The 144,179-nt window shown below is 41.5% G+C and overlaps 2 protein-coding genes across 3 annotated transcripts; one reads left to right on the forward strand and one right to left on the reverse strand.

Moving 5' to 3' along the window:
• The first annotated feature begins 8,929 nt into the window (after positions 1-8,929).
• PTPN14 (protein tyrosine phosphatase non-receptor type 14) lies at positions 8,930-79,991 on the forward strand. The gene is made up of 18 exons (XM_058801108.1): positions 8,930-9,195; positions 15,774-15,943; positions 39,157-39,254; positions 41,388-41,455; positions 44,437-44,507; positions 46,142-46,229; positions 48,622-48,710; positions 50,291-50,378; positions 51,033-51,115; positions 53,425-53,482; positions 56,726-56,804; positions 58,449-59,938; positions 62,358-62,501; positions 63,521-63,739; positions 66,826-66,954; positions 67,887-68,121; positions 70,077-70,240; positions 74,123-79,991. Exons 1-18 carry the CDS (start codon positions 9,022-9,024, stop codon positions 74,249-74,251), a joined length of 3,576 nt encoding a protein of 1,191 aa, XP_058657091.1. The 5' UTR covers positions 8,930-9,021; the 3' UTR covers positions 74,252-79,991.
• Positions 79,992-80,321: 330 nt separating this feature from the next.
• On the reverse strand, positions 80,322-110,552 carry SMYD2 (SET and MYND domain containing 2). 2 transcript variants are annotated; one of them, XM_058802122.1, is made up of 12 exons: positions 110,340-110,552; positions 107,644-107,707; positions 100,741-100,851; positions 99,083-99,143; positions 96,516-96,640; positions 92,735-92,802; positions 90,931-91,033; positions 88,440-88,550; positions 86,561-86,681; positions 86,188-86,362; positions 83,636-83,744; positions 80,322-81,649 (listed from the first exon to the last, which is right to left on the reverse strand). In XM_058802122.1, exons 1-12 carry the CDS (start codon positions 110,519-110,521, stop codon positions 81,569-81,571), a joined length of 1,311 nt encoding a protein of 436 aa, XP_058658105.1. In that variant the 5' UTR covers positions 110,522-110,552; the 3' UTR covers positions 80,322-81,568. The 2 variants fall into 2 exon arrangements, with proteins under 2 accessions (XP_058658105.1, XP_058658106.1); XM_058802123.1 differs by lacking the exon at positions 88,440-88,550.
• Between the last annotated feature and the right edge of the window lie 33,627 nt (positions 110,553-144,179).

The raw sequence follows: 144,179 nt of genomic DNA on the forward strand, positions 1-144,179 counted from the left end.
ATTTTCTTTGCTGGTGGGCCAAGGAATTCATGTATGTTGCAACCTCTTTATATGAAACAAATACCTTTTTGACTTTTGCAAGAGTTGGAGGTAATGTGATACATTTTGGAAATCCATAGTTATAACCCAGGTTTTCCCAGTTTCTGTTTATTTGAAAGACATTACTATATTTCATAGATAGACAGATATTAAAAAAAATAAGAATGGAAAGTATGCAAGAATATCACTAAGCAGAAATTGTAAAAATTCATTGTATACACCATTTCAAAACCAGAAGAAAGGCAGAAGCTGAAATACAACACCTTAATTAAATGCATGGGACCATATTTTGCTGCAGTTGCACACCTTTTCAGCAGGATCTCAGCTGAGAGCAGCATCGTGTGAGTCCAGGTAAGCAGCTTCCAGTCTCCATCTGACACCAGAGCCATGTAATGAGCTGCAGGCACGTCTTTCAGTCTCATGAGCAGTGTGGCTATTTGCTTCCTAATCTCCAAGTGCTCTCTTGTTACTGCTCCATTGCAAAAACTTGCTGCAGAAGTGAAACTGCAGGCCACCTCTTGAGGACAGATATATTTTTATTAAAGCAAGATAGGTGATGTTTGAACATTTGTGTCCTTATTTTTAAAAAAGATTTTATTGCATTATTTAAAATTATACACCAACTGGCACCAGTTTGTACTAGTGGATGTTTAACTAGTGAGAATGCTCTGGGGTATATAATTTTACCTCCTATCTGATACTTGGATCTGTTGGAGCTATTGATTCCGCTCTAAATGTTATCCTGTGTTTAGAACGTCTTAGTTTTACTCATGTCTTTCTTTGTAACATGAGAGAATAATGAAACATGCTGTAAGAAGTTTTTCTGTGGTTTTTACTAAGCATATCATTCATTGTTTTTGTAATGTTTTTGCATGCCCATCAATCACATTTAGCAGGAAATTTAACCTCTTAAAAATCACTGTAGCTCCAGCAAGTCTGAAGAAGTTGAAAACCTTTAGAAAGTTAACTAACTATGTGGAAAAGTAAATGGCACCAATACTATGTTGCTACTGATTGTAGCCAGTAGGGGTAAAATAGGGACAAAAGGTAAAGAATCCTGTCAAATATACTCAGACATTTTTAAGTCACTTAAATAATGGGTTTTATAATGTTTTTTTTAAAATGGGATTATAATGGGTTTTAAATGGTTGACCCTTACAATAATGGTTAGGCTTTCCTGATCTTTCATTACTATGAAGTGTTCAGTGAAAATTTAGGCTGCAGGAACTTGTGCCTTTCCTGAAGGCTGGCACTTAAAGACCAGTTATTGTACAAGGTCTAAAAGAAAGATGTGCCAGAATACCAGAAAGCTGGTCTTGGTCTTGCCTTTCCTCTTCTGAATGGCTTGTCCCATGCAGAAAACATAACACATAGAGATGTTGCAATATTAACTCCTCTTAAAGACATTAATTACAGAATACTCTATTTTGGAGGGAGGGAACAAAAAAATTAGTGCAATTTGAATCAACTGGTTATTTCAGTTTTATTTTCAGTTTATTTTCAGATAATGCAATTTTGGTTCCAACATAGCTTTGCAATACAGGAATAATGGGGATATGTTCTGGGGAGCTCCTCTGCTTGCTGAGACCAGGAGCTTTCCTTGGGCTGTGATTTCACAAACTGCTCTCCAGACCTGACCAGCTGCTTCCATTAAGGCAGAATTGCTCTTATTTATCCTTCTCTGAGCTCTGTGGTTCTGTTCTTCTCTCTGCCAGATGAACTACTCACTCTGGGCTCTGCTGTGAGCTATCTAAACTCACTAACCAAGCTGAAAAGGATCACATTCTCTTACTGAGTTAGAGGAATGAAGTGGCTAAACCGGGAGGAGGTTCCAGCAGATTTTCAGAGCTGGCACAAGACAAGTTGTAATGTGCTCTGGCATTGAGGGAGGGAGAAGAGATCAGGACCTCTCTGTTCCTGGCAGCAGTGAGCTCTTAAATGAGATTGCCTCAGGTACCAAACTGCATCCTTGGACAGGTGCCATCCAGGCTCTTGGCTGTGTCTAATTTGAGGTCTTGCAATGACATAGCCAAGGTGTGAGAGGGTTGTAAATGGTTAACTGCTGTACCCTGCAGACCTAAACCCTGCCATGACAGGGAGGTGGAGCTGCTGCAGACACTTGGCATGGACAGGCAGCATTTCCTATTTGGAAGGGAAAAGTACTGGAGTCTGGCATTTTGGGTTTGGTAGGTTGTTTTTGTTTTATTTTTTAAACTTTAGAACACAACGTTCTACAAGGAGAGTGGTAATTCTGCATTCATTACTGATGTGGATTAAAACTGATCATGATGGCAATGCAAGTGTCATGTAGGTATGCCACTTCATGCAGATGTTACTCCTAACTTGAATGCTTAGACTACCTCAAAAAGAGCCCTCCATCAGTAGTTGCCTTAGAAAGACCTGTTGAATTGCTGTGGGTATTCTGGAGTGATAAGTAAGGAAGTAATGGACAAAGTGCTAATTCGCAGTTTGGTAAGTTCACATCTTGTCTGCAATGGAAACTTTGTTGGACACAGACCTGCTAGAACCCATAGAAATACTTGGTCCCTGTGGACCTTGTCACAGAAGAGGACTTAGGTGCTGCCTGACAGATTTGTACCCACAAAACTGCATAGTTCTGTGGTGCACAAAAAAGTATCTTTACACTAAAAGTGTGGTATTTTCGCATGGGAGACAAGGAGGGAATAACAAGTGGTGGAATAACTAATCTTTATGTGCTTCAGAATTATTGAGTATGTACTCTCTTGGGTACTGCCACAAAGTAGAGGAAAGGGCAGAATTCTAACTTTGAATTGAAATTGTTATTTTGATGTTATTTAAACCTCTCTAGAGTGAAATGAGATACTGACCCAAGCTGGATACAATGAAAACACACAACAACTTAGATCAAAAACCATCTGTTACAGCAGAGGTGGATCTGATGGAGAAAATAAGTTTTCCTGGAAAGGGAAAGCTGTGATTGGACTGGGAAAGTAGAAATGCTAACTGAGATGGTTTTTTAATCTCTGTTGTCTGATGACTCACAGTAGTGGTAACAGTAACAGTTGTCCTCTGAGTTCAGTGTCCCAGGGAAGCCTTGGCATCTGTCCATGCACACAGGTATGGCATCTCTGGATGCTTACAAACTCTAAAAGTTCTGCACAGAATATTAGTTATAAAAATTAAATTAAATTGTAATTTGACTCCTCTTCCAGAATGTAGAGGTGAGAGTGTTAATAATTTTATTACTGTTTGGATTAGGGAAATATTTAAATTCCTGTCTGCAAGAATTTTAAGGAGATTTAAATGCTTGAGGATGAGGCCTGTGTCTGACCAGGGACTGTATAAACAAGTAGTTGAAGACAGTGACCTTGTGGCAGAAGACTTATTATTATGTAAGGGTTAAATACCCCTTTCATCTGTCCAGAGATGATTTAGACTCCTGAGAGGCTATATGGGACTCCCACCCATAACTGGGTGGGATACAAACACCTTGTTAGGCACAGAAATGCTCCTTGCTGTGCTCTACCTGCATGAGACTCTGCCATGAGAGCACTCAAGGGAGAGAAAGCTGTTTCACGGGAGAGAGATCTCCTGCTCTAGACACAGCTCAGCTGGATGGAGATGGGTTGTGTCAGACCTCATCTCCCATGCCCTGTTATTTTTACTCTTCCCTACAACTGCAGGCCAGCGCACCGTGCGCAGCTGCCCTGCCGTGCTGCGGTCTCTGCCCAGCCCAGGGTTACATACTTCCCTGAGGTGTGCTGCTGCTCCTGCAGTGCCAGGAATGCTGGAGGGCTGCCAGGTGCTGTTGGTAAATACAGGCTGCAGTTTGACATAATTGCTTTCTTCCTGGAGTCTCAGAAATTACGTACAAAAGCAAACGAAGTGCAGGAAAGCGTTCTGCACTCAGTGCGTTTTGTATCAGATGATATTTATTCTTTTTTTTATGCTCCTTTGAATGTAGTACAGTTTGTACTTGTTGTCTGTAAGAGAGGAGAGAGTCACGTACTTGGAAATGTCCTGAGAGTTACATTGCCCCTAATTATTTATAAGCTTTTCTTCACTTCTGGCCTTCAAATAAATCTAACTAAGTGGGAGAATGCCCAGCGACTGGAGCAGTGCCCTTCACCTCGCAAAGCAGCTTCTGCCTGATGGCCTCTTCCTCTGCTTGAACCACCAAGCAACCTGGCTTCCCTTGATACCTTCAGTCTGTCTTTTGAAATTACTAGCAAACAAAAATCTTGCCAGCCCCAGCTGACTTTGGGAGAACTGAGGAAGAATTTTTTGTATTTCTGGCTTCTTTTCATTTTAGGTTTGGAAAACCTGTAAAATATTACTTCATTTGCTTTTTGAGTAGTAGTGGTTTGATCTGGTTTCACTGTAATGTCTCATTAAAAATAAAAGACAACAAGAAAACTACTGGTTTGGAAAAGCACAAATTTTTATCTGTATCAGATAATTTAAATTCATAAGGAGAATTTCTATTCTATGCAGAAATGAACAAAGTTTTCTTAAAAATCAGAAGCCATTCTGTGCTGTATATCACAGTGTGAAGCTGACCTAGTTCTTCATGTAGGAGTGTCCAGTGAAGAAGAGTAGTTGCTAAGGTCACTAACAGCACTAATGGATTAGCCTTTTCCTGCCTAAACCATTACAGCTGTGTCATCCTGAAGATGTTTCTTCGGTCCCCAGCATTGTGCTCGCAAGATATGCTTGGTTGTATGAGTTATGCCTTTTCCCCCTACCTTTTGGTACTTGAACAGCAGTATTCTATGATTGAACAGTGGGGAAATGATACCTCTTGAAACCTCTTCTACACTGAGAAGGATTTTTGCAAGAATGATCAAGGAGACCTTCTTTCTCCCCTTGCAAGATGCAGTGGTGCTGTGGAGGAATCAAATACTGTTGGAGAGATCCATACCTCTGTGTCTGCTGCCTTTGCAGTGTGCTGGCAAGGCTTCCAGACCAAGAGAGATGTTTCCCTTCAGTCACACACAGAGAAAGAGATAGGTAAGAGTGTCTTGAGCTGAGACTTATGTGGTTTTCTTTAAGCTGTTTGCTAGTGAAGGCTCTTAGGAGAACTTGTGTTGTGCTTGGCATGAGACAGTGAATTGAAGGTTTAGTTTTATTCTGTGTCAAATTTGAAATTTGTTTTCATTCTTTATTGTGTTTTCCCATTTTTGTCTTCCCCATTCCACAGCCACTGATTTTATCCACATGGCTTTTTCAAGTAAATACCATAAAAAGTCTGATTCCGATGTATGTGATAGCAAAGGAACTGTCTTGTTCAGTTTTCTCTTGGTCCATTGAAGTAGGGGACTACAAATTTTTACCAAGAATCTACAAAGATATTGAATCTATAAAGATATTGTATCTGTCTTCAAACTGTATTTAGGATACCTTTTTTCCCCGTAGCTGTTTTCTGAGAAATGGTTGAAGGACTTTAAGGTTTTGTGTGTGTTTTGTAGGCCTACAGAGTATGTACTTTAAACATAAGGAATTTCCACTTAGCAGAATGTTTAAATTCCAAAGCTTATGCTCTAACTAAGAACCTTGTTTAATTCAGCATACTTCTTAGAATGAGCTTAATTTGCAAAGAGCACTTGATACACAAAAAAGAAAAAAAGTACCCAAAGGAGCTCGGTGTAATTTCTCTTCAGAAAAATAAATTCTTAATAGAAAATGTTAGTTTAAGATGTTATGTCTCCCTTTCACACCTGAAATACTCTTAATAGAAATCCTTTGTTAGCATCAGAACAAGGTCATGGTTATCTGATTAGCTGTTTATAGGCTTGCATTAGTTTCACTGGTTTGGTTTTGTTTTAAGTGGAAGAGTGAGTTTGAGGAGGGGAGTGTTGTGAATGCCTGCACAGTTGGGATGACTTTGTTAGGGACATTGCTTCTCCCAGGCAACCTGTAAATGGGGAAAGGAGATCCAGTAATGGAATAATCCTTCATTTGGAATACCAAAACATTCCTGTCTCTCAATGACATTTTTTTTCAGTCATCTACAGAATAGCTATGAATAAAAATGAATGTTCCCAATGGTTTTAAGATGATGCAAACACTGAAGAACCTAGTTTACCTTTAGGTGCCTGTAAATGACTCATCTTTGAGATCTTACTTAGTAACCTTAACAGAAAACCCAGTGAGAAATTGGTCAGACATTCAGAATATGTGTAAACAAAAAACTCAGACACGTGCATTGATTTGAGAATTAACAGCTTTTACAAGCTGGGGCAATCTGAGTGGTTTTTAAGCATTTCCAGCCTTGCCATTCCATTTAATTCTTTAACTGGAAGCTAGGTTAAGTGTGACCTTTTACATGAGTGAGATGTCATTAGGCATTCATATATATATTTAAGCTAAATGGAAAAGTAACCCAGTGTGTATTACACAGAGTGCATCCATTAAACCATTTGTACATCTGCACCTTGAGAAAATGGTGCCAGCTGATTGCCCTCAGCAGAATTAAGGGAAAACTCCTGTTCCTTTACTGCTTTTGAAAAGCAGGGGAGATATTGGCCTTGTTTTCCTGAGTGTATGATACAACTTAGAGCAGTTAATGTCCAATCCATGTTGACATTTCTGGCATACAGGAGCTGATGGGTTTGTTCCAGAATAGGGTGTTTGCACACACCCTTCTGGGATGGCTTGTCCAGCTGTAGCTCTACCTGGACAGCAAGGCCAGACACTTGGGATTTTTTAATTACCATTGATTTCATTCTTAGGCTACTGCTAACTGTACAATTACTATACAGGGAATGGCTCATGCTCTGCAAGGAAATGTGTGCAACTAACAGTAATTAAAGAGAAAAGTGTTTTTTGAAATTGAATTATTTAGCTAAAACTCTCATTGCGTCCCACTTAAAATAGTCTGTGAAGCCAGAGACTGAACAAAAATGCTGTCCTTGATAAGATGTAGTCCTCCCCACCCTTTCCTCTCTGTAATTTCCTTTCATTCTTCCCACTTTTCAGATTCAGGCAGTAGTTTCAGATAGGTTGGTCAGCAGGGCAGTTGGTGAGTAGTTGGCCAGGGGTTGAAGCAGTAGCCTGTCCTGCATGGTGATGGTGAGATCTGCAGCCACTGTTCTGAGCAGTGCTGAACAAGCTGGTGAATGTTTGTTTCAATTCCTTTTGTGTGAGTCTTGGGTAACATGTCCCTGCCTCGTCAGATTGTTGTGAGGATGTATTTATGTCCTTGATGGCTTCTGATGTTAGAGCAATGCAAGGTATAACAGCCCTCTCATGCAATTACCTGAAAATAATACATTATGTCAGTACCCATGAAAGCTAAAAATGGGAGATTAAACCACAGCAGCTAATTTGATAGGTTTGTTTGCACTTCAGTCAAATAGCAGTGCTCCCTCTCAGTCTCTAGGCTTTTGTCTGGTGATGCTGGTAGACTACCATGCTAGTCACGCACCTAACCAGTGGTTTTCTGTTTGTGTGTTTATTTTTTTTTCCTGTTCTGTTTGTGTTTTTCTAACTCCCTAATAAATGTCAAGTTATACTGGCTTTGGAAAATACACTTCATGTAAAATTGTGATAGTTACTTTTCTAGTGTAATGATAACCACTGTAGTCCATTGGGCAGCTTTTAATTATCTCTATAGCAACTAAATTCAGTAAAAACTGAAAATAACTGATTCATGCAGTTCTGTGCCAAGAGATACGTGTGGGCAATGTACTATCTGTTTGAAATGTCACACTCAGCTGGCGCATTCAAATGATGCATACTCTGCTGGCACTGCCTTCCCTCGCTTCTCTTAAGAAATGAGGAAATGGGATCTAATTTTTCATTTGCAGTACTATTGGTTAAGAGAAATGGACTCTTAAATGTCACCATTAGTGTTCCTCTACTTTTTGCTCCAGAATATTCAAACAAAACCAGGAAGACCGGGTAGCAAGTAATTTTCTGTTTGCTTCATTCCTTTCGGCACGTGGAAAATGGCATTTTAGAGCTGGTTATGTCAGTGCAAATGCTTTGTTTTAGTTCAGCTTGAACCTGTTTTAGCTAAACTCTTTTGGTTTGTTTCACTTTAAAGGAAGTGGTTCTTGCAAGTGAGGATCATACATCTTAAATGTCATTACTTCTGTATCTCTAGTTCTTCTGTCTACTTTGTGTTTTGGCTCAGCACTTGCATGTGTCCCTGATAAATTTTAGGAGTGCTAGTTAGAATGAGTATCTAGAATATGTGTTGTCTTCCTCCCACTCGGTGTTGCCCCGGTCTCTGGCAGCCGCGTTCCTGCCATTACTCATTGCACCTAGGAGGGTTTGGAGCTGGAAGCCAGCCAAACGCGAGGGATCGCCTCGGAGGAGGCTCCTCTGAAATGGCTCGGATGCTTCTTGCTTTTCACATGCATGTTTTAGGTTTGATTTTTTCGGAGGTGCTGAGTGCCTGCATTTCCTGCGGACCCGCAGCCAGCCTTTCTTCTTTCAAGATCGCGCCTCTTTTCAAAGCCTCTATTCCTTCGCTTTTTAAACTAGTTTTCAAAGCTGGCCCGAGGGCATGAAAACCCGAAGATTATGTTATAGACCCCTGTGGTGGGGGTAATGGTGGGAGAGTTAGCACCTCTGGATGAGTGCCCTGTAGAGTTGCTGTTTGTACTGAGCCTCTCAAAGAACGGCTTTGCAATTAAATCCGTGCTTTAAATTCAGCGCCAACACAGTATTGTGGAAGATTTGTTGTATAAGGTATTCATTTGGGATATGTAGCGAGTACCTGGCAATCCTGTGTGTGGAGGTGTTTATTTCATGGCTTTACAATGTGAAGTTCTTTCCCGCTGAACTTCAGGAACGTCTTGTTTCACACGTGGGTCTCCTTACTTGTGCGTGTGTGTTTTGCAGGAGTCCCGTGGAGCTCGCCCCAGGAATGGACAGCTCCCTCCGCGTGTGGAGGAGAGCGGTGCCAGCTGCAGCGGCCTCGGCGGCGGGCGGGCAGCGGCGCTGGTAGCTCGGGGGGAGCCGGGGCAGGGCCGATCCCGCGGGCCCGCAGCCATGCCGTTCGGGCTCAAGCTGCGGCGCACCCGGCGCTACAACGTGCTCAGCAAGAACTGCTTCGTGACCAGGATCCGTCTGCTGGACAGCAACGTGATCGAGTGCACCCTGTCCGTGGAGAGCACGGGCCAGGAGTGCCTGGAGGCCGTCGCCCAGAGGCTGGAATTGCGCGAGGTAAGGGCGGCTCGGGAAGCGCCATCTGTCGCTGGGTAATTGGACGCGATTTTAGCTCGGGCAGTCTGTGCGTTTGAGTCATGTTGTTCTCAGGGCTGGCCAGATACGATCAGCAGCTGGAGCTTGGACAAACACGCTCTGATTGCACGGAACGGCGCTCGGGGCTTTGGGCCGCTGCTCATCCGTCCTGGCTTTGGGAGCTCTCTGTAACACCGAGTTTCTTTTCTTAGAAAGCCGCGAGTGTTACTTGTTGAGCTGGGATGCCAAAGGACAAGTTACAGTAACTTTTTTTCTGAATGTAGCCCTGGTTTCACTGCACTGCTGGCTGAATTATGCAAATAGGAAGGTGACTACTGGCTTTAAAACCTCTGCCTTTATGTAAATACTCTTGTTACTATAAAACTGAAGAGGGCAATAGTAACACTAACACTTGTGTTTTACTTGTGGGGTTTTTCTTCCTTTTGGTTTTGTTTAATATTTCACATCTGAAATCCTAAAAGTCTTCTTTCACATTCCCAATGCTTCTGGAAATGTCGAAGAAACCAGCCTTTATTCAAGACTGAAATCCTTACTTTTCTACTTCTTGCTGTGTTGAAGTGTTTAGTATTTAAGTGTTGAATCCTTTATAGAAATACCTCTCCAATGTGCATGGCACAAGTGGACTGACTGACTTTCCTTACCTTCTGTGGGCTCCCTGTGTGTATCCTACATGCTTCTACACTTCTGCAAATCATAAGTGAAAAACCATTGCCTGGAAGTTGCTGTGTTATCATCTGGCTGTCCTGGCTGATACTTTCTGTAAGCACAGCTGGGGAAATTAAAAATCTTGCAGTGTTTTATTCAGTTTGCCCATCTAGTGGGGGCAGCGGGAAGGTAGCATACAATAACTCCAATATCTGAAAACTAAACAAAAATTCTTTTTCCCCCCTTTTTTTTTATAATGATAAAGAATGGGAGAACTCTGTGTGTGTCTCCAGAATAGGCTGGAAAATGTGCAGGCAGGAACAGGGCAGAGGGAATACTGCATAGTGTTTTTCATGCTTGGGTGGTTGATTGGTTTGTTTGTTTGGTTTTAAATATGAATTTTAGTAGAATCATCTCCCCCTCCTCCCTTTACTTACAGAGATGAAGATTTATCAATACATCATTTTTCCATTTTTTTCCCTTTCTGTTGTGATGCCCTAGGGTGTCCTTAGGGAAGAACCAAGGTTCTCTCTTTCCTTCCAATGCAGAAAGCATTGAAATGAATGAAGTGATTCTCCTCATGTTCCCTGTGAGCTTATCTAGTTGGTGCAGGAGAAGTCTGGGGCCTCCTGATTCTCTCTGGAGGTCCACCTGCATTTGCAAACAATAGCTCTGTCAGCGGGTCAGTGTTCTTTTCCACAAAGCATTTTGTGATCTCAGAACGTGTTTTGTTCCACTTTGGAAGTTCCAAAATTTTCCAGAGAAATGAAATTACAGACAGTAGAGTAGCAAAGGAAGCTGTTTAGGTCCATGTTCAGTTCCATGTGGGTTTTCTATTGCTTTGGGTTTTTTTAATTTTCAAAATTATTTCTGTCATGCAAAAAGAAATATGTCAGCACAAAAAGTTTGTGTTTCAAGATAAAAAAATATTTTAACAACATAGAAGAGAATGCTTTGATGTTGTTGGAACGCATTCCCCTTCTTTCATCACCCTCCCTGCTTTTTTTTCTAAACAAGGCTTTGGCAACGTTGAACTGGTTTTGTAAAGTTCAGATTTCAACAGTGCAGCGTTTTTTGACAGAAGTGGGTGTTTTGGGTGTTGTTTTTTTTTTTTTAAGGAGAGAATTACCTAGCTCTTTCAACTCTGAGAGGGTCTCCCTGTGTCTTCTTTTGCTGCTTGGATGAGGAATAATTGGAGCTGGCAAGCTTGGAGGTGCCTGGTGCTGTTCTTTCTTTCAGACCCCAAATTCAATTCTTCTTCTGCCCCGTAGTCTTCCTGCCACTGTTTGTAAGGATGATGAGGTAATTTGATGACTGTCCCCTTTCCTCTCTAGGTTTACCATCATTTTTGACCTCACTGTCCACCCAAATTCTGTTGAAGGGTCAAAAATATTTTCACAAAGCTCAAATTTCTACAAGATTTGTGCAACTGGATAGCTGAGTAGAGAAGCCTGTTAAGTGTACCTGAGGCAAAAATCCTTGCAAGCATTCATATCACAGAGAGAGTTTTAAAATTTCCTGAATGCAGCAAAACCTGCAGCTGGCATATGCCTTTTCTTAGAAATCCTGATTTGCAAGTTGTGATAAGGATAAGCCAACCCTCATTAAGTCCCATGCTAACAAAACAGTGCTAAAATCCTGTTTGTCTCCTCCTTGCAGTCTCAGGTAATACCTCAGTTTGGTTTTATGTTAAAGTAAATCCCAGGTGTACCACAGCTTTTACCTTCAAGTTAGGAATGCATCCATGTCTCACTCAATCCAATTCTTAGAAATGAACAAAAAACTGCCCAAACTCTTCCTGCTGAAAAGCAAAACTCTTTGAGATTATGCCTTGTTGTGAGGGACTGTCAATCATACCACACATGACTGAAAAACAGTATCTGGTGGATTATGCATATTTCTGTTTGATCTCTGGGGAATGCAACTCCCTGCCTGACTGACTCAGGGTTCAGGAGTAGGTCAGCAGAAAGTGGAGCCATGTAACTACTGTAAAATCTGGTTTTATCCTTTTCAGCAAAGCTCTTGACAAAGCATCAGGTCTTCTACTTGAACAGTTACTGGTTCCAATAAAATGTGATCTTATTCCAGCATTAGGTAAAAGGTAAAGACAAAAAGAGGGGAGGAAGGGAGAGGAAAGACAAGGCCAAAAATGTAATTTTATAATCATGTATGTATGTGCACAGTTTATGAAAAGGATTTTTCCCCAATATAATGTCATTTTTCCATTCCACTTCCAGACTAAGTGAACCTACTTGAAGTAGCATAGTAATCTACAAATCTGTTGGGAGTCTTCACGTTTCCTTATCCTTTTTGTTCTTTTTAATTCACTTTCTAAAATGCTAAAATGTTTAAAGGTTGTATGCTCTGATGTATTGTAGGTGGGAGAGAGGGCAAGAAGGTTCTTTCCAACAAAAATTGTTCTTGTGAGCCAAATTTCACAATGGTATATCCATCACTGTCACCCTATAAGCCCCAAAGCAGGAGGTTGGTGAGCTGAGCACCACAGGCAAGTGCTGTGCACTGTGCAGAGCTGGCCTTTTGCTGCTGCTCTGACCTTTAGTGGCCCAGAAGGTGCTCCTTTCTTTCAGGGCACAGCTGAAACCTGGGGTTTTGCAGCCAGATTGCCACCAAATGTGGCTTGGTTTGACTCGTCTTGCCAGCAAAGCCGAGATGGGGTTCAGGCAGTGCTTGGACAAAAGACCTTCTGTGAATAAAACATTGGCCTTCTATGAATAAAACAATAAATGGCTGCTGTAAATGGCACCTTCCCCTCTGTTCAAGTGCCCTGGGATAGCAAGGCTTAAGGTTTTTTGCCTGGAGAAGCTGGAACTCCATCTCTTTCTCAAGGATAAATATTTAGTTGGCTGACTAACCAGATTCTTTAACAAACACTGAGCTGGGCTTGATGAATCTTTTAGAATGACATTTGCTGCTTTAGTGATTTTCTGTCATCTCCTAAGGGTAACCATTCTACTCGTTTGGCCCAGCGTAAATGCTGGGGTGGTTCTGGACTTGGGAGGAAAGCTAAGGCCAAGTCCAAAACAAATGATGTTGCCTTCTGAACTGGCAGCTATAATGTCACCTATTTTAAGACTTCCCAGTGCAGTTTTTATAAGTCTGGTGTTGGGACGCACTGTATTTTGAGAATCACCTTTTCATTCTGGCACCCAAGTGCTCTGGTTCTTGTTTGCTGCTTCAGCAGAGGACTGCAGCTCCTGGAGGAGTGTGAACCAATTTCCTGGTACCACATATGAAGTCATGTGTGGTAGGTGAGACAAATTTTAAAACCTCAAGGGTAATTTGTGTTGCTTCAGAACCTGACAGCTGTAGGTATAGATATTGATTCCCTGGAAATCTGAGTGAAGTCAGTGGTTCCTTTTGTGCAGATGGACAAACAGACCAGCTTTTGGAATCAACCTAGTTTTTAATCAGCTGCTTATAGATAGAAGATCCCATTTTTTTATAACCTCATCTAATTTTTGGGTTGCTTTGTGGACTGGACAGCATGGCATGACTCACCTTCTGGAGAGCCAAATGCCTTCTCATAGCATGCTGAACTTGGTGGTCCATCCCTTTCCAGTCCCACGTTCTTCTGTTCCTTTTTGGGGATCACTGATACTCATAGTGGGGAGGGTCTCTTCAGGTGTGTACTGCAGTGGCTACAGGAATCCTCCACTGTAGGTTCTTAAAAAACACACGACATTTTCAAGAAGTGAAGTTGCTGGTAACAGGGACCTGATTTTCAAATAACTGTGTCTCTCCAAAGTGCGTGAATTTGAGACATGGGCTCTGCTCTGCTATCAGTTCCTGTGCTTCAGCTGCAGTAGCTTGATCCTCTCCAGGCTGCTTTCCAGAAAAACAGTTGTCTTCTAGTTGTGCAAAATGCATGCTGCCCTGTTTGCTCCACAGTACCTGCTGTAATCCAGAAGCTTCAACAGCACTGTGTTTCATTTACTTCTTGTTCCTTGGGATTGCTTCTAGATTTGGTACTTGAAGAGCCTTTCTACTGCAGCAAATCTAAACTGGCGTGTCTCCCAGCCCCCACTCAGAGGGGAGGGACTGTACACATTCGAGCTGTTTAATTGCAATCCCTGAATTCCTTGAATAACTCTTCTAGGCTTCAGAGTCCAAATCTTCTTCTTTGGTAGATGTTTTAGAAGTACTTCACACTTCAAATTTGGGGTTCTAGCTGTTGTGAATGTTTACTTTTTCAAGTAATATGGAAGCTCTGTTTTTGCATCTCTGCACTGTTTCTTGCTGAGGATGAGCTGCCCTGCAGTGATTTTCAAGTGTGTTAAAGGGTTTCCCTTTAGAGGTGGTAAAATCACTGCCTTTTTCTGCCTTCACATTAATTCCTTTTCTTTGCTGCCTCCACTGTCCCTCCCTCCTTCATTTTAATCTAATTACTACCATGGTGAACTCATCAGAAAGAACTTTTTATCCACTGGTGACTACAAAGGGAGAGTAGAAATATATCAGGGAACATTTGTGAGGTTAGTTTTGTTTGAAGTTTATCCTGTGGGAGATGCTGATTTCTTGATTTATTTGCGCCCTAGGTAGATTGATTGATTGACTGATTTATTGAAGATACCTTTAATTTCTAGGAGGAAATACTACAAAAGAACAAGTTTGCTTCACTGTACCAGACTGAGCAGTGCTCAAGCTGTTTGTCAGGCTTAAATGAGGAATCAAGTTGAATTAGTTATCACCTTAGTTAAATGCTAGTCTGGATGTTGTCCAAAGTTGAAAATATGCATGTAATGAGACCCTAAAGTAAGTACACCTGTGCTCCCATTCAGAGTCTTGCATGTTTGTCTCTTGCATGCCTTCAGCTATAAAGTAGTTGCAGCAGTGCTTCCCTACTGGTTTGTTGCCATTTGTAAGCATTTAAAATTTTTGGTACTGTATTACTTGTCCTTGTGTTGTGTGCTAAGTCATGGTGTGTGCAATGGTTTTTATAGAAACATCCATACCAGCATGAAATAGGCTGTTCATGGTGGATTTTGCACAGTTTAACATCTGCAATTTGTCTGCTACAATGTTTTTCACTTTTTCTTCAGATCTGCAGCCATAGTACTTGATGTTTAAGTGCTTTTCAATAAAATCCTTCACGATGGATTGGCTATTCCTTCAGCAGCTTTATTGCCACTTTGTAGCTGTAGTTCTGAGTGCTGTTCTGTGTTAATTCCTCTTCACCAGCAGCAGTCCCACGTGGCTCATACAGGAGCTGCCACAGCCATTGAGATTTGCACTGGGCAGGAAACAGCTGAGGTTTCCAGCCTGGTGTTTCTGTGGAGCCTAGAGCAAACAACTTGTGAGATGTGCACGTTCTAACTGTATACTTGTCCATCATAAAACCTTGTGAGTGAGTTTAAAAAAAAAAGAGTGAACAATTCTGTGTTGGGTAAATGGTTCTGGTATTGGTAGATATATTTGACATATGCATGTGGGTTTGCATTCTTTTTTTTTCTAGTTGGAGGAGTCCTTGTCCTTTGTGTGAAGTGGGCCTGATTCAAAGCTTCATGAAGCCTTTGCACTTTAATTCAGGCTTGGCGTTTGCTGTCTGTTCACAAAGCACAGGTGTCCCTTGAGAAAACACTCAGGCACTTTCTGTAAATCATTTATGTCACCTATGCCACAATGTCATGTAGAGCTCTTCAATATGCATTTGGGAGAGATGGTAGAAGGCAGATAGTGCACTGTGAAGTATATTGCAATATTAATTTGTCATTGTTTTCAAAATGTCCCACTAAAATGGGCAGTAAAAAAGAAATTACTCTGACTTTGCATATGGAAAAATGTACACAGTGCCATCTGTTCTTATTTGCATTTGTGACATCGTGTGAGTGATCTAGCTGGCAAAGGTAAACTGACACTCGTGTTTCTCTGTCTAGACTCACTACTTTGGCCTTTGGTTTCTCAGCAAGAACCAGCAGGACCGCTGGGTTGAACTGGAAAAGCCTCTGAAGAAGCAGCTGGACAAATTTGCCAATGAGCCTTTGCTTTTCTTTGGGGTGATGTTCTATGTGCCCAGTGTTTCCCGACTGCAGCAGGAGGTGACAAGGTATGTGCTTCCCTCTGTTCACAGTGTTGGGATAGAGCTGGGAGAGAATGGGCCTGTGACAGAGCATCTGAGAGGAACACTTGCTCTGTTTGTGGCATTCAGTATTTGCTCAGGTATCATCTGCTTATTTCCTTTCCTGATGATTGCCCAAATGGGAAAATATGGGAGAAGTCACCATTTGATTATTTCTACTTGGGAAGAAGAAAAAAAAAACAAAACTGTCTCACTGGATGATTGTGCATGACTAACTGCAGGGGAAAAAATGGGAGTCATACTTATATGACTATACATCTGACATAAATTTTAGAAAGGACCATGGTGACCATGGATTTTCTTCTGTGACTTTCTCCTGGTGAAAAGGAAGCCACAAAGGAACTCTATGTAGAGTTTTAGTTTATTATTCTTAAGCCTACATGTGCTTTGGTGAAAGTGAACTTTGGCATTTTTTTCCCCAGGTTTTGCTCATCCCACTCATGATTTTCCCTTATGCTTCACAAAAAGATTAAAACTGTTAAGAGGGCATTAGTCCTTTAATTATGATCAGGGCGTACCTTTGCAAACAACTTCAGTGGGAATTACTCTTTTATTCAGAGCCCTGTGCTGCAGTTGTAACAATACAACTGTTTTGAGGGGCTATTTTTGTAAACCACATCACTGGGTGGTTTTTGCACATCTAATAATTTAATAATACAAAAAAGAGAGTGAGGAGAAAAAAGCCCACCTCACCTAAAAAGGGGTGGAATTGTTTTCTTTTTGACCAAAATTATTTCATTTATCTTCTCTTAGCAAAGTTGTATCAGCCCAACTGAAGGTAAAGCCTGGAATAAGTGGATGAAGGCTTCAGGGTGGCAGAGGCCTTGCCACTGAAAAAAACCTGCTGTTGCTGAAACCCTGGAATTCACCTCATGGTCATGGTAGCTAGGAAAAGATATATAAATAGTGAGGAAAGAATGGCCTTAATTCTAGAAGGCATCCAAGACATGAAGCATTTTTTTTATATTGCAGATTGCATATTTTAAAGGATCTTTATTTGCCACTGAACTGGGAAGTTGGTATTGTTAGGATGTGAAAAAGTTGTATCTTGGAATGGCAGCTGTCAAGCCATTCCTTGACAACTGTGTGTGCTGAATTCTTGCCAAAGAGTGGGATAAAAGCATCATAAAACTTCAATTTCTGTGAGAACAGACCAAACACTGATGCTTGTCTGTATCTGTGTGTTCCTGCTTTGTAGGCACTGGGAGAGGGAAGCCTCAGTACCTTTTCCTTCAGAATTATTTTAATGTGCAGACGGAATGTCTGAAATGTTGTGTTGCTCAATTTGTCAGCCCCATCCTGGCCTGGTTGTGTGCGAGGAAGCATTGTGGCTGCTTGGATGCTATTATCTCTTCAAGCTGCAGCCTGCAGTGCTGATTGCTCATTCATAGCTCACCTGCAGAGGTATATTTGCTCATTCTGCCCAGGCTGGTAATAACAAAGCATTTCAGTGACAATTGAACTTCACAGCACTCTCAATTGGAGTGGCTGCTGCTGAATTGTTTTTCTTTCTGAAGTGATTGATAGCATAAGCTGTAGAGTCTTATAAGTGCCTTTTATGTTTTTTTAAAGGTGTGTAGCAGTTTACTAGAGGATTTCAGATATAGAATAGCCTGTTAAGATTTGTTTGTTTGTTTCATGGAGTGGAATTGCTGCACTGGAGATGGTGTGATGGCAGCAAACCTTCAGCAATAGGTAGATTCATGTTGGAGGCAATGGTGGGGACCTGGAGGATTCTTCTGAAACAACTGGCAGAGAAAGGCTTAGTTTAAAACCTGATTAGATGCACAGATGGATGTGGGCTTATAGGGGTTTTTTGGCTCTTGGTAAATTAATTCAACATTTGCTTTTATTTTGTTGGTGTCTGCTTCTAGGATTAGACTTGATCATGATATGATTACATGTGATGTTGAGGTAGGCACTGGACTCGCCCACTCAGTGCCTGTGTATTTGATTTATATTTAGGTACAAATGACAAATCTGTCTGAAATGCAGAACTTGTGATGAGACACTTCATCCCCTTCTGGGAGGCTGCAGATCCACCACAAACAAACCCAACCCCAAAACACAACCACCACCAAAGGCCAAAGGTGCAGAGGTGGTGACCATACTGACAGCAGTGGACCTGTCACCTTTGTAACCCTCTCCAAGTGGAAACACCTCCAGCCCTGAGCTTGTCTGGCTGTGTTTGGAGTTGAAGGTGAATCCCATCTCTCAGCAGCAAGCTTTCAGTTAATTGTAGACTCCAGGGTTTCCAAGGTTGATTAATATTCTCTGAAGATGATGAAGTCTTCTGAGAATGCTTCAGCAAACACTGACATAATGCACAAGTATTCAAACACTAGGGAGTTGGTTTCCTGAGCTGGTTTGCTCTGCCTGTGATCTGTAGGATTATAGACTTGATAGCTGGTTTTGAGAAATTTGTCACCAAATTGAATATTCCTTCCTGTTTCCAGTGGCTGCGACCTCCTGTGTCTCATACACTGTCATTGTAAAAAAGGAAAATGATGCAAGTCTTTTAGGCTCTGTTGGTTGAGAGGAGCGTTACGTAGGGTGTTGGTCACTGGCTCTGAGGTAGTGTTCCTTAATAATTTTATGTGAAATATCACCTGAAAGATCTTTTGAAGACAATATGTGAACCATTTTGTGTTTGGCTGTTGTTCAGTGGTTGGGACCAATGGTAAGAATCCTGGTACCATCACTACGGTATTTATAAAATTAGAACTCTTTTTCATCTTATCATGACTGCCAGAAGTAGAAAATGCTAATTATGCCTCCTGGCCCATGGATTTTAACTGCCTGCAGGTGTTGGTAGTGGTCAGGAGCTCTTCATGGTTTCTCTGGTACCTTCCTGTATTGACAAGCCAAGTGTGGAAGCGCAAGTAAGGGTGAGTAACATTGCTCCAAGAACTGTGTCCCAGTGCTGGACAGACTTGATGGAAACCTGTCCACGTGTGCCATGCTGGGAGAGGAGTGGAACAGCAGTGTCGTGAGGAGTCAGCGCTGTCCCTCACAGGGAGTCACAGCGTGGGAAGGACAGGTGATTTACTGAAGTCAAATGCAAGCAGCAGTTGCAGAATGGTTGAGGTTGGAAGGTATCTCTGGAGATAAGAGATTGTCTGCTCAGAGCAAGGTCAGCTAGAGGAGATTGCTCTAGGACCATTTCCCATTGGGTATGGAATATAGTCATGGAAGGAGAGATTCCACACTTACTCTGGGAAATCTTTTCAGTCACCCTTGAAATAAAGAAGGAGGTTTATGGCTAGAAGGTGTGCCATGTATTTCAGTTTGTGCCCAAATGACCCCATAATTGTGGATTGATGCTGGGTGGGTGAGTGGGCTACCTGGGCCGGCCATGTATCTGGTTATTTAGGGCCTGCAGAGCTGCAGGCGCCTGCCATATAAACACAAGTACTGCCATGTCTTCATGTGGGATGGATGCCTGTAGTTAATTTGTCAGAGGTGTTTCTGATAATATGAGAGACTGTGGTAAAGAAAATGAAAAGACAAGAGTACCAGAGCAGTTTATTTAGGTTTTTAGCTCTTAGAAGCCAACCTCTGAGACCTGCAAGAAGGGATGAAGCGAAGAGTACTCTGGGGAGCACATTGATTGTTTTAGTAGGTCACATCTGATTCTGGCTTGCAGTTCTTTCCTTCTTTGATACAAGACTGATGCTTGAAGATGAAAATGTTGGTGGTGTAGAGGTTTTTTCTCTTTGGATGAAGTTAATCACTGGGGCAGGATAAGAAGCACCTGCAGGACATTGTCAGCCTTGTTCAATTTGTGGTTTTGAATGCAAATGCTGGGGCTACTCAGGGCTGTCATGTTTCCTGACCTGTGATGGATGCTTCCCAAGGATGTCCCAGGGAAACATACAGAAAGCAGACACCAGTAGAGTACCTGGTTTTTGTTTCTGGTAGTGGCCATGACATAAATATTGCTATGCCTTGATTTCAGAGCATTGTACTCTTGGCATCAAGCCTTCTGCTGCCTCCTAGGAAAGCTATTTCCCACCTTCTAGGCCTTTTATTTCTCTACCCTTTCTACTCTTTTTCTTTTCTCTTGAATTGAGGCTCCCATCTGTATATATTCCTTGTTCTTAATCCTGTCTCTTCCAACATCTCAGTGACTCCAGCATCTCCCTGCCCACTGGTCATGGCATTCTACTGGTCCCCAGTCCCACAGATGTTTTCCATTTTTACAGATTAATTAAAACTCCATGCTAATTCCTTAAGTTGTCAGTAGAAGTTTTCACCATGTTATTATTTCTACAATTTGAAAATTTCTAGAAAAATTTGTGATAAACAGAATAAAAAAACCCAAAACAAGCAAACAACAACAAAAAAAACAACTCTTCAGACTCGATGGCAGTTATAGCAGGAGTAATTTGGGTGGGAGTATGGGGATTGGCACATTAGCAAAAAGCATTTTTCATGGAAGGCTACTTAGACAACCTCTTTTTAGTCATCCAGCTGTTCTCAGTGAGCAGCCATCGCAGATGGAGATGCCTGTGCTTTTGGCATGTTTAAAGCACCTGGGATCTGCATACTGTCTGATATAAAGCAGTCTTTGTGATGCCCTGTAGAGTAGATATTTGCATAGATTAGACATATAAATCTGCCTTTTATTTTCTGCTAACTCCTCAGAGAGGAGGCATCCTTTCAAGCATTTATTTTAAAAAAAAAAGTCTTTGTACAGTGTCTAAAGTAAACAAGCTTGCTTTCACTGTGCTCTTGTTCCAAAAACAAGAGAACCCACACACTCTTGTGGCTTTCTGAAAATGTGGGTGCGATGCTGCTTTCTGCACAATTATCAGACAATCCAGGGCCTTTTTCTTTTCTCCCCTTCCCACAGTTCTAAGGAAATACTGAAGTCACATTTTACTCCCCACAGCATCTCTTTCTTGGCGTGTGATACTGCTGTGCCTCCTGTGAAGGAATAAAGGTGTGCTTTGCTCTGCTTTGCTTTTTTCTTTCCTGGAAGAAGTTTTCAGTATCTTACTAGGTGCTCTGTACTCAGTAGTATCCAGTGGCTTGTGTGCTGTTGCAGAGTGGGACACAGTTCTGGAAGTGAGAGCAGTTCCCATGTGGGTGCCCCATGGAGCTGGGCCCTGTGGAGCTCTGCACGGTGGGTCTGGCATGCACGGCTCTGCAGGGAGGGACGTGTTCCAGCCCCTGCACCGTGCTGCGCTGGGCTCCTGCCCCAGGTTCAGCTGCCGGCGCTGCGTTTCCCCAGAAGAACGTGCTGTACAGCTTTCCTGTGAAAGGAAACAGTGTTTGGAATGGGATGGCTGCACCTGTGAAGTGTGGGAATGAATGTGTTTGCAGGTGGAAAATTAGAGCCTGTGGCTCCCTCCCAGGCCTCTTTTCTGGATGGTCTGGAAAAATTCAGCCTCAAACTTAGCCTCTTTTAACTAAGTGAAAATTTATTTTCCCTGATATTTTGCTGCCATACCCTTTCTTCACCATTTCTTGTAGCTGTTTTTTTGTTTGTCTTTTAAGGAAATATTTCTCCTTCACTGTTCCTGGCCTTTCCCTCTTTTTGTATTTCTGTCAGTGTTAGGCGAAGACATTTTAAGCAGAAGTTCTTTTAAAACATAAAGAGGTACAGACTCCTAGGACTGTATGAATTTTTAAATTATATGAGTATAAAGTAGAGGGGGAAAATTAGTGTTTGAGTGCTTCATATTTACAGGGAAAAATGATTTTGCAGATCTGTTTTAACAAATGCTGGAGTTTTTGCCTTCCTTCAAAAAAGTCCTTATTAGATGTCTTGCCTACTTGAGCTTATCTTTGCTTTTAGTCTGCTGTGCTTTTCTTTTTTTTTTTTTCAAAAAGCTAAAGTTTCACATCCTCCTGTGTAGCTAGCTTTTAAGACAAGCTGCAGATTTCTACCAGTCACTGCAGTCTTTTCTGCTAGTTACTGCTCCTTACACTGTGCTTTTAATTTCTGTGTTAAGGCTGGATGTCACATACTGTCCTGTGCCAGCCTGGTTTTGTGGCAAGCTCAGTGAAGTGGAACTCTTTTGGCTGTTAAGTACGTAACATTTACATGTGACAAGTCCACGAGGCTGCTTTGCTTTTCATGGTTGGTCACACCTGCAGCTTGTGGCTGCAGAAGTCTCTGTGTGTACTTTTGAGCTCGTGGTTGTTGGTTTGGCTTCACTGTCCAAAATAATTATTTTGAATATCACACTGTGCTGGAAAAAACAGCACAATGTGTACAATCAGATTTGTTCCAGACATCCTGGACTGTGCTTGCCTGAAGCGAGGATTGTGACTGATTGTGTGGCCGTGCTTGTTGCTACACCACAGATAGACCTACAGGATTTTTTTAAATGCCAATGGACCTCAAAAATGTACTGACATTTAACAAATTTTCTATGAAAGTACAGAAAAACAGCATGGAGGATGGGAGGAGAAGAGAGATGCATGTTTTGGATTGCATGAGTGGATTGGTAAATGAGAGAGAACTGAGTGATACATGGCAAATGGGAAGGTGGAATGATTAAAAAAAAGTCCAGAGTTTGGTCCCTTACACCTGGAGATTTAAGTCAGAATTTAACCCTTCAGTGCTACTGGTGTGTAACAGAGTGGAAAAAAGTTTCGTTTTCAGGCTGCAGAAGTCTCACTGCTTTGTCTTGCTTTGTCTCCTCCTAGGAGCCTTTGTCAGTTCATGTTTATGGTGTACGTACCAGCCCATGTTTTAGGAGCATGCCTGCTGTCTTGGAAAGATCTTATCTGAAGGCAGGCTATGCAGTTTCCAGAAAAATGATTGCACTCATTGCTGCTTTTCTGGGAAGTGTCGTGGCCACGGTGCTCGTGCTGATGAGCTCTACTCACACCACACAGGAAAGGCCCTGACACACAGCCCTCCCCTTGGCACCACAAACAGCCCTGTGCCTTGTGCCTTGCCCAGCTGGAAGGATGATGCACCTCCTCTTCACTGTGGTGTTGTCTCCAACATAAATATGACATTAATGGTCAGAAGAGTCCTGTGTTTTTAGCTATTTCCATTTATAAAGTTTGTCAGTTCCCTTTGTTTCTTAGCTTGAGCTACCCTTGTGTAGCATAGACCAGTGTAGCTTCTTTCTTCTAGAATATTTCCAACTTTATAATTATATATATATATATATATATATACATATACATATATATATACATATGTATATATATATACATATATATATACACATATTTTATAGAAGGCTTTGGATCCATGGACTTCAATGTTAAATGATTTACATGAATTAAAACAGTTGCTGCTATACATGGAAGCTGTATCAAATGAACAGAAAAGGACAGGGTAAGAGTGTATAAGAATGGCAGACCTTAGAAGTGGAGGATAATTTAATCCTGTGAATCTCGTCAAAGCTTGTGTTCTCAGCTAAATGATTTGGGGAGTCAAATTACTGGGTAAGTTTTTGCAGAGGAATGCTGTGAAACAACAGTGAAAGGGCATGGGGTGTCAGCTGCCCCATATGTGATGGTACTGTTTCTTTCCTGTTTAACTAGAAGAACTAATAGAGGGTGCTGTGAATATGTGATGAGTATTGAAACACAGCAAAAGAGTTGGGACTAGTACTAATCTAAGTGTCTTATTCATTAGAGTATTTCTGGGATATCGTGGTGAGATCTCCCAGAGGAAGCAGTAGGAGCTCTAGAGCTGAAATTTTATAAATTGACATGAGGCACATAAATTTTTGCTGGAACAGAATTCCTTTGGTTTTAGATGGCTCTTGAGAGCCTGCATGACCATACAGGCCCCAGTCCTGTTCAGGGCCCTTAAGTCGTTCGTCTTACACCTGGAACTGCGCCCCATCTCCCAAAGCTGGGAGAAAGGCAAGCTCTGGGATCCACTGCTGAGTGCAGCCAGGGAGTCCTGAGTCCTCAGGGATCCCGGCTCTCTTCTGTTGAACAAGATTGGGCGTGGGTCGTGAAGTAACTTGGAAATGTCGGTGGCCTTTTTTTTTTCTTTTTTTTTCTTTTGCCTTTTTTTTTTTTTTCTTTCTTACTTTTTCTTTTCTTTTCTCTTCCTCCTAGCTGCTGGAATTTGGGCTCATGTTGTCCAGGCAAGGGAGCAGTTCTGGAACTGCGTGCAAGCTGGATGAGTCCTCAAAGCCCTGGGTGGCCACCCAGGCTTAGACAGTCTGGGATATTTGTATTTTGGTGCTCCTTTGATGGTTTTATTGTTTTGTTTTAATTATTAGACTTTTTTAATATTAGTGGCTACTGCAGCATGAAACGCACACATTAGGGTTGTACTTGCCTTGTTGTAAACACCCTGATACTTAATTAGCTTTCATGTTGTATTTAGAGAACAGCAACAACAAATAATGTGCAGTATTTACCTGAGTCTTGTTGTGTTCATATTATTGCAGTGTATGTGTTGTTTCTCTTTTCAGTAATATTTTTCAGTCGGTTCTTTTTGAATGTGTATTTTAGTGGATGTTTAAACTTTGACTTAAAAGTAAGAACTCCTTCAAGGCAGACATAAGATTCAACATTAATTCCCTGTTTATAAAATATTTGCTGAGGAGGGCAAACCCTTCTCCCAGCTGACTTTCTTCAGTGAATGGGGAGCTTGTTCTCTGTGTGTTGGTTATTGAAAGCTGAGCTCTTTGTGCCAGATATTTTAAGAAACTGTTGACGCTTAGATCTAATCTGTTACATTATACTGTGCTTTTAGACCAGAAAGTGAATGTGTTTTCATGTGTGTGGTTGGGCAGTACATATGTAGCAACTCTGAAAAATAGTGTTGCATAACTATAAATACAGTGTAGGATACTTTCAGCCTGCATTCTTGCTTTACTGTGTTTTGAAGGCAATGGCTGTGGTGGTTAGAAATGTTGCAACAGGAATGTCTTGGCATTGGGCAGATTCACATTTATATCTGGTCATAAGGAAATAATACTAATTCTATGCTCTAGGGCTTAGTCACGTGTTCTAACATATTGCTTTCCTGATGGGAGCTGTTTCTACATTCAATTCTGGTAGAACAAATACTTTTGGAGTAATCTAGCACTTCTTATTGGACACTTTTAAAAGGAAGCAAAGATTACATTCTGAGGTTCTGCTCTTCTTGTAGACTAGTGATACATCATTTACAGAAGTTGTGAGAGCTTCCTCTCTGGTCTTAGATAGCCCGGGTTGAACCCTTCCATGCAGTTATGGTAGTGGAGACATTTGCAATTGGGAAAAAGTGCTTTGGATCTCCTTTTCTTGTCCACCTGGGCACGTGTGCCGTTGGAGACACTGGCTGAGCCTGGATAAGCAATATGGATGGCTTTTACCATGGCTGACAGCCATAAATGATTGAGATTTTTAAAAAACAATTCCACAGCTGGGTACAATGTAGCAATTTTATTGTCCATGCTTGTGATTTTTATTATGTTAGGGTTTTCCCCAGACTTTGAAGATCTTGGAATGAGGTAGTGATATGAATTTCAGTCTGTGATTTTTTTACATGTTCAGAACAGAACTCGGACTAGATTAGTAAAGGGCCAGTGAAGAAGGGCATGAAAGGTATGAGTCAAAATATTTTATAGCTCTCAAAAAACAGAAGGAAAAAGAATACCTAGCTTTACCAAAGAAAGAAATACCATTCTTCAGTAATGGTATGGCTTTGAGGGGGTTGATGTGTGGCCTGTGAAACTTCAAAGATGACAGTACATTAATCATGCATCCTTTTCAAAAGTATATAAGGAACCAGATGAATAGAAAATGTGGATATGTGCAGCAGAACAGAAGAAGGTTCACTGAGTCACAGAACCTCTCAAGTTGCAAGGCGCCCATAACAATCACTGAGCCCAACTCCCTGCTCCTGGCAGGACTACCTAAAACTAGATCATGTGATTTAAAGCATCATTCAGATCCTCCTTGAACACCATCAGGCTGGTACTGTAGTAATTTCCCTGGAGAGCCTGTTCTAGTGACTGACCACCCTACAGGTGAAAAACCTTTTCCTCATATCCAGTCTGAACTTGGAATTACAGAAGACTCATAGAATAGTTTGGGTTAGAAGGACCTTTGGAAGTCATAGCTAGTCCAACCCACCTACAATGAGTAGGGACTAGGTAAGGGTGCCTAGAGCTCCATCCAACCTGATCTTCAGTGTTTTCAGGGATGGGGCAGCCATCACCTCTCTGGGCAACCTCTTCCAGGGCTTCACCACTCTCACTGTAAATAATTTCTTCATTATGTGTAGACTAAATCTACTCTTGTTTAGTTTAAAGTCATTGCCTCTTGTCTTATCGTAACAGGCCCTGCTTTGTCCCTGTTTTACAATCCCAGTGTAAGTACTTCCCTTAAAGCAGCTTCATCCCATTTCCTTGTGTCCTATTCCTGGTCATTAGAGGAAGTGGCTGTTTATAATTAGGACTCAGCTGCAAACCACTGTCCTAAAAATGTGTCTCGATTATATAGACTGCCAGGATTGAACCTTAATTCCAGAAAGAAGAGCTGAGGGTCCATGAGACTGAACCTAGTACTTGAGACATTTTATAATCCTTAAAGAGAAGGAAATACATTAAGCATTTTGAAACTTGCTTTGAAGGTCTGACCAGCTTCTGTTGTTCTGTTTTCTTTTTCTGAAAAAAAAGTTCTTCTGGCTTCCTGCATGGAAACAAAAACCAGCTTGAGTGGCCTATATATTTATTTTGTGATATCTGACAGGTGAAATGGTGCTGAGGCTAGAAATCTGGGCTTCTGCTTTCATCAGTGAAGAGCTTGCTTTGTGTATGGAGCTGTGTTTGGATGAGTCACACTGACTGCTTTTTGTTTCTCAGCCTCTGAGGAAACTCTCCTCACCGCTGCTTAGTGATAAGCACTTGTGTTAGGAGGATCACAAGGATAACCTGGAGTTGTCTTCCATTTAAATCTAGCTTTTCTTGCTCCTTGGTTTTCTCCTGTTAGATTTCCCAGTGCCACACAGACACATGATTGCATATCTGTAGCTGTACTGCTAGCAGTACCCATTCCATGTGTATGTGCGTATTTATGGAAAACCTGTTGGAGGTCTACTTGTATGATCTGGACATGTCCCTTTTTCTTGGTTTGTATTAGTAGCCAGTTATCTTAAATAGTGCTGAAAGGAGATTTTTAGTCTTGCTGTAATTGGCTCCAGAACCTCATGAAAACTGTGACTTAACCTACTGTTTGGAATGAAGTGGGGAATTGTGTCCTGCTTTCTCCGAACTGCAGTGTCATAAGGCGTGACCATGAGTGCATGGATAGTCAGCTTCTGCTTACGCAGCTGGAGGATGTGTTAAAAATGGTACTTAACAGCATGGCCTTGCTACATCTGCTTACACTTGTAAACTCTACAGGAAACCTTCACCTAGGTATTTACTCTTGAGGACTGTGTCAGGCCTAAGGCAGGATGCAGAGATACAAAGTGCAGAGAAACAAAAAATGGGATTTGTTTCATAATAGTTTTATTTCTAAGTAGGAATAATATTCTGTAGACTGGAAAATCGAGTCTAATGTTTCCTGACTGGTGAGAGCATGCTGCCATCACCATGATGGACAGGGAGTTCCCTCCCATAAATTGGGAGGTTTCTGTAAACTTAATGAAAAGTCCCTGCTGCTGGAATGACTCTCAGTAGAATCAGTTATGATAGAGTTTGCTCCCTGAAGGTTCTTACTGTATGGTTGTCTCCTTAAACCCAGACAGATGCAACTAAAAGCAAATAGAGAGTTTTAGAAAAAAAGATGATAGCTTCAGTGTTTTGGTTTAAAGGAGAAAGAATAAAAAAAGTGGAAAAAGGAAAAACACTTGTCATCCCTAGCTACTTGAGTCATGGAAGTGCCCATCAGCATTTTTGCATGCCCTCAAATGAAGACGAAAAGGATATTTCCTCCTCTAGTTTAGGAATTGAGCTGCTCACTGCCTTTGTCATTTGGACTGTTGCAAACTGCTTGGCTGCCCTTTTTTCCCCTCCAGGTGTAGCAGCAATGTGTGTCACTGCAGAGGGAGGTTTCCCACTCATTGGGGAGCGCTGTGCACGGGTTGGGTGTTCTGGTGCACCTCACACACTGCCATGTGCTTCGGACTTGTCTGCCAGGGTAGTTTAAGGCACTGGTTTGGACAGATGACTGCATTACCTGGGGCTGGTACTCTCCTGTGTGTCCTCCACATGATGCAGTAACAGGGACTTGGCATTTTCTCCTCAGGGAAGTGAAGACCGCTGGGGGATGTACTCCTTACACTCTTTGTGACACACGCCACTCCTGCCTCAGTCGTGTTGCTACTCCTGATAAAGCCTTACAGAGTGAGGGTTGCTCTTGACTTCCTGTGTAATCAGTGAGAAGAAATGGGCATTTCCACAGTGTGATTCAGGATTCCTCTGTTGTGCATCACTTTCTGCAGGTGATTCATTTTCTCTTTCCTACTGTGTGTTTTGAAAAGGGAACTGTGGATCATTGGTCTTCTAAATAGAAGTCCCAGATAGATGTCTGAAATTTTTCTACAGGATCAGGTAGAGGGTCAAGCCACTATTAGCAGCAGCATGAGAGCAAACAGATGTGTGGGTTTTGATTGGAATTTCTATCAGCTTTTTAAATTTTGAGAATTCAACAGGCAATGGAAATCTTGGTTAGGGTAACACTGCCAATCTTAATTAAGTTTATTCACTGTTGAAGTTTGTACTGCAGCCTGGATCAAACTTTTTACCTTCTCCTGTAGCTGAGACACAGATCATGAAAACTTAGTTCTAAACTTACCTTTTTCAGTGATCTGAATAATTTTAATTTTTTTTTGCCTTACTGGTGGGGTATAGCACTCAAGGACCTGCAATTGGATGTCAGTAGAACCCTCAAGTCTCCAAATGTGTTTAAAAGAAGCATTTGTGTGGAGGCCCTTATACAGCTGAGAATCTCAACAAGAATTTGGCAGAAATCTCAGTGTCGGAAGATGGCAGATTCCTGTGCAGTGAGATGTTTACTGGTTCACTGTTTTATCTTTGGCAGCTGCTTTTGCACTTGATATCTTCAGCTGTTTTTGAAGCTTTTACAAAGAATAATTATTCATCTCATGAAATGGATCTATTTTACCCACCCAACAGGGCACCGATTCACATATTTCCCTGGCAACATCCCGTCGTTATCAGAGCTGCGTTCACTTTTGCAGGATTGCGTTCGCTGGGATGTTACAACTTCCTGGGCCGTGGTTTGGTTGCACGATTTACTGAGGTGTGGGGTGACTGTTTTCAATTATTCCTTTGGAAACACTAGGGTCACTGGGGTGTCTGGGAGGTGGAAACAACCTGAGTTTTCCTGTTTTCTGCTGGCAGTGATGCTAATGTAGGTGTTCCAACAATCTTTTCGCAGGAATATAAGGTGTTGTACTGACGACCTATAGATAGGCAGCAACTTCATTGTGTCACATTTCAAGCAGTGTTTTCTTTTTGCCAGGACAGATTACTGTAAAAGGCAGTAGCCAATGGATTGGATTTTAACCCCACACCAGGTAAAATTCCACTAAATCAGTAGAGCTTTCTCAGACATTGATTATGTGAGTTTGGGTGCTACATAAAGGTTTCATTGACAGGGTTTTGTAAATGAGCTCTATAAATTCATGAGCAAGGTTTCACTGCAGGCTCACCAGAGCCTTTTTTTGGGTTTGTTTTGTTAAGTTCAGGCTAAGCACACATTCTTCTGTAAGTCTGAACGTGTTCGCTTGCTCTTTGAATAAAGTAACACCTGAATACACTTGCATGCTGCTCTGCACCCACAAAGCAATTATTTTGTGATGTGCTTCTGGATACTTACATAGGCATGCCAGTTGTTCACTGGTATATGTGTGTTCACTCAGTTCAGCTTCTGCATCAGTGCACAGCAGAACACACTACATTTAGCCAGACAAACATGGTGGACTTGAGTAATTCCAGAGTTTAGAGCAGTATGGATGGAGAATCTTTAAAATATATATTGAAAAATAAAATGGGGTTTATGGGGTATATACATTATATTTTATTGTTACAACTGACACAATGTGGGGAAGAGAATGGAGCAATGAGAACTCTTCGTGTTTGTTTTGGGCCCAAAGAATAGTTATGTCTGTACTTAAGCACCACTTAAAAAAATGTTATCTATTTATTTTCAGTATTGCATAGAATGAGCTTGAGTATATACATTTGTTCTAGTTAACTCACCACATTTTTTTAGCATGATATTCTAACCTGCTTGGCCATTAACCTGGCTGGCTACCAGGAGAATTTTCAAACTGTTGACTCATATTGCTTCCATATGTAGCTTAAAGCACCTTTTCCCACAGTAGATACAGCTTGAGGGTTAGCTGCCTTGTTTTTCAGGGCAGGGAGAAGCATATTTTGAACTGAGTCAACACATATGAATAAAGGAAGTAAATATGAGCTATTATTAACTTTTTGGGGTCTAATCTCTTTTCTGCCAAAATCTCGTTCCAATTCAGGGAAGACCAACGGGGATTTTTTGTGCTCCTCTTCCCCAGGAGGTTAAGCACTCTTCAGCCTATGTAGCCATGGCTTATCTTTGCACTTTTGCATCTTTGTGAGGATGAATCTTTGCAGCTGCCATTTCAGGATTTTTTTTTGTTTTATTCCATCTGGAGATCTGGGGGCATGAGTTGCTGTGTGTGTGTGGGCCCTGCTGTTGTGAGGATGTGACTAACCAAGAGGGCAGTGGCACACAGGCTGCATGCCACGGCACCTTAGTGAGCACCTGTGTGTAGGTGGGGGTCTCTATGTGTGCTTGTGGCTCCTGTTCTCAGCTGGAGCCCATGCTGTGTGTCAGGCACCAAAGGACAGGTGCCTGACACCTGGGAGAATTGGTCTATTATCCAAAATCCTGCATCAAAGCAGTAGCTGCCTCTGGGACACACAGCTTCCTGAGGAGGAAGAGCCCTGGGACCCTGTATGGGAACGGGGAAGATTGTGTTGGGAGGAAGGTGAAGGTGGAGGCAGCAGCTGTGGGAGGTGTTGTGGGTTTGCACTCAAAAAACCCAACCATGCTGCGAAAAGTGATATGTGGCATTGCTGTCATTCACCAACCAGACTCCTACCTTTTTTTTTCTTTTTGTGATCAAAAAAGAATGTGAAGCTAAAAAGAAAAAACAGTTTCCTGAGCTGTAACCTTTGGATCTGTAGCCAAATGCAAGTGTTCTACTCAGTTCAGGAGATATGAGCACATAGCTGAGCATGTTTTCAAGCCTAGGCTGAGCAATAAGACTTTTAGCATGTGTTTAAAGCCCAAACCAAATGGATACATGGCTTTTTTCAAAGATATAGATAACAAACTCTTTGCTCTCAATTTTTTTATTCTAGTGTCTTTATGTAATATTCATACTTGCATTGAACATTTTGGGGTTTTTTTTTCCAGTTAGAAATGCTAAAATACATATTTCTTTGCATTATATGATTTTGGTTTGCTTTACTTTTTCAATCTCACTCCTGCTTTTATAAAGATGAATTCTGGGGTCACCAGGGTTTGCTGGACTCCAATTTGCAGTGACCAAATGTAGCCTTTTCTAAATGAAAAGGTTCAGAAGACAAGAGAATATGGCTTCCCTGGTGGTTTTTTTTTTACTCTAAAAGGCATGTCGAAGTTTTGTGCTGTATAATTCTTTAGGTATTTGGATTAACTCTGATAAAATTATAGGTGGTTGTAAGGGAGTTTATTGTGCTTATAAATTGTAGTGGGGCTCCCTGTAATTTGTTATAATTAATTCAATAGTTCAAGAGCAGAAAATCAAGATCAGGTTGTGGCATGCCTTCCTTTCTTGCAAAAGCATGCCATTACTGGCCTTTTTATTTAAAGTTTCACTTTGTGCTTGTGGGTTTATTTGAACTTGGAGAATGAAAAATGCATAATACGTTCTTTAAAAAAAAAAGTACAAATACAGAGGATGGACCTGCTGTGGTTGGGGGGGATTCTGTTTAAATGCAGAGAAATTGGTGGGTACTGTGGAGCTGCATCTGGTGGCTAAGCCTCTCATGGAGGGAGTGCGTGTTTTGGAAGGCTTGTGTCATGTCTGCAGGCTGCGCAGGGCTGCTGCATGTCTGTGCTTGTGGCCCATCAGAAATGGCAGGAAGAGAAAAGCACGGGCAGAGCTCTTCTTTGCTGTGTGTGCTCTGTTTCTTGCTGCTGTGAGAATGCACAGCGTGACTCTGTTGTGCCCTGGCTCATTGCTGGGGGCTTTGCTGGGGTCCCTTGAACTCTGGGCAACAGAGCCCACAGCAGTTTGATATCAGTGGGATATGTACTGCTGGGAGCATGTACTGCTTGTGTGGGACAGGTTACACGTCTGTGTTACTTTCCTAAACAGTCAATGTCCATTTGTAATATAAACATAAACTTTTCTTTAAGCTATTTTTCTGCAGAAATTTGGTGTTATTGCCTAATTCATGCCAAAATACAAACCTTATTGCTCTTAAAACACTTTGCATTTACTTCTGAAATCATGTGCCAGCTGTGTAAAGAACTGGAGGAGGTGAAGACTTGGAATTTTAATTGTCTTTTGTGGAATGCATGCCAATTAACAACCTTTCAGTAGTCAGCTGTTGAAATGGAGGTGATAAACAACAACTAAGCAATGCACAATTCTCATCATGCTGTCTTCAGCTGTGCAAAGGTTTTCCTGTTCTAGTATCCTTAGCCAAGAGCTGACTGTGGAGCTGGCCCTCAACCTTTGGAAGGCAGGAGCCCTTGGTAGGAACCTCGCTGGTCACCTGTGGTAGCTGGCTTTTCACTGTGTGCCTCAGTGCAGCTCACCATCAAGCCAGGCATCCAGGCTCTGCATCATTTGTCCTTATCTCACAACCTGCACATCATAATAAATGGAAAGTGACCATCACTGTGAAGTTAGTCTGTTGTAGCCAAGTCCCCTCTTTTCCCCTTCAATTATAATGTGTTGCTTTTAAAGAGAGAGATGGAGTGATCTGGAAGTAGGTGATAGGAACTGTGTTTTGATCTGTTCTCCTTTTTTTCATTTAAATGTGTGAATATGATGCTATCCCAGCATTGTTCTGTTTCATTAGGAAGGGGAATGACACAAATCTTTCCGTGTATTTATTTTGGTTTTAGTGTCAGTCATATTTTCCATCCAGCTGCTGGAGGAAGCCAAGATGTCGGCAGTTGGATGCTGCTTTTGGAGAGTCATTTCTCAGTTACCTGAAGCTAGCCTTGACCTACCCTCTAAGGTTGCTATGATCAAAGAGCTCTTACCCTGCAAGATGTTATGACTCTGTTTTTACTGTTGGCATTGACAGTTTGAGCTTCTGAAGGAATTTCCTCCTGCATGTGTGACAAAAGCTCTTTCGTCTCCTTTGCTCTCTTTTTCTGGCGAGTCTGCTGATCTTCCCGAAGGTCTGTGACAGGCTGTGGTAGACTCATTCTCAACAATACCCTTCCAAAAATATTACCCTTCTATTAGTGGATACACTGTCATTGCTTTTTATATTCTAACACAAATTCCAGGTAAATGGCTGTTGTCTAGGGCTGTGAAACACCAGGCTTTTGCTGGGAGAGAAGTTGATGAAATTCCAAAGGAATGAACTAGAGATGGTGTTTATCAACACCATCTAAGTTTTTAAAGTGGCAAAGACGAGGCATTAGCTCTGTGTTACTGAAAATGACATCATGGTTCTATGTATCTCTCTTTTTTTTTTTTTAAGTGCCTTTAGATTAAGATGTGCTGATTGAATCCTTGCCTCCAAAATGTGTTTCAGCATGCTCAGGCTCAGAAACCATAACACCGTCTTTGCCAATATCCTGATGTTGCATTTGAAAAGACCAGTCTTGTCTGCCTGTCTGCCTTCCTTACCATATAAAATCCAGTCCAAGTTTGCAAGTCAGATTTGTTGCAGAATGGTCCATGTGAAATAAGCAGCATCCAGCAAGTAGTGCTCTGGATTGACACTTAGGAACAAAACCTTAGATCTCCCAAATCTGCCTTGGGTTCCTGCCCAAGTTTACATGAGTAGCTTCAGCAACCTCAGGTAGTTTATGAAATTAGGCTAATGATCATTAATACATTAAAGCATGTTTTTCTCAGAAAAGCTACCAGTAAGAGTTAAATAGTAATACGATTCTCTTAAATATGTAATAAATAAATAGAAATCACTTCTTGGTCATTATTAGGGAGTTCCTTTAGTTGCCCTGAATAGCCAAGTCATTGGCTCTTCTACCTCAAAGGCTGAGAAAATATATCCTCAAAATAAAAAATGGGCTTCTATTTCAAATGTAGCATATAGGTATCTATGGAATCCTGTTGCTAAATAGTAAAAAAGCCAAAATCATGGCAGGTTTTAAGGTGTCAGGTGAACAATAGACACATCCATATCAAAGCTGGTGCTTAAAATAATTTTAGTTAATGATAAAAGACTTCTGTTCTGGAGAAACCGCTTCCCCTGTGGGCACATTATTGCATAAGTGTACATTGCAGCGTCTGTCCTCAGAAATATATTACCATACTAAGATAATCTCAAATGAGCTGAATTGGACTGTTGTGACTCAATGAGACTTTTATTGTGTTCCTAATTTTAGAAGATCATGTTGTACTCTAATTGCAGTTTTTTTTGAAGTTGGAAAAGAGCTGAAGTTCTTGAGCTAAACCACTGGTGGACCAATCTGTTTCTCCGTTGGGTCTTAAAGCTTTCTTCTTTTGGAGGTATGAAATGGTAGAGCAGTTCTCTTTTCCTCCAGAGAAGTTAAATTACATAGCTGTGTAGTTATCCAATAGATAGGCTTGGTGCCAAAATGGTACCTAATGAGTTATAAAAAAGTTAGTCATGCCAGTAATAGCATCATTAGTAACGATTGTAAAGGAGTTGTACCTCTTGGGTAACTAATACATGTTTTGTAGTGCTTTGTTTATTTTCAGATACACTCAAGGTAAATATTTATTGGTATTGAAACTGTGTTGTATTTATACTGGCTTGAAATTTCCAAATAAAACAAACTGATTAAAAAAAAAAAAAAAAGGAAAGGTTTCTAAGTGTTTCCTGCTGCATTGGAGGTGCAAACCCTCCCTGATGTACAGAGAGGGAAAGTAAAACCTGTGAAAAATAACAAAAATCCAGACAGGTCACATTGCAATATTCAAACCGTATTAAACCTTATTAACACAATACTGTCACCTTTTTGTATAAAATATACATTTAGATTGTAAATCCCTGGGACAAAAAGAATTTTTTGTTCTGTTTCTTTATATTTCCTAGCAGAGTTTGATGCTGCTTGATTACTAAGGCTAGTGGGTCTGATAATACTTAGTAATGATTAAGGTAAGGAAGTATTTGCCTTGTGGTTCTTTGTGGAAGTCACTAGTAAGAAAATCCAGAAGATGCAGTGCAATTACTCTGCTAACCTAACCCATATTCTTACTTTTGTAAACCATCCTTTAATTTCTCTACAAAAACCTCACTTCTTGTGTTGGTCAGGCCAGGTTCTGTGTGGCTTGTGATATATGAAATGTTGGTTGTTGAGGAGAATAGAAATCAGTGAAATTGAGTTATTTTCTGTGTGTATCAAATAGCAACAGGGATTTTACATCATGTAAACAGTGGTGATGGAAGGGTGCAATGACTTCAGTGACATTATGCAAACACCCACATTCTTTTTTGAAGTGACCTGAGAGCAAATGTTGACCCTGGTCCTAGGGGAGGTCCATGCAGAATTGTTTGTGCAAATGGAATTTCCCTACATTTATGCACCTCTAGCAGAGTTTGAATCTGGGTGTTGCAATTAAATTTTAAAATAGTACCCTTATCTCCTGCTCACTGATACTATTGGGTTTTGGTGGGCTTTTTTTCCTTTAATGGTATGGATTGCCAAAATACAGATTCTGGAGTTGAGATGTTGTCTCATAGTCATGCAGTTGCAGCTTCTTTACTCTATAAAAATGCGCTTTTTGATGCCATGCATGCAAATATGCTTCCAATGTTTTGTGTGTTGGCTAAATAGAGTTGTGGGAAATGATATCCTTATAATGATGGCTTTGTTCAGACTTGTTGTCCACTCCCATTCCCCTTGGAATTAGCTACAGGCTGGCAAACTGCAGTAGCCTTTATTATATTAAATGCACAATGGCTCTGGTAGTAAAGTTTAACCCAGAGAGAGCAATGAAGGTGAGAGATTTCAGCCCTAGGCTGACTCAGCTGTGGTGGTGTGTGCTGCCCTGCACTCCTCTGGTATGCCAGAATGGCTTTGTGATTAAACCTTCAGAAATCTTAACTTTGAATTTTTTGTCTTTTATTATTTGGGGGTGCAGATTGCAAACTTCTCTTTTTGTTCACTTTTCATAGGCTTTCCCAACTAAACCACCTAATAGAAGGCTTCTGAAATGCATGTTTTTATCTGCTGTCCTGGAACAACTTTCCTCAGTGAATCTATAGCTGAAACATTTTTAAAATGTTCAATTTCCCTCAAATTATAGATCTACTTTTGCAATCCAAGTGAACAAAGAGCAGTCTCAGTTGGCATAGTGGTATAATAACAGCATTTAATTTAATTTCAGAGGGAGGAGCCTCAAATCCCTGACAGAACTTGGGCCAGTTGCTCCTCTCTGTTGGCTGGGCAGGGAGCCTGACCACAGTTTTGCAGCGTGGCTGAGCCATGAATCTGTGGCTGGTGGAGTTATTAGAGCCTTCTAGTGGAGCTTCCTCCAGGGTAGCCTCCTCCTCTGCCCTGACACTGGAATTAGCCACCCCAGTCCATGCCTGGGGACAGATGTCCCAGTTCATGCTGTATTTGGACACCATGAAAAGACATGTCAGGGGATGGTGGATGTCACTTGTCACTATCAGTCCAGGGTTAAAGGGGAAGCAGGCACCAACCACAGGTTTCTGCCTCAGTCTTCTTCAGATTATCTTGGCAATTCCACTGAAACAGGTGCCAGAACCACAGCAAGTGATTGCATTTCAGTGAGTTTGCCTGTGAGAAGTGGCAACTTTCTCCATGAGATTTTTTCCTGACAGATACACCAGTTAATGTCAGAGCACTAATTGTGTACGTCCCTTAAACTCTTACTGCATGCTAATCTATAATATATAATAAGTCCTAAACTCACTAGATGATATTTAAGGTCCATTCCAGCCCAACACATTCTATGATTGAATAAAGTTATAGAATATTCCTATATTCTATCTATATAATATCTTCCTAATAAGATTTTTAAATGTGACCCCTTCCTGATGATCAAGTGAAACACCTGTAAATGGACATCTTTCTCAGATTGCAGGTGCTGTCAGCTGTCTGTGAATGTGTAACTGTGTGAATGAATGTGAAACTCTGTGTGTAACGGTGTATGTGCTCTTTAATTGCCCTATCATTTCTGACATCAGTGTTGGGGGAAGTTTGTGAAGACAGCTCTTGAGAATTCCACATTGTCCAAGGCAGACATTACGCAATGTTTCCTCCTTGCTTTCATCACATTTCTATGGCAAGTCAAAAGGCAACTCAAACCCCACAGCAATGTTTCTTTTGAAAGCCTAGGTCATAATATTTGATGCTACAGTAACTGCATACAGGCACTGTATTTTGTTGATGCTTGCCTAAGCAATCCTTCCTGTGATTTGTCTGTAGTTGTGTGGACACTGGTTGAAATCATGGTTCCTCTGCAGCTGGTGACATTATTCACTTCTGTACTGCTAGGATGTCACTATAAGATTTGACATTGATTTGAGTCTCACATAGCCTCTTACCACTCTGTTTTAACAATAGCCTTATTTTTATGGCAGATCCAGATTTTACTCTCCTTGTCAGACTAGAATACATAACTCGTGTGTAGATGTAGTGTGGACCCAATAGCTGCTTTTGGGATTGCAAGTGTTAAAGACCAAATTCATCCAACACTTGCTCACCTGTGTGGTTGATAAAGCAGCTTATGTCAAGCTTCTATGAAAGCATGCATGTTTTCAGACTTAGGATTTGGTCACTGCAAAGGAGTGGAAAGAAGCTGATTTGTCTCTTGGACTGAGCAAGTGAAACCTGGGGCTGAGGCACCAGGCCCAGGCTGAGAAGCCACGTGCTTTTCAGCCTGCTTCTCTCAATCAAATTTCAAAATCCTCATCAGTTTTAATCTTTATTAGGCTGTGTGAAAGCCAAATTTGAGCATTTTAAATGAGATTATATTTTTCTTGTACCTCCACACAAACAGTAGCACTTGCAAGCATAGTTAAAGGCAGCACAGTTCATGTTCTGTGGGTGATGTTGCAGTGGTTCTCCCTTCTGCTGGGGCTGGGAAGGTCACTTACACTCTAAAGCAAGGCCAGAACAGCTTCCCTGTGGAGAGGTTCGGAGGGAAGGTCGGATGTGGTTGTAGCTGAGCACAGGTAGGAGTTTGCTGCCCACAGACTTTGACTGCTCTTCACTGTCTGCCTTGCAGAGCTTGCAGTCTCTGGAACTGGCTGGCGTGCTTGTGTGCCAATTCTTTCTATCCCAGTTTATCTCAAGCAATTATTTCTTAAATCCATGGCATTTTAAGTGGATGCCCTCCACTTTCAGTTTCGGAGGGAGAGCAGGCATGCAGCTTGTAGGGTGCAGTAACCTCTGTGCTGCTGTGTCTGCTCACAGCCTGAAAAAGCCCATTTGTTGGGTTGTCAGGTTCTTGATTTGGATCACCCAAGTGTACCCAGGTGGTGGAAGCATGAGGCTGAGTGCACACATGGACTGTGCTAGAAGCTGTGTTTGCTTGGTTTCTGTGTCTTAGTCATCCTTACACATGAAAAATGCCAATTAAAAAACTTTTTGTTTTGCGCCATAGTTTAAGGTAAATCGGCAGACCAAAGTGTATAGCTAAAATTATATTTCTTCAATCCAAATGGTGACAATGGATCAAAAACAAGAGAAGAAACATGGAAAAGCCACTTTTTGCATTGGGGATTGCATGGTCCCTATAAAATTTACAAAAGAGGTAACCTTCACAGATGTCCCTTTTCTATGTGATCTGGGGAACCCAAACTAGAACCTTTTATTTTCTGTTTCACCCATATGGAAGCATTGCACAGGTAGGGATCATATTGGTTTGTTATGGTAACGAGGAGCTTCTGAAGCTGGGTACAGACCTGCTGTTCAACAGGTGACCTGACCTGTTTGGGATGATTTTTTCCTTCCTTTACACAGTCTTTTTTTCCCTGTAAGAAATGTGCAAGCGTATAGATACTATAATTTGTGCTCATTTGTGCTCCTTTTTTCTTTTTTTGTAGATATCAGTATTACCTACAGGTGAAAAAGGATGTTCTTGATGGGCGATTGATATCCTCCTTCGAGCAGGGGATTCGACTGGCTGGTCTGGCCGTGCAAGGTAGGATGGTGTGACCCCATGGCCTCTGTCCAGGAATGGCTCTTGTGGTTTGTCCTTCATCTTGACTGGGCACTGAGGCCCTGTGTGACTCCTGCTCACAGCTGGGTTTCCAATTGTTTCCAAAGTGCAGGGGTGGACTGCTGTGGATGAAACACTCACAGCCTCAGGGTGGGCATGAGGGACCACATCACAGTGCTCAACTTTCCTATTTCTAAAATTCATGCAAGCAGATCTCAACAAAACACCAGTTCTTCCAGCCCTGACCACGGAGTACTTTGCAGTAATGAATTTGCTTCACGTTCTCTGGTTTCAAATGCAAATTACATCAAAAAGCACGGCAGCAGCTTTAATTTTGCCTTTAATTAAAATCTCATTTTGCTGTATAGTGCTATATGAAGTATGAAAGAACACATGACCATAATTGTTATGTGAGTTATAAGTTAATAATAAACTACTTCTTACAATAAGATTTTTATTCTGAGACTCCCAAGGACATCAATAAAAGTAGGATCATAAAATGTGTATGTGCAGAGGAAGAAGCCCTGTATTTGGATAAAGTATGTTCCAGTCTATCCACAGCTGACTATGAGAACTTGAGGCAGAGTTTCAGCAGTGATGTTCTCTGCATGCTCTCTGATGAGTGGGAAGGGGGAAGTATGTACAAAAAAAGCAAACGTGAGGATCTGATTCTTAACAATTAAAGGTTCAATGGAGAGAAATGCTTTTATGGTCTTTTTTTAAAGCAGTAGAAATGCTGTGTTTGTATCTTAAATCTTTGCTAAAAATTGAAGGGAAAATGTTTCTTGTCAAATCTTGAAATGTTTGTCTAATAAAGGGAAATATGTGTATAATATTATTCCATAATGAATCATTTAATTTAGGTAAATGAAGATTTTCTAGCGTGTAAGTTAGGCCTCAATAGATACTGAATATGTTTTTGGAGCTTTTTCCTAATTTTGAGAGTGAGTCAATCCTACTGTTCCTGACCTTGTATTACTTCCTTTGTCCTTTGCATGTGATGCAACCAAAGGTATTTGAAATACTTATTTCTTTTAAACTTGCAGACTCTGTTTTATGCCCATTTTGATTTCTTTCTGTTTATGTTAAAACATAACTCTGAGGTAGAAACAAAATGAAACTGCATTTTTGGCATCCTGCAATATGTGAAATTGTCTAGTAGCTTTGAAAGAATGTTTAGATAAAATGATTTATGGTGGGGATTTCCAGCTCCTATAATATGAGAATCTTGTAGATGGCTTTTGATCCTGTTCAATTATTATAAAATAAAAACCTCCTGGCAAGATACTCTTTTGATATAAGCTGTTGTATATTTAACAGATAGATAAATGTAGGCATTGTTTGGGGTTTTAAATTGTAGTTTAACCTTTAGTAAGCATTTCCAAAACTCCAGTCTCAAGGATATTTGGACAAGCATTCGCAGCCTGACAGATGAGTGAATGTGAGCATAGAGATGAGTATCTTTTGGAGATATGTAGAAGAAGCAGAGAAGTGAGGAGAAAGGTGTGGGCCAGTCAGTTAGACCAACACAGTGCCTGCACTGCTAGGTTGGCTGCAGAAGAATAAGCCTTCCCCTATGCTGGCTATTGACAATTTTTAATAAAACTGACCTTTAACCTTTTAGACCTTTATAGGTTTTTAACCTTTATAGGCTGTAAAATTAAGCTTTTGTTCAACTGGTAGAATTGTAGCAGAGTTAGGTTAAATTTTCTATTTTTTTGCCTGGTCAGGATTGGAAATGGTGGAGAAGCAAAAGTGTGCATGATTTTTAAGGAGGCTGAGTAATCCCATCATTTTTTTAGTGGGGGTATGATTTTAAGAAGGCTACAGAAAAACAAGCTCTTGAACTCCTGATGGTTAAGCATTGCAAATAGTCATTATATTAGGGATGAAAGAAAGAAATTACTTGTTGGCTGTCACTTGATCTCTGGTAATAACACTGTTATTTTCAGACCTCCATGTTAAAAGCTAAAGTACAAGCAAAAGTCTTTGTGCTGGGCTGTGGCTTCAGAGAGAACTTGCCCACTTGAAATTAAGCGTCTGTGCAAAGGTTGAGTGTGGTCTTGACATGTGTGGAAAGTGCCAAAATGAGTAAGTGTGTTGTTTTTTTTCCAGCGGATTTTGGAGACTATAATCAGTTTGAATCTCATGACTTCCTCCGAGAATATGTCTTGTTTCCTATGGTGAGTTCCTTATCCCTCTCTTTTGTGGTCTTTTGTGAAGAATTTCTCCATGATTCAGAGATGGCTTTGTTGATAACAGAGTACAAGCACCAGCACTGGACTAGTGAAAGCAAAATTTTCTCACCCAAAACTTGATTGCAGCTGAATTATTCTATGCTGTGGAATGTCAGCCTATTTTCCCTTCCTGTTGAGCCTCCACTACGAACTGGTGCCCACAAAAGAAACAGACATCTTTGAATCAAAAAAGAATTTGCAGCTGTTTTAGAAGGTGTATAATAGCAGTACTGTGATATTAGCAACTGGCAACTCAATGGGATGTAGGGGCTGCTGCTGTTGTAAATGTTGTGTCACAGGAGAAGCCGTGCAGCCACTCCTGAAGAGAGTGTGGATTTACATCAGCTGACTGTTGCACTCAAGTGAAGCCTGAATCAGGTCTTCTCAAAATGTTCTCCAGGGAACATTTGCTGTAAATTCAGTTTACATTTGGAAACTAGCAAATAACTTGAATGTTTAGGGAAGGAGCTTAGGTCACTAATGATGTTGGAAATTTGGTGGCAAATGCCAAGCACTTGCAGTCTGTGACATTGAGATTCTCTGGGAGGATGAATTAGAGAAGAAAAAACCCAAACCAAATGCCTTTTGAAGCTAAGAATGGCTTTGTCTTAGATTAACAAGTCCATCAGCGTGAGTATTTAGTGTAATCTTCATAAATATAAAAGATTATGGAATTCTTTCTAACTGGAAAAAATATCTGGAAGCAGGGTGGGGTTCCCATGCCCTGAGTGTAGCTGCCTGGAAGTTAAGGCATCTGGTTTCCCTCTGCAATTAGTGGAGCAGTAGAGGGAGAATGATTCATCTCACTGTAATTTGAAGGCTTGAGAAGTATTTCATCCCACTTACCCATGCTCTTTGCACAGGAACTGCAGTGGACAGTTCATCTTAAGTCCAAAAAGGTGACATCTGCCTGGTGTCTTGAAGTGAAAGTGTGATTTTGAGCCACTAGATAGTTCAGCACAACCTGAAAAAAGCATAAGGAAGATGGGAATGCACAGAGATCTGAATATGCTTTATGTAGATTATACCTGTAAAATGTGGCTTCAGTATTAACCTTTCACTAATAAACTTCTGTTATCTTCTCTGTGGAGCAGAATTTCTTTGGTTAGCCATCTTATCTGTTGATAAATAATTGATGATCTTGTGTATAGTTGATGGCTTATGAAGTCATGTATGGTAGCCTAAATGGGATAGAAGATGGCTGAAAATATATATGGAGAAAAGTGTTGTTGTCAGGGAGTAATTTAGTAAATTAACTTCTGCAAAGTTCTTTCAATACAAAATGAATCACAGAGTGGTTTGAGTTGGAAGACACCCTAAGGATCAGAGTTTCAAGCGCCCTGCTGTGAGGAGGGACACCTCCTCTAGTGACCAGGCTGCTCAATGCCCCATCCAGCCTGGTCTTGAACACTGCCAGGGATATGCTGGTGCTATTTTTCTGTTCAGAAAAAAAATAGGGAAGGTTTTAGGTCTCTAGATAAGTTTTCAGGTGGTTAATTTCTCTGTGGTTCAGCAATTCACTCTTCGGGCCCATCTCAGACCGTCTATTTTTGTGTCAGCTGCCTCCACAGTAGTGTGGTCAGCTCTCTTCTGCTTTGCATGTTTACCATTGCTTTGTGGTATTTTGCCTTTCATCCATGCAACTATTGCTAAATTTAAGAAGGTCAGCAGAGTGTCTGCTTCCTACACCTTCAGAAGCCTACTCTTAAATCAACTATTTCTCTAGACATTTCTTTAACTACTTCTCTTTGCTCTTTGGGGAGGATGGATAACCTAAAAGTAAATATTTCACTGCAAGTTCAGTAACAGTGGCTAAGTGCTGCAGATACAAATGAGTCCCTAAGCAAGTTGGGGGATTTGAGTGAATTTGGGGCATAGAAAAAGCCTCCACTGAGAACATTGCTGTAAATTCATTAGTGAAGTGAGCTTGTGGATGAGGGAGGGGCAGCTGCGTTCGTGCTGTTTGATCTTGTGAGGCTACAATGTGTGTCAAATGGCATTTCTTCAGCAGTGAAAAGAACAAAGTTATGTACACAGTACACCCCACAGGTGTGTGGCTGTGCATAGGCATGTACCATGCCATTTTTCATTAGCACGCTACCACTTTCACATTTTTTTGTGGCAGAAGCAAATATCAGAGGGGAGGGCCCCGTTGAGCAAGAAGCAGTGTATTTAAGTACATTACATGCAGCCTTAAGGCTTTCTTCAATAAAAGTAAGAACTTTGAGGTTTCGCAAGAAAGTTTTTCAGCTTCCTTTTTTTGGCCTTGAATTTATGAGTAGACTTCCTTTATTAACTTGCTCCCAATTATTTCAGAATTGTTTCTACCACACATTATTAAATTTGGAGAGTATAAAAATTTCTGCTCAGAAATGTGTTGCAAGCATAAAGTAGGTTTTAATGCATCTTGGAAGAAGCAGCAAAACTCAATCCCGTTAACAGGAAGAGAGTGTCTGTATGTTGCAGGACAAAAAATACTTATTAATTCATGTTCCATTTTTTTCATTTTCAAAAAATACTCATGAATTCTTTTTCCATTTTTCCATGCTCCGTGTATTATATTGTTTTTAAAAGGTATATATTATTTTGTAGAATTCCAAATTTTTTAAGGATTTGTTCAGTACTTATCCAGGACAATGTCTGTACTTTGTATTCTGTTCTCTATTTTGGAATAATAAGGACTTTACCTCTATTTTTAACAGTATCTCTTTACTCTCTCAAAAGAAGGTAAAAAAAAAAAATCAGAGTTTTATGTTCTTCTCACATATTTGCAGCATCTCATGCTTTGAATTTTCAGTGCGGTCAGTGAAAGGTCCTCTCTCTGTAACTACAAGTCTTGAACTGCCTGCTGTCATAATTTCTGTCTGCCATATTATCCTCTCTCTCTTTGGCTGACTAGTTTTTGATGCTGCTTCATGTTCTTACAGGATTGGACCCAGGATGAAGCTGTCCTGGAGGACCTGACTCAGAAGGTTGCCCAGGAGCACCGAACTCACAGGTGAGCTTGACATGATCAAGTTTATGCTATTTTTTAAAAAAAAATTTATCATCGTTCTAGTACTTCCCTGCCTCCCCATGCATTCCTGGCAGTGTTTAACTAGCTTATCTTCATGTTGCTATTATGCTTTGTGTCACTGGATTTTTAATTAGTCTATCACAGAAGATTATCTGCCTCTTGTAAACACAAAATGGCTGAGGAGCTTAAATAAACGAGCATTTACACCCTTGAGTTTAATGAGCATGTGTAACCCTATGGTGCTATGCAGTAGACTCCTCTCTCTGATTTCATTTAAATCCTGATGTGAAAGACCCTGTGACTTGATCAGTGGTGATCCGAGAGCCTCTTACAAGAGGAGGTGGATACAAATGCTCTCAGTGTAATGGAAATGAAAATAACAGGAATTGGGTTTGAAGTCTCAAGAAGAGGACACAGTATAGTGTAACTAGTTAATGAGCCAGGAGTGTGTGCATTAGTGCTTCTGTAAAAAAAACCTTCTTTGTGAGCAAGTGTCTTTCACGTTGTCTGGGTGTTTCAGTGGTGGAAGTGTTCAAACCTCCAGAGTGCTGTTATGGGAAAAAATGGCAGTGCCCACATGTCATATGCAATAGGAATATTATGTGAAGGATGCTGCATTCCCCATTACATGTGAGAAAGTGGTTGTAAAAGGACAAATATCAATCTCTGAGTCTAGGGCCATTCTCAGTTTTGAGTTTCAATGCAAGCCTGGGCCTTTGATGCAACCAAAGGAATAGCTTCCAAGCTGGCCATGAACAGGCCTGGTTCTGTTCTCTCCCTGCCATGGGCTGCTTGTGTGATCTTGGTTAACTCACAGGCTTGAAAGATTTCCCACCTGCTGTGCTCTATAGTGCTATTTCTGCAACACAAAGAGCAAATGCTTCCTCTCACTTCAGCAGGTAGATCGTATTCCACCTCCCTTCTCTCAGGTATTTGGTTCCTATATTTCTGTTTGTAAGCTGTGGTAAGGAGGAGTAAAGAGGAGAAAAATTAATAGTGGCTTTTTTTGGAGCAACCTGCAATCTATTCTGACCTGCTTTTGAGAATTGAAATCTGTTTGAATTCCTGAGCTGTGACAGGAGCGTGTGTAGACACGTGTGTAAAAGTTTTCGGCTGGTTTGTTCTCTTTTATGAAAGAGAATCTGTTCAACTTTTGGATTTAGTGCCTGTGTTTTTGAACAGCCAACTTGAAAATGTACGTCTTTCCTTTTAAGTCATTTTAGGAAGCTCCAGTGGCCTTGTATAATAACATTCAGGCAGATTAGCACCCCTATGGTTCAAGTTGTCTATCCAAAACTATCCACAACCTGGTGGTTTAATAAAGCCTGGAGAAGATTTATGTGTGGAAGAAGCTGAATAACGTGATCAGTTTCTGTTTGTTCCTCCTGTCATTTGGACTGCGCTTTGTACCTTAGCTTACTGACATTTACTAAAATTTCCCCCCTTGCTGAAAGTGATCCTAATGTTGAAAGTTATCTTTGTGTTGTGCATTTCTAGCCAGCATTTCCAAAGTGTCTTCTCAAGTGGTTTGTGAAACTCACATTTTTTTTGCTAGTATTTTGTGTGTGTGTGTGTAATATTGAACTATTCACTGCCTTTTGTTAATGTAATTGCAGTGGCATTACAGCAGCAGAGGCTGAGTTAATGTACATCAATGAAGTGGAACGTCTGGATGGGTTTGGACAGGAAATTTTCCCTGTGAAGGTATGTCAGTGTATATTATAAAGGAACCTCTGAATCAAGCGATGCAGAACTCTGCAGCAACCTTTGGTCTGCATGCAAGTCATGTTTGTCCAAAAGAGACAGGACTTAAGTCTGCTTCAGAGGGTGAAATGACTGCTGGTATTTTGAATGGACATTGCAGCATGAGGGTTACTTAGTCCTACAGTGCTGCTTCTCTTCAATGAAAATCCTTGTTACAGAATAAGAGATGCTCCTTGCCTTTCTTTCACATGCTGTCTATGGGAGAGTGGCCAGGGCAAATGAATCTCAGCTCTGGTAATCTTTAACAGGATAGGAAAAGGAGACATCTTCATGTCTTTCTAAGTTGCTACTGAGAAAGCATTAACTTCGCTTTTCCTTAGTTTCCTGTGTGTGCACACAGGTCCTCCATGCATTTTTAATAAGGGAGAACTTCAGGGATTATTTTGCATTTGCAGTCATTTTCCCTTCACTGGAAGTCCTATCCTGCCATGGATTGTCTGGATGTGTGACCTTATGGAGCACATGCTGCCATAGTAAAGTTGTGCTGAGAAACTGAACACCACTGTTCCCAACATGACCCATTTCTTTCTGCTAACCTGCCCAGACACCATAAGTGGTGAATTGTGAGTGGTTTTCCTGCTAGTTAAAGATAACTTGGAATTTAAAACCAAACCCGAATGCACACCAAACAAAACAAGCTTCCTGCTTGTTTTGAAGTCAAAATTGATCCTTTGGCACCAATCTTAGAATTGGCCTGGAGAGGGGGAGCTGAATGGCAAAAAACTTTCAACCCACCAAAAAAATTTTGGACTGTTTATTGGACTGTAATTGAAAGCTCTCCTCAAATTCATTTGGAATTTGCTGCACACTACTGCAACAGATTTCTGTGTTGGAAGTGTCATTAGATATTATTGCATGTGTCTGTAAGGTAAGTATGAACAGTGGACTGGGTGCTCTTCAAAATAGCAGGAAGGTGTTAGCCTTGCATTCAGGAGCAGCATGCTGGCCATGGACACAAACAGAACTGCATTCAAAGGGGAAAACAAAAGATTTCTCTTTCTTCCCAGGTAGAAAATGTTATTACAATTATGTGTCTTTCTTTCCATGCAGTTATTTGTGTGTATACACACTCACACGGTAGATATATTACTTGAATGTTAACAAATACATACATTTTCCCCCACTATACCCAATCTTTTTGCCTTGTTAAACTCCCTGTGGCACAAGGCAGAAGAATGTGTTCTCCTCTAATCAGACTAAAGTGCTGACTCCCAGCTTGTGGATGAATTGCCAGCCATGGTTAGTTAGCAAAAGGCCCAGCACTCAGTAGTTAAACAGGTGCAGAGACTCCCTCGTTGCCTTCTGGGGATCAAGCACAGCAAGGCCAGGAGAACAGCTCTGGTTCTAGACCAGGAGAATAGCCTGGTCTATTAAAATGCAGGGGCCTCTGATGGTTTGTACAGTGTGTGCAGGCATAGTTCATTAACTTCTCTCATATCCTTTCTTCTAGCCATGCTTTCTAACCACACTCAGGGTGTTAGAGTGATTTCTGTTTACCACTTTAAAGTGTGACTCAATTACAATATATGCAGCTGAGGGGGAACTGTTCTTGCTTGTTGATAAATGTAGAAAAACCTCTTTGTCAACAGTATTAAGCTTTTGTAGCAAAAAAAAAAACCAAAAAAGGAAAAGGCTTTTTTAAGAAAACAGATTGCAAAATGGATTGGGAGCATGTGGTTTTTCAAACAGGAGCCTGCAAGAAGACATGGGTAGGTGCAAAAGCAGTAGGACTTCTTAGAGTCCACTGGTTTTGCATTGTTTTTATGTAGCATTTGCAGTTGAATATTTAACCCAACTATTGAAAATCGATCGAAGATGTAGCTGCATAGAGATGAAAGTACTTTTTGGGGTGACATGCTGTGAATTTCTACATGGAGGACTTAAAGGAGGAAGTGTGAAGGGTAGAGCTTTTGAGAGGGATTCCATCTCCAGGTGTGGTGTTCTGAAATCTGTACGTGTTTTAACAGATGTCTGGAGAAACACCATGACTGTGAAAGAGAGCTATTGCTTTTGGTATTCCTACAGGCTCTAGATAGTTGCAATCACAAAGACAGGGCATGTGGGGTATTATACAGTGAATGCCAGTTTGTGGTGTGCATGCTCTTTGGGAGAGGAGAACTTGGAGGTCATTTATCCTTCTGCTCTCACTAATCAGCACAATGAATCCACTTAAGTGCTAACTGCTCTTAAATAATGAAAATCAGAGTCCTGTCAAGCTGCAAAATATATGTTCGTCCTGCATCCACAATGAAGGGCTTCTCTTTGGTACTTCAGCATGCATTCCTGTAAACCTATTGACCAGAGCATTTATTAAATTTTCCTTTCTCTGCAGGATAACCATGGAAATGACATACACCTTGGTATTTTCTTCATGGGCATCTTCATAAAAAACAGAATTGGAAGGACAACTGTGATCTATAGGTAAAAATGAGGGTCTTTTATGTAATTATCCAGAGCTGTATGTGTGGGATTTTTTCCTTGCTTGCATATGTGACTGTAACAGTGCCAATCCTCTAAGGAGTAGTAACATTGCTGTTTTCAGGATTGGTCTCGTGGCCCAAAGAGAGATAAAGAATAATTTCTGATGTCTGTGAATGGGTTGGATGGCAAGAAAGTTGTAGTAGCCTGTCATGTATCTTGTTCTAGTTTACAAGGCTTTGATCCCTTTTCTTCTCTTGTCTTTATGTCTTCTTCTTTGATGCTTCTGAATGCAAATCTGTTAAACCTCACAGCTGGCAGCCTGGGAGCTCAACACTTCTGAAAATCTGGTTGCCACATTTAGGTGCCCCACTAAAAAAATTTTCAACTTTCTTATTCTGTGATTTTGAAAATCATGGCTGTGTCACGCTATTGTTTCTTCTGCAGTTTATTTTGGTTAATAAGAATGACTTATCCATTAACTTTCTTTTGTGGCTTTGTTTTGTATGAAAATGTTGCTAGAAATCTCCATGGTTCCGGGGAGGATAGTTTTGCTCTTCTTTGCTACTCTTCTAGTGGGTATATTTATTAATGTTGCTGTTTACTTGAAGTGGATTTTTACTAAGCCCTGTGATTAGAGTAGGAATTTTGTGCAGCCTAAAAGTTGTGGGTTTTGAGGTGCACTGATTTTCAGTCAGTAGCTAAGGCTTATATCAGTCTTCAGCTGGAATTCTGGGGGGAGGGTTGCCTTAAAACAGCTTTCATTAGTCAGCTTAAAAAATGTTAGTGCTCCCTTTTCCCCTAGCTCTGGTTTTGCATATGTAATTTTGAGAAGGAATTAGATAATCCTTTAATTGGGCCAGGTGACAAAAGCAACAAGTTTCTTTACATGTAGAAATGAGAGTTGGTGCTGGGATTCTAACTCTCTGGAAATATGCACTGCAAGCATCCTGCCATGACATGAAGAGGAATGCATGCTGCAAACAGAACAAACAAGTCCCTTCCATACCCGTAGATTGCATGCAATGTACGCAAATGTCTGTCAGCTATTTGTAAGGAGATTATAACTCAGATCTTGGGCAACCTGACAATTACTTGGGGAAAAAAAAATAAAAATATTGCAAACATAAGGCCAGAGTATTAACATGGTATGCATAGCCTACATAACTATGTTGTCAACTCAACCTTCTTTAGCAAGAATTAGCACTGAATGAAAGGTGGAAACAGCATTTGGGGAGGAATGACACTTAAAATAATTCTGTTACATGTCACTAAAATCAATCAGTTCCAAAATGCCACAGTTCAGTAAAATGGTTATCATTACTGTGTTTTCAGTGTGTCTTCTATTGTGGGTCTTCAAATTTGTGTTTTTAAAGAGAGCTTTTAACTCTCCTGCTTTGGGTTAAGAGCTGTTTAATCAGAACCTGATTTCCTTGTTTTCCTGACCAGGTTTCTTCACCAAAAAGTTTCTGAAAACCTTTCCCATAAAATGAGACTGATGTTGACTAAAGGATTCTTACTGTGTTTGTGAAATGTTTGAATGTATGTGTTGGCAAACTCCAATGCATTTTTTTACTCTGCAGGTGGAATGACATTGGGAATATTGCTCATAACAAGTCTTCAATTGTTCTAGAGTTGATCAACAAAGAAGAGAATGTACTCTTTCACACAGTAAGAAAAAGATCTGATCAGTGTCATCATGAAAGCTACTTATGTAAAAATAAACCTTTAAAATTCTTTTTTCCCAGAGAAGCTCACTTGCATAACACCACCCCCCTCACATTCCTGTCGTACTTCATGCAGAAAGAGAAATTAACTTCATTTGGCTGCTAATTTCTGTGTTTTCTTCCCAGCATCCTGAAATGTCCTATGCTGGGAAGTCTGCAAAAAAACTGAAGTGCCTTTAGGATGGCATAAATACAGCAGCATAAATAGAAACTGGGCATGAGCTACCCTGTGGGCACATACTGGAACTCAGAGGGCCACGGTGCTGTTCTGTGCTGTTTAAAATCACTCCACATCTCCCTGAACCAAGACCTGTACAGAAACTGGACCAGCAAGCTTGAGCCATTTTATTGCTGCAGTCCCCCCCTACTTAGCAGTGAAGTGGCAATGCACACCACTGGGTTTCAGTAATCCTATGCCTTCAGTGCTCTTGAGACCACTAGATGTGCTCTTGGGAGCCAAATTCATTGGTAGACCATGGAATAGCCCATGGGAGACCTTACCCAGCATTCCTGCAACTGGATTTTTAAAAAACTTTTGTCACTTCTTGGTAAAAATAACAAAATAATTATTTTTCCTATTTTTTTCTCATTTGTAAAGGATGATCTTGAAAATGCTAAATATATTTCACGTCTCTTTGCATCAAGACACAAGTTCTACAAACAGAACAAAATCTGCACAGAGTGAGTACTTTTGATTCACATTTGCTTTCTGACGCCTTGCTTTGGAATTGATCTGAGTTTTGCCATGACTGGTTTGGTTTGGTTTTTGGGATTTATTTTTTTTTTTGGGTGGGGGGAGTTGGTCTGGTGGTTTGTTTTTTTTTTCTAGTCACGTTTGTCAGTTATTCTTCTCCTCTTTCCCTTTTTTCTGGTTTTGTTTTAACCGTCAGCAAGAACAGACAGTTGGGAATGAAATTTCATTCTGAGCCTTCTGAGCTTTGGTGCTCCCCATGATGCCAGATCCTACAGGGAGTCTTGAATTGAAGGTCTTGGTGTCTGCTGCTGATAGCCCAGAGTATTATCCTAAACTGGAGTGAAAGGTGACATAGGTCAGCATGTCAAAATATGAGCTGTAGCAGCAGATGCACTGCCCATGCAGCAGCTAAAGGTGCTGGAGAGTGGAGGCTGTCATCTTCTAGTTTGGGCAGGATAATTTATCTGCCTCTTATGCATTCTGAACGAGGGAGGACACCTGGGTGTGTTAATCTGCGTCGCTGTGCTGCCACAACACAGCAGAGATTGTAAATCTAAACCTGAAGTCTCCTTTAGGCCCTGGTTTGAGCACTTTCTTAGAAACTGGCCTTGAGCTAGTCCTCTCACACAGGTGGATTCCTTCTAACTGAAGGAGGAATTCATTAGGCTTTAGCTTTAATTCAAAAGTCTGTTTCCTAGCTGAGGTGTTTGATTTACACCAGCACACATTTTCAGATTGAGATAAATTTGCCTTTCAAAAGGTTAGAGTTTTGAGACATTTTCGTGGTGTGCTGGGCGTGTATAACAGAGAATATTAAATTCTTGCAAAACTTACCATGAAGAAGTATCATCTCTATCAACAACTCTAGTTAGAGCTGGACATCCCATCTGTTCAGCTGGGTAATGCCATCTGTTGGAAAATAAAGCCAAAATGGTGAGGGGAAGATTGGAAGGTCTTTCACGTGTGCCCACATTATATTGACATATGGTGAGTTAGAGCACAGGAGAGTCCAGAGAGGTGAACTGCTTTGAGTGATCTTTTCACTTACAGAAGAGAGATGTTCGTTAGATTTTACATTTGCTTACAGTTCCTGGGAAGTGAATGAAAGACTGGAAAAGACATTTCTTAGCAGCATGTAATGGATTTCAATAGTCCAATACTAAATTCAATTTTAAAGGTTCCAGAGGGATTGAATTCAAAGGGAGCTCCTGATTGTTTTCCCTGTGACAGTCTAGAAAGAAAACAAAATACCATATTGGGATATTTCCCCTTTGAAGCTGTGTTGGGGTCAACAGAAAGAACTTTCTGTTACCATTCACAACCCAGACAGCAGAAGCCATAGCTTTTGATCATGTTTCTTCCTAAACACTGAACCATAAGTATGTGGGTCCTATGAAAGTGTTGTATGTAGCAGATTCACAGGCCACTTGCAGATATTTGGACTAATAAAGGTAGGGGATGTCATGAAGTCAAAGAGTGAAATAACAAGTTTCAATGTATTTTGGTCATTAGAACTGCTCTCCTGACCATGGTCTCATGTGGTACAAGCTTGTGTGCTAGAGCTTCAGATATTGATGACAGCATATGCCAGTGTGTGTTTTCTAGCCAAATAATTTTCCTGCCCTCTGTGTTAAAGTGATAATTGTTTGTTTTCCTGTGTGCCTTTCCTCTAATTGCACATAACATCATTCACCAGATCAGAAACTGTAAGAGGACAAATTCCACTTTTCCTCTCTTCACGTAAGCACTATATTTCTACCTCCTTTCAACTCGTTTCTTTCCCTTTCTCGTATTTTTTTTATCTGCTCCACTCCTTGTTCCTTCCACTGCACCTGGCTACTCTAACATTGTATGTGGCTCTGCTAGTATTGTCCAACCAGATGGTTTTTTTCCTTTTCTTCCTGATCTGTGTGCATTGCTTTGGAGTGATTGCTATCAGATTCATAACATTGTCCTTGTGTTTATGTTCACATTAAGTCACCTGAGACTGTACCTGTCTGCCATGTTCAGTTTTTTTTTACTTAAGAGACATGTTGAATTCATTTTGAACCAGAATTTTTCTTTCTTGTGTTTCCAAGTGAGCCAAATAGGATAATGATCAAAAGGCATGTATAGTTTGGAATGGGAACATTTCCTGTATTTAAAGGAGAACCTGAATTATTTTCATTTATTCATATATCTGAAAATCTCAGTAATGAGCAATATGAACAGATTCTTCACATCTTGTTTTTCCCATTCATTCTTGACTCAGAATTGAGATACTGTGGTTTCTATCATTTCTCTTTTTCCTCCACAGACAATCAAATTCTCCTCCCCCTATCCGACGGCGGCCAACCTGGAGTAGGTCATCTTTGGTACGTGCCACTGTGAGGTCTTTATGAGTATCTATACCATTTCTGATGGGATGAGGCATTGTGTAAGATGAACGACCCTCTAAATTTCAACTAAGCCCATTAACTCATTTCTTGTTGGCAATATGATTGGAATGAGTTTCAAGGGTGTGACTGCCCGGATTGATTAACTGGATAATATCACCACTGAGTAGTAAAAATTACAGTCTTCAAGGCATTATATTTTTATTTGCTCTGCAGAAATTGAGCATCTTTTCTGCTGCATTGAGGTTATTTCAATATGTAGAGAAAATAATCCTCCAGAAAGGATTTGAAGTGTCTTGTTCTCTGTGCATCAAATCTAGTCATTACAATATGTTACATTTTGCAGTTCTTCAATCCTCATGGTTTTGTATAAAGACTACTTACAATTTAGCAGCTTCTTGGGTTAGGACCCTATTTTATGTCTGAAGTTACCATTAATTGAAGTTAAACTATTAGAATCAGTCAGGATTGTGATTCAGAGTTTTTCTTAAATTGTTTTTATTTCTATTTAACTAATCCCAAGAAACACTCAATGTGACAAAACTGGGTGTTTTTTCCTGAAATATTTACCAAAAAAATATCATTTGTTAGTCTTTTTTTTTATTTTCTCCTGTCTGTTCTAAAGAAACTCTTTTTGGAATAAATTTTAACATCTAGCATGTCAGTACTTTTTAATCTTATTTAACAGATTCTGAATTTCTGTAACAGTTGCACTGCTGGTTCCTTGGACAGAGGGCAAGGTTTATCTCTCTGCAGGTTGCCAGTTTTCATGTGTGGTATAGGTTATACCTACTTTGTAGACCTTTCCAGAGTGAAAAGTCCATTACCCTGTTGCTGCCTGACAGAAAGGTGATGTGGGCAAGGGTTTTCTTGACATTTCCCCACAGTGTGGTTACAGATTGTGAAAATGTTCCAAAACTAGGCTTAAGCAGGTACTGATTTTAAGATAGCTTTATCCTTGCAGATTTCAACACAGGTTATTTTCCTGTGTGGCTGTATAGAATCCATTAGATCTAAAAGTTGCACTCTTTGTGTCCCAGACACTGGCAGGAAAGCTGCTGTAGCTGCCTCCATGTTTCTTTGTCTTTCCTCTGTGAAGGTGTTTCTAAGATGTCATGATGCAATACACAGACTGTGAATTGCATTCTCTGTAGCATATTTACAATATTTTTGGTATTTATGAGTTAGAACCCTGGAAATGACTATGAAAAACTGAAGGTGAAAAAATGAATGGTGCTTTGCATTTTTATGCTACAGCCTCTGTAATATCATGAGGGGGAAAAGTGAGCTGCTTTCTAAATTATATATGAAAAATGGAAATCTGCTCTTTCAAAAGAAAAAACAAATGTGCTCACACTTTTTTTTTAAGCATAAGCATACAACAAGCTTTAAATCCCCAGAATCTCAGGAAGATCAAGAGGAAGAATGTGGGCTCATCAACTGAAAAAAGTGCACTGGGCTGCTGACTGCTCACAGTGAACTTTCAGCTGCCTTTTTCATAATTGTTCTGCTAACTTGTTGGAACAGTTCTCTTTGGGAGGAAAAAAAAGCCCTCCTGACTGTTGTCTGAACTGCACATACCTTCATACACCTACCTATTCATTTGTCTTGTGTAGCAATAAATCAGTAGGCAGAAATGGGAAGTGAAGTGGAATCTTTGGGGTGAGGCTCTGCCACTTCACTAGGGATCATGTTCTTTGCTTTCAGATCAAGACCCTTTATATGGTTTTGGCATGGTTTCTGCTGTCTCTTTTTCCTGTCAGACCACCCAGCAATGTTGGTTTTCCAGAAAAAAAAATCCTCAGTGTAGATCTTAATATAATGGTATGTTTAATTACCTGATTTTTAAAAAAATCCAAGTCTTCATGAATTTGGCTATTGTTGTTCTACAGACCCCAGGGTTCTCTTTTTTTCCGAAGATGCAGATGGACCTTAGAAATAAAAATTCCAGATTTCTTGCAGATAGCTTTCATAACATCTATCACAAAGAAAACTGTCTGCTGCAGATGTATGCATTCTTAGCAAAAGTCACTTCTCTTTCCTCCGCCCTCCATTTGTTAGGCTTTCCAGCATCAGCTCCAGCCTCAGTTCCTCTACTAAAATTGTCAACAGCAGTCTCCTTGGCCCAGGTTGTTCAGTGAAACTAGGGTTTTATACCTTTGGAAGTAGTTCTTGTGGCAAAAATACTTCTTGCTGTTTTCCAGCTCTGGCTTAACACAGCTATTTTGTATGCAAGAATTCATACCGAGCTCCGTATCTTTGATTCTTATTCCTTCTCACCATTTACATGGAAAATGTAAATCTTACCCCTTCCCCACCCCCTCTTTGCTAGCAAACTTGCAGGGTGCTTATTTGGTGCATGTGCACACAAAGGCAGATTATGTGGGGTTTTTTGCCTTGGGCATCCACAGTATTCCTTAATAGTTTGAGCTATGTGAATCAGCCTGGATGAAAAGCCCTTATTCTGCTGCTGAGGAGGACACATTCATGATACAGGAGTGTCTTCCTTGTCCTTCTGCTTACTTCATATATTGAAATATGTTTTCATAAACTTTGCTCAGTGACACCAGACAGGACATTGCAGTGCAGGTGGCAAAGTAGAATTGTAAAACACGTTGGTTTACCAAGGGACAAACCTGGGGAATACGGCGTCAGTTCTGATTTATTTTCTGTAAATGATCCTGCTGATTTTATGCTGAATTGCCCCCTCTGAGATTTGCATTTAAAAAATTCTTTCAGTGCAGGTTACTGGAGTAAACTTGAATTCATTATCTAAGGAATTCAATGTTTGTGTAATTTACAGAGTTATTTTAAGTCCATATGTGGTCTAATTGCATGTATAACATTGTCCTAAGTCCTTGAATTTGTTCCATGTCTGCTTTTGTCCTGATTAGGTGTCTGTTTTGTTTGGGTTTAATTCTTCAAGGGCAAGGGCTTTTAATAAAAATATGAAGAATTTTAAAAGAGCTGAAATTGGGGATATTGTTTTCTGAAGTTGTTGAGCTTAAAAGAATATAAACTGGTCAGTTTTGGACTCTGTAACAAAATTTTGTAAGCAATTTACAAAAAGTTATTCTCTGTTCTATAAGGAGCTGCCAAGATGTGCTTTTGGCTGGGTAAGAAGGAGCAATATTCAGTGGAAAGGGCACAGAACCATTTTTCCTGTTTCAGTTGCAAAAATTGTGGCTAATGCTTTTTTATTTCCTTGTGCTTTTATTTCAGCCAAGACAACATCCTTTTATACTGCCTCCTATGCATGTCCAGTGTGGAGAACACTACACTGAAACACATAATTCACAAGGTACTCAGAGCATATATTTTCCCTTTAATGTACTTCAATTTTATGTGTATGCAAAGAAGCTCCTAAGCCTTATATCCAGATTTATAATGCCATCATGGTCAGATGGGAGCTGCTGCTGCAGGAGAACTAGCAGTTGTATAGTTAATGTTGCAGTAAGTCTTCTGTTTGAAGTCCAATTCCAGTTTTCAAATTTCCCTAAAATATCTGCGTGTGATTGTATGGACCTTAAACTTGGTATTCCAGTTCAGTGAACTGAAAAAATAATTTCTAAAGGGAGTATGATGGCTGTACTCAAAGGCAGTGCCAGCTGGGGCCAGGGAGAGAAACCGAGTGAGGGAAAAGGCGACAGCAAAAAGCTTTTGCTGTAGGAGAAATAATGCTGTCCTGTCCATGAAACTGTATCTGTGCACAACCTTTTCTGCTGATTTTTCACCACCATCTGCCTGCATTGTTAGCCTTACAGACACCAGGAGGGTTAACTGTTTTCACGCCCATATTTGGCAAATAAATTCTTTAAGAGGTTGTGCCAGGTTACTTTGATCAAGTCTGGGAATGGAGCCCAGCCCCTAACCAGCTTGAGTCTCACACCCTTAACCACCCCGCCTTTTGGAATACACGTAGCCAGGTCTGTTAGGCTGCTGTTCTTTGCAATTCATGAGAGGTACAGCTGAAGTACTCTCAGCAGCAGAGGAACTCTAATCATACCTGTTAGTGTTTTGGATTGTGGGGTCTGACTATTTTTAAGGCAGAATTTGGTAAGTTTTGAAAAGAGCCATTTAGTAGAGTTCCTTGCATACAGTATATTTGACTTAGTGGCCACTGCTGTTCTGCTGTGGAGGTGAGGCTGTGAAGAGTAATCTCAATTTTAGAAAAATTGTAAAATTCTTTTAATTTTACTACAGGCTTTTCTACATTTTCAAAGATCTAGCTGATTTCAGAGTTTGGGAGTTCTACCCTTCTCTTACAAGATTTTCAACAGGGACAGACAGGCAGTAAAGTTGTGATATGGTCTTTATTGTCTTGATTTCCTCTCAGGGCTTTGCTGAAGCATTTATCATTCTATAGTGCATCTGCAGGGTGGTTTGTTGTTTGGGGGTTTTTTTCCTATTTTTTTGTTCATTGAGCTTTGATCACCCAAATGTGTCTTTCTTCAGATCCTCAAAACTGTTGATTGGTCTAAAGTAGGATTTCCAATTTCACAGTCCTCTGCTACTCTAAATCTCAGACAGCCATGTATCAACAGAAGAGACAAGAGAATTTTTCAGGTTAACCATATGCCTGCAGTGCTGGAGTTTTAAGGTGCCAGCATCAGTGAACCCTTTCACAATGCTAAGGGAGGAGATGCCCCTTTATTCCTCCTTGCCACCTCAGGCAAAAACACTTCCTCTCTTTCCCCTTTCATGTTTCCCACAAGGATCTGAACTACTACCATGTTTTGCTAAGTGTTGGGAATGTTTGCATTGGTAGCTTTGCTTTAGTTCTGTTTTGATGGTTCAAGGATGCTCCCAAGACCAAACATTCCCTGCATTTGTGCACTAAGCTGTCTCTGTACTCACTGGTGCAGACTGCATTTGAAGCTTTTCTAGCAGTGAATAAATCCTCGTGGGTTAAAATTATGAACATTTCTCTCTCTGCTCTACACAGATAGCATTTTCCATGGAAATGAAGAAACTTTCTACTGTAGGTCTCAGACCAGTTTGGATAGGTGTCCAATGGACTTCAGCTACTTGAATGGTAATGGACCCAATGGGAGTGTATGCAGTGCCCACAGCATGAACTCCCTCAATCGCTCACAGAACTTCATCCAGGCATCTCCAATGTCCTCAAATCTGAGCATCCCGGGCAGTGACATCATGAGAGCAGACTATATTCCCAGCCACAGACACAGTGCAATCATCGTCCCATCTTACAGGCCAACTCCCGATTACGAAACCGTCATGAGGCAAATGAAGAGAGGGGTGATCCAGATGGACAGCCAAAGTCAGTCTTTGAGGAATCTCAATATTGGAAACACACATGCTTACAACCAGCCAGAGGACCTAGTTTACAGCCAACCTGAGATTCGAGAGAGGCACCCTTACACGATCACCTACGGGCCCCAGGGGGGTGCCTATAACAAGCCCGTGGCCCCCTCTGACCAAATGAACCCCAACAACACTGCCCAGAACAAGACGGCAGCCAGTGCCATATCCCACACAGTCAGCACCCCAGAGCTGGCCAACGTGCAGCTGCAGAGCGGCCAGAGCTACAACACCACGCACATGCTCAAGAACTATCTCTTCAGGCCCCCGCCTCCGTACCCGCGCCCGCGCCCCGCCACTAGCACGCCCGACCTGGCCAGCCACCGGCACAAGTACGTCAGCGGCAGCAGCCCCGACCTGGTCACCCGCAAGGTGCAGCTCTCGGTGAAGACCTTCCAGGAGGACAGCTCGCCCGTGGTGCGCCAGTCGCTGCAGGAGGTCAGCGAGCCCCTCATGGCCGTGAAGCACCACGCGGCCGTCAACAAGCGCCACAGCCTGGAGGTCATCAGCAATATGGTGCGTGGCATAGAAGCCATGGCCCTGAAGACTTTGAACGCCCCTCTGCCGCGCAGGAACACACTGCGGGAGCAGGTGCAGCCGGAAGAGCCGGTTCAGATGGGCCATGAAGTTCAGCAGGTCCCTCACTACCACCACAAAAAGACGTTTTCTGATGCCACGATGCTGATACACAGCAGTGAAAGCGAAGAAGAAGAGGAAACGCAGGAATCTGTGTCCCGGATAGCAGCCCTGCACGAGAACATGGAGTACAGTGCTCAGCTGCAAGCTGCCTTGGCTAGAATACCAAATAAACCTCCTCCAGAGTACCCTGGGCCTCGTAAAAGTGTCAGCAACGGAGCGCTGAGGCAGGACCACGTTAGCATTTCTGTGGCCGTGGCCAGGGCCAAGGCCATGAGGCCTGGGCCTTCCAAAGCCATCAGTGTCTCTCGAACTGATCAAGTGGCAATAAATGGGTCTTCACTGGGGCCCTCTATCTCGGAGCCTGACCTTACCAGTGTGAAGGAGCGGGTCAAGAAAGAGCCGGTCAAGGAAAGGCCTGTGTCTGAAATGTTTTCTATCGAGGACAGCATTATAGAAAGAGAGATCATGATGAGGGTAAGTGCCTTCCTCTGTTGCAGTGGCTTCTTGGAAATTAGTAATCACACAGGTCAACTTCCATCCCAGAAATCTGTTGGGTCAGTAAACTGTAGGGAATGTGTGGGTGGGAAGCTGTGGATTTGCTTAAAGTTGGGAAATGTGATATTAAGTGCCACATACAATTTGGTTTTGTGGGCTGTCAAGGGAGTTGATCCCATGCCCTGCTTGGGCTTGTGTGTTGTCTCAGCTGTGGCTCTTTGGCTGGTGGCCAGACCTGTGTCTGACCCAGCTGAGGATGCCACTGCCCTGGCAGCAGTGCTGGCTGGAGATGGGTGGATGGCAGGGCAGGCGTCTGGGGATGAGGAGACTGATGGCAAATCCCCCTTGATGCCTGCTTCCCTTTAGGATTTGAGGGCAGGGCGAGTCTGGAATGTGTTTGCTGAGATGGGTGGGAGGTTGTGTTTTTGGCGCTGGTGTTTTATTCCTCCTTTGCAAGCGTGTCAGGTGAAGAATCACATAACATAATGGCAACTCAGGATTTTTTTCAAATGATCTCTAATGCCCTTCCTGCCACTTTATGTAACATAGTTCTCTGAAAAAAACCCTGGTAGCCCTAGAATATGGATTGTTGGTTTTGCCCGTAACTGAGGAACCAGATATCTAAATAGAGAGGCAGCAGATGTAGAGGCTGTGTGGTTGAGCATCTGGATTGTTTATTTTGTTAAAAGTGCACTCAAGTATGAGAAGTAGGGCTCTGTTAAACTTGCACCAAATTTAAAATAAGAACTATTTCAAGGCAATGACAGCAATATGAGGGGTGCTTTTCCCTTAGTGACCTACACATATACCTGGTGTAGTGCTATAAGCAGTGCAACTGCAGTCACTGAAACCCAAGTATATGCTGTAGCTCTCATTTTCAGCACCAAAGTCTGAAACAAAACAATTTCTGAAACAAATTAGTAAGGCACCTAAATGGTCCAAAGCAGAAAAGAGTTTGTAGTTTACTAGATCAATAACTCGCTATATTTAAATACTACTGTGTATTCAAAGACATTTTCTAAACATATCCATTGCTGTTCTTGTCCATTGGGAATCCTTATGCTGATGTAACTGTTAGCAATACAACCTGAGCAACTAAATTGCAATATGGAGACTGAATTTAGCCCTTGACAACTCCTAAATGTAAAACAGAAAGTAAAAGGGAAAAAAGGGAAGTAAAGGGGCAGCCTCGGCATTAAGCTTTTAAGGTGGTTTCAGCCTAGATCAGGAATCTTGACAAGTGTGGACATTCCTTCTGTCACAGGAATCAGGTGTGATATTAATGGTAATTTGGTGACCTTGATCTGTTCAGCACAGACTTTCTTCCGTTTCACCTTTGAAGTAGTAAAAATTAAATAAAGTTCCCAAGCAAAGGGAAAATACTTGCATTTCCCTGCTTTCACAAAGCATAAAAAGAAGCTAGAGTGGGTTTGGGTGTTTGTTTTTTTGCTTAGTGCTCTGGAGGAACCCAGTGGTGAGGAAAAAGCTCACAAGCTTTTGAAAAGTCAAGGAGAGCATGCAGGTTTCATTGTGTGTTTCTAGGAGCTGAGCTTGGCTCATCTGGTGACCACAGCTTCCACATGTGTGCTGAGAACCAGGCACCCCTTCTGCTTATTCCTCCTTCCAAATCCAGCAGAAAGAGCTGTTAAGGAAATGGAATAAAATATTCCTAATTTGGGCACTTCTGGGGATGCTCTGTCTTTTTTGATGCTTCAACTCCCAGTGGCATAAGGAGGAGGCAGCAGGATGAATTTAAAATTCATGCTCTGGTACTCCATGTCATACCATAATATGATTCATGAATATGATAAATAATATCCCTCCCTGGCTGCTATTATGTTCAGTTTCTGGGACATGCAAGCTCAGTTTTTAGTGCAGAATTTATCATGGGTGCTGTTTGAATCACCATAAAAGCTAAGTGCATCAGAAGACTTCTCATTTTAGGCATTATCATCACAGAAGAGCAACAATGGGCCTGTGCTTTAGTGTTTGTTGTTATAGATTGAAATTATTGCTTTTCAAAAGATGCCCCAGGTATCTTGGCTTTGGTAGTGCTACTTTAACGTAACAGGGTGATGCTTTGTATGTCCTGCATCCAGCAAAATGTCTGCAGGAAAATGCTTGAGATTGCATTTGTGTGTCTTTTGATGGCATGTAAACTGTATTACATGCTGGGATTGCTTCTTTGAAATTAAAATTCGGTGCTCGTGTAGGAGCAGGCCTTTGAGGAATAACAGGAAGAATAGAGGTTGTATTTGAATTTACGATGCTAATGGTGATCATCTGCATTCCTTGGCCAGAGAGTTGCAGATTTTGGAGATTAAAAAAACATTCCAGCATTTTACTGGCATTATAAATAATCACACAGAGATGAAAACGTGCCTTTTCTTGCCAAAAGAATCTAGAAAAGCAGAAGATGGCAGGCCTGGAGGCCCAGAAGAGGCCCTTGATGTTGGCAGCACTGAACGGACTCTCAGTTGCTAGGGTTCCAGTGCCGGAGGACAGCCAGGATGAAGTCACCAAGGTGCCAATGGATGAGAGGGTAAGATGGAGCCTCACAAAATGTTGCTTGTTCTTTGTTCCCAGCAGCATGAAGTATATAAAATACTAAAATCTGATTTAAAATGTGAAAAACAAATTTCTCTTTTAAGTTTTCAGAGCCATTAATGCAAAAGGTCTGTGGCTAATACTGTATGTCTTTGAATGCAGGCAAAGAATCAAATGTCTTGAGCATTTAGTGAAGTCAGTGAAAATGGAGTCTGTTGTGTTTCACCTGACTGTACAATGTCATACAAGATCAATCTGTAAATCTAACACTGCACATTTTTCACTTGATTGGGCAAAGTTCTGCAGTGCTCACCCATAGAAACTGTCTTTCATGTTCTGATACTGATAAAGATTTTGGTTAATATCTCTAATGGGATTAAATTTTAAAAAATGAAGTTGTTTGCCTCCTGAAGTTTGCACACACGGGTGTGTGTGTGTATGGAATTTCAGATATTAAAAATAGTTGCTGCTGTTAAGATTTGAGAAGCAAATTTGCAAAGAACCTTTCTGGTTTTCTGGATGGAAATTTGCAGCCTTGTGTTTTCTGGCACCCAGGGAGCAGAACTTCACCTCCACCTTGTCTGTATGTGGGATTGTGTTCAACCACAGGCATTGCATCCTTGTGAGTTAGGCAGTATTTTGAAAATGTGGGCCACATCACACTTCTTGTAGTATGATATTCTTCATGGAAAAAAATTAAAATATCTATTATGTTGAAATCGTATATTCATACCGAAATTCTTACTGAACCAAGATTATTTAGCACAGGTTTGCCTTTTATGCTATCAGTCTTCAAAAATGTGGAGGTGGAACGTAAAACTGTAAAATTTGCCAGTGGTTTCACTTGGTAGAAATAAGTGTGCCATATTTCCTCAAATAACTGCAGGAGGAGTGAGTGAGTGAGAGGATGCTATGGCTGTGTATTGGAATTCAAAGAATGGATGGATGGGTCTAGCAGTGAATGTTGCTCCCAGAAGCATTAATGGGTCGGTGCTCCTTTCTGTTAAATCCTAGTGCAAAATCCTGAGGAGGAAGCTGGAGGAGGGGATGGTGTTTACAGAATACGAGCAGATTCCAAAGAAGAAGGCAGATGGGATCTTCACTACAGCTGCCCTGCCGGAGAACACGGAGCGCAACCGCATCAGGGAGGTCGTTCCTTACGAGGAGAACCGCGTGGAGCTGGTGCCGACCAAAGAAAACAACACAGGCTACATCAATGCTTCACACATAAAGGTGAAGGCTTGCTTGAGTCTTGATTGCCAAATGAAGGTGTGCTAAAGCTTTGTTTGCATTTCTGGCTGCACAGCAGCATCTTCTGTACCTCAGGAGTTTCTAAAAAGGTTTAGGGTGCATTGTTATGCCTTTTTGTGTCACCGTGGGCATCTCTAATGTCTGCTATCAACTGACATGCATAAGTTGATTTAACTGCTGGAGACTGGGAAGTTATTTTAGAGAGGCATCCTGGCTTTTTTGTGCCCACCTCTGCCAGTTTGTTGTGGAATGACTCTACTGGTTAGTGTAGAAAGAGGTGCCATGTTTCTCAACCATCATGAGAATGCATTAGATCAGCCCCAGTACCTGCAGTGTGATAAAGCAATGTTTTAAAGTATGGTGACCATACTGACCTTACCAACAAGGTCCCTACATCTCTGACTGGTAACTGCATTGAACTTCATGTTTCAGATTATGTTTTGACAAGAAACTTCAGATTTCTTGTTAATTCAGTGTAGAAATAATTAAAGATACAACCTGACTGTTTTTACAAGCATGGTCAGTTTTAACAGTGAACTATGCTCCAGTGACTGCAGATGCTAGTTTTTCTTTAAGCTTCCAGCAGTATTTGCAAAGCCCTCTGTTGGCTTTTACTGTACCCTGAGAGAAGTAACAGAAATCCTTTGCATCAGATGACAGATATTGTTGTTAGAGAGGATTTTCTTTGTTTTCTCATTGTCAAAATCCAAATTAAAAAGAAATAATTCAAAAAGAATGAATAAAATATCCCATTAAATTAATATTTTCCTGGAGTAAAAGCATTTTAAAAGTTTAAAGAGACTTGCTGGCCTTGGCTGTGATTTACTGTGTTAAATCCTTGTGATTCAAATCTGAATTTTTTATCTGAATAATTTCTGAACCAGGATCCTGGCAGTTTGTCACTTCTCTGCATAGCCTGGTAGGAACCAAATACTGAGTTTTTGCATAATCAGACATTGCCATGTTGATGAATTTCTGAACCCCAAATTTTCTACCTACAAAGTAGGTGGAGAAAAAGAAGAAATTCCTAAAGGATGCTATTTTCCCTGGCTAGCTTTGAGCCCACATTTCCTCTTGTGTGTCGCTGTTGGACACAGACACATCTTGGAGCACCCAGGACCAGGCAGCAGTGCTTTGGTGCCTGACAGACACAGGGCCTTGGCAGGGTTTCCCTCCTGCACTTGGAGCAGCGCTTTCAGAAGCCAAGCAGATGTGCTTTTGCTTCGAAGGTGAAATTGCATCTGTGAAATTTACCTCAGCAGCACAGTGTGTGCCTGTGTTTTCAGCCCAATATTTAATTTTTAATTTCCTGCAGTTAGGACATTAGAATGCAGTAAACATTCCAGGCATCCCATTCCCTTCAGACTATTTATGGGCCTTTCATGTCATGTGCCAGGAGGCTTGGACCAAGAGTCAATAGACAAAGAAAACTCCTCTGTCATCCTGATAAGATCCATGCCTGGAGGATTCCAGCTCCCACTGCTTGGTCTGCAAGCCCCACAGTTTAACAATAATTCTCTGCAGATTTACCATGCATCATTGCTGTTAAGATATAAAGATCATCATCTGTACCAAAGAGAAAAATTGTAATTAAATTTATGAAGATTAAGCACAAAGGTTCTTCAGAGCACTTCATCAGACTGACTGTGTCAGGTCAGTATTGACTTAAAGAGCTCAGTAGGGCTGTACCAGCACTCATGGCTGCAGACCATCAGTCCAAGTGCAGGATGCTCCTTGGGGCTGTGCAGTCTGTTTTAATTCTGCTCTAGTACAAGAACTTAAAAAGTCTACCAGCTTTGGTCTTGGTGTTTTTAACCATCGTTCAAAAAAGAAAATGCTGCAGAGTATGAAATAAAGAAAAGGAGCTGTTGTACAGGGTCAAACAGTTTTCAGTGAATTGAGAAACTTGTTATCATACAAAACCAATGTTATTTACAGGTGTAAACCCCCAAGCATCTCAGATTAATAAACAGTTGTTTGACTAATAAATAAATTGATTTTATTTCTGAGAATGTATTCAAAGGCTTGTACCTCAAACACAGTATGTGGTTGAACCTGTCAGAGTTATTGATTGTTCCTCGTAGCGTTGTCTGCCAGTACATTGATATTTATGGATGTGTCAGCATTTTTGTTGTAAATCTTCTTCTCTGGGATGTATAACTTTGGGAGAAGTGGCTCTGGGCTAATAAGCAGAATTAGGAGACCTTAGCCTGAGAAGGAAAAATATTTCAACTTTCCAAATAATGAGTTTGGCGGGTTCTTCTGGTAAGCATATTTTTGAAATTATATGTAGTAGTTCTAAAAACACTTTGTTTTTTTTACCTAAAATGTTTGAAAAAAGATTCCCTAAGCTTTTTCTGATGTATAGCAAATTATGTGTCATAAAATTACGATTTTTTAATACACAAGTGATTTTTTTTTAACTGCCTCTGTCAGTTAAATGAAGCAGTGTTTTATACTGGTTAACTGCAAGTAATGCTGGCTCTGTTCAGGGCAATTCAGAATTTACAGTCTAAATCTGTATGTTAATGCTTTGAAAAGAATTTCATTACCTGTCATGCAAATACACAAATACTTCTGTAAGATGTGGTTGGTAAACCCGTTGTGTATTGGGAAATAGATTTACATGGCTACAGCTTTGGGTAATTTTAAATTTCTCATGGTGTTTGAAAGCCATTTGATGTGCTGCATTTACTCTATGATAGTTTTCAGGTTCTGAACTGAAAAACCCAAGGTGAGTAAAAATCCATGGATTTTTTATTTGGTTGATTATTGAGGGTTTTTTTGCCTGTATGATCCAGATGCAATAGCAAGAAAGAGGGCATTTAGACCAAAGCTTTATGGTTATGATTATCAAGACAGGACATGGAAGCACTGAAGGTTAGCACTGAAGGTTATGTTTTGTCAGAATTGCTCTTATCAAAAGGATGGTTTTTGTTCACAATTTTAACCAAAAGTAGAAGAACAAAGATTTCAGTGTAGTTCCTTTTGTTTAAAAGGCAGTTCTGGCACAGACACTGCTGAGAACTCAGGCACTGACTGGTTGTTTCTTTTTGCCTTTCTCCCAGGTGACTGTAGGTGGAGAGGAGTGGCACTACATTGCTACCCAAGGGCCCCTGCCACACACATGCCATGACTTCTGGCAGATGGTGTGGGAACAGGGGGTGAATGTTATAGCCATGGTCACAGCTGAAGAGGTATGTGAAATCACAGAATAGTTATTTCTGATGTGAGCCAATCTCCTGTTATCATCACTTCCCACTCCAGTAACCTGTTTTTCCTATCAACATCCCCTTTTCCTCTGGCTCTGTTTGAACATATGCCTGCACTGCCCTCATACTATACTTCCCAACTTCCTGACACTCGGTTTGGCAAATGCTGAAGCGAAACAAGCAGGAGCCCTCCTTCCCTCTGCTTGGGCCAAGCCAAACAAAGATGTTTCCATTGGAATGTGAGAGCTCTGAACTTGCTCCTGGTTAAAATGACAGAGATTTCCACACCATCCAAAGCCAATTCTGTATACCATCACTCTTATCAACTGAAAAGAGACCAGAATCTGTTGTTTCCATAGAAGTGTCCATAAAAAAAAGGCAAAAACCCCCAAATAAAAGCACCCCCCAAGTTTTTATTCTTATGCCAAGCAAAGCAGTTATTCCTATTGTAATCCAAGAACTATGTGCTATGTTGTAAAAACTGGCACATGTTGTTAACTAACACCGAATTCGGCTCAGTGCCTGGCTGCTTTCAACAAATACAGGGAGTAGCAGAGCACATCAAGTCACTGTCCAGTTCCCAAGGCTCATCAAGAACAGACACTTACAAGCTGCTGGAGAGATTCTCCTTCTAATTAAAGGAGAGTCTTCCCCAGGAGGAGAATATTTACCAAGGTGTTTTAGGCAGTAGCTGTCTTTTGTTACGAGACAAGAGTCTTCAAGTAGTTTTACACTTAAAAACACTACATGGCTGAGAGGTTTAAGTTTTAATGGGTATTTTCTTAACTTTGTGGGATGCTCCTTACTCTTCCAATGCTTTAAAATAAGAATACTTGGCTTATCCAGAGAGATTTGCACCCTTTGTTTGTAGAGAATTGCAGAAACTAACGGCTTTTTTGTCTTGTTTTGTTGTCAAGGAGGGAGGAAGAAGCAAGAGCCATCGTTACTGGCCTAAGCTGGGCTCTAAGCACAGCTCAGCCACCTACGGGAAGTTCAAGGTGACAACCAAGTTCCGCACGGACTCTGGCTGCTTTGCAACTACTGGTCTGAAGGTCAAGCATCTTCTCTCTGGGCAGGAGAGGACAGTGTGGCATTTGCAGTACACTGACTGGCCAGACCATGGGTGTCCAGAAGAAGTCCAAGGCTTTTTATGTAAGATTCCTTTATTTTGCATGATAAATCAAGAAAAAGATTGCTCACACTGGATTCAGTTCACTGTACCTAGTTACAGCTGGGACTGATATCAGGTGGTTGCTGTGGTGTACACAGGCCTCAACTAGGTTATACTTTGCTGCAATTTGGAGGAAAAAAAAAAGGTGGCATTCCAGAGGTAGGAGCTAAAGTGATTAGCAGGAGGAAAAATCCAAGGCAGCAGCAGTGCCAAAAACTCAGGAAATTTTAATTAATAGGGTACTTCAGTTGGCTGATCTGTTGGTGTAACTGACTGACATTTCCCAACTGTTTAATGATTCAGGAGATAATAGCCTGTACACAAATGTGATTATAAAGGTCTGGGTGAGAGGATCAGTTGCTATTGAAATAAGGTGCATCTCCTTCAGTTTTACTTTTTGCAAAAGAGCAGAGGGCTCTATCCCACATGCAGTGCCACCCTTGTAACCACAGGTACCCAGGCAATGCTCAAGGGCCTCCCCAATTACATATGGTCCTGGCTTGTGCTTTTCTGAAAATACAGCAATTATATTCATCTGTAATGTGTCAATAACACTTCCTGATTCTTACCAAGTAATAAGCACTCCCATATTAAGTAATAGGAATTCAACCGTTATTTAACTTAAGACACATCTCTGGCAGTGCAGTGGGGAATGATGAAGAAATCTTTAAATTACCACTAAAGGACATCTGTACACGGTGTACTGATGTGTTGGAGATGCCTGTCACCTTAGCTCCTGAAAGCTTTGCAGCTGCAGTGTCGCTCTGTGGCAGCTAAGTCCTCTCTCAGGAAGATCCATTATTTCTTCTTCAGTCTTGCCACAGCTCCAGTCCTTTAGTGATGCATTCTCCTTTGCATGGTACACACTGCATGTAAATAGTGCATCCTCCTTTCCCCAGATCTGTCACCAAGGCAAAAAATAAAAAATGACATTTCAGCTTCAGCAAAGGAGTACCAGGGAATCTGTCTTCAAGAAAAAGCTATTGCCCAATTCCTCGTTTGTATCATACTTTGTTTTTCACTTTGTTTCTCATACCCTGTAGCTGTGTTTGGGCATGGCAGTAATTGGAACCTGATGGTACCCATTTCCTCTCTCCCATTGTTTGCTACCACTTAGAGTCCCATTTCCCTGTGTGCACTGAAATGCAGCTTTTCTGATGTTGGTAGCCCCATCCTGCCTGTGGGGAGAGGACAGCTGGGGCTGCAGTGCCCTGACCCCAAGGGCCAGAGCAGGAGAGCTCAGCTCAGGTCTCACTTCCCACTTGGGGTGCTGGGAAGCCAAGTGAGCTTTCAGCATGGGAGGTTCTCAGCATGGTGTGACAGCAGGATGTGCTGAATGATGCTAGGACAGCCACAAAAGGCAGCTGTTCCTGAGCCCTAGCTTTCTACAAATGGCTTCAGGGAAAACAAAGCAGTGATCTCCCAGAAGGGCTTGTAGCTATTGAGGAACAAACCCTGAGCAGAGAGGGAGGGGGGGAGATTCTGTCAGAGTCTAGAAGGGAGAAGGAAGACAGGAAACAGGGCAGATGGATGCTTGCTTCCCATGTGATACTGGCTTTGACAGGCAGTACTTTCAATGGGACTTAGCTGTTGTTTTGATCCCAGCCTGTTAATAGCAGGAATTGCTGTAAGTAATGTCTAGAATCATCTGCTTAGGGGACCTGGAGATTTGCAAGGAAAACAGAATTTAATTTTTTAAAAGAACTATTTAATTTAAAGGAGCAGACTCCCAAGTAATAATTGACACCCAGCTGGTACTTGCTGGATGCAGTGCTGCTCACCGCACTCTGGCCAAGATAATTATTATGTTGTAAAAAATGTAAGTTATTGCCACTTTGACAGAGAATGACGTTTCCACACTCTTTCCCCCTCCCCTCCTAATTTTGCCATGTAGAGATGTAGATGTTTGCAGCCTTGCCTGCTTTTCCCCTTGCAGCTTACCTGGAGGAGATCCAGTCGGTGCGTCGGCACACCAACAGCGTGCTGGACAGCAGCAACACCTGCAACCCTCCCATCGTGGTGCACTGCAGTGCAGGCGTGGGCAGGACTGGCGTGGTCATCCTCACAGAGCTCATGATTGGCTGCTTGGAGCATAATGAGGTAAATCAGCTTCCTTTGCAAACCCCCAGCTTATCCCTTGGCTAACTGGCTGCATTCCTCAGGTTGAAATTAAAAGGCATTGAAGTGATTTCTTTCTATTACCTCTGTGAGCAAGCCAAGGACTTTAAATGTGATGGGCAAAGATCCCCATGGCAGATTACTTGCTGTAGTTTTCTGTATAGTTGCTATTATTTTTTTATTATTTTAATATGTTCAAAGTTAGGGCCTTCTTCCCTCTTTTGAGAATTTAGTCTAATCCATACCTGTATTTAATTAAATACAGTGTGTTTATGAGCACTACCTGAGAGAGGCTAGAGAATAATGTCCTTGCTCTTTTAACTGAAGTTTTCTGCTCTCTAAATTCTCTCCTTGGGCTCCTTCCTCTCTCTTGTAATCTCACCTGGAATGAAATTTAGCTGTGTTTTAAGAATAAGTGTATTTATGTATTCCTGTGGGGAATAGGGCTTTAGGGTTGCGGCCAGCATTATGAGTAACACAGTCTGGAGTTAGGAACAAGTGCCCCAGTAGAGCAGCCATGAGTAACAACGTAATTTTCATCTGTCACTGGGAAACTGTCTAGGAGGAACGTCACATCTTTACTAGCAATGTGCCACACAGTTTGCATGACAACTGTGGAATCCAGGGGTTTCTCTTGCCAAAGAAAATGCTCAAAGACCAAAGCTGCTTGTAGAGATAAGAATGCAGCAAGAGTGACAAACAGACATGTATCATCTGCCCCTTCCAATAATCAGCCACTGGTGAGTTCAGGAAAGACTGAGGACTACAGCAGCTCATCATTCTGGAGTTACAAGACCCCCACAGATCCTGGGCTCAGATCAGCTGGGACAAATCTCCAACTCTGCTTGGGCCCCACTGAAGGTGAAGCTGTCCTGTAGATATGTGTCACAGGTGACACTTTGTTCTTTTGCTTTTTATTTGTGGAAGAAAGGGAAAAGAGGAGGTATCCTGGCCAAGAAAGGGCCCATGGGGATGTGCTTTGGGAATCCAGCAGCCTCCCAGTGCTGACTGCTGCTCAGTAGCTGCTCCAGAGTGGGGCAATGGCTCCAGCTCTTGATCCTGCTTGACTTTTCCTTATGCACTGACACATGGAAGTGACTGCCTCTGTTGTTCACATGGCAGCCACGAAATTTCTGCTTTCTTCTCCAGAGGAAAGCTGGAGAGTTAAAAGAGCCATGCTGGATTATTTGTGAGCATCAGTGTAGCTTTACAGCACCCTCTGCATGTGCACAGAAGCAAACTCTAAGGGCTGTGCAACAGGGTCTGGCCACCTCTGTTTACAGAAGTGAATCTCTGGTTTGCAGAAGTCACCCCTTAGGCAAAGAGTAGCTCTGGCACCTCAGCATCTAAGCTTGGGGGTGAGCATCATTCATATGAGCTTTCATCAACTTCACTAGGACCTGATGGTAGTGCTCAATAATAAGGCATTTCTCTGATGTCCCTTAATTAAAGCGTTCTTTTGTCTTGATTAAAAATGAAAATCATCATTAACAATAAATACAATTTTTATTAAGGGCCTTCTTTCTCTAGATTGTACCAAGTTAATGCTTTTGGTTTGTTAAAACCTAATTTTAAAAAGGTTAAAATTTTGACAGTATGTTTTCAGTTTTTGACAGATTTTGCACAGAGGACTTCCTTTTCATTTGTTTATTTTTTTACTAGAATTTGTTGGGGTTTTTTCTGAAATAAAATTACTTATCACTTATAATGTTTTAGTCTTAGGAACTGGTTTTCACAGAAGAGTCCTAGCAAGTAAATTCATTAACATTTTAGTGAAGTGAAGAAAAACCATGAGGGAGTTTGAAAATTTTGAAGAAGAGCATTTTGGAAAGCCTGCAGCAGTGCTGGAACAGAAACCAGAACTCTTGAGCCTGAGGTTTCAGGTTCAGGTAAAAAGCCATGTTTAATCAAATTCTGTCCAGCTTCAGTCACTGTGGCTTCTGGGCAATGGCTGGTTGAGTCTAAAGCTGTATCTCATTGCAGGGATAGAGTTTCAGTAACTGCTGCATGGCAAGTAAATGTCACATCATTACATCCTTACTGCTGTAGACACATAGGACGAGAAAGTAATTGAGAACCTGCTCTATCAACTTTTAGTCCAGACTTGGCACTGGGACATTAACTCATGAGTGCATCTGCAGCATGCTTTCACATGGGAGAGCTTTGGTTTGGGAGGCAGAAATAAGGAGCATTTTAGTTCTGTTTGCAAGTCCCAGCTTAGCAAAGAATTAGGTGTATTTTTTTTCTAATTTTTTTTTTTTTTGACATGTACCTGGTAATGAAGGTGAATTTAGGGGTTCTCCTTACCTGGAATCAGCAAATACTAAGCTGGCTATAAATAGTGACACTAAATAGGCAGGATGGGGTTTTCTTCCATTTCTGAGGTAAGGCAAAGCCATCTCCATTTTGAGGAGGTGCAGGAACACTGTGTGCCCACTAAAAGCTAATGAAAACCTGAGAGAAGAACATTATGTGCAGGTCAAGGCTGGCCTGCATTTTTGTTATAGTTGTTCAGGTGAGATCAGGTTCCACATGACTCTGATCAGCAAAGACCATTTCATAAGCATCAGAGTTCACAGGGAGGCCTTCTCCAAGTTAGCCAAGTTAACTGGAAAGGCTTCCATTTTTCTTTGCACCTGTTTGATAATAATATGATATTACTCATCTCAAATATTTACACTTGTTAACTCTCTAGAGATGTCCTTTTATAACAGCTTGTTGGGGTATGTGGCAGAATATTTGGCCTTGTTTTCAGAAAGTGATAGCCTATGAGTTAATACTTGTTTACATGGAATGGAGATTCTGAGTTTTGTATACATGGACAGAAATGGATATGCAGCGTGACTTTTATTTTAAACTTTCCAGGAAACTTCAGATGTGCCTGGAAGCAGATTCCATGCTCATTTGGGCCTCCAAGGCTTAGCAGCAATCTCAATCAAAAGACTTGCTAAGCTCCTCTTGGTGTTTCTGCAAGCAGGCATTACAAAGTGCAGTTTATGTTGCCTGATAGGCTTGCTGCTCTTCAGTTTTGTGTCTTGAACTGCTTAAGAACTTCCCCAAAACCAGTTGTGTGTCTCAGTGCTCACGTTTACTGCTGCCATAGAAGGTTTGTGTTCCTCAGCTTGGCTCACATTACACGCTGCTTGAATTTGAGCTTGCCAGGCTGAGCTTCATGGCTCAACAACTTCTCAATAGCTCCTTGTGTACCTGTTGTAACAGATAAAACACAGCAGCATCATAGGTTTTTGGCTTCCTAAATGCCAGAAATCTGATGATAGCATCCTAATAGCATCAGCTCATGGGCCTCTGTTTCACATTTGGTTTTGAGTTCAGACCATTATAGGCTGCCTGTGCCTGCTTAATGGGGTTAGTGCTGTGCCTTCCCAGTGGATTTCCTTATCTGTGCCTACTTACTGGACTTTACTTCCTGCTGCAGAGCATTTTCAGGGCACACACATGAGTTTCTTTTGGGTGAAACGAAGCTGGACTATACCTTAATATGTCTCAGTGGATATTCAGTAGATGGCAGCAAACTGATGCTGGCCTGGAGTGTGCAAAACACACATTGTGGATATTGGGTCCTTGTTTCACTTCACAGACCTATTTCTCCTTGAGAATTATTTGCTAACATACACTTGGCTGTGGCAAACCAGACGTTGGAGTTTCTGGATCTCTTGGTGGCAATGAGTTCCCTTGCCCTTCAGTGAAAGGATCTGTATCTTTGCCTGCACATTTAATTTTGTCCACAGAAACTTTGTCTTCTATAATTATAGTATATTTCCCTGTGTCAGATAACTGATATTTGTGATTGTTTGATTTAATGAATACACATTCTTCTGCTTTTTTTTCCCCTTTGCTTTACAGAAAATGGACGTTCCTGTGATGCTGAGACGCCTGCGGGAGCAGAGGGTGTTTATGATCCAGACCATAGCCCAGTACAAATTTGTCTACCAAGTGCTCATACAATTCCTGCAAAACTCAAGACTTATTTAATCTTTTCAAACATCCCAGACCCAGCATTGTGGATCTGACTGAACCTTACTGATGAACAAGGGGAACTGCCTTGACAACACTGTGTGCATATATTGCACTTTTAAAAGTTGTCTTGAAAGTAAGGAATGATGGTTCTTTACTAGTCTCCCATGGATTATTTTATACAAGATATAATTTATTTTTCTTGGAATAACTTTTGAATTACTTTCATAACTCATAAAACTTATAGTGACCTTCAAAGTGAACCACATTTGACATGACTGGTCTGCATTGTAACATGTCTGTAAGGAAAGCAATCCTTTGTAAAGGTAGTTTGCTGGCTTTTGTTTTCCTACATGGCTTCTGAAACCCACAGTTATTTGGCAGTGGGCTTTTTTCATGTAAGGACCTTCTGGACCCAGTGTGTGGCTTCTCTGGTGAAAGCAAGACCTGCTAGATGTCAGCTACAGCTGTGTGTGAGTGGAAGCTGAAGGTGCACAGCACGGAGACCTGAGCTCTGCACATGCAGCCGGGCATGTTACAGAGGGCTCGAGCACAGGACATTGTGAGGACACAGACTTTTGGGTGCTGAACTCTTCAAATTCCACAAGAATTATGGTTTTAGATTAGTCCTTGAAAAAAAATCAATATTGTATCTTTTTAAGGAAGCTTTTTGCTGGCTGTGTGCAACCCTTGAAGGGAATCATAAGAAGCAATGTAGGGTGAAGTGCAGTGACCTCCAGCAGGCTGAAGTCAGTGAATGACTCTTTCCAATAACTCTGGTGATCTGAGAGTTTAACAGCAGAGCATTTTCAACCAAACACATCTGGAAAAAAAGCCAAATCAAGCACCTTCTCACAAATTACACTGAAAGTATTATTTCTTTGAGGCTCACCCTCTGCAGACAAGGAATCTCATTTACATTAGGCATCCCCAGTTGCCTTAGTCTTCACATGCGAACTATTGTTGGGTGGTTAGAGAAGGAGTCAGACTAGAGAGGTGCCTTGGAGGTCTCTGGACCCAGCCACACTCACCCCACTGCTGACTTGAAACTTGGATAGGCTTGTGCAGGGTCACATCCAGTTTCAGAATTCTCAAGGGTGACGATTTCACAGCCTCTCAGGGCATGTGATGCAATGCAGTTACTTTGTTGTGGTGAAATCACCTTTCTTGGTATCCCTTCCCCAGATGCTTCTAATATTTTAATCCTACTGTTGCTTTTCTGTTGCATCCCCACCTCCAAACCCTGGTCAATGTACAAGGGCCTGAGCCTGCAAGCACTCTTAATTTCAGCACTAAAGGAACTAAAATTAATGGGGAGCTTAAGCCAAGGTTCTGTACCAGAATGTTTCTTGAATGTATTTAAAACTGCACTGTGTTGAATTGGTGCTGTGCAATACAGGCCTAACATGATGACAAAGTCTCTGGTGAAGACTTGTAACCATCAACAAATGGAGAGGAATTATTTTGCTGTAATAGCTTGACCATGTTCTTTTTAGGGATCAGTTGAGCTTTCAGTCAACTTCAGTTTTCCTCTAATTTTTTTTCTGCCAGTGCCAACATATCTCTTGTTAAATTAGCAGCAACCATTTAAAGTCTTTTCAGCAGCATCTGCATGATAATTGCAGAGAGATGCTTTATATCTGGGAAAAAAGCCAAGGAATAAACCTTGAAGCAAAGTGTATTAAATTAGTTATCTCGTTATAACTTTTTGAATAATTTCCTAATGATGAATTAAGTTTGAACTCAGAGCTGTCAAGTCCCATTGCACCACTTGGATGTGAGAAGTAGAAAATCAGGAGGGAAAAGAATCTGTTCCTGTGTCTTATTATTCAGCTGCTCTTGGCTGCAATGTGTGTTTCTGCTGCTACAGTGAGCACAGGAAAGTTATTGCATAAGAGAGTGTGAAGAGCTGTGTTTGAAGGGAAGAAAATTAAGCAAATTTTTTTTTATGCAAAGATGCATCATAGGTGTCTTAGAAAAACATTAATTAGAAAAAGGCACTAAAAATCCTTTCCAAATTAAGTCAGTGGCTATTAATGAGCCAAATAAGTGGCCATGTGGTAAGCAGTCATTTCCAATTAACTCCTAATGTGGCTGGGATGGTAGATAGAGGCCAATGTGAGTCACTTTTTCCTTTTCATTGTCAAAGAATGGTAATTTTAAACTTTTCCTTTCATCTGACTTCAATGTATTTTTCCCTGCTAGATTTTATCTTGACTAGATCTGTTAATATCCTAAGTGAATTGGGCTGGTGCATGTCTTCAGAGGTTCTTTTCCACCCCAGCTTACAAGCAGCCCTCAGCATGCTGATGTTTTATGGTTGAAACGTGGTACAGTTTTGTAAGGGAAAAAATGAACCTTCTCACTTTGAACCTGTTGTAGTTTTATCAGGCCAAAATTGCTTGGGCAGTATTTCCTAACCTTTAGGGAGTGACAGGAAAATGCATTTTGCATCCAATTTTCTTAGTCATAGCAGGAATGAACACATGGGCCTTAAAGCAACAGTGCTCTAAGTTTCTGTCCTGCAGACTTTTAAACAGCAGAACCCTTGAGTTTGAGAAAAGGACAGTTTGGAGTTGCTGTTTGTTGTGTTGCATGTTTTTTAACATCAAAGCCTGACAGTGGCTTGAGACCAGTTTCATCCATTTGGAGTAAAGTCTGGATTGAAAATCTCACTATGATTCATCAATGAACAGAAGTTTGACACAGGCAGTCTTCTCCCAGAGCACCCACCTTGCAGTCTGGCATGTTCAGCCTACATTCCCTGATGCTTTCCAAGAGAGAACTTGCAGCGGATGAGTAAGTCTGACTTGGGCATCCATTGTGTCTGTCTTTCTTTCAATACACTCTTCATCTGTATTTAACAACCTTTGCCTTTTTAATTTAAATTCTTATCAACTATAGTATTGAGGTGCTGGCATCAGTTTTTTGGTTACAGTTGGTCTGAGCATTTCATGCTTCCCATTGTTAGAGCAGGGATGGGAGAGAAGACAGCTGAGCTGTGGTGCTGCTCAGTGCTCTGGGGATCTTGTTTTTGTCCCCCATCAGTCACACTGGAGGATGGTGGACATCAGCTGCTCAGGTCCTACTTGTTTCAGGTCCTGCAAAGGCTTGTTTAGGCACCTCTTGTCCTTGACTACCTGAGGAAAGATGAAGCTTGTGCCCACAAACATTTTCCTGTGTAGGCATACAGGGATCCTAAATGCTCAGTCTTATCAGAAGTCCCTGAAACTAATTTTAGCTGGCAAAAGACACATCTCTGAGAGCTTACTCAACCTATTGCCAGCACAGTCCTTGAAGTATATTGAAGTGCATTTCTGTACTACTTATTTAAATCACCTGCCTCAGCTACAAATATTATTAAATATTTGCATGATTTCAAAAGCTGGGGGTTTTAAAATTACTTTCTTGTAAACAAACAGAAATGCAAATGGCAAAACATGGACTTACTCATTCTTTTCCAACCTAAGTGCTTCAATAGTGCTTGTCATGTCAGCCGGGATGTTATTTTTTGATCCAATACCTGCTATGTCTGTGTAGTCCACAAGCAACTCTAAAAGAAATGTTGCTGGGCAATCTTGTACTTGGATATAGCACAGAAATCTGTAGAGAAAATTCAGCAGAGCTAACTCTGACAATGCTGCATTTCCAACAGCCGACTTCCCACTGGTCTCCTGGGAGGAGATGATGACTGAATTAGCTGTTGTGAGCCTTGCTAACAGTTTGTGCTCTGTGTGCTCAGAAAGTGGAATCATCAGGCTGATCTCTGCTGTAGCAGCTCTTGTGCATCACTGGGGAGGTCTGAGTTAAATTTTGCTGCTTGTCTTAGTGGGTAAAAAAATGCTACGGTGGCAGCCACTGCAGGTAATAAAGGCCTGCATCACATTGCAGGAGCAAATTCCTGAGCTGACCATGAGAGGAAGGACTGCATGAAAACAGCCTTTGACCACCCTTCTGCAAAATGAATATAAAGCTGCTGATGTGTACTTCAAGGCACATTGAGTTTGGGCTAGGTTTTGCTGGCAGTAAGAGAAAGGCTGCAAGTCCAAACCCCAAAAGCAGTTGCCCCCAGCTCACTCTTAGCCTTCTAGAGTGGTTTTCTTGTAGGATCTGGTGCTAAGGGAGCTTTAGATGCTGTCCACATCTTTAGAGAGAAGGACATTATACATGCAGCTGCTTCCAGGGATTGGGGATTTGAGGAAGGGAACAGATGGCTGTGGGGCAAAACAAGACAGAGGTATTAACCATAAATAAACTATTGTTAGATTGTGAAACAAAACAGTGCACAGGTCAAAAAATAGCAGTGTTTATATAAATATTTAAAGTAAATAAATTTAGTGTTTTTGGAGTATCTCAGATTACAGTTCCATTGGCTTCTCTGAGCTGTTTTTTGGCTGGCATTTCTTTGAAGTTTTGTTGCCTGTGCTTTCTGTGCACTCTCACGGAGAGTTTCCCACATGCTTTAACAACAGGACTTTGCCTGCAGAGAGTGAACTGGAAATCACTGAAAATAGGAGCTTCCTCTGGAGAATTCCAGCACTATATAGCAGCAAGGGAAGGACTGCCACTGATTCTCAGTGGCTGGGCAGTCAGTTCCAGGTATTTCAGGGGTAGTGCTCCTTGATTAGGCAGGCAGAAAAGGAATGCTTCTCACAAACTGTTTCCATGTCAGGCTGTGGGGCACTCCCGACTTAGACAGTGGCTGGTAGTTGAGGAAGAAGTAGGGATGTGTCTAGAAAAGGGTGCTCAGCCCCTCTGGTGCACCTGGCAGCAAACTTTATGGGTTTCCTGAGGCCAAAGCTGTATCCTGCTCCCTGTGTAGTACCTCCTGGTGGATCCATCTTCCTTGAATCACATTACCTTCTCTTTAGAAGCCATCTCTGGCCTTCACAATGTCCTGTGCTGGTGAGTTCCGTAACTTACAGACGGATTGCATGAGAAGTTCCTTTTTGTGTATGTTAAATAAAAGTATTTTCTTGCTTCTGCTTGGTCTTTAAAAGAAAGCAAATCTGTAGTACCAGAAACACTAGTAACAGGATGTTTATCGTGTTGAGGTTGCTGCATACAAATAACATTTTTTCCTCACTAGTAAAGTACCTTTCTTTCGTTATTTTACAAAGGAAAAAGTTTACACATGCAGATGACTGTAATATTCCCATATGTTATTGTGTGGAATGTGGTAAATGAGTTGACATGTTTAAGTTTTATGTCACTGGATTTTACTGTCCTGTTTTACTGCAGTATTGTGATGCCTCCGGTTCTATTTGTTCTGTAATTCTGTACCTGACAGTTTAGTACAAAACAGTGATCTGATCTCACCACCTCATTGTATGTACACATTTTGTAGAAAAATGAGACATCAGTTATGTGCCCTTCCTGCCCCCAACCCCTCTGTTAGGGCTGAATGGCAGAATTATTCTATGCTATTGAAAGCCTTTAAAAAAATAAAAATCTATGCATGCTATTTTATATTCTAATGTATTATTCATATCAGTACATAAGCTTATGCTTGTCAGTTTTATCTTGTGTATAGAACTGATTACTTTTGACAGTATTTTTGCACTGTTTCTTTTCTTTCTCTTTTTATTATAAAAAGTTCTATCAGCATTAATTGATTGCAATAATTTTTTTACCCCTTTCACTGCCTTTGTGTAAATAGTTTCTTATATGCTTTTGCAAATGTGAGAATGTCTTCAGTCACTAAGGTTTTTTTGGTAAGGCTGTCCTTCATATTCACAGTATACAATAAACCATTTTTTTCAAGGAAAACAATGTTTGTGTTCTTTTCTGTATCAGCTTAAGGATTTTGTATTTGCACCTACACTGCTTGAGTTGGTTTCCCATGTTAAACTGATAGGCACAGCCAGGGCCACAGTGAGCTTTGAATAACCTCTGCAAATAGTAATCCAAGTTTCACAGGGGCAAGGCTCCCACTGGTGCCTCATGTTCAGCTAATCCAATTCTTTGGTGTTGAAGTGTGGTATGGGCTCTGGACAGACTTGCTGAAATAAAGGTATTATTTCCCAGGATAAAAGTTTATTTTACAAGACAAAGGATAAAAATAGTCAGCTAGTGCCCTCTTCCTAGGCTTGGCTGTAGTTAATAGGCTTTGGCTTTCTGGTATTGTAGATGTGGTGCAGTTTTATATACTCCAGCAACAACTGCTGGCTAGAGAGCAATGAAAGATTTCAGCAAAATGAGCTGACAACCCCTTGTTCTAGCAGTTTTATTTTCAGAGCAGTGCTTACAAGAAAGAAAATACAATGAAGTTCTTAAGGGTGATGTGTTCTTTCTCATCATACTTTATAAACTGTGAAAAGACGCAGGTAATTTTTTTGTGCACCATATTTCAATTTTGATGCTATAAGTTTATAGCTACACTCTTTTTCCCCCCATCCTTAAAAGCACACTCTTGCCATTGATCTAAATGGAGGAGTAAAAAATCCTTTTGTTTAGTATATGTGTAGAGAAAGTTAAGTCCTGGAGTTTTTCCTCAGAAAGTGTTCCTGTCCCTCTCTTAAAAATAATTGCCAACATGTTATTTACAATAGTTGTAATCCACTGGAGGTGAAGGTATGGCTGTAAGGAAATATGAGCTGTCCTCTGCAATAACTCACTTTAACTTGTAAAGGAGTGTAAAAAGCCAGAAGTTGCATAGTTCATGTCTTGTGCAAGCCTTCAAGCTCCAACACAGGTGTCAGTATTTTCTGTGCAACACAAATTGAGCTCTGTCTAGGTCTTTGGTGTGATGAATCCTCACCTGCCAGAAGCAGTGATGGACCTGCAGATTAACTGGCTGAGGGAATATTGGTGGCATTGCTGTAAAATGTACATAATTTATCACCCCATTTCCCCTTTCTTTCAGTTAAGCCACTGCAAATAAAAATGATGCAAGAAAAAAAGGAAATGTGTACCAAACCACAACAGAAAAAGCAGGGCTTTTGCTAATTTGTTGGATTAAGCGAAAGTATTTGGGCAAAAGTACATATCACAAAACCATTCTACCCATTTAAGTGTACAACAGGAATCAAGAGGGGCCAAGACCACTTTATTTACTTTACTCAAATAAGATCCACACCAATACCCCTAAAGAAAAAAAATGGCCATTTCTGCACATGAGCCGTCAAAAGGCATAACCTTCAAGAAACCATGGCTGCTTCCTTTAAAAAAAAAAGGCAATTGTAGATGTGTGGAAGCTAGGCTTACGTGTGTTTGTCATTCCAATTACAGGACAGAACTGTGTTCATACTTCTACCGCTTTTCAAAGCGCTCCTGAAGGTTTCCATAACAAGGCTTTTTAAATAAAGGTTTGAAGGATTGCATAGATTCAAAGGCTCAGTGGTCCTCTAATTCCTTTTTGATCTCTGAAATGTATGGATGATCCTTCCCATGTGCTACTTCCATGATAGCAATTGCCTATGAAAAGAAAAAAAAAATATTCACACAATTGATTCATATATAACACCAGGCTATAAATACTCTCTTTAGAGGTTTGAAGCAGTTTGACACCTCTAGCTACTTTTTGTCCCCTTGTAGTCATAAACCCAGTAGGAAATAAAATGAAATTCAAAACTAAGTAATAAAGGTTTTATATTCAAAGAATACATCTTTGATCTTAAAGGAGCCCAAAGCACCTTTCAAAATTATATTCCTGACAAAACTACTTTGAATGCCACCAGCTCCAGGACAGAAAACTGCAAGTATGGTGGGTAATATTCCAGCAGAGGACTTAGCCAGTATCAGAGCCAGCTCTGCTCCTACCAATTTATCCTTGAGCTGTCCCAGACATACAGGCCTAGTGCAGGAGTAATGCTGAGGCATTTCAAACTTGAGTCTGTAAACCCTCTGCTCCTTCCAGGGGCTGCCAGTGCTTTAGGAAGGAAGCAACAACTGAGGCAGAAGTGATTTCCCATAAGATTCGGACAGACACTGCTGTGCCCAACAACTCCCTGGTGTTTCACCTGCTCCAGGCCCGAGGGGGAATGCTGCAGGCAGCCAAACCCCTGACTGGCACCTTTCCTGCCCTGGAGTGTGTGCCAGGGCAAGATTTCCACTTGAGAAAAGAAGTGATAAAAGGCTGCACTAGACAGAACTGAGAAGAAAGTTCACTGTAAGTCTGAGAATGGTTAAAAAGCAAGGGAGCTAAGACAGAGGAAGGAATTGCAGTGTCCTGGCCCTCTGAGCATTTGGTCATTTCATCCTTTGGAAACTTTTATGCTCTTGTATTTGCTAAGCCAGTACAGCAAGGGCTTTTGGTTCCACCTCAGCAGTGAGAAATGACCCCACCCCTCCTCCTGCCTGAAAAAGAAAGGAGGACCTTCTGGATGAGCTGCTCACAAACTGACAGGGAACAATGGGCTTGCTTTTCCACTAAATCCCAAACATCAGAGGCTGGGATAACTTTGGGCAGTTCCTGTAGACAGCTTTTGGAAGTGAGTCACTAGAAAATGTTTGTGTAAGGAAACTAACTATGCCAACAAATTTATCTCACAGTTCCCTACCCCCCATCCCATGCTCCTACTGGCACAATTCCCATTTCTACTCAAGGGTTTAACATGACAGTGAAGGAAAACCTATGCCAACTTCAAACTAGGTAACAGTTAAATTTTAGAGCATATATTCTTCTAGCATCTTTCACCATGGTTGGCTGGTGCTGTTATTTGCTGGCTAAAACTTGCCAGCATCTAAAAAGCAAGAAGAAATAAATACATCGTGACATTCCACACTGAGTCACTATATGCTACAATAGTCACTGATGCTTAAGAAACTAAAATAAATTTTTGTCCAACAAGAATAGGGGAAAATAGTCAAGAAACATAGTATAGACTAATAAAAAATAGCAGAATAAAATACTAAAGACTAAAAAAAAGGGGTGAAGAAAAACATAAAACCAAAATGCTGTATTTGCCAATTTCAGCATTACCAGATGCATTGAATTCCCTTCAGCTATGTAAAAATTGATTGGTTCCAGAACAAATAACCATCAAAAGTGTGCCTAGTTTAAGTTGGATATAGAAATCACAGACTTCAATGAAACACTATGTGCCTTTTATAAGAGCCAAACATTTTTCCTGTCCTTACCCAACAAATGAGGGGAAGATAGGGTTCTGCTTCATTTACACTAGTGCAGCTCTAGCTCAGTGAAGAACTCAGAGCAAATGTTTAAGCATAATTCTCACTCCAGCTGCTGCAGTATGAGCCCACTGTGAAAAGGCACCCAAGAGCAGACCTATCCTCCATCTCTAGAAAAACCAAATCTGAGCCAAAATTCCCGTGACCAAATATATTAACACATGGTGCATTTCCTACCACGCCAGCTCACTGACAGAGAGGCACACAGTGTTTCAATGGAGAATGGTGTTATTAATGGTGTTATTAATGGAGAAACCAGGCAGTAAATACCCTCTTCAGGGCTTTAACTCCAGCCGTCCTGTTCTTCAGCGTCATGTACAGTCTCCCTAACTTCAGCCACATGGAGGCAACATTCAGCGAGTAGGAGGGATAATGTTTACTGCAAAAGAGAAAGAAATTCAGCTTCATCAACTCTGGCAGTTTCACAGCATTTTCCCAGTTCTGTCCCCCTCTCATGGGGCAGGAAGCTGCCTCTCGGTGCCCCTGCCCATTCAGCGCTCATCCTCTGTGCCGTGACTGCCAAGAGCCCGTGCCAATTGTGTCTGGGATGGGGACGCCTGTCAGCTGGGAATTGGACTGAAACTACCATATGCCTCTGAACAGCTGTCAGATGGCAATGACTTTCTGCCACTAGTTTTAATCTAGCCAGCTACAGAGAGAGCCTGCATTGTGATGAGTTTTTGGAGCCACCCTGCACCGGCAGCAGCGGCTCTGTGTGTTCCACAATGGTTGGTGGGCTGGAAAGCGAGGGGCCCTGTGCAGTGTGCAGGGCACACATGGCAGCCTGTGCTCACACACACTGAGTGGCACAGCCCGCCTCGGCAGAGCTGGCCTGGAATGCCAGGCTCAGAGCCAGAGGAGCTGGGCAAGTCCCAGGGAAGATAAATAGTACTGAGCCCCCAGGGGGGGAATGTTGGCTCCTTCTTTGTATCACTGCTCTCTGCCAAGTGATCTGTGACTTTATGTTGGCATCTGTTCCAAAGGGAGAGCTTTTCTTGCGCTCCCCCCAGCTGGCAAGAGAGTCACGTCTCAAGACGAGACTCTGGGAGATTCACGGCAGGACCAGACACAGCCAGTGTAACTGCCTGGCTCTCACCAACGGGCTTCCACTGCAAAAACAGGGAATGTGATCAGAAACAGTGTTCATGGCTCCTGCAGGGGCTATGTGCTGCCTTGCCCCACGCAGGGCTTCAGCCTGGGCATTCTCCCACGCCTCCGGCGCTAGGGCAGCGGGATCAGGGACATGGGGCACCCGGAGCTCTGAGCGGGATCAGGGACATGGGGCACCCGGAGCTCTGAGCGGGATCAGGGACATGGGGCACCCGGAGCTCAGGAGCGGGATCAGGGACATGGGGCACCCGGAGCTCTGAGCGGGATCAGGGACATGGAGCACCCAGAGCTCAGGAGTGGGATCAGGGACATGGGGCACCCAGAGCTCAGGAGTGGGATCAGGGACATGGGGCACTGGGAGCTCCTCGGAGCGGGATCAGGGACATGGGGCACCCGGAGCTCAGGAGCGGGATCAGGGACATGGGGCACCCGGAGCTCTGAGCGGGATCAGGGACATGGGGCACCCAGAGCTCAGGAGTGGGATCAGGGACATGGGGCACTGGGAGCTCCTCGGAGCGGGATCAGGGACATGGGGCACCCGGAGCTCAGGAGCGGGATCAGGGACATGGGGCACCCGGAGTTCTGAGCGGGATCAGGGACATGGGGCACCCAGAGCTCAGGAGTGGGATCAGGGACATGGGGCACTGGGAGCTCCTCGGAGCGGGATCAGGGACATGGGGCACCCGAAGCTCAGGAGCGGGATCAGGGACATGGGGCACCCGGAGCTCTGAGCGGGATCAGGGACATGGGGCACCCGAAGCTCAGGAGCGGGATCAGGGACATGGGGCACCCGAAGCTCAGGAGCGGGATCAGGGACATGGGGCACCCGGAGCTCTGAGCGGGATCAGGGACATGGGGCACCCGGAGCTCAGGAGTGGGATCAGGGACATGGGGCACCCGGAGCTCAGGAGTGGGATCAGGGACATGGGGCACCCAGAGGTCAGGAGTGGCATCAGGGACATGGGACACCCGGAGCTCAGGAGTGGCATCAGGGACATGGGGCACCCGGAGCTCAGGAGTGGGATCAGGGACATGGGACACCCGGAGCTCTGAGCGGGATCAGGGACATGGGGCACCCAAAGCTCTGAGCGGGATCAGGGACATGGGGTACCCGGAGCTCAGGAGTGGCATCAGGGACATGGGGCACCCGGAGCTCAGGAGTGGCATCAGGGACATGGGGCACCCGGAGCTCTGAGCTTGGCTCCAGAGCTTGGCTCCAGCTCCCTCTGGTGCTCGGCCCCAGCGCTGGGACTCGGCTCTGCTCTCCTGCAGCCGTGCCTACCGGGCTGCTGCAGACAGAGAGCACTGGGAGAGACTGCAGGGAGCTGACAGCAACACAGGCTGTGCCTCCATTGCCTTGTACAAAACACTGGCTGCAGATGAAGTTTGAAGCCTTTCATTAGAAAAAAATGATGCTATTTTAGAAACCAGCATTTATCCAGCTAAGCAGAATTATCACGGAACCCAAGGTGGCACAAAATTATTTTGAGAACCCAAAGCAAGATTTCAAAGTCAGTCCTGCTGTATATTGCAGACCACATTCTGACAGTAACAGACACTGTCCTGGCATTTAAATATTCCTTTCTGAGTAGTGGTATCATGGGTAGAATGTTTATACAATATATACCGAGAGAAGTGATCTCTGCACAAACTTGCCTTAATTGTTCAGATTATTAATTAGAGCATTAAAAAAAATAGTCTGTCATATTTACCTGTAGGGTCTGATAATTTTTTGCCCGTAACACAGCGCACCTTCCCAGTCCTGCACATAAAGACAGACACCCATGGCCTGGTACATCATATGTAACATATAAACATTACTGTCCTCAAACACTGCACCCATCTTGTCCAGGCTGAGCTCACAGATCTCCAGTAATTCACTGGGGGGTAGGAAGAAGTCAAGGAATGCAATAACTCGATGGCCTCTCATTATACAATTAGCTGATAATGCCTTCAGCCACAGAGAACACAGAGACAAGTTTAATTTCTACCGGTCACAGTATTTCTCCTGCATGCACTTCTGAAGCCCAGCAGGCAAGATTTTTAGGTCACACACCAGTGGAGTCAGGGTAAGACAAAGGATATATTTGTAGTGTTTGGCTCGCCTGAATTCCTCAATCACGTTCCTGGCATATTTGATCATGTCCTTTACTGTCTCTGCTGACGGAGGATCATTCAGCTTGCAGATTTCCAGTTTCTCTTTATCCTGAAGGAAACACAATGGACCTTACAAAGGCAGGTTCCAAGCCCTACAAATAAAAGTGCACCTGCTATACAAAATTTCTCTAATAAAAAGACGCAGATGTGAACTTAAGCTCTTCAAAGAATGAAAAAACAAAGGTAGAATGTGCACCTGCAATTTTTCTCCAAAGCCTTGGCTAGAAATCCTAGGATCCCCTGGCCTTCCAGTTCATCTGCCATTCTCTACTTCCATGAAGTGTCTTTTGAAAGACTGAAGAGCTTTTTGATTTTGTGTTGCAAGTGGTCTAACATAAGAAATGTCACTGCTTCCAAAAGATTAGGATTTAAAATAAATTTAGGCTTAGTTTTAAGGCTGTATCAGCTCAAGTAACATAGGCTGACTACCAAATTATACCTCTGTGGAAAACAACATGATCTTAAACACAGAAAAGGATCCTTCAGATCTAAAACCCCATTTCCATATATTTTGTTATTTCTGCTGGACAGCTCCACTTTCTATTATCTCTCTATCTAATATATATTTCATGAGGAGCCAGCTACAATCTAGAGACAATTTTTTGCTGTTTGCAAAGATTGTTGCAAGATTTTTTTATTTCATTATTTAATCTGCCAGCTGAGAGAGGTACAGGGACTCCTTCCAAAATTGAAGGAGGCTGAGTGACAGGGGACTCCCAGAGTAGCACATTGCTGAAAATCACAGATGAAATCCTGGCTTCATTAAATTCAGTGGCAAAATTATCAAGGTAACTGAGGGGAAAACCAGAAATGATATGGTATCAACAGAAGGGCCTCAAGCAACAATACTGGGTACTATCTGAAAAAAAAAAAAATCACAAAATATTACACCATTTAGGGGAAGGAAATGGTTGTCTGGTCACTTTGGGAAACCTGGTGAAAATGGGAGGAAAAATTATCTGGAACTTAAGGATTAGATTATGCCAGACACACTGATCTTGTCTGGAATGACAATAAACTACACAGAGCTCAATTCTTGTAGGATCTTCAGTGAAAGAGGTCCAAATGGCTGCACAGGCACAGCTGTCTCAGTATCTGTTGGGTTTGGGTACCTCTTCCCTCCAAGAAGTGCTTTTCTTTAAAACACCTAACACCTTGTTGTCAGGAACACTGGACCTTCCTTTGTCCTTTGAGGGGCACCGGCTCATGTTTAATGACCACAGCTCTGGCCTGCACATCACAAGGGTCTGTGACCCAGGACCACGCTGTCCCTGAGCAGAACAGTATGAGGCTGTTGTAGAAAAGATCATTCCTCAGATCCTGCTGTGTCCCCAAATCATCCAGACATGCCATACAATGTCCCCTAGAATTGACTGAAATGTCCCACCCAAGAATTGCAGCAGCACTCTATCCCAGAAATGCCCCAAGCAAGATTTGCTTGCTAGGAGTTGGTAGAAAGCATGAAATTAAAAAAAAAAAAAAAAGAAAAAAGTTTTGAGCTAAATTTGTTTGGCCAAATAGCTTAGACACAGTATAATCATCTACTTTTAACAATGTTTTCATCTTTGCTTTGTAGCTCAGCTTTAAATAGGCCTCTACCTGGAAATTTCCTGGTGTGTCATGATTACAGTGGAAAGAATGAGTATCAGAAAGCATTCTGGACAGAAAGACAGAAAAACACACCCACCTTCCCCCATTCCCATTATCCTATTTTCCAAAATGTAATTAAGCCACACAGGATATTACATCTCAGGACATGGGTAGGTGCCTTGATAGTCAGCAGTACATTTCCCAACAATTCCATTACCTTTTCTTTTGTAGTGCACTCCCTGCAATCACAGCTAAAGAAATAGGAGTCTCTTAACCGGTCATTTCTGTCTTCTGTGGGATACAGCAGGTCAATATAGCTGCTAAAAATCTAAAAATGGTAAAAAAACCCAAACAAACAACAGTCAGCGAGAAGCAGCATCACTAAACATATTTATTACACTTGTTCTGATATGTGCAGCATGACAACTGCATATTCCTGCAGCTTGTGGACCCCTGCAGCCACATCACCTGCCTGCTGCCTCACATTCCAAGCCCCTTGGCAGCACCAGGAGCTGTCACTTGTGAAAGCAACCTGACAGAGAAATGTTCCTTTCCTATTCGTTATGGAATTTCCCTCAAATATTACCCTGGCCTGCACCCAGGACAGCAAGATTCAGGTGTGGATAAGGAAACTATTACAGCATAAATCTCAGGCTCCTGTCAGACTACAAAGAGAAGCTTCCTTTTCAGAAGTAAAATAATGATTTCAGGTATCCAGCCTAAGATAAATTACAGTGGCCTGGTTTTTTTGGAGGCTGGAATCTCAAATTTTTCTTTCTGAAAACCTACAAAAATTGGGGCAACAGCAGTCACTAGTAGCTTTAGAAACTTAGGACAAGACCTTTAGATCTCTGAAAAGAAGAGAGGCCCAGTGCTCCAGTTCAAGGAGAATGAATATCAGATTTACTTCAGCAGCAATATTTTAAAGCAAAGAAAACCTGCTTTTGAACATTTTCAAGGCCCTTCATATACACTATTCTTAAGTTTTCCTCTATTTCAATGGTCTTCAGAAAAGAACCCCTGCAAGTAGCTTTAATGCTGTGTTCTAAAACGAGATCTCCCCCAAGAAACACGTCCTATGCTCAGTGCAGTTGATCATTCTGCAGACCAAGGAACAGCTTTAGCTCCATTTCCTCATTTACAGTTATTTGAAATGCTTTGCTCAGTCTTTATACCTAAAGTTTCTCTTTTCTTCAAATGTAAAATTACATGTAATTTCATACAGTGCACCTTCTTCTTAAGTTGAGTGTGTCATCTCACACTTTCCCTCACAATCCTCTCCTCCCTTCGATATTTTCAAAGCATGTGCAATGCAGGAACCACATTCACAGCAAAAAAAAAAAAACTTTAAAACGTTGCCCTGCAATGGCTACACGGAGCCTGAAGATGGAGACACAGGCTGGGAGACTGCACAGCGACCACACACAGGCACAGCTCACGTTTGGAAAATTCTGAAGGGTCAGAGAAGCAAATGTGCAAAACCTGTGAGGTCCTGGAGAGCTGATGAAATTCTAAGGCAGAATTCAACCTGAAGATGATGTTGAGCAACATCATCTAGCTCTAATGATACATCTTCCCCCAAAATGCTGAAAATGTCTGGGATTCCACACCAAAATTCTGAAGCCAGAATCAGTCCTGTTGGTTACCACAATGCATTTGCAGTGAGTGCCAAAATCACAGACAGAAATCATTGCTGCCAAATGGTACCAAAACAAGTTGCTCACCTGAATCATTCATCCTTGGCTACAGCAATTAAACTCATCTTGTTCACAAGGCGGATCAGGTATAATCCACAAAAATAACCTATCTTTCTTCCAGGCTGCTATTACACACCTCAGAAAACAGCAGATGTTATCAAAAATCAAATCTGAGCTTATCAGTATGAACTTTGCCGATTAAATAAACATTTACAAACGAGCCATTGAAATTCTGTGCAAACTCCATCCCCAGAGAGGATGCTCAGTATCTTCATTCCCTACAAGTATCTGAACATCCTCCCCAGCTCTATTTAACTTTTTTTTGGGTTGGCTTTTTTTTTTTTTTTGTTTTTAAGTAAAGTGCAGCTCTACTGTTTAAAACTCCCTGCCAAATACATTATTTGACTGAGAAAGTTTCAAAGTAAACCTAGAGCCTTACTCAATTTCACAGATTTTTATTCCTCTCTGTTCAGTTTCACTCCACCTAAAACCACACATTTGTTCTTCTGTGATTTCCCAGCAAATGCCACTGAGGTGATATGACCAAGTCCCATGTTTTGTGGATCTCTGTCCAAACAGAAGTCAGAGGATTTATCTGTACCCATTTACTTTGTTTATTCTGGCTTCAATTTCAACACATTACTATTATACTGGGAACTATTATAGCAGTAATAATTTGCTTTGATCTTGGAATTTCAAAGCACCAGCCAAACATCAGTAAACTCAGCCTCATTTTACAGATGGGTAAACTGAGAGAGAAGCTGGCAGATACACAGTGACTGCTGCAGGTGCCCTTCCCATTAGCAAAAAATAGGGTACTGCCTCCAAAAATCCCTTCAGTCCTCCAGAGCCACCCTAATTTTTCCAAAGCATCATCTTGCATTTGTCTGAGAAACAAGAGATCCTTCCTTCCTGTTGTTATATTGTCACCTAACTGAAATGATCCCTGAGAAGCAGAATGAATCCTGTTGGGCTGCAGGGGAACAGAGCACATTCAAACACCACATTTACCTCCTCTCCAGGCTCAATCTCTCTGACAGCTCTGACTTCAGCCAAGGTTCCCTTGTAAGTCACAATCACATTTGGGCAACAGCTATGGTTCATCAATGCAACACTGTAAAAGTAGAAAAGTAAATGTTTTCCCCAACCACCACCACAAGCAGCACGTAAAAAGTTAAGCACCACTTCACAAAATAAATAAGTCTGAAAGATTGAGTCAGTCTGTCTCTCTAAGCTGTTTTTATTCTGAGGCTTAACATGAAGGTAACCTTGGGAAAATGAAAATCTCTTGTACTGTTATTTATTCTAATGATATGGAGAATGGCTCTGCTAATGAATCATTACATTTTTAAAATCCTATTATTGCAGAACTAGGCAAGTTATTATTTTCCCCTTCTTACAGTGCTACAGGACAGCTGACAGGTATGTTCATTCAGCTTCACTATCAACATGATAGACAGACTATTTTCCTCAGAGGAGAAAGAAAAACATGTTAAACCTAAAAGGAAACAAGTAAATACAGGAAAATAAAAGTCTTCACTTCACTGCAAGTTGACATAGGTGTTAAAATTTGAGCTGGCTTCTATTCAAATGTAAACTGCCTCCATGTTTGAAGTGGGAGGGAGGACATCTCTGTCTGTTATACAAGCACATGACTTGGACAAAAACCTGGATGGATAGAGAAAAGTAAACCCTTTATTACCAAGTCTGGAAAAAGTGCAGTTCCCTGTTTATCTGAGATAATTTTTTTAAAATTTTAATTATTTGTCTTCCAATCCAGCAAAATAACAACTGTCTCTTCAGTATTTTTAGCTCAGGCATAACTGTTAAGTAGGAAAGATCTGACTGAGCATTTACAAAGTGACGGTGCTGGACATTTTTCCAGAACATCCTGGTTTAATGCTCTCCTCTCCCCACAATGACTCTGATCCTGGGCATTTCAAAGCATTAATTTCCAATCTGCAGATCAGGGATATGAACATCAGACAGACCTGCCTGAAGAAGAAGAATAATCTGTGCAGCAAGGACTAGCTACTCCTGCTTGTCTGCAGCACTTGGCAAAATCACATCCAGCTTTGAGTGGGCATCTGTGAGTTTCAGGTTACTTTGACACAGATAAGCTACGAGTAATCCAAGCCTCACCAGGAAGTCAAACTAAGCCTCAGTGCTAATACCTTCATACAGGCTGTGCAAAGATCAGGGGCAGAAAATACCCTCCTCTGCCACAATATTAAATGGGAAGGACAGATTTAAAAATGCAAGAAATGTTTTTTGGCCCTGAAGAAAGCTGTAGTTCCCCATTCACAAACTGCAGTTAACACTTAACATGTGCAGTTTATTTGTAAAGCTAAGAAGGTTGTACATATTTTTTTCCCCACTGTCACAGCAAGGAGGCTCAAAGAAGCTGTGTAAGGGATTTACTATTTGCCAAGGAACAAAGGTAGAAAGGATATTGTTCAGAGAGCACCAGGAGAAGGATTGTACCCAGCCAAAACAGAGCAAGTCACCTGCAATCCTTTTCATTTGGCTTGGATTATTACTTAATGTCTCTGTTCAGAACCTGCTACCCAAATAAATGTTTTTTACCAACCTGAATATAGTTCACAATCTATGTTTCAAAAGAAATTATATGTGCAATTTTACCAAAATTACTGGATTTTAAAGAAAAACTGCTGCAAATAATTTGCCACATTTTATTTGCCAAAAAAAAAGATCTTAAAAACAAGATAAATTAATTATTTTGGTAGATATCTACTTCCTCTATTTGTTTTTAAATAAATTGATTTTATATTTTTAAATATTAAAATCAACCTACTCAGGAAATATGGCTGATCCCAGATGAGAGAGTTCTTCATCTTCAATTGTGAAGCCATTACAGTTAACCTAAGAAAAAAGAGAAAGGTGATGGATCAGCTTCTGGTCAGCTGAGTACTCCCTATGTACTTACATATCACATTCTCACACATCAAACACAATTGCAGAAATTTGGTGACAATTTTCATCCACCTCCCCAGGACTCACAGGGAGCTCCATGACATCCCAACAAGTGAAGTGAGGACAAAGTCTCACTCCAAAGGAGTGCACACGACACTAAAGAACTTTTTGCATTCAACAATTACATTTTGGTTTTGGTTCTGAAGTCCAACACTTGCACCTGCTCAGGACACACTAACTGAATTGCTCTTTGGAGGGCCAACCAAGAGAAGTGGGGCTCAAAAAGAGCACACAAAACCTCACCCCAGCACAAGGAGACTTCATTGGGCCATGACAAGGAAAGGGCCAAAGCAGAGCTACATGTGCAAGGAGCAGTGTGGGAGAAAGGGCAGCCAACTCAGCCAGACTGGGGCAGTGCAGAGCTTTGATGGAGCTCATGTCACAGGGACCTGCCTCAATGGCCCTGTCATCAAAGCCTGCACATATCAGCTACAGCTGAAGCACATGTGAAAACAACAAAAGCGCTGAGAAAGACCTGAACCTCATAAAGACATAGAATAGGAGCGGACAGAAGAAGGACAGAGTATGAGAGGAAGTGTATTCCTAATTTAAGCAGACACAGGATCAAAAGAACTTGTTCACAAAACTCTCTTATAGAATAGATTCAAGCAGGTTTTAAAACCTTCTCACTTTTGTTCTCATCCAAGTCAAAGGAATCTTACAGAAGTTTCAGCTTTTTCATGTGGTTTGTATTACTTTAAGTGGCCAAAATGCACCTCAGTCAAGTACTTTATTCCACTTCCACTTCAAATCCCACACATACTGACACAAAGAGAACCCTCTCCACATTCACCATTATCTCCCCACAAACATGAAAAGAGCACCAGTAACACACTGAAACAACTACTCACTAAAACAACATGGCCAAGTCCAGTTAAAGCTAGAAAGGGCACAAGAACAGTCAATCAAGTGCAGTACAGTATTTGTTTTGGAAAGGGTAAGAGCTGACAAAAAATACTACCAGCAATAATCACAGAACCATTGAATGGTTTGGGTTGGAAGGGACTGTAAAGATCAAGTTCCAATCTCTTGTTTTTTCTCCAATCCTCAGAGGCAGGGACACCTTCCAGTAGACCACGTTGCTCACCTGGCAAAGTGATATGCCCCACAAGCTGGAATGCAGCCTGGACTGGCTTTTAGAAACACACAAATACCAAATACCAAAAGAATTCTATTCCACTCCTCAGGTAAGAACTGTTCAGGGTGAGTTCACAATTAAGGCAAGTATCCTGATGCACTCATCAGTATCTTTGCTATCTTTGCTTGATCTTTATCCTGTTATTTTTAGCAATACAGCACCCAAAGCTTCCCAGTCTCTCAAGATGGGCAGGCTGCTGCACTTGCCAATGTAAGAGCATACCAGAACCAAAACCAAAATGTAATTGCTGAATGCTAAAACAATAGAAGGGAAAGATAATATCAACAGCAAGTAAGAACATAAGGATACAAAGGCTGACAAAGAACAGCTTGATGGTTCTGAATCACAGGGAAATATTTAAAAATACATAGTGAGTTATCATCAACTCACCTCCACTAAGCCAGAGACAACACACTTCATGGAAGTATATCAGAAATGACACAAGAGGAATGATTAGAAGGGATGAGATAACACTGGTTTCACCAGATGAATGCATGACTAAAAACAGGCAAAGTGGAGGGAGTGAAGAGACAACAGCAATAAAAGTGGAGTTCAAGGTCGTTCCCAATGGTGGAAAAGAGAATGTTCAAAAGGAGGCACAAAATGCAACGTCTTCAAGAAAAGGCTGAGATGCTGGAACTCGAGGCAAGACAGAAACTGTTCAAAGAGTATGAAAGGTGAGACTGAGGAAGAAAAGCTGCAGCCTCAAGAACTATATTCCACAGGGATAAAAGAGAACAGAATGATGCCAACAGCTGGTGAACACAGCAAGGACTTTGGACAAAAGAATTCTATTCCACTCAAAAGGAGCACTTACACTTTAGCTGTGTAGGGAACAGCATCAGGCAAAGTTCACTAAAAGCAATGAGGAGTCAGAGGTGTTTGAGTCCCAATGACTGGCCTGAACCACAGGAGAAACAATGGGGAATGGAGAAGGAAAACAGACCACGTGAGGCCAAAGTAAGTGTTGAAGGAAACAAAGGAGCAACAGGAATATCCATATTACTGGTTTTAGGTCAAGTGAACTAATTATTAGGAAATATGTTTGCACAGCTCAGGTACAAGAATACTTCCCATTCTTCTGGAAAGATTTATCCTGGGACTAACACGTCAGGAGGCTGCATCCTGTAAGACATTTCTGAGAAGCATCCAGATGAATTCTGGAGATTTTAGTTCAAAAAATTCAAATGTTCACAGTGGCAGAGAGTTACCTGATGATCAGGATGAGCTCAAGATAACACCTACAGATGACATCCATAGAGAAGACTGGATGGAATATGAGATCTGGGAGCCACCAGCTCTCAGAAGTCAGGTAAAGTACCACAATCCGGTGGAGCTGCTCTTGGACAGGACATGAAACAAAAGACATTATAGCCAAAATACTGAAATCTTTGAAGAATTCTGGCTACATTCTAACAAAAAATATTCTGAAATACCACAAGAAACTGGTTGTACTAACATCTTCAAAGTATCTCTCTGACAAATATAAATTTTAAAGTCTTCAAAAGAGAAAAAACTCATCATTGAAAGGAAATGTGTAATTAGAAACAACACAAGGTATGATAAGCAGATGCTAAACATCCTAAGGAATCATTCCCCTACAGAATAAGAGTACCACTGTAGTAAGGAAATAGTAACTGTGCCTCCTTGTTGGTAGATGCTCAGCTCTAAAAAACAGGATATTTTCAACTCAGTTTTCATCACAGAAGTCAACATTTGCCCCCATCTCAAGATATTATTTTACTCAGAAATCTAAGTACAAAAGTAGTTCATATTGAAGCAAAAGAGGGAAAAGAAGAAAACGGATCTTTCAGTATTCCACTGGTGTATTATTCCATCCACTACAATACATCCAATTCAGATGCATATGAAAAGTAGGTGAGAAAAAAGAAGTGACATATCAGAAGTTATCTAACAAGACGTCCTGTCTTTCCTTCATCTCTCCAGATGGCCAAACCACCTGACTACATTTAAAAGCCACACAGCAGATAAAAGTTTTAGGCTGCGCTTTCTGCAGCTCTTTCTACGTCTCTGAAGTTTACTCCCTGTGAAGGTCAAACACAATGATGACCTGACCAGCAAGGATTTCCACAAGTTTGAAGCCTGAATGAAGGATTTGCCTCTGCAGGGTCTCAGGCCAGCAGCCTTCCATGTTAGTTCAACAACAGCCTCACTATGTTTGGCCCACAAGAAGCTTCACTTTGGCAGCGTTTATTAAAGGCTGTTTCCCCTTTTCTTCAGCGTTTGAGAAGCAGCTCATGGAAAGTCTGCAGGCAAGAGCCTCTCCCCTCAGGATGGAAGTGGGGCACATCCAGCCACTACTGCTCAATGAAGCAGATCTCCATCTGTCCCTAAGATAAGCAAAGAGCTACTATTTCCATTGCCATTTACATCCTCCCCCTTTCAGGAAGGCTAAACTCCTAAGCACCATCCACCTAAGCAGGCTGTGTTCTAGCCAACTTACTTGTGCAAAGAGAACTACAAGGGCAGCATTGTCAGGGTAGTCCAAGTGCTTTGAGTAAAAGTGATGCAGAGCAGCAATGTCGTTCTGAATCAGCTCTCTCTTTTCATTGTCTAGTTTGTCAAGGTCTGTGGATAAAAAATACATTTCATTTCAGTAACAGGAACACCCCTCCAGGTAGCCTTAGGTTAGAAGAGGCCCAGACTTTAACAGAAACCCCTGAGGGACAAGCTGCTTGGAAGTACTGCAAGAAGTGCCTGCTCTTCCACAAACATAATGTTGCCTCTGCTAAAGCCACACGTGCGCTACAAGAACACAAAATCACAGAATCCCCAGGTTGCAAGAGACCTACAAGATCACCAAGTCCAGCACATGCCCAATATGAAGGATTAAAAAGCATTTTCTGACATCTTTAGGTTAGCAGATAATTGGACACAGACCACCTCCTTGGGAGAAGGGCTGTAGTCTTTAGAGCACATTTGTTAACTCCTGCAGTCAGCTCAGCAGTCCTGGCCCTCTGGAAGCCTCTCAGCTGGGGACAGCTGTCCTCAGCTGTGTGACACCACCTCACCAGCTACACATGGTCCCACCCACTGTGGCATGAGCTCACACTGAACATCACCCACCTGGAAGCATGCTTTATGTAAGGAAACTTTCTCATCCAGACCTATTCCTTACCAGCACAACCAGCCCAAGCTGCTGCTAAGGCTGTTTATCCCTGCTGCTTTTGGAAGATGTGGTCTTTCCTAGCACAGAAGCCCCAAATCTCTGTGGCCAAACGTGGTAGGGATCTAGCAACAGCACTGGGGCTGGCTACAGGGGCTCCTTTGCAGCAAGAGCAGGATAACATGAGGGTGATTGCTCAGGAATGCAATCCACCTGACCTGCTCAGGAGGCAGCAAACAGTGCCTCAGAGTGCCCACATCCCCCTGGGCTGGGGGTGACCACCAACAGAGATGTGTTTAGACATCTACTGACAGGAGACAGCAGGAACATCAGTGGAAATGCCCTGACACACCTGCCAACTGTATTCCATTATGGGTTTCTCCAGAGATTAACCCTCAGGCCCACGACAAGCTCTAGCCGAAGCCATGGCCACTGAACCTTTCCCTACCTGGTCCATGCAGAGTAAGCTAGATGATCAGCCATAGGCTCCTGGTCCCCTCTCTCTCCTCTCAAGAGCAGAATGTTTGGAAGTTTTTTCCTAATCCACTCTCTCACAGTGGCATTTTTACTAATTCTCTCCTGCTCTCTCCAACTCAAAATAATAATGGAGAGAAAAGGCTGCACACAACAGTCAAAGAAGGAGGAAATTATTTGTAAGAGCAGATGTGAATGATAGGGGAGTCACAAAAACACTAAAGAAAATGAAATAATGAAATGGGACATTTGATGAGAATGAAGACAAATCAGAAATAAGAAATTCTGAGCTTCCAACTGAGAGCCAGGTGCCTTTTCCTGTCCTGTGTATGGTGTTGCAAAGCATAAGACAACTGATAAAGGTGTGCTAAGCAGTGATGTGAGTCAAAAAGCAGCAGGAACAGAGGTGCTTGCTAACAAAACAAAGGCTTCTAGAGGACAAATAGGACACCGCAACAGAAAAAAACATTTCAGCCTTTTATCTCTCAAATTAATAAATTACTGAATACAAGCTGCAATGCAGAAGAATACACAGAAACTTGCCCATTCTCCTCAACCCCAATCCTGCCAACTTACCTGTAGAACTATCCTTGCCATAGGCAAAGTTAAATGTTGGCATTTTTCCCCCTTGTTCCCCCACTTGTCCCAAGAGCAACGACAGGAGCTTTTGTTCAGGAAGCAAAGAAGACAACTGTGCTTGGTTACCCTGCTACCTCAAGTCCTAGCAACGAGTACATTCATTCAACATTTTGCAAATGGTTTTGGAAGCCACCAGAGTGAGAAATGTGAACACACAACCCATTGCCCCTGTGTATATTATGCTCAGCACCAAGACAGAAAACAACAGGCTGGTGAAAACTGTGCCAGGATGGGCTCTAATGGTCAGTTTCTAACTCGGCCTTACTGGATGTAAACAGCAGCTTTCCAGTTAAAACAAGCCATTGCCTTATCTCCTTCTTTGGATTATTTTAGAGCATTTAGGACATGGAATCATATATAACATGTCAGATTTGACTGGCAGTGACAGATACTGAAGCACAGTCCAGAGGGTTCTGCAATTAGCCCCTTAGTCACTGTCACCATCAAGCAACTGTGCTGTCTCTGATTTTGTGCCTCCTGGTAACAAATACCAGCTATTTTAATTTTGCAACGTTACAATTCTCAAAAGACACTAGAATACCAGAGAAGCAAGAGATGGATGTATACTACATAATTCTGTCTAGGTTTTCATCCTTGTTTCACAGCTCCCACAAACAGCCAAGAAAAAAAAAAAGAAAGAAGAAAACAAAGAACCTCCATTCTCTTTGTTTACTCCTTTCCTCAGGAGCACCATGTTCTGAAAGGTGCTGATGGAGGGGAGCCATGGGGAAACAATTCATTAATATAGTTAAGTCAAAACCTCTGTTTACCTGCAAGCCTTTTTTACTTACGTGATTCAAACTCTCTTACAGCAAGCAGCTTCTCTGACTGTGTTCTTTCAGGGTGAGTTTTCTAAGAACAAGGGGAAAAAAAAAGAAAATACTTTAATGTTTCACTTCAGCACTTTTGTGTACTCATTCAGAATTTGGAAACTCCTACCTACCCACAGTCTGTGGAATTTGTAAGAGTTGATGAACAGCAATGAGTTAAACTGACTGCCCTAACTAAAGGCATAGAAATATTCTCTCCACATGAAATTAGGCAGCCAAAGATGAACTCCTCTCAAATTTATATACATAAACTGAACAGTATTTTAAATATGTCATTTGCTTTGTTCTAGACACCCAGAAAGCTGCTAACAATAGCAAGCAGGCAGAAGACAGGCTTTGCTTTGAGGAAAGTGAATAAACTGACTGTTGACAGAGTTCAAAAGCAATGCTCCACTGCTGGCCTAAGGCCACTTCTTTGTAATCTTGGCCATTAAATATGGCTTTGCAGGTGGCCCAGCAGCTGAGGTTCAGGGACTATGGTTTGCATATTTAGCTTTTATATGACATGTAGGGTTCTCCCCCCTCCCTGTAAGCGATGAAAGCAAAAATTTACTCCAATGACTTTTTGTCATTAAACATTGGATTTTGTTTGTGGATCACCCCCAAATGGCTTTAATTAAGTCACACACGTGTACATTCATGCACACACATCTACACACACAGCAGGGATGCAGCTACCTTCCCAGCAGGCCACCAAAATCCTCCCTACATACAATATCCAGGTTGCCCTTGTCACATAAGCAGACCTCAATCATAAAAATATGCTTCAAAGAGGATTTGTTTTTGCAGAGAGAGTTTAGAGCTATACAAAGATACACAGCACAATAACCTTGAAACTCGTGAATTCCATCCCATCCCTGTAAGCATGTGTGTTATCCATAGAGTTAAGGAACACTCAAATAGAGACTGACATTGCAATCTTCTTTCCTTACTAACAATATTTTTTTTCCAAACACAAAGGGTCTGAGATTTCTCTCTCAAACTCTGGTTTTCACCAGCTAACTCAGAATCATAAATGTTTATGCCTGAATACCTCAGAGGTGTTTTGACTAATAAATGTACTGAGAGTTATATGCTACACAATGCTGTGCAACTGTAGCTCAAAAATACCACAACAGACAACTGCTGCATAAAGGTATCAGTGCCTGCAGCCAGATAACTCCAGAAGCATTCCTTGGAATTAAACTCAAATAGCAAATCTTATTCTTTCTTTTTATCAGTGTGGTCTTGGTGCTTGCCCACGTGTGTAAGCAAGACCTCAAATCTACCAGAACAGAGGCTGAAACACCAATGTGAAACCATCAGTAAAGATTCCCAGGCTCTGTTCAGCAGCACCTTGGCCTCAGGTTACAGCTGAAGACCTCACTAGCCTTTCTCTAGCTCCCCACAAAAGTCTCCACCTGGACCATGCTGGCCCTGACCCTGCTGCAGTGGTGTGCTGGTCAGTTCATTCAGCTGCTCGAGCTCTGTGTCACACCTGCCTGTACACAGGAAACTTGTCTGTTTGTCCATATGTGCTCTGCAGGGACAGTTACTGTCAGTCAATTTGCATTTTCCTGCCTCCCCTGGCACCCAGAGCAGGAGCAAACCTCCCAAGCCAAGCCTTGCCTTCTGCTCACCTGTTTGGCAAGGATCCTTGCTGTTAGCCTCACAGTCTCTGAGGGTTGCCAGTTCTGCCCAAAAGTGCACATGGAGGCACATTCCAGCTTGTGCATTGGCCAGTCTTCCTTCTGAAAACAGAGGAAAAAATAATTAAAAAAAAAAGAGCCATGGAGATAAACTTATGAAAAAGGGGATGAAGCAAGTCCTGCCAGATCCTAGAGGTCAAGTGAAATGTGTTTCCTTTAAAAAAGAAGGTGATGCTCAGTAAATGGGAACAAAAGCTTGAGTCACATTTAAGGGGCAGAGCTATCCTGCTTTTTCCCAAACAAATCCACAGGGGATGAGCTGAGGTCAGAACATCTTCATTTACTCAACGGAAAAAAAGTATTAAATGACAGAGGAGCAAACAGACAACATGATTTATAAATCACCAGTTCTTATTGTTCAGATCAAGCATGTGAGGACGCAGTAGGTCTGAGCTTGATGACTTTATTGGGTTCATTTCCATTTAATACCTTGGCCCCTCACTATGAGGTGACCCTGCTGTAATCAGGAGTAATGTGTCTGAAGTCAATGGATTCACAATCACTAACAATCCTTTGACTGTACGGTCAAACACAAACATTCTGATGGAATTATCAGACTTTTTTCCTTAAATGTAGAAGAATAAAAATACAGCTAGACAATGAAAAACACTAGTACAGACAAACATTTTAGTTAAATGTATAGAATATAATTTAGGTAATGCATAGCATATTCCTAGCTCAACAGACAGTAACAACACACAGGAGTGATGGCAAAAGGCACTCCCTGGCTTTTGTCACTCAACAAATTTCACCCAAGGCCACAGAATCTTCCAAACAACAGCACAGAATCACATATAAACAATCTGCACTAGCCCAGGCTGTCCTCAGACTGCATCAAATTTCATTTTATTCATTCATTTAAACATGGAAATATTCAAGCAATGCAGTTATTTACTGCTATGTCTCCTCCCAAACACACATTTATATCACTATATTAGAACAGACCTAGAGTTTTCTGTCTGCTTAGGAAGCATCAAAATTTGCTTTCATACCAGATTCAAACTGGTGGAAAACATGAGAAGAGAAAAATACTCACAATAAACCCTACAAATCTGTAAGTGAAAACTTGAAAAACTTTAGCACCTTCCAGAATGTTCTGAAATCCCATTACTGTGATTCACTCAGTACGGCAGACCCTGAGTTGGCCCACTCAGACCCAGTTTTTAAAAAAACCCAACAATAATTAAATAATTTATTAAATAATAAATAAATAATTACTATTTTAGATAATTAATAGTCATTTAAAAATTCCAACAATACGGCTCATCACAGTGACTGAGTTGCACAGAAGAAACAATTTCCCTCATCTGCCTAACCACAGGTCTGCTGGGAGATGGATTCCTTGTGGGAACTACACACAGCATCCCAAAGCAGGGAATACTCAGGGGAATCAGGACCCTCAGCGCCTCCTGCCTCAGCTGCTCAGCTTATTTACAGGTTTTGCAGATCAAAACAAAAGCCAAAATTACTTATTTCAGAGTTACTACACCAAAATTTCTTCCACTGAAAACAGTTATTTTAAGTGTGCTGGGCACAGGCAGCTTTAGGAGGTTATTTTATTAGGAAAAGAAAGGTCAGCACCTGCCCTGGCCTTGGGTAGGGTTTGAAGCAGTGCAACACTGCAAGGGTATTCAAGCCCTCACAATGTCAACTTTGCTGTCCTCAATATCCCTGTATGGTACTTCCAAAAAAACCTACATACAGCCTGCTTGAAATAAGCTCCAGTGTAAATATTCTAAGAGGATGTGGCAATACAGACCAGAACCAAAATAGTATATTACACTGTAATCATGTCATGTGAAATTACACTCTCAACTCTCCTACAGCTGTCACACTACAAAATGACCCCAGAGAGACCCATTTCCCATGTATGCCCCAAAATCTTTTCTGGAAAATTCCTGACAGCCTTTGCTTAGGAATCTACAGGCTAAAGGCTAAAAAGACACAGAGGGAAATCTCATTTCTCACCTCTTCTTGCTTACCCAGGACACCCACTAACTTTAGCATGCTTGTTCAAAAAGTGAAGGCACTGAACCTGAAGCTTTGCAGGTCTCTCATCCATACACACCCATTAAATAAACAAGAGAAATTACCTGATAAAACAAAAAATCAAAATGCAAAATCATGTGCCTGTCTTGAAGCAGTGTTTTTTAAAAAAATCCATTTGTCCCTTTATTCTTTACACATCGTTAATTAAAATCTTTCCTCAGGCAGAATCACACTGAGTTATATGAACTGGTAGGGAGGTTAAAGGGACAAGATACGGCTGAATTGTGCAAAATGAGATAAAAGCCTGAAACACCACAAAAAAAAGAGAGTTCTAATGACTGAGTAATACCTGGGATAGAAGCACCATGACAGCAGCTTTCCCTGCGATCACAGCAGGACTGTATTTTGCATTCTTTTCCACGTTTTCCTCCAGGTAGTTTGAATTATAACAAGTAGCATTGTTCTAGCTGAATCCCTAATGCTACATTAATAATATTTTCTTCCTATTTTCATTACATCCACAATATTTTCCCCTTCATTTAGGGGTGACAACATTTTTGGAAGGGAAGTTCTTTAAAGCTTATGCCTTTTACATCAAAGCATGGGAACAGTCCTCTTCACCAAGTTCTTCAAAAAGATTCTGCCATCCAGGACTACTGGATTGATTCCCAGAACAGTGTCTTATATCTCACCATAGGAGAAAAACAACAAGTGACAAAATGTAATATTAAAAAAAAAAAAAGAAGTCCAAACAAATGTCCTCATACCTCCTTTTTCACATGGGCTTTTTCAATACTAAATAAGAACTCTGTTAGATTTCACTCAATTAAAAAGAAATACAGATAAATACCAGAGAGAAATGATGGACAAGCCAGTGCAGGGGTTAACTCACTTCTTCAGAATCTTAAGGCCCAATTGTGATCAAATGGCATCAAACTCCTCAACTGAATTTCAGTGAGGCAACTTCTGAGGTCTGATATTAATTGGTAAAGTTCTCTGATACAGCCTTTCAGCAAGCAGTGAAGGCAGAAGTTTTATATATCTTCACAGCCATCCCTCCCCATCATAATTTCCCAAGCACTGGGCTATAGAGGGTATTTGACTTTCATGGGCTAACATTTAACATGCTCACAGAGATATTTGCCAAAGAAAAATACACTGGGAAAGTTTTTTATAGGGGGGACAAACATCCAACACAATCTTGCAGTGTCAAAATCCTTTTGTGCAGAATCATCACAGCAAAATAATTTGATTTTTTTTCTACATCTTAACAAAGAGGAGCAGGCAATTTCTACAAGGTCCCATTTAAAACACATCTGCTTAATCCTAATTACAGGTGTGCAACTACATTTTGAGGCTTGCTAGCTGGTAAAAATACCTGTTTCACCCACTCCAGCAATACCAACTACAGCAGCCTTTAATGTGACATGTTAAAAAAAACCCATAAGTGGTTTGTTCAAAACATATTTCAAATGCTAAAATTCACCACAGAAACATCTCCTTCTGCACACTGGCTAGCTATCTCCACTCTCTTTGGGATAAATGATAGCCATGTGTAAATAACAGCAAGAGGAGTTCCAGTAGCTGGTTCATGTTCACCAGGTCCAAAATTGCAACCACACAACCCTCTTAAAACATTTCCCTTCAGGGTGTTCCAGCAGCTAATTTCTAAAGAGAAAAAATGAGCACAAGTCTCCTCCTGCTTGACTAAAATTATTATAATTTAAGAAGTCAAGACCCAAACAGCTGCAGATGGGGGCTGAAAGCCACTATTATAATAACAGGCCTGTGCTCCAAGGAGGTGAAACTGGAGAGTGGGATGGTGTGAATCTGCTGGAAATCACAATCCCTTTTAAAGGAGATCTGGATTAGGGCTTGGGGAGAGAAAGACCCAGCAAACCCAGACTAGATTCCACCCACCAAACATTAAGAGCAGCAAGGACAGGCAGTGAAGGCAACTTTCACTCTTATGTGCCCTGAATCCACACCTATGCAAGCATGCAGCTTAATGTAGGTGAAACATGTGGTTATCCATCCCAAAAGCAAAATAAGAGACCAAACTAGGAACATTAAGGAGCTGTGCCAAAGCCTGTGTGTGTGTGTGTGCATAGATCCAATCCTCTAGATCCACCTCTCCCCACAATGAGCAAGAATTCCAATGAGTTGTGGTATAGGACATCTTTATGTAAGAAAAGAGCAAGCTCGAAAGCTTTGGGTTTTTATCCCACTATGCCTCATGTGGTAAACATTTGTTTAACTGCATTGTGCTGACTAACAAGGTACCAACCAACATATGAAATCATACCGTGTCCTTGTTGGGTGCATACAATTTTTAGCTGAATTGACAAAAAAAAAAGGATTTACAGGGAAAAATTAACTTATAAAATGAAAATGAAATTAACAATACCATGACAGCTCTCAAGTACAGCCCTGGCCTTTTATGAGTGTCTCATGATGTCTCACATCCATGCAGGCAAAAGGGACACGTTTCCTGTACATTCCAGCATTACAAATTCAGTATCAAGGCACAGATATCCTTTTTAGCTTTCACAAAGAATTGCTGAACTGCTGAAAAGTGCCTTTGAACAAGACAGGGATGAAGATGCAGTGCAGGCTGTCTGTGTAGCACATACAGTCAGTGGAGACCAGTTTCTAGAGAATATTATGCTTGAAGGTAATTTTGAAAGAATGTCAAAGAATTCAATCTCAGCAACATTCATAAATTTCATCAGACTGACTCAGAAGGGCCCAAAAGATGGAAGACAGTGTTATATAAACTAGAGAATCAAAAGCCATTTGTATATTACCAGCAAGGATGAGGTACTAGTACCTGTGCATGTCATACTATAGTTTAGACATGAACAAAATCTAAAAAAAATATATCTAGAGAATCATACCACACAGCAACAGGAGGAAAAATTCTAATTCACTAACTTATCAGACAGACAAGCTTTTGCTGAGCATCAGCTTTAGCAGACTTAAGGACACAGTTCAGGTTTTTACTCTAGGAACATGTCCCTCTAGAGAGAGAGAATTCTGACCACCAAAACATAAAGACTAAAAAAAAAATCAATCTAAAAAAAAGGCAATACATGTACAAAACTTTACAGGGAAAAAATAAAATAAAATCAATCAATCCTTCTTTGTTTGTAAACATAAAAGTATAAACTTTGTCAAGGCTGGAAGTCAGGACACTGAGGAAGGGCCACTTGGTGATGAAAGCAAAGGACGATGGATGAGAAGAAATAAGTTCTTCTACTTCCAACATGACATCTATTTGCTGTTTTTCCCAGCACAAATTACTGAGCTTTCCTACTTCAGAAAATCTTGCACAGCTGTTTCATAAACTGTTGTACATTTTACATAGTAAGAGAAGAAAACTGTTTCAGAAAAAAGCTGCTAAACAGCTGCTTTGTTCAAGGATTTCCTTACCTCATCTAGTTAAAAGCAAGAAATAATGACATGAAGAAACATTTCTTAGAAACAAGCATTTTTCATGAACGAATCACAGGCTTTCTCTACACTGACTTTAAAGCTCATCCAGATTTCTCTCAAAAACCTTAAAGATGCTCATACAATAAGCTTTCACTTTGGAAATTCTATGAACTACTGCAAGTTTTGTAAAAACCTCATTTCTGTTAAGCCTTTTGAGTTCTCCTGGTGCCTCAAAACCAAAAGGCTATTTGATTCACCCACAACTGACTAGGGAAAGCAGGAAGTAGGGGAGGGAATAGAAGGAAAACTGAGGAGAGATCAGGCTTCTTTTCAAACTTGTGCAACAGGAGAACAAGAGACATCCTCGAAATAAAAGCAACAGCCATGTCCAAAGTGCCTGGGAACTGGGCAGCACAAACCAGGACATCTCTGACCAGGTAATGACAACAGGGACCACTTGGCACGGCCCCATGCACCCAGGAGCACGTTAACATGTGGGACAAGGTTGGGATTATTTATAGCCAGCACACAGTGGCATGCCAGGCCTTGGGTCACTCAAATCCCTCATAAGCATTGTTCCACACTCTGTGCCCAGCAGCACAGACCTGGCATAGCTCACGTTATCCAACCAGCAACCCAGATGGGTTTTTCCACACAGAAACTGGATCATTCTTCCCCATCAGGCTGAGGGCCCAAAAAGGCTAGATTCTAATAGTCTAATCCTGTCTTTTTTTCCTCTCTTTTCTTCAAATATGCTTACTCTAATTTGAATTAAAAACAGAGTTAAAACTGCATGCAAATGTTTTGGACATCTTTGTATTGCTCTACTTTATTAGTATGAACTTACATTCTACATCCTTTAAAAACAAAATAGAATAAAAGTTGCTACACTGAGTAAGCTCAGGAGAAAGCCTGATAGGTTTCAAATGGTCATGACTACCATCAGCTGTGGTAGTCTCAATACTCAAAATATTTCAAATATTCTAAAAAAAAAAAAATCCTAAAAGAACTCTCTCTTTCTCTCCTTAGATGGCTATTTAGTGATTTGATTTTTGTCCATTAGACACAGGATCTCTTACCAGTTTAGTGAGCTAATGCTAAATTATCAGGTCTGTCCTTAAAGGAAGAAGTAATACAGACATAATTAGTGGGTTGACAGGCAGCTCTAATCAAAGTCTCAGTGGTACCAAGCCCTGAAGCTACTGATCTTGAAAGACTCATGCAGACCATGTCGAAATCCCGTAACTGTCCAATACACAACTCCATGGTCAGCATCTGTGGGATACTGGAACTGACTGGACTGCTATTAACCAGAGCTGCAATCAGAGCATATCAATGCCACACAAACAAAAATTGGAGTTCTGCACCCCCACCCTCCTTCTCCCACCCTCACAAATTGCATGCCCGTACCTGACATTCCACATTGCAATAAAAGGCCTGCTTGCATCTTCCACACTTGGACAATCCTTCTTTCCTTAAAAAGAAAACAGAAGTTATTCTGTTCTAGAAACCTGAATGAAATAAAAGCGTATACTGGATCACTTTTTGCACACTATTTTGCATTTCACAATGAAAACTGTATTAGACTTTCAAAAGCACATTTTTCAAAGCAACTCTCATGATGCAAAAGCACTCTGCTTTCTTGATAAGTTGCTGAGTTTGAAGACATGTTACTCTATGCTCTTTGACAGACAGCATCATTTTTTGCCACCATACAAAGAATAACGAGCGAAAGTTATTGTGTTTTGCAAACTTTAAAATTGTTCTGTTCACCAATATTAACCCTTTGGTTCTGCTCTGACAACTGTACTGCTTCTTTGGTTATAGAATGCATGACCTTTGTTGAATAAGTGCCTCCAAAAGCCAAGAAAAAATACTGTGTTATTAAATATACTGTTTGACCTCCTGTCACCTGAGAGCCCCTTACTGCCCCACCCTGTCTGCTCTGATATCTGTGTATTCTGAGCAGACCTAGGGCTCACACACTCCTTTTTTATATTTGTATATACCCCACCAGAGGGAACTGCCACGAGGAAGGTCCTTTTCTGCTTTAAAGTGCATGTGTTGCAAGAGATCCCACCAAAAATAGAACATGTGTTACCCAACAAGTGACATTTTGGTATGACAGCAATAGGGATCTCTCAGCAGTACTGAATGCTTTTAAAATGTCCGCAGGAAAAAATAAAATAAATAGCCTTACACTGAGGTAAGCTCACTGGAGCAAATCAAGGGCGAGGGTCCTTACGTGATGTGACAGTGTACAACATTTGGGTGATCGTTGGCATTTGGAGCCCATAAAACCCAGCGAGGCTGGCATCCTCTGATTGTATCTGCAAGGCACACAAGGTGCAACCTGAGCGAGCCCAGCTAACACCACGACTCCTCTTGCGACATTACAACCGCGTATTTAAAGTAACAACCACTATCTCATGCAAATACAATGTCCCAGCCTCATTTTGCCCATGTCGCCACAAAAGCGTTCAGGACAACTTGGCCGAGTTTCCCTTCCCACGGCTGGTGTGGAGCCCACAGCCTCCGTGCTAGGGCTCTTTGGAAGTGCCAGCAGCACCGATTGGAATCTGTACGTGCTAGTTCAGCGCTAATGCAACAGTCACAGACACAGAACACATGTCTGAGCACTGCCGGCTCGGCTTACCTCACCCAGACATCGTTCCTCTTAGTGGCACTTCATCACCCTGGTGTGAAATGAGTCTCAGGTTACCGCACTAACTGCTGTCCTGCTGCAGTCAGGGTTCCTTGACTGCTGTGCTCCCCCAGAGCTCCAAAGGAGAAGCTTGCATGGATAACAAGCAGCTGCTCCCGAAGATAACTACTAAAAGCTATTCCATGAGATAACTATTATCCTTACAGTATTACTTCCCATCAGTGAGGCATGGAAGTATTCCCTGGTCCTTTGGCAGACAAATCTGAATATGACAAGCAAAACCAGACAGCTTCTCTGGCACAAGGAAACTTGTGGTTAGGTACAAGAGTTAAAAAAAAAAAAAACCAAAAAACTCTTAAACCAAACACATGACTTCAATGCAAACCTTACAGGCTGGGAAAAGGTGTAAAGGAGGTGAGGAAAATCACCCCAGCTGTACCCTTCTTCAAATTAATGGAACTCGCTTCACCAGCTTCACTAGAACTATATTAGGTGCTCATATGCAAAGAGCGGGCTGAATCAAGTGACCAAGTCATAGGCAGATAAGGTAATGAGGAAAGAAAAGGGATGTGTGGATAAAAATAGCACAATTGCAACAGTTGTTTTTCTTTGCTGAGGCAACTATTAACATTTGCTCTGAGTTATAACCAGGTAAGCACTTAATTCCTCAGCAAGCTGTCAGAAGCCACGAAAGTACTACACTTTCTAAAAATATGGCGTGGTGTGCCGTGCCAGAGTGTCATATCCATGCTGAATTTGCTAACCCCAATACACCTCTTAATACACCCTGCAGCAGCTCACATTGAGAGGCTTGAGGCAAACACTGAAAACCTCCTCACCCTTCCCACAGGTGAGGAGGAGCTGCAGAGGTCCCGGCAAACCCGAGCGCCCGCATCCCTCCAGCTCCAGGAATCCCGAAGCGCTCAGGAGCGGGCAGCACTCCAGTCCCACTATTCCCAGCCAGGACACAAACAAGTTCTTGCGTTGCCTGCGCTCCGCCCCAGTAAAAGTAATTTGCAGACTAAGGTTTCAGACAGAGGTAACATACAAGTATTTGTGTATATTTCAATACGGAGATATATACATTTCATTCATAGATATTCGCTCCGCACTAGGGAATGTGAGGTGTGAATTAGGCGATTGCAGACCCTTTCTCCCTCATCAAACCTTCATTAAAACCAGCTAACACCAAGTTCTTACAAAACTAGACGGATCAATGAAACTTCCTGCCAGAGGATGGTTACGCACGTGTCTACGCGGCCGCCAGAGCACGGGAAGAGCAAAACTTTTTTTTTTTTCCTTTTCCTCTCTCTCTCCTGAGCTGCTGAGCAGGGAAAACCAGCTTTGACTTTAGACCTCCGCGCTGCCACGGCAGCACACGAGCCGAGCAGGGGTAAAGCTGTGCCGCCGCCCGCAGCAGCCGGGCTCGGCCGGGCCCTACCTGGCGAAGCAGCCGTCGCAGTGGCTGCCGCGCTCGCTGACGGTCAGCACGGCCGCGTAGGCCGGGCAGCTCAGCAGCAGCTCGCCCACGGCGAAGCGCCGCAGCGCCCGCAGCCCCCGGCCCTTGCCGGCGCTGGCGAACCTCTCCAGCCCGTCCAGCTGCGGCGCCGCCTCCGAGCGCATCCCGCCGAGGGCTGGGAGACGGGCGGGCTCGCAGCGCTGCTCTGGGAGCCGGGGCCGCTGCCGCCGCCGCCGCGGGAAGCGCCTCCTCCGGGCGGCGCGGGGCCCGCCGGCGGCTGCGCACCGGGAGCGCTGCCCTGCCCCTGCTCCGGCACCGAGCCCTGCCCGCTGAGCCCTGCCCCGGCACCGGGACAGCTGCCCTGCCCCTGCTCCGGCGCCGGGAGCGCTGCCCGCCGAGCCCTGCCCCAGCTCCGGCACCGGCCCTGACCCCTGCCCGCCGAGCCCTGCCCCAGCTCCGGCCCCGAGCCCTGCTCCGTCTCCGGCCCCGAGCCCTGCCCCAGCTCCGGCCCCGCGCCCTGCCCGCCCGCTCCGCTGCCCACGGCACGCTGTGTGCGGTGCCCGCGGACCCACCCGGATCTCGGGCAGAGGGGGCCTCTCCCGCTGGCCTCACGTTAATATTAGCCCCTTATAAAGCTCCCAGCGAAGTCAGTGAAGCGAGTCCTATTCACGTGAAGAAAGGTACAACCGAGGTGTTTTCACACTCCTCCTGCACATCTGTGGCTTTTCCCAACCTCTAAGATTTGCTGTTGGTTTTGTTTTTTAGGTTTTGGGCTTTTTTAAAACTTATATGCCTTACCACAAGTTTTCTTATGCCATAGAAGGTGGCTGGTTTTGTTTTATCACATTCGGAAGATTTATGTCTGCCAAAAGACCATGGAATACTTCCATGCCCCATTGCTATGCACTAATATTGTGAAAATCATAGTTATCTCAGGAAATAGCTTTTAAGTATCTTCAGGATCAGCTGCTTGTTATCCATGCAAGCTTCTCCTTTGGAGCTCTGGAGGAACTCAGGGAGCATAGAATATACTGACTGCATTAGCAGAATAGTTAGTGGGGTAATCTGAAACTTATTTCACACCAGGGTGATGAAGTGCCACTGAGAGGATCAGCAAGGCCTCCCAGACCAAGGCACCTCTGTCATGAGCAGGTTTGCAGTTCAGGTCACAGGGAGCTCAGGTGTTGAGGCCTCCTGGATAGACAGCCAGGGCAGGGAGAGAACATGGCAAGCCCAGGCTCTCCCTGCAGGTTAATTGAGAGCCCCAGGCATGCTCAGGGATGAGCCACGTCCCAGGGGCAGCAGGAGACAAGGTTGGTGGGAATCCCCAGGGAAACTGGACAGGAAGATTAAGGTATAGTTGTGCCCTAGGGCCCTACCACTACACTATTCCATATAATCATTTATATCCAGTTGCATATCTTTAACTTCTCTGATATTCTTATCCATCGTAACATGATGACATTAGTGGATTCACTGCAAAAATAATGTATCTTCCTGGACCAGCATTGTTATTTGAATTAGTTAAAACATTACTGTTTCACAAGGAAAGACTAAGCAATGAAAATAGGCTCAGTCCTTGAATATCATCCTATCACCCTCAACAACTCAGCTGGATGTTGATGATCATGCCCAATTGCAGACCTGCAGGGATGGAATTAGGGTATGCAGCTAAAGTAATAGGAGCAGTATCTAACCAAGTACCTCAGCTAGTGCATGAGGACTGCCATTTACATCCCAGTTCAATGCAGATTGAGGATGTCAAGCTCAAAGGTCTGGACTCTTAGTTACAGACTATTCCATATCCAAGTATATTTTAAAATAGTGATTGATTATGTATGCACTTAAAGAATGAATTAACATTAACTGGGAAACTGCCCTTATGGTCAATCCAGTTTGATTAATTTATAGATCCATTATAGTTAGACAAATAGAGTCTCAGCTCCTAAACCCATCTACTCTGACTTACACTGCACAAGCTAGTAAATCCCTTGAACTAATTCTTGGTCAAAGTAGAGCAAAACTTCTAGGAAATAACTAGTCTTGATTTTAAATTGTTCTTAATAAATGGTCTAAAAAAAACCCCAAAACCTTTACCTGGTGTATCTTGTCATAGCATTAAAAACTATTTTGAAATATTCTCAATTTCTCTCTACATCAGTAAAATGAAATGATTGAGCATTTGCTTCTGAAATCTGAAAACAGCATGATATACTCCAGTAGTGAAATCCTGGTCACGCTGACAGTGTGAAATCAGTGACAAATTCCTACCTTTTCCAGAAGCCAGCATTTAATTTGTGTTTCAAATTACACTGTGTCCAAATAAAACAGGTCTACAACCACTTGTATCTATCAATGCGATGATCTTGGAGGTGTTTCCCAACCTTAATGGTTCTCTGATGTTCATTATCAGACCAGTTCTAAACAATAACTTGTGCTTCTTTAAGATCGTGTGGATTCACTGATGAGAAGGTCGTGAGAAGGTGTCTTTTGGGGGGAACCAGCTGGAATGATGGCAAATGTTATCACACTTCTGTTCCACATTATCACCCTTGTAAAACAGCTGACAATTTGATTATGCCTCAGGTAATGAGGAAAAATTCAAATTTCAGTAGGTCTCTTTTTTAATAAAGAGTCATTTAGTTTTAAAAACAATAATAATAATTTACTAAACAGGCTTTATTCCACCCTGAAAGATATTGCTTTCCAAAAGATAATGCCTGGATTTATTCACAAGAGTGAAATTCAGCACCGGCCTGCAGTCCCATTCAAACCCTCCAGGAGAAATTCAACCAGCTGCCTGCATAGCTTTTTGCTTCCTTTGGAAGTTTTCAAAAATAAAACTGGTTTGATAAGTTATTAATGAAAACAGTTTGGTGACTACTTTGTTATTTATCCCATCCCCTGTTTTCTGTATTTATACAAAACCTGTAAATAAAACATATTCTTTTGGATCTCTCTATTTTATGTGTTTTTATACCATGTTCATCAGAAAATCTGAACGTGGGTTTTTATGAATCAGTATGAATGCGTAAATAAATTATGTTTTATTGCAAAACACAGATTTAGTAATCAATCCATGAAGACTCTCAAGGCTTTAGCCACATAAATATGCATGCAAAAGCTGAATGAACAGTCAACACCAGGGAGTTTCCTGCAACCAGAAAAAGGCTGGAGTGCTCTCTCTCCCCACTGTTCACAAGATGAGAGGAGGAGTCCGTGCTTGCAGAATGTGTTGAAGACCTGGCAGGATTGGATGATAAAATACTTTGCTAAATTATTCCTTACATCTGCAGAGACTTGTACTTCTCATCTCTTCTGTCTTTTTTCAACTTCCGTTGTGTCTGCTTTAAATAAGAAAGATAATGGCTCATGAAAGGATGTGAAGTAGGGTGTAGGTTTAAGAAAGTCACAGAACAAAGTGTCGTGCCGGGTCTTTGAATTTCTTAAAATTAAGGAGTCTTTAGAAGCAGAGCTGTTCACCTTCACTCACAACCTTGGAGCTGCTCTATGGAAAACCTTCTGTGTTTGACAGGGAAAGATGTATCCCTGTTAGTCACTTTTAGTTAGGCTTAATCACTTAATCTTGCAGAAAGGGTACGGCCGCGGCGCAGGCTGCTCTCTCCAGGAACGGCTGCATGCCCCGTGCCCAGAGCTGTCTTTTTGTGTTCGTGTCACCGCAGACTTTAGCCAGAAAGGTTCTGAACTTGGAAAGGGAGCGCCGAGTCACTGGCTAAGACACAGGGCCCCGAGCAAACTGGAGGGGGAGCTAGGAATAAACAATAAAATCAGCTACAGGGTAGGTACAAGAAACAATCATAGGCCAGCAGCCTATGGGGAGAGAAAGGACAGTTGAAATGGTACATAACCTTTTCTATATTTAATACAATTATTTCCAGAGAGATCTGGTATAGTAACCTTGTCTTTTTCATCCTTTGTAATTTTTTTCCCCCTGAACCTCTTGGTACCATTAGCTGCTTTCAGCTCACCAGTACAGGTACTCACAACAGGGGCAGCTGGAAGCTTATCCCACAGTACAGTGTAAGTAATGAAAAACTCAGCATAAGCTGGTTTAGTAAGTTTTGTGGGTAGATGTCATGGCTTGTCCTAAACTCTGTCCTGCTGTAGCTAGGCAGCTGTTTCTGGTATTTTTGCAATTTATTGGTAGTTTGGGTTCAGATTTGCACCTTTTTAGCCAGTGAGTGCATTATTAGTTTTGAATCAGAGATTCAGTGTGAATGTAAAAACCTAGCAGGAGCTGGGAAATGCTGCCTTTCAAAGAAGAAAAATGCAGTTCATTACTTTTAGGGAATAACCTGCGAGGTGGGAGGGAGTTCAGGGATGGCAGTGAGTTCAGAATTCAGTGGGGCTGCAAGGATGGTGCGTCACCCATGCATCTCTAGGCAGATGGGCTCCCAGCCCTGGAGGGGCCTGGTGTGACATTCAAAATCTGTCCTCATGTTATCTTCTACATCTGTGCCACTAACTGTTGACATGTTGACAGTGTTGACATTGCCCACTTCTGAAACACAAACAAAAATACTCTGGAGATGCCGTTGTTCTGTTGATAGTCAGAACTCTGTTCCCAGTCAGAGAGGACTGGTGGAAGTGGAGAAGATGGGCAACCCCAGCCCTATGGAGATGGCTAATTTCTCTTTAGAGACATTGTGAGATTAAAGACCTAGAGATCTAGAGAGAGGTTCCTAATTTTTTTTTTCTGAAAATAACTCCTCCCTGCCCTCACCTATCAGGTGCCTCCTGCAGTTTTATCAGTATTACATCCCTACTGCAAGTGCAGAACTAGAAGAAGTAAAGACTCAAGTTTCTGCCTAATATATGGAAGTGATTTTCCTGGGTTAAACATATTGTAATCCACTCATTTGAAGTTAACAAGCATTTTTAGTATGTCATTATAGAAAGCCTGTACACAAATGTCCAAAGACAAAAAGTGACAGCAGCACAAATGTGGTTTCAGGAACATATCATGATGACAGAGCTGGATGACTGTGGGGAACAGGCAAGGGCAGCATTTAGGTGTGAATGTGACACTCAACACTCAGATGCTTGCAGTTCACAATTTGCTTTCATCAGAATCAGCAACCTCACAACTGCCTTTCTGTGCTCACTCCAGCCTGCCCCTGGCAGACCTGCATTAACCTTTGCTTATGGAGCCACGGCAGGACTCAAGCAAATAAAAAAACATATTATGTGAGATTCTCCATTGGTGTAAATTAGCATCTCTCCACTGACTTTGAAGGAGTGGCACCTGCTTGCTCAAGTTGAGGATCATACCCAGTGCTCCTGTAGCATCATTAAGTTGTCACATTCTTCCCCTGCCTCTCCTTTTGTTGTTTAGCTGCAACTTTTCTGAGTTGAAGACTAGAGAAGGGTCTTTGATCCTCTGATAACTCCTTGAGGCTCCCTAGGATAATTGGCCAGGATATTTTCTGAATTATCCAGGGTCATTTTATCTTGCCCTTTTACTTGGAGACGGATTACAAGAAAGAGAAAAATCTTGGAGCCTTCACAGATGCAGACGACCTACACGAGTGCTGCCGTGTGTAGTAGGTCAGGCACCCCTCCTGACATGAGGGACACCCCATTGCCACCAGGCTGTATTTAACCTATCCTGCTACTGATGTGGAAACAGAAGCCCTTCAGGGTGACCTGGGTCCTAACACTACCTAACTCTTTTTTCCAAGCACACTGGGATGCTGAAAAAGGAAAGTATGTGAGCTGCTTTTCTGCTGATGGAGGTATTTACTCACTGCAACCAAGCAATAGCTCCATATTCTATAAAGTTCTCACGGTAAGGCATTTTCTTCAGCTTTAAAAATAATTTTTGCAGCTATTCTTTAAACCTCTGGGTTTTTTTTCAGCATTGTGGAACATAGGATCACTGAAAATGTGAAGTGTTTCAGTAGCCACACCAATGCTGTATAAAGATGTAACATCACATCTATGTACATATTGGTTACTTTTCTATTTGTTTTTGCAAAGATTGCATTAGCAATACAATCAACAGTAATTTATATATAACTCAGCTACAAAAGTATTCAAATGCTATGCCTAAGAATGACCCTTTCCCAGCCATGCTAAAAATAACTATATTCAGTGATGACTTCCCAGAGATAAAACATTTTTGAGATTTGCTGCTTAATAAAAGCATTGTTCTGCTAAGGGGTATTTCACCAGGGCTGTACAATATTTTTTTTAAATCAGAATGTTTTGCAAAATTAAATCAAATGCCTTACAAATGTCTCAGTATATCACTGAGGCAGTATATGACTGAGGCAGTTATCTTTTCAACCAAATTTGTAATCTAATCAGGTTTTTCTGACAAGACCTATTTTCCATAAAACCATGCTGACTGGCATTAATTACTTCCTGTCCTTTCATTCTTTATCACTTGAATCCCATATTCTATTCTTTTGCTCCCCCCTCACCTCCTCTCCAGTTTGAAGTTAGGTTCACTGGCTTGTATTTACCAAGGTCGTCATGTTCGTCCTTGCTGAACACTGGCAAAACATCAGTCTTCTTCCAGTCTTCTGGAATTTCTGTGTTATTTCAAGACCCATTAAAAATTAACATGTGGAAGGAAGAATCTCCTCCACCAACTATTTGAGACTCCTCAGGTGCAAGTTATCTGGGCCTGATGAATGACAGGTTTTTATCACAAGTAGATATTTAACATCCTATTTGGTTACTAATGGACTGAAAAAGGCTTTGGCTGCCTGATATGATACTGCTGTTATCCTGCTTTTTCCAAATCAAGGAGAAACATATTTACTGAATATGACTTTCTTCATTATTAATGATTTTACCGCCTTCATGTAGTTCCTGGGAAATTCCATTGCTGGGATTTCTTCTGTGTATCATGTACTTCACACACTCCTTTTTTCCCCCTGCTGCATATACAGTTATCTTAATCTTCAGTGTCCTCTGTGTCATAATTTTCCTTTATCTTCCTTTTTACTGCAGACTACTACTCCTCCTTCTAATCTCTTCTCCAACAAAATGAAGTAACAGCAGGAAGGAGGGAGAACTGTAACTAATATTGTTCTTACCTTCCTCCCTCACTGTCCTGGTTCAATTTCATGAATGAAAAAAAAAAAAAAGGCATTGAGTGGATGGATTCTGGAAACCAAAGAGCATCCTTTGAGTATACCAGCTCCCTCTTTCAGGGTGTGATTCCCTGTTGTCTGAGGAGCCCATCTTCCAGCAGGCTGATTCATGTCCACAGGTGTTTTCTCTGTCAACCACCTCTTCTGCATTTCCTTCGTGCCTGCTTTTCTTCATGGACAGCAGCAGAGAACACACAGATTTTGCTGAGACAAGAGCCACCATCCATCATCAGATGACAGGTACTTCTACTTCTTGAAAGAGGAAACCTGGTCCAGCAGAGTACTAAATATTTGTAGAGGGACACTGTGGTGAGAAGTATCACACCAGGAGCAGCTGGAAGCTTCCAGATGTATTTATACAGAAATGTGGTGTTCTCCCACCTCTGCATTAGGTACCAGAGTGCATTTGGAAATTAAGTCAAATATAGAGTATTTTTCTTACAATCAGTGGCTTTGGAAATTCTCATTACTTGGAAAAAATTTTTTTTGGTGCTCATTTAGCAGATGGGAGAAAAAAAAATGTAGTAAAGACTTGGGAGTTTTGCTCTGGGCCTGGGCTAGTGAGCCTTTGGCCCATGGAGAGCACTCTTGATTTGTGGTGTTTGCTCAATGTTTATGGAATAACGTGTCCCTGCAGCCCCTGTGGTGTGGTTCCATGGGGCTGAGTTCTGTGGGCTCAGGGATGTGGCACTGGGAATACTTGAAGAGCTGGATGTTGTATGTGCACCCCATAATATGGTGCAGTCTTGTCCGTGTTGCCTTTGGGAATGCTTTCTGGAGGAAACCATCTGTCACATGGCCATTGCACTCTTCTGGGGATGCTCTTGGAAAGATCCAGAGTGGAGGCAGTATAAGTGTGAACCGATCAGGGATTTCAGGTATTCAGCACTATGGAGAATCGTGCTGTGAAAGTTATTTTAGATACAGAAAAGTACATTTTAAATAAATACATCTCCCTTGTCCATTGTCAGTGCCTATTAGCTTTCAGGGTTAAGAGAATGGCAACAGCAATAATAGAAATAGTGATAAAACTCTAAGAACTTTTATCTTGTGTGACTGCCTTGCAGGTTTATATCACTGACAGGCCTCTCAATGGGGTGAGAAAGAAAGGCTGTGTGGGACTTGGAGTTGTCAGAATCTACATATGCAGTGGGAACACCTGGTAAATGAACTTCAGGGCCCAAGCATGTAAAGATATGATTGACCAGATGGAAAAGCAAATGTTCTTTAAGACAGCAATTTGGAGAATCCCAATCTGTTAGATGGTCCTATCTCTACCTACCCTTATACAAAGTTGCTCTCCATCTCTCTTGTAGGTCCCTTTAGATCCATAAAGGCTTCTGTAAGGTCTCCCTGGAGCTTTCTCTTCTCCAAGATGAACAACCCAGATTGTTGTTCTCTCAGTCTGTCTTTGCATGACAGAGGTGCTCCAGCCCTGAGATCATTGCTGTGGACTCACTACAGCAGATCCATGTCCTTCCTCTGTTGGGGGCTGGACACAACACCTCAGTGGGGTGTCACCAGAGCAGAGCAGAGCAGAGCAGAGGGGCAGTCACCCCCCTGGACCTGCTGCCCACATTGCTTTGATCCAGCCCAGTGCACAGCTGGCTTTCTGGGCTGCCAGGATGCATTTTTTTGTCAGGTTGTGTTGAGCTTCTCACCCACCAATACCCCCATGTCCTCTGAAGGACTGCTCTCAATCCCTTCATCCCCAGCTTGTACTTGTGCTTGGGATCACCCTGACCCATGTGCAGGATCTTGCTCTCATTGAACTTTGTGGATGTATTTACATGTTATTTTACTCTGTTTCATCAAAATAATAATAAATAAAAACAGCACTCATGGGCAAAAATATTCTGTCCCAGAAAATGACTTAACAAAGTTAGGATTTTTTCAAACACTGGAAAACTAGGAACAGAAGTCTGCATTCCCAAAGATTAATATGACACTTTTCCTCCAGTTCTAGAAGGGGAGCAGGGATTCTCCATACTTCAAGAAATATCTTAAGGAACAAAAGAAAGACAGAGAACAGGAGATGCATTGGGATTGCAGTCCTGAGAACTGTGTTCAGCTGGACCACAGTACCAGCTTCAGCAAACACACTCACAAAGAGAATGAGATTCCACTGCTCAGTCAGTCTGGGAAACAGTGTTGAAATCACAGCTCATCAGTTAAAGCATCTTCAGAGAAAATCCACAGGGACAAAACTTTCTTAAAGAGGGAAAAGAAAGAAAATGAGTCCATGCAAGCTGCTTCTCAAGGGAGTTATGTAAAAAAGGAAAAGTTCTGAAATGTATGCAGGAACTAGATGAATTGAAACAATCATGAAAGCAGTAAGACATAATATAGCCATCTCAGGAATGAAATAAAGATTTCATAATAAAAATAAGTGGATACACAATCCATATTAACGCTTAGGGAATTTGAACTTATCCCTTTTTTATGACATCTGGTGATGCTTTGGATGGTATTGAATTGTGATTCATGTATTCAGAAACCTTTTTATACCATCAAAGGCATTCTTATGAACAAAATAAGCTCTTGATGAGTCAAAACTGACACAAAATTTTTGTTTAATAAATTAAGTTAACTCAAGGAGGATTGCTCTTACTTTTATATTTTCTACATGTCCTTTTTAAAGACATTCTCATTTTATCAAACCTTTCTGGGGTCCCTTCTCTTCAAGCCATAAAAACTGGCAAGGGTATCCTTGTGTCAAGGATCAGTGACTAAAAATAGTTGTCTCAAATTGATAAGCCACTTTGCTTTAAGCTTCCCTCTCCTGCCTCTCTGGGATCAAAACACAGTTACTCTGTGAAATTTATGGAAGAGAAAAAAATAATAGACCATGTGACCTTCATTGGATCAATTACCTTAACTTTTAGTCTTCTATACATTTCTTAATATAGCCAGCATTTGCCTGCATAGATGTGGAATTACTTCTTTTGATCACTAACTCCATAAATGCAAAAAGTGAGTAATGAAAGTTATTTCTTAGGCAACATCTCTTCAGTCACTGTAATTTTTATTGCTCATCATAAGATCATACAGAATATCCTGTGTTCCATTTCCCTCTGAACAATGTATGTGAAGATAATTTTGTGTCTGGAGCCATGGACATGCCAAACAGGGACTAGTGCTGTTATAACACAGTTAACTTGGTGACCTTTTGAATAAAAAATTCTATTTATATTGCTCTCATTTTTCCAGTCCATTTTGGAATAATCTGGCCTCTAATTATTAGCTCAAACAATATTCTGAGCTATCTTTCCACAGTGGATTAGCACCTTCAGATTATGAAGGTATCAGATCACCATTGAAGTACCTGCTGGTTTTGTCCACTGATAAATATTAAGTAGCCTAAAATTCATGGAAATGATCTTGGAAATGGAAATGGATTAACAGTTAAGACAAAACCACTATATTCCAAAAAGACAGATATGTAAAAATTGCATCATAATTTTAGGACTGTGATGTGCCACACACTTCCTTACTTCTTTTATCTGGGAGATAAATTTACCCTTGCTCTACTTACTTCACCTTTTAACATAAAGTCCTGAGAGGACAGTTGCCAAGAAAGGTTTCTGTAAGTGTTTATAGTTTGGGCTTTGCTTCAAAATTATAGGAAAAAAAGATTGAGCTCATGTTTTTCTCCCTCTTCCACACTAGTGTTGTTTCATTTGCCTAATCAAGATGAGAAGTTAGTTGTAAATTTATATTTGTCTGGCTTTGAGAGTTTTCTCACTAATTTACTAAGCTTCCTAGCCAAAAGACAAATAATGCTTTTGCCACATATGGGAATTTAATATGCCTAAAATCATGGAGTTGTAAGAACACACCTTGTAATGTATATCTCTCTACACATTTTGTTAAAGGAAAACAGAAAGAGAGGGAAAGGGCCTGTTATAAGATAGGCCTTTTATGAAAAGTTCTGGATAACATAATTGGAATAGAAACAAGGGGGTCCTATAGAAATGTAACAGAACATTATAAAATTACTCTAAAACCTATGGAGCATTATATCTTTTATATGAAGTTTTTTGAGCCATTGTATAGAATTTAACAGTAGAGGTATCTGAGCTATAGGATGGTAGGGGAAAAAAAAAAAAAAGCTGTAGAAATCGTTATGGTTTTGTGTTAGATTCCACAGGAGTTTTCCATGAGGGCTGGGCTGTTTCTGAGTGTATCCTGAGCGTGTTTCTTCTCTCTCTACTCCTGTGGCGAGCTGAACTTTGGTGTTAGTCTGCAGCACATTCTGAATGCGCGAGTAGCCTTTTGTGGGGAAAAAAGAAGATAGTTCTCTGTCTCATTAATCTGCAGATTCATGTGGAAGTCTATGCTGTCTTAAACTTTGTTGGCAGGTCACCATGCAGCTGCATGAGCCATTGTGTTTGAGTTCTAAATGGGGACGTACAATAGGCACTGTACCTTCTGGTGTAAAACGTACACAGGAAATCACATACCACTACCATCAGCAACTGAGGTTTTGTATTATTTCAATGGACTGAGGGCCCTTTTTTAGTGCACTAGGGAGCTAAGAAAGTGTACATAAAGGACAGCATAACAGCATCCTTGCCTGAGTTGGTAGAAATGAGAGAAACTTTTTTTTTTTGGTGTTGTTGATGATATCCGGGGCAAGTTGATTATGTATGAGCCGCAAACACAAGATTAGTGGTATTATCTTAAAAATATTACTTTTAGAAAGCCAAACAAGTCAGATATTTGGAATTCTCAATTGTTCCTACCACAGTATTCAAAACAGAATTTGGGAAGACAGGAATTGGAAGTGACAAAAGGGTCTAAGTTCTTCCAAATCTAGGAAGGAGAATAAAATGTGAAAACAGTAATAAACCACAACCAGGTCAACAGGTCCATCCACATGAGAAAACCAGCATTTAACAGAGAGGTCTCTGAAACTTCTGAAGAACAGAAGATTGGTAGGAAAGCATTTTTATGAGAATTAAAATGTGCCTTCCTGTCAGGGAGGAAGGGTGTTGCAGGGTGCTTGAGAAATGGAAAAAAAAGTACCATTAAACCCCGATATGAATAAATATCAGGTGAGAGAGGATGTCACCCTGTGGCCTTTGGAGCTGTATTTCTGCTGCCTCCTGAAATTATGTTTTCCTGAAACAAAGGAACAGTGTTATGGAAAAGTGGGTGCCAGATACTTTAGGAAAATGAGACACAGTGAAGCGGATAAAAGAGACAAAGACAATAGCAATCATATGCAATAAAGTGAAGGCAGCTGAGGCCTGAGACAAAGGTGAATATTCTGAGCCAGCAAGATGACTGAAGCAGGGGAAGGAAGGAGGGAAAGGTGATTCACAATAACATTTGAAAGACATTGGCTTGAATATTTATCAATGTCACAGCAAACTTAGCTTGGCAGCCTTGGTGGCTGACTTTGTTCTTTCGGCGATTTCCCACCCTTGAGATGACAAACAGGAATGTGGTTCAAAGCACAGCTCTTAATGTGAGCCCAGTGCAACAGCCCTTGGGCCCACAGGCCAGCTACAAAGGCACTGCTGTGCCATTTCACAGCTTTTCCAGAGACATAGCTGAGGTTTTTACTCGTATCAACATCCTGGATTCAGGAGGCAAACATACAGCAGAACATGCACAAAATTCTGTGCAGCTTCTTTGAGTACCTCACCTGCTCTGAGTCTATTCAAGTGTGGGTCCTATGCCCTGGTCAATGACTCTGCTACATCTTTAGTTTAGAAATAACTAAAATAAGTCTGAAGTGATTAATCCACCTGATTTTGGTTGGATACAAAAGTACTCCAGTAATTAATGTTTTTTGGCTGATAGCAAAGGTCTAATTTATAGTGCTTTTGCAAGTTTCTTCTGCACATACATGATGGTATTCTCAAGGGTAAGATACAGGGACTATAAAATATCTTAGAGAAGTGCCCAATCAATACATTTTGAAGCTCTACTCAATGCTGTATCCCAGCTTATTCAAACTGCAGCCTGACTCCCATCTAAAGGTAAGGACAGAGCAAAGGTCATGCTACAAAAAGGCAGGAAAAGGACCATGGCTGCCCTTGGTGGCATTGGTAAAAGTGGAGTTAACTCCAAATGTCATGGGCTGTAACCAAGGGCAGAATTTGGCTATTCGTTTTGAATCAGTGCTATCAATAAAAGTCTGCCAAAAATAACCAACTGGTAAATATTAATTTAAACAGAAAAATTGGAAGTCGGTTGCACACTGAGTTGCAACATGGGGCCATTCCATGCTGGCAGTAAGAGGATAATGATGCGAAGTGCCAAAAAATACCTGGAAAGCATTACTTCTGTGTGACATCCAATAAAGATGCTGCACACACCCCCACATTTTTCAGCAATTAAATGTCTGAAAATGAAAGCTCTCTCTTTCCCCAATTCCCCAACTGCAATGGCCAAACTAGAGCCCAGCAATGCTGCAATAGAAGTTCTTCAGGGTGGCCCCTCTGCACAACAGCTGTTTCTCAGTCTGATAGTAGCATCTCCAACCAGCTGCTTCAGTTTGCTCCTGGCTGTCACTGCTATAGGTTAATAGGAACAGAGGCAAGAGAAGGGCCTAGGCCAGCATAAAGCAGAAATAACAAAATTTTCTGCCAAAAGGGAGTGTGGGATAAGAACTTTAATGGGCAAGCAAACAAAGAATCAGACTGAAGCCTGAGGCGCTTCAGTGTGTTGGCAATAGACACACAGTCCTGGAACAAGTGCAGCCCAGAGTCTAAATTTGAAATGACTGTGGGGCCTCTGTGCCAATAAAGTTTGGCTCTGTGTATACATTTGTGCATGTATATCTATATCCCCACACCAAATACGTAGTTGTGATAATCGCGTAGTAAATTACAGAGCCATATGATGAACTGCACGTGCCTTTGACCACCTCACCTGCCCCCTGCCAGCTAATCCATCTCTATTTGGATTTGCTCTGTCATTACAAACCAAGGCTTTAATCCTGCAAACACTTATGTGTATACTTAACTTTAAGCACTGGAACAGTCCCGTTGAAAACAAGTTTGGCTGGGTGTAATTTCAGCTTCGACTCTACGTGCAGTCGTAATCCTGCTTTCTACATTCACTGGTAGCAGTCTGGGCTTGTGATTCCTTTTAGCTGGTAGGACAACACCTCTGGCACTTACTGCTGCTTTGGTGTGTGCTGAGGATAAATCTGTGTTATTCCACTGGCTTCAATTGTGTTACCCCAATTTACACCGCCTAAGAATCTGACCTGTTGAGAAAGGAAAGTCATGAGCACCACCAGATCAAATCTACAAATCTACAAATCTACACTGGGTGAGTATCAGTCTAAGCATAAAACAAGGGCAGGGTGCAATTACCAGATTTCTTATCCATGCAGGACAGGGGGTGCAGGCTGATGGTGTTGCTCTACTCTGAGATCTATCCAGCCACCCTCATTTCATGAATGTAAGGAAGGTCTTGCAGAGCTTCTGCCACCTGCTCTCTCATGGCTTCAGCTCCAGATTTTCTCTCGCCCCCTTCCATAAACTGTGCAGAAAACAAAGAGAAAGGCAGCAGAGGAGAAATGTAATTTTATACTGCAAAATAACATTCATAAGTCACACAAACACTGAACCCTACGAATAATGGATCTGTCCTTTAGGGACAGTCCTTTCCGTGTCATTGTCTGGTACTTATGTTGTTGTTCATCTAACTAATTACTGCTTTGAAAGGTATAGTCCTGCTGTCATGCCTAGATTAGCAGCAAGTGTTTGGCCAGCTACTTTCTTGTCACAGTTGATAATTATTTAATGAGTTCTGTTCTTCCCTAGGAAAGCAAGATTGGGATAGAATTGGACTTATTTTATCACAGTAGCATTGCTGCGCGTGTTGGCAGGTTTGACAGCAACAGCGCTGGATTTCAGCGAGACAGAAGAAGAAGAATTTCCATAAGTAGCTCCTGAATCAGTTGGAAGCAATGGGGAAATTAATAGTAATGAGTGAATCTCAATAGATCCTTACTCATTACTGTGTCAGCTGCCAGCCCTTTCCTGCAGCTGTAGCCGTGCTGGAAGCTGGGTGATGCTCTCAGCTAACAGAAGAGCCACTGTAAGTTAGTACAATGTGTTACTGAAATGGGAAACCTAACTTCTGATCTCCAGCTTCCCCCAACTGCAGGGAGACATTGAAGTCACCCTTTTTTTTTTTTTAGTTGTTTTTTTTTCCCCCAGTAGACATCTCTTTATAAATAAAGGAGCATCATTACAGGACCACAAGGACCCTCCTTCAGATTAGTGGTCTGAAAGAACATTTGGAGCAACAAAGGCAGGTAAAGAAACTCTGTGCTGAGAGCAGGTTAGAACAGCACAGTCAAAGCCTTACTGTACATGCAGCTACCTGCTGCAGTGGGGTGTATTTTAAAAACTCTGTGGTACTTGTGCCCAGTTATTTTCCCTGCCTGTCAGGAACTTTTCAGGAAAATTTTATATGGAAAATGTTAACTCTTTGAAATCTGATTACAAGAAAAGTGTAAAAAATAATGTGATCAAATTAAAGATGTTACATTTTTATTTTAATTTCAAAATATATTTTAATTCAAGCACTTGGAAATTTTCAAAGTCAAAGCAAAGCATTTGGGCTAACCTTAAATATTTTTTCTCTGTTAGCACTTAACTTCAAGGAAAATATTGGGAAGAAATTTTATTCTGTTTCATAACAGGGACAATGTCAAAAAAGGTAGATTTTTTCCTTTTTATTTTTCCCTACAAAATGGGAACTAGTTTCAGCTTTCATTTACTATTTCTCCTCACATTGAATGGTGTTTTTCTTCCCAAAGCTGAAAAAACTTTCTAATTCCTCAAGGCCATGTAGCACAGGGATCCTTTTTTTTAAGGTTACAGATTAATTTGGAGCTCGAGTGCAGTCCATTCCCTTATCCTCTCTCTCCAAAACATGATTCACCTGGGTGTGTGTGAGGTACAAAGAGGGGGGTTTTCTGTCACTTATTTCCCTGGAAATGGCACTGAGTCATCAACTAACCAGCACCAGCCAATGCCATGATGTCCTACACTGAAGTGCCTTCTACATGGCCACATCACTCAGGACAGCAGCAGCAGCCAGACAGGGAGAGGTTGGTTTGTCTGAGATAAATGACCTGAGGACTGCTGGCCTCAGCAAACTGCTCCTATAAACAGCAGGAGAAAGTGAACTCTGAAAACATAAGCATTCCTTGTTAAGCAAGCACCCTCAGTAATGATAATATATAATAATAATAACAACAACTTACTCAAAGTATAAAAAAAGGATGCCTGCCTTTAAAAAAAAAATCTATTTTAAAATATTTTCAATATTAGATCTACTATTTTTCCACGACAAATGGTTTCTTAGTCACCATATTTTCCAAATTTTCTCATGGCTGTTTTCCATTGTCTTTTTTAAACATAAATCTTGTGTTTAAAATGGTCTGATCCTAAACCTACCAAAGCCAGTGAGGAATTCCTATGTTGACTCCAGTGGCTTTTGTGTCACGTCAGAAGTATGGAAAACAGTTGCTTCCTCCTCAGAGTCTTCATCATAAGTTCTGTAAAATGTATCCTGAGATGATAAACAAATGTTTTTTCTGGGAAAGCAAATGCAAAAGTAATAAGTGATAAGACTATAGAAGCTGAAAGGGGATTAAAATATTAGTTTGAATAATCTGTGGAAGAAACTGTCCTTGGTTTAATTTGTGTTGCTGCTAGGAGGTGTGGATTCCTTACCAAGAACTGAAGGTTGGCTATGGCACACTGGATCATTCTCCAAAAAACAACAAGAAGATCACACAGTACATTCATGGCTACAAACAACACCACTGCTGCAGCTCAGTGATCAGCACTTTCACGTTTTCACAGCAATGTGTCAACTAGTAATGAAGAAGTAATGATTTACTAGCAGTTCTATCACTACATTTACCTCAGGTCTAAGATTTATGTGTATTTTTTGCTCATGATACTGGAGAGGGCACCCCAGTAGGCATTGTTTTCTGTTGGCAAGCACAGACACCAATTTCTTCGGGGGGATTTTCTCTCTGCTAGCTGAATAAGTAAAAAATGTTCTGTGCTGATTTACTTGCAGGAGAACGCACAAAGTTGCTGAGAAGAGATTCCATGTCAATGAGGTTGTTGTTTTTGCAGTTAAACACTGGAATTTACCTTTTTCTATAAACAGGTTGGTATGCAGGGCTGTGATTTCATTGTGGATGCCATTTTCATTGCAGATAACCAGTTACTGAGGTACTCCTGAAAGGTCAGGAAATTTTGAGCAATCAAATTCTTTCTTTACCTTCCTAACTTGATGTATTCTGTATTAAAAACTCACTGTCATCCCAAATGAGGATCATGCCATCAGGGAAAGAGGTTTACCTGGTTTGCTTGATATGTCCTAAAATTATATTAAGGGTTTGGATAACCTGTAAGTTACTGAAGTAAGGTGGCAAGGGCATTCCTATCTCTGATTTATCATTTATCCTTCCTTGCTGCCTCACTGGCTGAGCTGTGCTATGATAATTGCAGAAGGCAGACAGCCCCAGAAAGGAGCCATTCATGTAAGATAAGGCACTGAACAAATTCTAAATCCCTTCATCTGGAGAGAGTTTAGGCAGAGTTTGAATCTGATCTATACAGTCACTTTCAAATGTATGCATATTTTCACTGTAAGATACAATAAGCTGTGAATGTTCCTGTGTCCAGATGGTGCCAATGAGAGTCCCTCTTGCCTCCTTCAGTAAATCTATCCCCTCCTTACCTTCTCTCACTTTTGGTACTATGGCAGAAGCATTTTAACCTCTTATGTCAGGTCTTTCCAGGCAATGTCTGAAGAACATTCCCCCACTGCAGATGTCATAAAATCAAGGGGCAACTGCTGCTTTATAGGGAAAAGAAAACGAGAATTGTGGGTGGTTAGAATAAAATCCTTGTCTGCCTTACACCAGTTTAGTATGACTCCCACCAGTATGTGTACTCTGTGCAAAAATCAAAAGAAGTTCTGTTTCCAGAAGAAATAAAAGCAAAAGGGAAGAAATAGCTAATTGCTCTGTGGATAAACTAATTAGCAGTGCAAAATGCAAGTGGCAATAATGCCGTTCCATTCAATATATTCTCATTTTATTTTGAACCCAGCGTGCATCTGGTGAGGTTTTAAAGCACTGCACATTTACTAATTTGACAGGGGTGAATGACACAAAGTCAGCATCTTGTGATCAACAGGAAAGGAAAAGAAAAGAAGAACACGTTATTCTGATGTCATGTCCCATTGTTATTGTTGTTGTTCCTCCAAATAATGGAATTCTGGAAGCAAGACCATAAATCTCAAAGCTCAGCATTGTCTCATGTGGAGATCAAGGTCCTGGTTGCTGATTGATTCATGCATTTTTCATTTGGCTAGCTAATATCCTTTAAATGGAACAGACACTTAGGCAGAGAAACTGGAGCTATTCTCCCCTCCCCTCAAAGGATTTAGTCTATAAGTTAAGAAATTTCTCATATGATAGAAAATATGATTTGTGGAAAACAATGGATATTATTTGCCTCAAAAGTCTAACATTCATTTTCTTGGCAATGAGTCTGGTGCCAGGGTGCATTGAGAGCACTCAGCTTTAAAGGTTAGATTGTGATACCTTTTTCAAGTTGCATAATACCTAATTCTTTGAATTATCCCATTGGAATGAAGAATTAAGATATCACTTGAAACTGATAAGAGTATCACAATCTAACCCTTATTGAAATTTGTAGAAGCTGAGTGTCCTCTAGAAGAATGAGTCCATAATCCATATTTTTATGGATATGTTCTATCTCCATTTGTAATTTTCAGACAGATGCATGGTCATGGCACTGACATAGCTGCTTATATTTCACTACACCTTTGGTGATTTGAAAGCTCTCTGAGATTGTAGAAGGAGTATAATCACAGAAAATTGCATTTCCTTCCAAGGTTTATATGTTAATTCTTTATATAAACAGGATGGAAAATATAATTTTAAGAACATCTGTTCAGGGATCACAGAACTCACTATGACATGGGATGAAGGCAGCTTTGCTCTAAGGAGTTATTTGTTTTTTCTTCAGACCCTTAGGTAAATTCCAGTTTATGTCAGGCTTATGATATAAATCTCAATTCCCCAATGAGTGTTGATGTCTTTCCTCTTTGATCCTGCTTCAGTTCTGGCCACAGTTCTCCCAAAAACTCACCTTCCTGGTAAATATTACAATCTCTCAAGCATTCCTTTGCAGTGGGATTACAGTTATCACAAGTAACAATTTTTCTTACTGCTTTAGATTCAAAAGTGCATGTCGAACGTGTAGTACCTCCTAAAAAATAGCCAAAAATATATTTGGGTTGCTGCTTAGAACAAGCAAAATCTGAGAGGAGTGTGAGGTACCAGGATCAAACCAGCAACACCAATACCTCCCTCCATTTGATAACAACTGCTTGATGGAAAATATTGCTGTACCCAAAGTAGCCCTTTGCCGTTCATGGTTCTGTTGGAGTCCCTCTGAAATTGTAACAATCATAAAATTCCATGTCTTATGGCACATTGAGTTATTTTCCCTCAGGGATCTGTGCTCACCCTTCCTGAGCTGGGGTTTGGGCTCAGGATGACTCCAGAGTGGTCAAAGAGGTGGGGACAGGAGTCATAGCAGACCTCTGGTAACCCTTGGAAAAATGTGAAGAAACCCATGGGTGCCTCCTTTTCCACGGGAGAAGGGACATAGTCTCGTAAATGCCTCCTAAATGCCTGCCTTCCTGGACACAATGGGCTGCTGGGAACAGGGCATCAGCAGCTGAGATGTACCCTTTTTTGTCTGGAAAAAAAATAGAGCAGCAGTGAGGAAAAAAAGATAGAGCAGCAGCAAAGAAAACAGCTGAAAGAACTTTCCATCAGAGTTAATTGAGTCATTGAAAGAGAAATCTGACAAGACAAAGAAAGGAACAGTTAGAGGCCTGAATAGTGTGAAGAGGGGATAATAAGTTAGAAGGAATTGTGTGAAATGCTGAAACTGTGTGACTCTTTCTCCTGGTAACAAATATCCCACTAAAAAATGTAAAATATATGATTCTGGACTAGAGAAATAATTCACAGTTCCAGGTTATATGTGTAATCAAAGGAGAAGGGACATGACATGACATGACATGACATGACATGACATGACATGACATGACATGACATGACATGACATTTAAGCTGAGAATCAAATGCTTAGAAAAGAATATATTGAACATCTTCAATATTAATATTTCTGAATATATTCTGCATTATCATGCCATTGATTGGGCTCAGAGCTTTACTAGCTGAGGTAGGTCCATCTCCTCATGCTGAGAGAAAAACAGCTGTGGGACAGGGAAAGTTTTCACACCTGAGCAGAGTTCTCACAGCAGCATTTCTGAGGGTTTTCTGGGCAGACAGAGGGACAAGAGGATCTGACTCTTTTCCTGCTGGGCTGCAAAGGCTGTTTCCTGCACTGTCAGAACACTGCATCTGCCGTTGCCTCTGTGTTGCTGTTTTGAGAAAGACTGTTATTCTGGTGCATACTGGAAAATAGATTAAATTCTTCTGGAAGCTGTGGATATTTTCTGTAAAAATGAAGTGCTACAGAAGTTTTGGGTTTGTTTTTATTTTTTTTTATTTTTTTTATTTTTTTTTTATTTTTTTTTTTTTTTACTTTCCTCCTTCCTGAATTTCCTTCCAGGCAATTCTCTGAAATTCATGACTAACTTGTCATGTCATCTGTTGATAACTTTCTTTATGCTGAGGAGAAATTGGGAGTTTCCAGCCCTTAGTTCCACAAATCATTTAAGCACACATTTAAATGCTTCTCTGCTCAGGCACAGAATTGAAACACCTGCTTTAATCCTGCAAGTACATGTTTTAGTTTACAGCAAATAATCTGGATAGGGGAGTAACAACCTCAGGACTGGATCTGAACCCTGTGGAAACCCTGTGGAAAAACTCAACTGGCACCAGTAAACCCCTCAGATCCCAGCCTCCCTCGCTGGGTTTTGCAGTAAATAGTCCAAGGGGTATTTTTGTAGGGAGGTAAGGGGCAGGGGGAGAGGGTGGGATGACAAGGAGCCCTGTTGTGGGTGTCAGTCCAGCACCTGTATTCACTCCTCCGTGCTGCAGCCCTCGGGAGAAAGCCTGCAATAACAAATACACCTGTGCAAACACCCTTGGTTTCATGTTTTCTTGGGGTTACTGTAGCAGTAGCAATGTAGCATAAAAGAAAATAGCAAGCTAAGCTCCCTGGGAACCTGCTCTGCCTGGTTTCAGTCAGGTAAATGTAATGCTGGTGATATCTTTTGGCTGTGAGTGAATTTTTATTAATGCACCATGGGAACCTGAAGAATCAGCTGCTGCAGTTAATAAGATGTAAGATACCATAAATTGGTCTTTAAACCTAATTTTCCTGATTTCCAAATTTGACATTGTAAATCTTATTCAGCAATGTTCTTACATCCTTTACTCCTGAAATTGTAAGTCTTTCTGGAGCTTCTGTAACCTGTGCTTTAGACTTTCTGATCCACCCAAAGGGACTTAAATCCAGTGCATAGGTATTTCTAGATGATCTCCAGCCCCATCTCCACATTGCCTATTTCCCCTGTATTCCTTCAATACACAGGTTATGACTAGGGAATTTCTTATAACTTCCTGACTTCATCTAAAATTTGCACTGATGAATTTCCATCTACTTATTCTCATCCATCTTCTTCATTGGTTTGAGTACAGATGAATTCTCCATGCCTGCCTGGAGAATTCCCTGAGAAGACCAGGGCAGAAGGGTTTGTTCTTGCTCTACTTTAGCAGCCTATAAATATCAAGGAGCAAGTCCTCTGGGGACAGTATTTTCTGTGCTTGGTGACAATTCAGACAGCTGGGACAGAGCTGGCAAAGCCTTTGGCATACTCATATTTTTCTGCATAGGTTCCAATCCATTTTCAGGCTCAGATAATTCCAAACCACCTGAAATGGGTTTCAAACCAGGGCCAAAAAATGTAAATTATCCAGTGCAGAAAAACACGTTCAGTGAAATATGAGGGTTGAACTATGTGAGATGTGGATAGTTGAGACTTGAAAAGAAAGCCAAATAAAAAGAAAAAAAATTAGGCAAAAGTTACCAGGCCAGATGATGCTACTCAAATGTCTTTTAATTCTGTTAAAAAGTTTCCTTAATTGCTTTTTAATCAAATGGTTCTGTAATATGTTTGCTTTATTCAGATGCCTTCTAGTCTTCCTGTAAAGGCTGGAAATCTGAGTTACAAATTGATGTGTGGCCCTGAGTGAGAAAAATTTATATTTTTCCAAAGAGCCACAAAGGAAACTTAAGCCCAGCACTGCCTCTTGGTGTGTGCTGTCCTGTCTGCTTCCAGCCAAAGCTTTGAGTGGCTCACTCACAACTTCAGCTGCAGGACACTGATCTCATTCTGCCTTCCTGAAAGCCTCTGGGGCTTGGTGCAAACACAGATTACTCCAAGCTTCATTGTGATGCTTTGCTTCAACCCCCTGTAGCAATGGACAGCAATTTCCCACATGCCTTTTGAACGCTCACACAGCTCCGGTTTCCTTGGTGAGGGGATGATGTTCATCAAGAAGTGCACAAAGATTTAGAATTTGCTGCCTCACCCTTATTTCTGCTAGTGAGGCCAGGACTGAGGTAGTAGTCAGCAAATAACTTGCAGGATGTTTTTTGGGATCTGTTTTTCTGCCTGGAGCACTAAAACCACAGTAAGAACTAAACTACTCTTATACCCAACAGCTGATAAAAAGTCCTGATATGAAACCTCCTGGTTACATTAAACAGTGCTTCTGAGAAGTGTCAGCAGATCTATTTGAGGTTGTGAAGAGGATCAGTATGGAGTTGAATGCATTCCATATCCACTTCTGGCTCTGGCCATGCTAAAATCTAATCCTGTACTTATATAAAGATCTATATATACCTATATAAAAGTCACAGTGATATAAGCACCATTATATGGGGTTTGCCACTTGAGGCAATTCCTGAACCTGCACAGTGAGAGTTTGGGGATAGAGCTTCACAGCGTGGTTCTGCTGTTATTTTCACTGCTCTCCTTAGCGGTGGCTTGTTGGCAGATGCAGGGACATACTGGCTACTTGTATGTGGCAGAACAGGAGGTGCCAGCGAGGGCTTCCCAGCACTGTTGTTTTGCCACATTCCATTTATTAGTGGGAAAGCTCCAGCCCTGCTCTGCCCCCCCGGCCCGGGCTGCCTGGTGCTCCTGTTGGGCAGTGCCTTTCCCGGGTGGCCTGGTCCCCGCAGGCCACATTCCAGTTCGCCCCATCCATCCCAGGAGGGTCAGGAGGGGCTCAGGCCGACAGAGAGCAGCTGGGAGGTCCCTGCTCTGCATGGCCATGCCGGGCACGGGTGATGCGGTGGCTCGGGTGCCCCGAGGCAGCAGCGCAGGCTGGGCGCAGGCCGCCCAAATCCAAACCCACGCTCGGCTGCGGGCTCGGGACTGCGTTTCATTATCGCTTGCTGACATCTGCTGGCAGCGCCACGAACTATTTCGGGACACGAGCGAGACACCAGGAGCGAGCTCCTCGCTCCGAAGTACGTGAGCAGCTTTTGGGAGAGCCGGGAAATGGGGATTGCAGGGAGACGGCAATGCTCGCTTGGCCATGCTGGGGACACTTAAGGCTTTCCCTTTCCCCTGTTTGCCGAGGGAAACTGTAATGGGCTGCCCTGCTCAGGAAGGAGTCCGTGGCCAGTGCATCCACCCATCCATCCATCTATCCGCAGCCCCTTGCCTTCAACCATTTCACTCAAGACACCAGGAATGTAAATAACATGCTTGAGGCCAAAGGGTGAGTTAATGACAGAATAAGACTCCGGTTGTTCTTCAACCCAGGGCCTTCATAAGCCCCAGCAAATGAAGGCTGTAGTGGTCCCTGGCTGTTGCAGGCGTTGTTATAGTTGTCCCCATTGTCTGCATGAGGCAACTGAAATGAAGAGTTGCAAATCCTAGAACCACAGAATGGCATGAGTTTAAAGGCACCTTGAAGACATTAGTTCCAATTCCCCTGACATGGGCAGGGACACCTTCCACTAGACCAGGTTGCTCAGAGCTCCATCTATCCTGGCCTTGAACCCTCCCAAAAATGGGGCACTCACAACTGACCCTAAACCGCATTAGGAAAAAAAGCTAGGATTTCTACACAAGTGTCCAGGTTATTTTTGAGCAGATCTCTGCTGTTTCAGACTAATGCTGCCTCCAAGTATTTACCTGGACATGTTTCAAGCAGTTATTTGTCCTTAACATGCCCCTTAGGAACAGAGCTGTTTGTGGCCTAAGGGAGTAGAAGTAAGCAGGCATTACTTTTAATGTGCAGCTCATGTCCGAGTACTCAGGGCACTACATAGCGATGTGGGCTTTACTATGCCCTGGAAATCACATGGACACTGCTGACAGAGTGCTGTGGCCTTCCACTATCTTGGCATAAATGCCATATTGGGTGGCTCATGCTCTAGGGTGGCCTGGAATTAACAGCTGAATAATGGAAAAAAAAAGGAAAACCATCTCAGGTGGAATAAAAATTTATGCAGAGAAAATACTCATTGAGAATCCAGGGCCACTTTTACCTTACTGTGCTCTTTTTCACTGAGCTGGAAGAAAATCAAATGAATCACTGTGATGTACATTAATACACAGATGGTAATTGTGTCATTTACTGTATCTTAAATGCTGGAACTGATTAGCTTTTATCAATCCTCTGAGCACTCTAAGAGGACGAGGCACCTAGTAAACAAAGACAAAGTATTCTTCTCTGACAGAAGTGATGAAAGGAGAGACTATTTATAAGGGATAGGGGCGTATTTTTTACTTTGCAGTGGAAAATGAACAGTTAGCTTGCTAGTCATTAAAGCCTGTAAAAGCAACTTGAGTTTACTAGCTATCTAAAATCCTCCCATACTTTAGCTCATGTATGGGTACTGGGAATTATATCTTTGTTTTCAATGTGTTGATGTACAGCTAAAAAAAGCTCTGTCCTATTCAGAGTTTACACACTGCCAAGAAAATAAAAGTCAGCATTGCAAATCACCAAAGGAAAAACCCAAAGGTCTGCACCAAAGAGAGGTGTGGCCAAAATATTCCCTGAATAGCAGACGGTGTGGATTGATATATAAGCACTTCTGGCCATTCCTATCAGAAATGATGCACTGTGTGGGATTCACTGATCCAAGCCAAATGACAAACACAAAGAAGTCACATGAGTTGTGCAAAGGAAGCTTTCAGTGCTCTCAGAGCTCAGGGAGTCATCTTTTCGGCAGGCGTGTCTGAATTGCATTCCCAGAAAGAATACACTGAAGCAGGAGCTCTCAACAGCTTCTGATTTGTAACCCTTGAAAATGTTTCTGCTGAATGTTTAGGTGCTTACAAAAAAAAATAATATAACTATTTGCAGTTCACTTTTCTTAGGCATTCCTTAGAAATAACTCACAGATCTCCTAGGGTTTTCATCTCTTGTTAGAAACTAAAGCCCAAGTATCAGTAAAAAGAATTAAAATCTTATGTGCAGAGCATACAGATGATACAGACTTGAAATTCCTGATGTCATGAAGAAATGTTGTAGGCATGTGTTCAGAACATCTTTTAAATGCTTAAATAAATATGAAATCAAGGAGAAGAACTGATTAATTATTAAGGGAAGGAATATGCTTCCTTTTGACACTTAACTAAGAGATGGCACACGTGTTTTGGACCAGGTGGATGTGTGGACAGTTTATGTACATGGCAGAAGAAGTCATAACACTGTATGCCACAGCTGGGGTCTCTCTGAAAGATAGTAATCCTAGAAATCCTTTGGGCCTGGTCTGGTTGTGCCAAGTGGGCTGACTTAGGGCTGTCCATGCATGCCAAATTTTAAGGATTGTCTCCCAGTTGACAGAGAATTGAGACAAGGAAGATATTGTGGCTAACACCATGCAGACCTTTTGGCAGTGATGGTGTAGAGATGCAGGCTTCTTGGTTTCTGCTAAAACTTTGGCTTTTCAGTGTTCTGCTAGCGCAAGCCATGAAAGGGTGAAATGCCAAGTACTAATCCAGAATTTTAAGATATAATTCAGGGATTTCTGTATCAAATGGTCACTGCCTAATGAGAATGGCAGTTTTATTGTGTTCCAAAACAATTGCACAATTGTGTGTTTTATTTTCCACATCAGATAACTACATTGTTTGCAAAACCACCACTATAATGCAAAATGGGGACTTCACTTTCACTAAAATAATCTGGAAATACATGATTGAAACTCCCAAAACAACTTTACCCTGCCATGTTACAGCTATATACCTGCTGCTAGACTTGCAAATGACCCATTTTCAGTTGGGTAGAACACAGAGTGGAAACGATGCAAATTCTCACATCTGCAATGTTTTGTATCACAGTAGGCAATGATGATGTTGGGTATGTTTCCCCATTCACTTCTGTTTCTCTGTAGAATTTGCTTTTAAAGTCAAAGTTCAGTGAAAAGTAGAAATAAATGGTGGAGAGACTGCTGAGGGAAGTTCACCCATCTCTGTTAGAGAAATGATTTGTCATGGGGTTTTTTGCCTTGGTTGCTCTTTGGTTTATTTTTTCAGACAACTATGTGGATAACACATGAAAAAACCTCTATTGCAAGAACTGCCACTGCTGCACATTACTTTAAATGTGCAGAGGACACATGCAGAAAGGCCACTTCTAAATCTGCCATCCATTTAAAATACATTATCCATTCTTCTACTACTGTTCCATCCTCTCAGTGTATTTCTCAGTATCTTTCTCAGCCACTTCCCATGATTTAGCCTCAAATGCTGTCCCAGAGTGTTTCTCACAGCCTGGTGTCACAGTAGCCCTCTCTCAGGCACAGTTCTGGCTGTGATGAGGAGCCCCACAGGCAAACCAAGAGTTAAAGCCCCCCCTCCCCTTTTCCTCAGACCAGCCAGGGGCCCTACAGCTGCTCGGAGCTGCCAAGCAATTAGGCTTGTCAACATCCCTCAAATAAACTCCGGCAGTATTATCAAACCCCATTGTTACCTGATCCCCCAGAGGCCGGGGAGGCTGTTCTATCAGGGCTGCAAACTGCAAAGAGCCATGTCTGTTTTCTCTTTTTTAAATTCTGGATGACTCATCCTTTACTGGTTGGAACTGAGTCTCAAGAAAGACGTATCTTTTGGGGAAGGATTAAGCCCCTCCTGTAATACAAGTCTGGTGGGAAATTATGGTGTGTTTTACCCAGGAACCAAATCCAGCACATCCTTGTGGTTTTGTCTCAAAGCAACAGCCTGCTTCAGTGGGCTACCTTAAAAACAATGGGATGCAAGCTGCCATCTTAAGGAGAAAAATGTTGCCAGAAAAGAGTATTTATTGCTCCATCTAGGGTCCCTACCTTGGAAATACAAAACCCAAGTCACTTCAGACAAACAGATCAGTCTATGCGTGGGCCAAACTGGGCAGTGTGGTTGGCAAGCAGGCAGATAACAACCCTACCTGAAGCCAAGGATGTGTTTGGAGGACTGAGTTCCAGTTTCAGTAGAGTCACAATAAGCCTGTGTATTTACAGAGACATGCAAAGATGGCAAACCCACAGTTTTCCCTTGAATACATCATTTTTAGCCTTCATTTTTGTTCAGACTTGGGAAAAAAATTTGATCTGAATTAAGCAACACATTTTTGTCCACCTGGGTACAACCCAACTAAAGCAATTGCCCTAAACTGATTTTTTGGTCATTCCAGTTATTTTGCACTCTGAAGTCTGTTGTTGGGGACAGCAAGCAGCACCAGTGGGACAGGGAAGTGGGACTACCATGCCAGCACAGTTTTATTGGAATGGATGAAGGACAGACATGTAGCAAGGACTTAGGAAAAGGTGCAGCAGTACCAGGCTTCCCTCAGAGACTGACAGCACCCAGGGACAAAGACTAGCAAGCCTTGTGGCTGCATGAATGCCAGGCACCTCTTCCATGAAGGGACTTCAATTATGAGCATTTAAGGTGAAATGGTTTTGGTTTTTAGTAAAGCATAGTAGGTTATGCTTAAAATGCTTTGGTTTTGGTGTCATTTTTAAGAGCAAGTAACTATAAATTCTTTCTAGGAGGCTGAACAATTGCCCACACAAGCTGACATCCACACAAAAAAAGCCTTTCAGCGTCTAGAGTTTATTTTCATTAAAAATCCAGAATCTCAATGTAAATCTTCATTTGAGTTGAAAAACATAAGGTTTTCCTGGCCACAGGCAAAACGTAAAGTGAGATGAAAAAACGCCTGGTACAGAGGGAAGATGATCTGGCAAGGTGGAAAATCCTCAGGACACAAAACTCTCCTCTCTCCCACTGCAGATATAACACCCTATGCATTCAGGTGGGTAAGCTTTACATTAGCACCAGCACTGCCACCCCTTCTACAGGGCTATGCAGGGGCTGACCCTTTAATTCAGGAGCCATGATTTATTCACTTTCATTGTACCACCACGACTCTCAGTGTTCAAATATGCTTTTTTCCACATATGAGAAATGGTATTGTATCAAGGCCAGAGCTGAACTGCAAACTGCTTTCCCTTCCCTACCCAAACCAGTTTGTGTTATTTGTAAATCTAACAATAACAAAGATTCAAAGGTCTATTACTCAGCGTCTCTTGATTTCCCTTTTTTATTTTGTGTCCCTTATCGATACTCTTCAGAGCTCAGGGCTGAGGCAGCATAATGGGAGCCTGGAGACATTGTCTGCATCTCAACTAGGGTCTTGGCATTTGGTAACAGCACCAGGTTGTCTTTTTTTTTTCTTTTCAGAGCAAAACAGCTGGTGAGTATTTGAGTGTGTGCTGGTGGCACAGAACTTGCAGTAGAACTGGCTGTGACTCCTGCTGCAGAAGCAGTTTCAAGACACTAGCACTGAGCAAAGAGGCATGACAGATAAATAAGACAAAATGCAAAATATGCTTCTTCTTTTCTGTTGATCAGGAGTTACAATTTTTTCAAAGGGCTCGGGGTCTTTACAGGTGCTTTCTTCCACATTATGTACATCTCTTACATGACTGAATAAAAGTCTTCCCCTTAACCTGCAGCCTTCTTTCATTTAAGTTTTCTATAACACCTTGCTATTATAGTGATAGAAGTGATAATTCATCATTATTTAATGATGAATTCACTGGCATGTCAATAATGTTTATCTGATTACTTTGGATGGTGAAGAGGGACTATAAGAGCTTGAGGGAAAAGCCCTGTTTGTTTCTAATGCCTCAAGAGGTATCGTTTCTGAAAGAAGGACTCTCTGTAGAAGCAATTTTTTTACTGGGCTTGGCAGATACATCTTCGTAAATGTGCACATCAAATGCACATTAATACATTATTCACTCAGTCATTCAGATGAACTGACACTTTTATTTAATCCTAAAAGACATTATAGTCCAGATCGACACTACTAGTATTAATGGGAGACTGAAAACACTGAGTATTTGTTTTGCTTACTGTATTTTACACCATCCTCTAAAGTATTAACTCTTGGCTTTATTATTCAAAACCTTATTCATGCATTACAGAACAAACTGTTCATGCCGCAGCAGGCAGATAGATAAATGCAGATTCTGACTTTTAAAAGGTAAAATTTAGGGAGAACTCTTTTACTCTGAAATGCATGAACATGCACACCCACATGCCAACCCAAAATATTTACATTTCTAAAGATGCCACTATTAAATTTTATAAATATCAGAGGAAACCCATCTCAAAAAAAATTGAATTCCAGTCCTTCTGATACAAAGCACAATAATCCAAAAGAACTCTAGATTATAAAAAAGGCCAAAACAAACAAACAACAAAAAAAAAATTAATTATACCAAATGACAGTTTTCCCTGTTTGCTATTAATATGTTTTAAAAAAAATTAATTATGCACACTGTCTAGAGCTGTACTGAGATATTATTTAAAATAGTGTGAATCTGGAAAAGCTCAGCAAAGGAGAGGGCAGCAGCCCCAGATGAATGTTAACATTGCCAACTGCCCAGTCAAGCCCAAACAACTCCCCAGCACTGATCACTCCAAAGCAATTCTGGGATGCATAAATTTCTCTGTAACAGACAACATATTCCAAAGCATGTGCAAAATTACCTGCCCACACATTCATCAAAGTGCACGGTGAACTTTCATAAATCTCCTGTTACTTTTCCTCAGCTCTTTTTTTCTTGGCTGGTAAGAGTCACAGAGGATTTTTTTTCCTTTCAACATTTCAGTATTTGATATTACACCAAGGCAGGGTGCTGCCTGCACATTGGGTTAGTTTATGCAATACACTATAAAGTACAAAAATGACATGACAGAAAGGAAAAAAAGAGTTTTCTAATGTCTAACCTGAAAAAGAAAATGTGAGCAGCGAACCCAACCGCAATTTTTATTAGGCAATTAAGCTGATTGCTTTTGTGAAGTGGCCACAAACTTGAGTTACCTGCAGTCAGTTAGTGAGCACAGGGATTTGGATCCCCACACATCTCAAGTGCAACAGATTCATACACCTCAGCTTTGATATTTCCCATGGTTCAGCTTAAAAAACCCACACATGGTAAACAACTGTTCTGTCTCAATCATTTATCCCTCAAACACCATTGTCAAGGGGAAGCAAAGCAGTGCTGAGGAAAGGTCCATGTAAGAATATTGCCAGATGGATTTGTGCAGAAATGGATAATTAAGTAATGACCAATTAAAATACAATCTAGTAGCAGGAAAAATAATTTGTTAAGATAGATCTTAATTAGTTTTCCATTTGAAATTGTTCTCTCCTAAAAAAAAGCTAGTATATTTTAATCTCAAATCATAGTTTACTCTTTACCTTTTCATCTTGGTAGAGAGCTGTATGTCAATTGACGTGCATTCACATATACATTCACATGACTACTTACTGAATAACACTGCAAAAAATAAATGAGTCTTAGTTTCTGCACAAAAACCTATAGGAACATGTGCTGTTCAAAAAGGTAAATCTGTAACACAAAGATACTGCTAATATAGAAGAAAATGAGACTTAAACTGTGCCCAGCAAACATCACTGGTAAAGCTTCATTAGTATGTATTTTCACATCATTCAATTAGCCAAAATACATACAACTGCTGGCAGTGCTGTTCCCTGCTCAGGGAGCGTCAGTGAAGCTTTAAACAGATCTGAAACAAAATTGCATAAATGGCATGTAAAGCCCTGTGCATACAAAGATACCTTCAGGGTTCTAATAAATTCATGAAACTTTTTAAAGTATGATTTCCTAGCAGGCAATCACTTTTAATTAACAGGATCACCTACAGCAACACATGTCCTTCAAAAACTTACATTATTTTTTCTTTTTGAATTTCAAAGTTTCTGTAGCAAAAGTTGAATAGCTGAGTAGCTTAACCTCAAAAGGATTGCAGGCTTTTATGACAGTTATAAACCACTGTGGTGCCTTCTTTATAAGAAGAAAAGATTCTTAACACAACAGAGAAAGAAGGAAATCTCTTTTTAGTCATAGCTAGAAGCAAGCATTTCCTCCAAAGGTCAGAAAACTTTTCCTCAGTTAAAGAATATTTTTAAGGACATTTCAGGCTACTTGTACGAGTAATATCTGTTAATTTGTTCTATGAATTACACATATAATTTCCAATATTTATTATTGTATATATTCAGGCATTTTCTTTTATTTCTCTGAGCTCTCAGTGTACAGTTTTGGTAAACACAGGGATCAACTGGTGAAACTGGCCTCCATAATGAGCTTTACATGACAGAGAGCAATGGGAAGCTCATCTCTTCATTAAAAAAAAAAAAAATCAAACTAGTTTACTGAGCACATCTAGGGCTGTGTGTTTGAGGTGGTGCTTGCCACTTGCTTAGAAGCACATTGCCATGTTCCAAAGCTGGCTAATCTTTTTCCCTGCAGATCTAAAGTCACACAATATTCCATATTTTCAGTTTGAAAAAAAATAGAGGAAAACTATGGAAAAAGTGTTAACACATTTTAAAGGGACAATCTCCTCTCCAGCCCTCCCTTACATGAATCAAATCATTGATATTGGTATCTGACAAAATTGAGCAGGATCTGCATAAATTAATTTAGGAAGAAGGATTATCAGGGTATGTTGTGCCTGGCTTGATCCAGCAGGTTTTACATGATACTGTGTATACCCTAACAGTGACCAATAGTAAATACTTTTTTTTCCCCCTTTTTTGCCCGTGCTTTCCAGGAGACCATGCATTTGGAACTTGGGGAAGGTGGTGGAGGCTGAATTTATGTGTCTTAGCAGAACAGTCAGCACCATGTCAAGGATATGCACAATGACTTGTGTGAAAGCATTGGCATATTGTTCTCAGAGGCATTTTCTGACTGGGAGAGGAGGAGAAATGGTAAAACTGGCACTGGAGAGGCTTACAAGCACCCTTGGAGCATTTGAAAGTCCTACTCAAGAAATAGTTCTAAGGCACAGGTGGGCATCTAAGAGGACCAAAAGGGTAAAAAGCATGTTTATGGATCAAACAGCCTTTCTGGCTGAAAGGAGCATGGCACTTGCAGTGCCCCTGCCTTTGAAATGAACATGTAAGGACAAAGCCATGTGCTACAGAGAACTGGCCATGCTCAGAGTGGCTGTGCTGTGTAAAAGCAAAGTTGTCACAGTGCTGAGCATCCCTCAGGAGAATGGCATCCTGTGCTTACACATGGAGGTGTCTCTGCCATGGTGTGAGAGCAGCCTGGCCAGGGCGGGTTCAGCACATCCCCTGACTCAGCTCAGTGCCTGCTGCACCCTGCAGTGGGGCTTTCCAGCTCTTCAGTGCTCCTCTGCAAATTCCCTCTCCTCCAGCAGCCTCTCCCATCTTTATTCCTGAAGCTGCCTTGCCACCAATGGCTGTCCTATCTCTTGTCTGGGATTAGGCTCATCCTGCTCTCAGACAGAAGGTAACAGGAGCTGCCATGCCCCTGGCACTTTGGGCAAGTCCCTTCTCTGTGAATTTAATTTCAACCTGTTCTCATCTCTCTCCTGCACCTTTGGAGCAATGGCTCATTCTTCTTCTGTGGCTGTAGAGCACCCAGTATAAACACTGCTCTGTTTTTGGCAGAGGTCTCCCTCTAGTTTTTACAGAAGGCCAAATGCAAGAGATTAACTGCTAAGAATAGTGACATATTTCTCTGCATGGGAAATGCTAATGACTTGTTGTAAGGAAAGGCACAGAAAGCTTCAGTCTGCAGTCATTGCACACAGTTGACAATATTTCTAATCAGCTCAATAACTGAGTTTTGCTTTATTTTTTTTTTTTTAATGAATGAGGCCATGAATGCATGCATGCTGTCTGTCTATATGCACCTCACAAAGTGTCACCCATGGCTGGTATAAAATGTGTGTGAGCAGTTGTGTATGTAGTGTTGACATGGGTTACTGTATATTTTACTGTAGCCAGCAGCTGGATTGCAAAGGACAACCACTGGACAATTACAAAGCATTCAGAAGGACACAGCCACGGTGTAATCATCAAGATGTGCCAAAATAAATTAGCATCATGCAAAGATAGGCAATGTTTAATTCATAGATCATGCCTATATTTAGCCATCTTATTATTTGCAATATAATCCATTCATTTATTGAAGGTTAATGCAAAGTTTTTCTCCTGGGCACTTGGTAGATGTGTCACAGGGCAGTGCAGCCCTTTTGATTTTCATTCACTAGCTGGACAGAATTTGCTATAAAAATGTATATGCTTGTGGGTGGG

The sequence above is a fragment of the Ammospiza caudacuta genome, chromosome 3 (genome assembly GCF_027887145.1).
Source record: "Ammospiza caudacuta isolate bAmmCau1 chromosome 3, bAmmCau1.pri, whole genome shotgun sequence".
Classification (NCBI taxonomy): domain Eukaryota; kingdom Metazoa; phylum Chordata; class Aves; order Passeriformes; family Passerellidae; genus Ammospiza; species Ammospiza caudacuta.

Excerpts from the sequence above, each read along its gene's own strand:
- PTPN14 (XM_058801108.1), top strand. The coding sequence starts at position 9,022 with ATGCCGTTCGGGCTCAAGCTGCGGCGCACCCGGCGCTACAACGTGCTC. Across the intron at positions 41,456-44,436 it reads AATATGTCTTGTTTCCTATG|GATTGGACCCAGGATGAAGC; the intron begins GTGAGTTCCTTA and ends ATGTTCTTACAG. Across the intron at positions 48,711-50,290 it reads AGGACAACTGTGATCTATAG|GTGGAATGACATTGGGAATA; the intron begins GTAAAAATGAGG and ends TTTACTCTGCAG.
- SMYD2 (XM_058802122.1), bottom strand. The coding sequence starts at position 110,521 with ATGCGCTCGGAGGCGGCGCCGCAGCTGGACGGGCTGGAGAGGTTCGCC. Across the intron at positions 91,034-92,734 it reads GGATCAGCCATATTTCCTGA|TGTTGCATTGATGAACCATA; the intron begins GTAGGTTGATTT and ends CTACTTTTACAG. Across the intron at positions 88,551-90,930 it reads AGATTGAGCCTGGAGAGGAG|ATTTTTAGCAGCTATATTGA; the intron begins GTAAATGTGGTG and ends TACCATTTTTAG.